Source organism: Rhinatrema bivittatum, unplaced genomic scaffold (assembly GCF_901001135.1).
Source record: "Rhinatrema bivittatum unplaced genomic scaffold, aRhiBiv1.1, whole genome shotgun sequence".
Lineage (NCBI taxonomy): Eukaryota > Metazoa > Chordata > Amphibia > Gymnophiona > Rhinatrematidae > Rhinatrema > Rhinatrema bivittatum.
Genome location: NW_021820345.1, coordinates 576,635 through 720,813, shown reverse-complemented (window position 1 = coordinate 720,813; position 144,179 = coordinate 576,635).

Below are 144,179 nucleotides of genomic sequence, written 5' to 3'. Positions count from 1 at the left end.
GGCCTAGCTCACCTAGTACTTCCGCCGAACATGGTCCTTTGTGTTTTGAGCCCTGGGTGCATGCCATGGCCTCCCCATGAAACTGAGAAAAACAAAATAACAGAAGTCAAGTAGCATGGGATCAACACCCAAGATACCTGGTGATCACGAAGCTTATTTAAAGAGGGCAATAAAGCTACAAGTAGATAACTCAGGGGAAAAATGGACTACATGATGACAATAAGCAAGCACACTACAAAAACCGAATCTCTAAGAAATTACATGCCAGATGGTAGTCAAACAATACACAATCTGCTAACATGTAACTATCGTACTTCAAAATTCACAATAGTGGTATTTGAATAGTGATGACCTCATACTGGGCATCATCATAAGTGCTGTCACATATTTAACTCAGCCGTTCTTTATAATCACTGGTCATTCATTTTTTAAATCTTTTTCATGTGTGTGCAATCCAAATTAATAAAACATAACTTTTGTGTGAAAAAATTATTTTTGTTATCATTTTTTTAATGTAATGTTCATCAAATTTGATCATATTTCAAGAAAAGGAAAACTTCACGTGGTTCTCACAGATTAATAAAGTTCATGTATATACTTTCACTATATTTTTAAGTTATTAAACATCCACTTAGCTGTATTATAGCCTCAAAAAGTAATATATTCCCTGAGTGTTCTTTCAAAAGCAAATGCAGATGCAATCTATCGCCCAGTTTCCATCGAAGCTTCATAAACTGAATGCCCGACATGGTCCGTGTTTCGGATGAATACCTTCTTCATGGGGCAAGTCGATTATCTATAAACATACCACAATGATTCATCAACAATAATCTACATATATCACAATGAAGCAAAAGCAGAGAAGAAAAACAACTTACTGATGCATGTCTGTTTGTTCTGCTCTTTTTCTTCCATTTTCCGGTTACATCCACCATAAGATGGCCCTAAACAGCCATTTTTAAAGGTCTGCTGGCCAATCATTTAACGACACATATTAAATAATTGAATACCATTCAATAGCCAGATTCAACCCTTCTGGATGTACACATTTCAATTTATAGATCCATTCTTGCTCTTTTAAATTCAATAAAAATTGTGGTCCTCTCCACCTTTTTCTAATGATTACCTTATCAATCACTCGCCACTTCAGATCCACAAATTTGTGAGAATGTTGAACGCAATGAGTCACTATAGGAGCTTGCAATTTAGCCGTGGATAAACAACTATGGTGTTCAATTAACCGTGTGCAAATTGATCGTTTAGTTCTGCCAATATAATATTTGTCACAAGGACAAATGATCATATAGACAACGTAAGCAGTGGTACAATCGGAATAAAATTTGGCTTTATAAGAATTTCCAACATGATCACGCCATATGGGTCCAGACAGTGTTTGGGCACACATTGAACATTTCTGACATGGCCATTGGCCTATTGGAAGATCCACTTCAGGAATATATTCTATTGGTAAAAATGAATGAACTAACATGTCATGGAGGTTCTTACCCCGACTATAATCAATCAAATGTAATCTTTAAACACAGGATGAACCTTGAGAATATGCCAACATTGTCGGATTAATCCAGCAACCTGAGCTAATTTTGAAGAATATCTTATTGTACATACAAGAGGAGCCGACGTTATCCCACTGGACTTTTCTAAAAGAAGCCTCTGTCGTTCAGTGTTGTTAGCCTGCTTAGATGCTTTTTTTTTATAATGTTCAAGGGGTATCCTTGATGAAGCAATTTACAAAATAAAAACTACAATTGTACAAAAAATTCTTTTTTCGTGGAGCATAGGTGACGATGATGCAAAACTTGGCCAATTGGCAAGTTTATTTTTAAATGGTAAAGTGAAAACTTGAGAAATGTAATAAAACATTCCTATCTGTTGATTTTCGATGAATTGTAGTTGAAAGCATAGCACCCTCCTTTTTAATAAGGATGCCCAAGAAATGGATATATTGATGATGATATTGCATGGTGAAATGTAAATTGCTGTCAAATGAATTGATCCAAACCAGAAATTGCAAAAGATCCTCTTCTTCCCCATGCCAAAAAAAAAAAAAAATATCGTCGATATATCTTGACCAATGGGATACGTGGCTTCAAAATTGGTCATGTATAAATTTGCTAAACTATGGGTCATATTAGCACCCATGGCAATGCCATATATCTGTTTATAATACTGATCATTGAAGATGAAATAATTATCACATAAGGCTACTGTGGCTAAAGATGTAAGGAAAGAAGTGGGAACCCAATGAGGGCGGGGCCTTGATTCCAGGGCTTGTTGTAATATTAAGAGAGCGTGTTCCTGAGGGATACTAGTATAGAGTGCCCATATATAGAGAGTAACTAATAGTGTTTCATGAACATTGTTTACTGAAGAAAGAATATTGAGCGTATGTTTCATATCTCTCACATAAGATGACATTAAAGGGACCAATGTTTGTAAAAATTGATCTACAAACACAGATAATGGTTCCAGCAGTGACCCAACAGTAGTTACTATTGGTCTGCTGAGGGGGGTTTACTAAATCTTTATGGATCTTTGGAACCATATATATGGTGGGAATTCTATAAGCGTTGTTAACAAGATATGCAATCTCCTTGGCTGTAAGGAACCCGATTGTATGTCCTTCATCCACCATGACTTGAATCGTTTGATGTAATGTTGGACTAGGATCACCTGATAAGACTTGATAACTAGAAATATCTGATAAATGAGAAAGAACAGTATGTATGTAGACGTTTTTGTCTTGTAACACCACTGCTCCACCTTTGTCTGCTTGTTTGAAAATTTATTTATTTATTTATTTTTAGTTTTTTTATACCGATTTTCCTGCATAAAATGCATATCAAACCGGTTTACAATGAAACAGAATAAGCAGGAAGTAAAATTCCTTAGTCTAATACATTTAAACGTCAATAATGAAATAATTTTAAACAAAGCAAAAAGCTAAATAACATTAATAAAAGTTAAATTATTAACATAAACATAAATATAATTATATTAGAAGGAGCACAAAGGTTAGCACGAAGGGGAGCACAAAGGGGAAAACCCCTTCGTTGCGCGACACCTGGTGTAATCGCGCCGTTAATTAAAATGAAAAATGTATTGACCATAAGTGATTTCAAAGCCAAATATTGTGTACTTGAAAGATTGTATCATGGGGATCAATAAATAATTCTATTGTCATCAACTTGTTACATGCCCCACCCGTGGTCGTCCCGCGCACGGGACCGTTCACCTTCGGGGTCAAATGGTGGGTCCCAGTCCTGTCTCCCTCGCAGCCCTTGCAAGTCCAGCTAGGCCCAGGCATCCCTCGGTTGTATGCCAGGCCTCACGCTGGGCCTCAGGCTGGGCCTCGGCGTTCCAGCAGCTAGCCATGCACCTATGCGCATGCTCGAGAACCAGTCACCCTGATGTAGGTTCAAGAGTGGGGCCTTGTTCCATGGTGCACCTAGATTGAATTCATGTTAAAAGGAAGTCCCTGGTCTCACTTCCTTGCCTTGGCAATCGGGTCGGTTTGTTCCTGTGATTGCCTTTGCTTGTGTTCCTGCTTGCTTGTTCCTAGTCTCGTTCCAGGATCCTTCTTTTCCAGTTCCGTTCCTGAGGTCTTTGGCAGGTGGCAGGCAGGCAGGCAGGCAGGTAAGGAACAAGCTGAGGTCTTCACCAGAAAGTTAGTCCAGGATAAGAGCAGGGAGACGAACAACGAACACTGGAACAGGCAGGGCAAGGAAGAAGGTACAAGCAGGAATGGAACTGGAAAAGAAGGATCCTGGAACGAGACTAGGAACAAGGTGTGATCTTCCACTCTCGGGCCACGTCTGCGTTAATGGCGCCAGCGCTATTTCGGTTCCTGTCCCCCGATGTCAGGAGCGTAGGAGATCGCTCCCTGACCCCCCCTGGACCCCCAGGGACTTTTGGCCAGCTTGGGGGGGCCTCCTGACCCCCACAAGACTTGCCAAAAGTCCAGCGGGGGTCTGGGAACGACCTCCTGCAGTCGAATCGTGTTGCCGTACGGCCGGCGCCATTTTGCGCAAAATGGCGCCGGCCGTACGGTGCCATTTAAATCGTCAAAAAACGATTCACATCCCTAGTTGGTAGATTTGAAGTTGCCGCGGCACTGTTCTGAAATATTTGATGTTAAATTATATGCATTTGATATATCCTCATCGGACCCCGAAGAGGAATCTTCAGAAGAGCAGGCAAAGGCTACCTTCTTTGGTTTAGGATTCTGTTGGCGTTGGCATTGTGGTAACCTTTTCTTGCACATTTCCTGCAGACTCACATTCATTCTGAGGGTCTTGATTAAGAAGCATTGCCAGGCATGCTATGATATATTTTATACATTCAATCTTAAGAATTCCAAAAGAATATTCAAAAAGATATTGGCTAACAGTAAAGGCTACCAACAAATGGAGGTTCATACCGCTCCCGGCATGGAAACCTGAAAGACTGTAGCCCAAGCAACATCTTTAAGCGAAGCATGTTTGAGTACCCTTGTCTGACTTAAAGAAGGCAGCTCACCCCAAAAATGTTGCTGTCCGTAATTTTGCTATGGGTTTTGCAGCTGCTCTGTAGAATGGTAGCCAAGAAGGACTGCTTGAATTAAAAACACAGTTGAATGCCACTAAAATTTCAACTCCACATACTGCTTTGTTATTTTTTTCTTGTCTTAACTCATCCAATTTTGAGATCATTTATACCATACATCATTAATGTTAAGGGATGTGGAGTATAACAACTGGGCCTGCAGATAAAATTCTCCTCAGTATCTACAATACCAGGCCTGCAGATAGAAATGACTTTAGACTACTTTTAACATCTGAGAATAAGCAGCCACGGATACATAGGGAAACAAATTTGCATACTTAGAATGTCTTTACACCAATGCCAGCTATCTGAAAATAAAACTATACAAAATAGGACATAAGAATCGCTATATTGGGTCACACCAAGGTACCATCAAGCCCAGTATCCCACCTCAAGCATTGGCTAATTCAGGCCAACAGCACTTCCACACTATAAATAGATCCATGCTGCTATCACACAGGAGGAAAGGGGGGTGGGAGGGAAGGAAGCCTGCCTCCAACAGTCATAGTGGATGCAGGTAGCTTACTCAATTGGTGCTTCTGAGCATTGGTCAGTGATGATCTACCATGGCACCTGATCTTTCTTGAGATGGCCACAGCAGACCCCCAACCAGATAGGGTTCCCCCAGTGCCAGCCCTCAAGGAAGATTAAGCCTCTTGAGACAGGAACTTTCATTCAGGCAAACCCATGCCACTCAGAGACTGACAGCTACATGAGTGCTATCATAGAAAACATGCATAAGAGCTATATATAACAAGGCATAGCAGTGTGGGCCACTGCAAGTGACTTCTCAGTTCCAGGAATACTTGAGTGGGACTCAGTGTAAGGCCCAGAATTAGAGAAAATAATCCAAAAGCTGGGAATTCCATTTATCCAGCTTGATGCAGCTTTACATTCACACGTCCTGCAATCTGAACAGGCTCGCCCTCCCATGCATGGATTTTAAAGGTCTTTCAATGTCTCTGTCATATCTCCACTATCTCATATAGTCACTGCTCTCTCTATGCAGCAAAGCATCTCTCTAGTTTAAACTGTCATTCTATCCACCCATTTGGTCTCCTTAAGGTCATAAAATACTGTCACCCTGGAACTTACTCTTCTTTCAAGCAACATTGTCTGAATCATCATTTTGCTAGTAGTAATTTTGTTATGGGTTAATTTTGATTGTAAATAATATTACACTTAACATAAGCCTTGGGGATAACCTGCATGAAACAGAAGTCACTATCCTTAACAGAAACATGGGGAAACCTGCACAGAACAGCAGCCATGACTAATAAGAAACTTGCTGGGCAGATTGGATGGACCATTTTCATCACTAATATTAGCGCAGACACAGCATGGCTATTTGTCACAATTTCCAGTCATTAAAATGGTTCACTGACTACCACACTTCTTCACTTAAGCTCTAGGTTGGATGCCTACCTCCAGGCCCACTGAGTCTTCCATCCCACACCAAGCACCATGCTATCATGAGCAAAATATAAAAGAATGTGACTACCTTTCCTATTTTAATCTTGAAAATAAGGATTACAAGTCATACATAGGGCCTGTGCAGGGATGCACCTAAGTGGTGAGGCTGCCACCTCTACAACGGAAGTAGGAACAAATTGTGCCTAGACAAATAAAACCTGCGTGCACGTGTCCTACCTATATATACAATGGCCTGCCCTTACCTAGGACTAGCCGTATTAGCCCACTCTGAAGAAGCTCCAAGGGAGGAGGTGGGTTAGGTTGCTGTGAAAGACCCGCTGCAGTGACACCATAGAAAGGGAAAAATGATGGCTCCTCCAAACTCTGCAAGGCTCACAGCACCCAGTCTGCATACTCGCCACACCCTCTCCTATCATTCTGCATCCTGTACCTCCACCTCAGTAGTGACTGACGACCTTCACCTCGATAGAAGTAAGGTCTTCATAATTAGGAGCGTGGAGACTGCTGGCATGGATAGACAATGAGTCGGAATCAGAAAAATCCTTCATTTACATGGACACCCCTGTCACAGCATTCCCACATGGACAAAGGCTATTATGGAAGCCAACCACCAGCTGGACCCTGAGCAGGCCACAACAGATGCAACACTCCCCTTCCTCCAGCAATCCCAGCCACAATCTTGACTCTCCCAACATGCGACCAGCCTGATTGGGCTACCCCGTTTCGATGGGGGAGGGGAAGCAGCTGCGCAGAAGGAAAAACATGCATACTGCTCCCAGCATGCACCCAGACCGAAGCAGGGACCCAACAACTCTGCCCCTCAGAAATTGTCACAGGCCTGACATGGCTGCTGCCACAAAGCATCAGGACAGCCAAGCCCTATCCGCCCCATGAATGCCTCTCCCCACATGGCCCCGCACAGCTTGCACTCCCATGGTGTGACTCTTAGCCATGAAAAGGCCTCTGGTCATATGCCAGAAGAATGACTAAGAACTATCCCACTGAGAGGTAAAAAGAAAAGAAAATGTCCTTGCCACACTCCCACTGCAGCGGGCATGCACCTCCAAAGCTAAAAAGGTCCTCAAATCTGGCCCAAAGGTTCCCGGTACGGCAGGAAAATGAGGTCTGCCTCCTCAGACACTGCCACTGCACAGTGTGGGGGATGGGAGTGATTGGCTCAATGTAAACCCGAGGCCCTGCACACCCGCTCAAGACATCTGCCTCCATATATCACGACGTCGTCACTGAAGCAACATCCAAGAGAAAGAGGCCCCCCAATTGAGCTCCCAGGCCCCCCATGTGCTCTGATCGCGTGCCTGCCTCCCCCAACCCGCAGAGAAATGCTGAAGGGAAGGAGCACCACATAGCCAGCAAAGCTCCCCTGTCCAACCAATTGTAATACAACAAGAGGGCTGCCAGCCTTATCTGGGATCAGGAGAGAAACGTTAGGCCCCAAGGAGGGCACAGAGGACACCTCCCTTACCATGCAAAACCGCCGAAAGGAGAAGCTGGGAGGGCCGGCCAGCTCACCTTTAAATTCTGTTTGCTGGCCTAACCCCCAGCCCCCCGCCCTTATCTTATTTGGAATTTCCTGGTTTCCAAGATTTATTATTGTTATTATTAGTTTAGTATTCATTATACAGCTCTTGCAGCAACACGTGGGCATTGGCAAACACCTACCTTAACTCATGCATTAATACTTATACACTTTACACCCATAATATAAACTGTATATAGAACTCTATTCTGTGCGATTTCACAGATTCCCTATGCAAAACCTATGCAAAGATTAAATCTCCATGGTATAGAGTCAAATATGTCTTGGACCACTATGATTATTCTTTTTATTTGCAGAATGAGAAAAAGTATGCAGGCTAAATATTTATCAACAATTATACATTTTAGGGAATTTCTCTTGAACCATTTTCTCAAGCAGGCTATTCCAGAATCTGAACATGCTTTGGGAGAAATTAAGATTTTATTCAGGTAGCAGCAACATTTACATATCACAAAGATACCATCTGGTGCTCTATTTTTACAAGACCATCACTGTCAGGATTTTGCATACCCTGAATTTTTATCCTCTGCCAATTTACAGTAAATCATTTATTTCTTTACCTTTTATTTTCCTCACCCAATAAACGTTCCTTCCTGCTTTGAAATAATCTTTATGAAGCTAAGTCACCAAATCTGAGACTAGAAAAGAGGCAGAAGTGAAAAAGTACTTGGCCAGGCTGCAGAATAAAATTAATTGCTATTAGTGTATTCAAGGATTATTTTTGTTTCAGTAGTAGGAGTTTTCTTTCCATTTGATTTTGACATTTTTCATTTTATTTTGAGTTTAAAAATAAAAGGGTATAGCATCCAGCCTGGGGCCTCCTTCCTCCAAAGGAAAGCACATCCCCAATTCCTATGCAGAAGCTGCAAGGGAGGATTAATAGTTGCTTATCTCTTTTTTTTTTTTTTTTTTGTGTAAACTATTTTTATTATTATAATAGGTTATAACAGTACAGACAGGATTAGAGATATACAGTTTCTTCCATATCCCAATCCCTCAACCTAACAAGAGTCAGCAATTGCAATACAAGTTTTCCCCCCAACCGCCCCCCCTCCCCTCCCACCTTTCTAAGGACCTTACAGACTTGACATAATAAAAACAGACATAAACAACATGCACTGTTTTCAGTTTACACTGTCTTGATGTACAAGCTAAAAAAAAAAAAAAAGTTAACTTCTGATGCAGTAAACTAAATGTATAAAAATGCACTGGGTGTTTAAAAAACATTAGTACCTGAATGTAATCCACTTTGAAGCGCTGAAAAGTGTGAAAAGCGGAATCTAAATCTAAACAAATAACCTAAAAATATACGCAAACAGGGACGGTAACTTGCAAAGGGGTGCATGGGTGCACATTGACGTGTGTGTTCGACGGCGCACACCCAGGGAAGCAGTTATTATATAACAGACGTGCATACGGTATAAAATATCTGGGTGCACATATGTGTGCGCCCTATTTTGCAACTGGGCGCCCACAACTGCGCACATCTGAGTATGAGCCGTGCAAGTGGACTTTTATAATCAGTGTGCAAACACGGCCTGATCAGTTTCACCAGTTCGCCCAATGCTTCGCCAAACTCCCCTGGGTTTAATAGCCTGCACTCCCCCCATTTACTCCAGACCTTTTAAAGCCCTCAGGATGGGTTTTATTTTCAACTTACACCTCCTCTATAGCAGAAGTGAAGTTACATGGCACTGGACTCGGGCACGTGCCCAGGCGTGTAAGATGCGCACACACGTCTCTTGACCCCACTTTGGAACACCCATGCCCCACCCAAATGATGCCCCTTTTTGAATCGGAGAGAGATATTTGTATCTTGAGAAATGTAGGTGGCTTTGAAAATACGGTGGGCACGTGTAAGCCCTGCATGCACATGCATCTCCTTATTTTATACTGCACCGGGCTATTACATTTCACTTCAAAATGAATAGGGGCAAAAATCATATTCAGAGGTAATTTTCAAGAGCATTTATATATGCAAAATATAGTTTATATGAGTAACTGGGCTTTTTAAAAATTACCATGTCATTGAATGTGTAAAAGTATGAGAAGAAGTGATTTTGTGCATACTTTAATTGCAAAGCGCGGTTCTGGGGCAGAACTTGAGCAGGGAAATCATTTATGCACATACTATCATTTTTTGAAAATACGCAAGTAACTCTACATGCACACATTTACCCCTGCTCCACAGCAAGTGCAATCGGTGTGCATGTGTTTGTGCCATGCCAGGCTCCATGTGCACCCACTAATTTTCAAAGCTGATTTATGCGTATAAGTCCAGTTTGAAAATTTGGGCTGAAGTCTGCACATAAATTCTATACCCAGATTGTAGCCCAATATGGAATGTTGTAAAATTACCCTTCCTGTGATGGTTGCAGGAGCTGTGAAGAATTAAATCATCTAGAAATAAAAGGTGTGATATTATCTGTGGATCTTTAGTGTCTCTAGGATTAAGGCAAAAGTTATCACCCATTTATTTACTCCATTGCCAGACAAAACCGGAGTGGTGACAGATAATCTCCCAGAAATATTCCTTGCTGAATCATTATGTTTGGAATGATATAATGTCCATCTTCATAATTCATATGAGGGTGGATATTGAAAAAAAAATGTCTAAGTGAGTTAGCCTGATGAGATGTGTTTCATTTTATTTTTTTTCGTTTCGTGGTTCGGTTCGGGTCCCCCATGGGTAATTTCGTTTTTTCCACAGTTCGGGGTTTATTTTGTGTAAGTGCACACTAACTCCTGTTAGTATGCGCTAACATTTTAAAGTTAGTGCACACTAATTGGAGTTAGTGCGCACTGAGGGGTAGATTTTAAAAGCCCTGCGCGCATAAATCCTACCGGATTTTGCATAGGCGCCAGTGTGCACAAAGCCCCGGGACGCACGTAAGTCCCGGGGTTTCGCTTGGGGGGCATGTCGGGGGCATGTCAGGGGGGGCATGTCGGGGGGGGCATGTCGGGGGGCGGCGTGGCATTTGGGGCATGTCCAGGGGCGTGTCCAGAGGCGTGACGGTGGTCTGGGGGGTGGGGCCGAGTGCTCCTGCACAGCGGCCTGTGCCAGGGCAGGGAGCCGGCGACGCACGCAAGTTACGCCAGCCAGAGGCAGGCATAACTCAACGAAATAAGGTAGGGGAGGGGGATTTAGTTAGGGCTGGGGGGGTGGATTAGATAGGGGAAGGGAAGGAAAGGTGGGGGGGGGGGGGCAAAAAAAAAGTTCCCTCCGAGGGAACTCCGATTTCAGAGCGACCTCAGAGGGAATGGAGGTAGGCTGTGCGGCTTGGCGCGCGCAGGCTGCTGATTTTGCACAGCCTTGCGCGCGCCGACCCCGGATTTTAAAAGATATGCGCGTATCTTTTAAAATCTTTTAAAATCCGGCGTACTTTTTAAAAATCTGCCCCTGAGAGTTTCTAGCTAGCCAGATAAGTCTTATCTGGCTAACTTTAGACCTGCTATTGAACAGGACTAATATCCGGTTAATGTAAGCAGATAACTCTAAATATTGGCACTTATCCAATTAAGGGAGTGATTCATCAAGCCGCATTAGTACTCTAAATCACGTTATATCACTTGAGGGGTAGGGGTATAGCAGCGGAGGGGGTATTTATATCACTTCAGGAGTGGGGGTGGGGGGCATGGCAGCGGGGAGGGCTCTCTGTCACGTGGGAGTGGGGGCTATGGCAGCGGGGAGCTGGGGCCACATTTTCTATTTTGGCGTAGGGTGAGGGAAGGGGGGGGACCAGGGTAGTTGCTGCATGGTTCATTTTCTTCTTAACATTTTGGAGGCGTAGGGACTGCCTCAACTGGTGGCCCCAGGTTGAGACGGCAGTCAGCAGTGACCCCCGCTCTAACTCCCCTTTTGCACACAACATTTTTTTGGGGGGAGGTCAGCGGACCTTTAAGAAAATGTTGGTTCAGTGAGGTTGGAGCAGTCATCATGTGAAAGGGCCGCTCGATGCATTCTTTTATTCCACAGTGTTTGGCCGTGAGAAAAAGAACGCATTATCATGGCGATATCCCCCTGTGATAGTGGGAACCCTACAGATAAAAAAATTATGACGGTGCAACTAGGGGAATGTTTCATGCCCCTGTCCTTTTTGATTCTTGTCTACCAGTGATAGCATCAAATAAACAGGGTAATTTATCATTTCACATTAGGGCCTTAATGCTAGTGGTAAATAGCGGAACAGTGTTAGTGTGCAAATGGGTCATGTGCCACGAGCACCTCGTGGCACATGACCTTCCTTCCTACCGAAGTACAAGCCTCCAGGAGACTTCCGCTTGAATCCTTTTTCCTGGATTATGGAGTTCCTTGCGCCTGCTCCATCCATGCTATACACTTTTCCAGTACCTGTGCTGTTAAGCGTGGTCCATGACCAGCCACTGGCGGCTGTGTAGGGAGCGCCCCGGTGCAGGCCTCTACAGTTTCTGAAACATACCTTTCTCAGTTACTCCACTATCTCGTCTAGAGTCTACGTCAGTCCCAGCGTGGGACGTGACCATCCCAGCGAGTGGGCTGTGTAGGGCGCGCTGCGCTGCAGTCTCAACCCAGCTCTTGAACCTTGCTCCTGATACCTTGTCTATAGAACCTCGCTCCTGAGTCTTCGTCCAAGTACCTACATCTTCACCTGAGTCTTCATCTGAATCTTCATGTTCCAGTCTTCGTTTGCTCCTGGCCTCCGTCCAGCCTGCCACTTCTTGCCGTTACCCAGAGGCAGGTACAAAAGGGCTTGGAATGGTTGGAGGACTGTTCATAAGACCAATATTGCGTTGTTGGTCTTCCCGAAGCGTGCAGGTCCGGTGGAGGGTCAGTTCCTTCAGTCATCCTTGTCTTTGCTTCAGCCTTGTTCCTGCTCCAGATTCCATCGCCTGACTTCACTCCAGCCTCGCTCCTGTCCAGCCCATGCTTGGGCAAGCTTCACCTGCCTCTGCACCTCTTTGGAGTTCCTCTGGGGTCGAGCCATGGTCCAAGGACACACAATCCCCTGGAAAGTGGAACTGCTCTCCTAGCGCTTCCGTAACAGATTGCGAAGGCCATGTGATCGGCGTTCATGTCCTTGTGATGGGCCCATGCCAGGTTTCAGAGTTTCTTTGCCAAGATATTTTTCTTAAAACTTTTGTTCAAGTTTTTCCTCTGAAAATCTACCGATCTGCTGGAGGCCCAGCTTGCTTTGAATTTTTTTTGTGTTTGTTTTTCCTACACCGCTTGAGGATCAGCATCTGTTTCCACCGAGTGCCTTCTTGAGACTTCGTTTGGCTGGCTACACTTATTGTATGTCCTGCAGGAGGTGCCTGCACCCAGGTTCACCAACATCCATCAAGCTGCAAGCTTCTGGTCCATGTTCTCCGCGTTTATCTTGTCCAGAACTTTTTTTTCCCCTCGAAAGACATTCTTGTTCATTCAGCAGGAGTTGCCTGCCCCATAGAGCTTATCTTGTTGGAAATCCTGTGCATCTCGTCCATCATGTTCACCAAGAGATGTCTTCAACTCACTAGCCTTATGTTACTTCTCTCTATAAGACCTGCAGGAGGCACCTGCACCCCATGTGTTGTCATTCCTCGAATGGGGCCTGGATCTTCTTTCATCTCTTCCTCAAATTGAACCAGCAAGTTTCTTCGCTCTTCCCCCTCAGCTCCTTCAGTCCTTCCAACTACCACATTCTAGCCTTGCTCATCATTCTGAGTGCAAGACCTGACTCTTGGAAATCCGCTGCAGGCTTCGACATCCAACTAAGGTGCCTGTCCCAATGTGCCTTCTAAGTACATCTTCTCCGGGCTTGCTCTCAAGTAGTCTAGAGGATGTCCATCTTCCTCCAAGTCAGTCAGCCTTCTTCTGTCTGCTTTCCTTGCCTGGGTCCTGTCCGGTCCCCTAGGCATCGGATCTCTCTTCCATCACTCTAGGACCACTCAAGCTCAAGTATCAACTAGCCAAGCGTCGTTAAAATTCTACCCTTGCCTAAGGGCCTACTCCTGAAAGGGAGCTACTGGAAGTTCTATGCCTTCAATACTTCTCACCTTCATTGACTTACACCGTCAGTTCTAGTGTGTCTGAACAACATCTATGCCTCTGCTTGATGGAGACCAATTATCAGCACAAGGACTTCATCCTACATCTTTTGTCAAGCATATCTCCATTCTGTACCACCAGCAGTTGGCCTGTACAATTACCTGCTGTCTTCATTACCGTATGCTAAGAGTCACGCTTGCATCCACATCCTATTATCTAAGAGACTTCCAAATCACCCAGTCACAATTATTCCCTACTGTGATGTAGCGCAGCCCGGCCGCAGGCAGGAGCTGACAAGCTACCATAAGAACAACGGTAATACCAGAGCCCGACAGCAGGGGGCCTATTTTCAGACCATGCAAACATTGCCCAGGGGAGGGGCACCAGCCCACTCTCCCAATGAAATAAAAGGCAAACAACTGTGCCCTGCATCTCGCAGGACACACTATGTAGCGAACTCAGCTGTGCCTCGCATCCCGCAGGGAACACAGAAAAAAAAATGGCCTGAACAAGAGTCACAGAGTCGTGACATGGCTGCTCAAAGATGTTCATTCATGCCCAGAGGCCTGGGAGAAAGGTAAGGGGAAGGGAGGAAGGGGGAAGGGAGCCACTGCCAGGCATACACCTGTTAAGCCTCAGAAGGACACTGATAGGGAAGAGGGAAGGGAAAACCATAACCCTGGCGGGGGGGCTTCGGGGTTGCTTCCATTTGCCCAAGCGAGACCCCGAGGCTCGTAGCTACCTAAGGGCGGGAACACCTCACTGCTCCCGTACACGCGCTTCTATTGAAGGGCGTGCGCTACTGCCTGAAACAAAAAGACCTAAATGTGCACAGTTAACGAAGGCTGGGGTCCAGCGTGAACCGTGCAGAGCACATCAGCTACTGCCCAACGCCAGATGAAAAGGTTCAACGTGTCTGTGGCTGCAGCATGAGTGTACTCAGCCCTCACTCTGGCTCGCACCACACCTCGGTAAAAGGCCATACAATCTTCCGGCGTGCCGCCATCTAGCGCCATCGTCCTGGTTTTATAGATGACAAATTTGGCCGTGGCCAGGAGATAATTGACGAGGTGGCTCCTAGCCTTCAGCCTCTTATTTTTTGATGTGGTGCAGCCATAAAGGAGCAAATGAGGGCTGAATTGGAGCCAGAAGCGGAGGAGGAGGGTCTTCAGCTCCGCGAGGAAGGGTGTAAGGCGGGGGCAGTGCAGGAAAATGTGCTTCAGCGTGTCCCTAGCCTCGCAGAACACGCACCCCTCCTCTCCTGTACCTCTGATGCGCGCAAGCAGGCTGCCAGTCGCGACGGCCCCGTGGGCGATGCGCCAGCTCAGGTCCCTGGTGGGCTTCGGAATCAGTTCCGAATAAAACTGTTCCCACCGACAGCAGGGGGCACAGGGGAAGAGGAAAAAAACTACAAATCCCAGGTTCCCTGAAACCCCACCAGACCTGGGAGGAGAGCCTGAAGGCGAACAGGTGGCAGACATAGAGGTTAATGAGGTAGACAGCGGTGAGTCCATGGAAGTGGAGGAAGAGGGCGTGCCACCGTGGTGGAGCTGGCCACAAAAGCCCGGCTCCTCAGAGTCAGAAGAGGAGGAGATGGAGGTAGGTTCAGGGGGAGAGGAATCCTCCAGATCATATATGGAAACTGAGTAGTCTAAGAGGGGTGGAGTATATCTTAGGGGAAGCACGGGAGAAGGGCTCTAGAGGTGCCTGTTGTGTTTGATGTTGTAATAGCGCTGATTAGAGGACATACAAGCTTACTCTGTAATAGCGCAGCTTGTAAGAGGACCGGAGGGCTAGGCTGGGGAGGGTCATTTGCTACACGCCTTGATTCATTAGGTATAGACAAGGCTGGAGGGGGAGGTGGCAGACTCCCTGTATTACAACCTGCTGTTACTTTTTAAACTACTTTGAAGGAACTAGCTCTCTCTGTGTGTTGTCTTTGGGGTTGGGGGGGCTGCTTACCCCCCAACCCTGCATGAAAGGAACCTAGAAGCCCAGCAAAACCAGGGCCAGCGGAGGCCCCGACCTCGGGAGCTACGGGAGCCTGGTGAACTCCAGGGACCAGGGTGACTGGTGGAGGGTCGGAACCAGAGACAGGGGAGCGGCACCCGAGGCCTCACGGACAGTGAGCCTTCACACTAAGCTTTGACTCTCAAGCCACCAGATGGTGTCCAACACTGAGTGCTTCACCATACTTCGAATTCCAAATTGAACAACTATGAATTCTAACTTCAACTTCACTTTTCTAGAGATAATAAGACTACTACTTGATGCATCCTGAACTGTTATCCATGCTTTCAGCTTCTTCCACTTAGAATCGCTGGAGTGCTAGTTCTCTGGGATCTTCAACTCAGCTTCATTCTATGCCTTGTTACTTCATCTTCTGTTACAGCTTCAGTTTCAGCTAAAGAATTTAAAAGGACTCCCATTCGTATCCTGTTTTCCAGAGCCAAGAAGGGAGACTTAACCTCTACCACCTTGACTAAGAAATGAGATGTCTTCTTCGGCCCTGCATCTTGCCTGATCCACACCTTCAGCATTCAGTGTTTTTGTGTACAACTTGTCTGGACCTTGACCGCTTCTGTTCTGTCTTCTTCTCAAGTATTCTTCTCGCAACAGTTCCTTGCCAAGAAGTTCCACCTTCTGCCCTTGGTTCCTAGATTGCTCCCTGACGGTATGTGGAATACCTTCTTCTCTCCAAGCTCTTGACAAGAGGCTTGGGGAGGGGGTCTTTGAGGAGGGGTTACTGTTGTGAACCTGCCTGCGAGGAGCGCAGGCATGTCCCCTACCTCCTGCGGCACATTTCTTCACGGCAAGAGTGCCGCTGCCTCCAGGCTCCCCCGCGGATATCATCTGCCCTGCTTAGCAGGACTGGGCAGCTGGGAGCCTTCCCTCTTCGCCAGGATTGCCACTGCCGCTCCTGCTCTCTCTGACATGGCTGGAGCCGTTCCTGGGGTCCTCGGATGTCAGGACTGGATCACGGACATCAGGAACTGGGGTCTTTAGATGGCTGGTAGGCCGTCCTTGCCTTGCCTGCTTCTGCCAGTGCCTGCTGCTGTCTTCCTTCTTCTTTCTTCACAACTGGAGACGCTTCCGCAGCCTGCCTTGTTCCATCCTGGGCCCTCCATGTGGCTAGGACGCCACCAGCGGATCCTGCTCTCTCCCAGCTTTCTAAGGCGCATGCGTGCACCTCACTTCTGTATTTAAAGGGCCAGCCAGGTGTGGCCCCCTGCAAGCTCCTCCCTGGGCATAGTCCTTTTCAGCCCTACAAAAGGGCCCAGTGTTCAGTCCAGCTTTCCTTTCGCAAGGAGTTAGACGCTCCTGGGATCTTCCTGTCCTTCACTCCAGGAGTCTCGCTGTTCCATAGCTTCTTCAAGGTCCTATGCTTCCTGTTCTTCGTTGGAGCTCCTTGTCTTGTCCTGATGTCCTTGATCCAGTACAGATGTCCGTCTTCTGCTCCTGATGTCCACAGTCAGTCTTAATGTCTATCTTCCAGTTCCTGATGTCTGTGATCCAGACCTGACATCCGTCCTCTGATCCTGATGTCTGTGATCCAGTCCTGATGTCCGTCTCCTGATCCTGATGTCCATGATCCAGTCCAGTTGTCCTGAACCCCTGGTTCCTCATCGCCACCTTTCCTGGCATGCCATGTCATGGTCTACGACCAGCCACATGGGCGGGCTGAGTAGGGCGCCTCGTGGCACATGGCCTTCCTCACTACTGCAGCACAAGCCTCCGGGATACATCTGCTTGAATCCTTGTCCCTGGTCTACGGAGTTCCTTGCACCTGCTCCATCCATGCTATAGATTCTGCTAGAACCTATGCCATTCAGCGTGGTCCATGACCAGCCACTGTGGCTATGTAGGGCACGCCCTGGTGCAGGCCTCTACAGTTTCTGCAACATGCCTTTCTCAGTTATTCCACTATCTCATCTAGAGTCTACGTCGGTCCCAGGGTGGTCCGTGACCAGCCCCTCAGGTGGGCTGTGTAGGGCGTGCTGCGTTGCAGTCTCAACCCAGCTCTTGAACCTCGCTCCTGATACCTTGTCTTTGGAACCTCGCTCCTGATACTTTGTCTACAGAACCTCGCTCCTGAGTCTTTGTCCAAGTACCTACATCTTCATCTGAGTCTTTGTCTGAATCTTCATGTTCTGGTCTTCATTTGCCCCTGGCCTCCGTCTGGCCTGCCGCTTCTTGCCGTTACCCAGTGGCAGGTCCGAAAGGGCTTGGAACAGTCAGAGGACTGTTCATAATACCATCATTGCCTTGTTGGTCTTCCCGAAGCATGCAGGTCCGGTGGAGGGTCAGTTCCTTCAGTCATCCTTGTCTTTGCTCCAGCCTTGTTCCTGCTCAGGATTTCATCACCTGTCTTCATTCTAGCCTCGCTCCTGTCCAGCCCATGCACGGGCATGCTTCGTCTGCTTCGGCACCTCTTTGGAATTCCTCTGTGGTCGAGCCGTGGTCAAAGGACACACAATTCCCTGGAAAGTGGAACCACTCTCCTAGCGCTTTCCTAACATAAATTAATGGAATCACTACTAAAACAGGATGATAGTGCAGTTTCTGGAATCCAAAGGATTAAAGGATCCAAGACTGCAATGTTTCAACAGAGGTAGATCTTTTCAGGCAAATCTGATCAAATTTTTTGACTGGGCAACCAGAGAGTTAGATCAGGGGAGAGCACTAGATGTAGTGTACTTGAATTTCAGCAAGGCCTTTGACACTGTTACATATAGACAAATTAAACAAAATGAGTGCCCATAGGTATGGTTCCTAAAGTGACTGACTGGGACAGAAACTGGTTAAGTGGGTGGCAACAAAGGATATTGTTAAACGAAGTTCTCTCTGAGAATAGGAGGCTTATCAATGGTGTTCCAAAGAGATCAGTCCTCAATCTCTTTCTTTTCAATGGTTTTGTCAGTGATGTTGTAGAACAGCTATCAGGAAAGAATTGCCTTTTTTACGGATGATAAATAGGGCATGAAATATAAATAAATATTTACCTGGGTTCTGGATTTTGTGTCTGGGTTCTATGGTGCTTTTCTCTTTGAACTGCTGATGTCCTTGCCTGGATTTGTTGGCTTGCGTGGCCCATAGGAGACTCGATGTTGCTTGTCCTGATTTTTTTTTTAGAGACGTTTTGTTTTGGTGGTCTGGGGCCGACAGAAAAGGGTTGGTTTCCATCTGCTTGAGTTGACGCATTTTTTTGTTTTGGAAAAGGGGGACCATCAGGAGGGGTGTGCCCTTTGGTGGCTTAGCCACAATTAAAATAAGAAGCAGCAGGGTACCGCGACTGAGAGTGACACTATGGCCGCATAAGGGGAGGGCAGGCAGTGGTGTGTTGGAGAGACCGGAATGGGTGGCTGCAGGTGCTACATGGCCTCTCTGGGACTCTCGATGCACTGCAAGTGTGCAGGGCCATGTTGTGGTACTGCAGGAGATTGGGGACTTCCACCAGCACATAAGGAAAAAAAACAGAGGAAGTGCTCTGGTGTTGGGAGCCTTAGGCAAGCTCCTGGTACACTATGAAAGTAAAGGCCCCACTTATGTCACTGATGACATCATCAGTTGCCTAGAGAAATGCCTCAAGCTGATTTTAGGTCAAAAATAAAGTTTTTAAGAAACTTTAATGTTTTAAATTCTAGGGATTTTTATAAGTAGCTGCTTTGGGCTCACATAAAAGTTTTAAGGAAAAATACACTCATTATACACCTGTTGTTGGGGGATCAGAGGAGCATTTAAAATGTTAACTTTCATGGTGGTTCTGACCAAGAGAAGAGTTCTTTAAATTATAATCTATGTAAAAATTGGATTTTGAGAAAGTTTATTTAAAAAGTTATCTTCATATCTGAAGATGAAATAAAGTTACAGAAACAAACAAAAATATGTACTGAATTGAGAAATATCTAAGAAGTTCTAAGAAACTTCTAGTTATTTTTAAAGTTGATTTGCAATATTTTTTACTTTAAACATGAGATTATAGAGAATCCTGAGGGGTTTTCAAAGGATGTCAAGTGAGTGAATGCTGTAATGATGTTGTGAATGAAGAATGATTGAATTTAAGATGTTTATTTTATGTTTTGGGAAAAGTAATATTTTATTTGAGAAATATAGGTTTTCATTTTATTTTAAAATTCAGCTCCTACCACTCCTAAAAATTAGTTTCATTGGTTGAAGCATCAGAGAATCAGTAACAAGAGAAGCCGTTGACAACAGAGCCATGCTTAAAATTCTTGAAGTTAAAAGTCAGCATAGCTTTACTATTTTAATGCGAAAGCACTTTTAAAATCTATTTATTTTGTAAGGATAGACAAAATAAAAAGTATATTAAAAATGTCTTTAGCCCTGCCCTATTACTCATTACCAGATTGGTTAAATTTAAGATATATGTTTTTATTTAACCAGAACAAAGAGGGAACAAACTATTTTAGTCAGTGACATCACTCTGAGCAGTAATTTACAAAATTTACTTAGATATTACAGTTTGGAATATTGGGGGGATTCCTGAGCTGATTAAAAGACAGATAGGACCTGTGCTATTGCTGCTTGTCCAGAGAGGACTAGTTAAACACTAAAATCCTAGAAATAGATAGGGAATACTTTTTATTGAATGAGAGTGTTTATGTCCCTATTTAATAGCTGATAAGAGGTAAGGAAGACTGAATGTGAATTTAAATTAATTTTAATTGACTGACCCGCAGAATAAATAGTCAGTATAGATAGTATTTGAAATACTGATGATTAAATGATGGTAATATTTTCTTAATAATTTACACAAAAGTTCAGCATTTCTCAAATGAAAAATTCATGCATATAAGGAGTAAAGCTGGTGTACATAAATTAATAGTTTTGTGAGTACAAAGAACACTTATTCAAAATAAGTTAGGACCATCATACCACCCCACGCAAGCAGAATCTTTTGCATCCAATATTTTCACCACTAAGAGTAACTTATAATCATCAGTCCAGCAATGGAATATTTTTAGAATGTTTTTCAAATGCTTATAAAAAGAAAAAGAAATACTTCCCTTTCAAGAGAAACACTGAGCCTGACATGATATCACGTTTCACTATGGCTGCCTCAGGGGTTCCCGATTTGTTCTTGTCTGACAAGAAAAGTATATATCTGAACTGCAATATGAAGGTTCTCTGTAAAGTAAAAAATAAAAATAAGAGTTATGGCACAACAAAAGGGAACAGTACTCCAGTAGACATTGAACAGTACTTACTGAATGCCATAGAAATTTGAGCGCATCAGTTACTTAAGGGAGAGACAACTCTTACTATGCCCATTTTATGCATTTACATAGGTCACTTATGTATGTAAGGGATGTATGAATTAGCATAGGAAGGAAATGACATAGTAAAGATAATATGGGCACACTGGTCTACATGAATGCTGACCACTTGATTTCTCGGTTCAACCCAAATGGTGAGACAGTTTGTAGACGGTAAATCCATTGTTGTTCATGTTGCTTAAGTTTTTTAACACGATCCCGTCCCCACCAGTGTGATGGTACAGATTCTAGGAATGTCCATTTAATGTCCTGAAATTGATGATGAAATTCTAAGAAATGGGACACAAGGGGAGCTTCTGTTTTCCCGGTGTTTAAGAAACTGCTATGTTCTGTGAGGCAAATTCTAATCTTACGTTTGGTCATGCCTACATATCTCAAAGCGAAGGACAGATGATCATATAAACAATGAAGATAGATCTACACGAAACGTCCAAAGGTAGTGAAATCTCTCATCCCGAAGTAGATAAAATGCTGTCTGCACTTAATTTTAAAGGGCAAAACTTGAAATTATGGCAGCTCGTGGGCTCTGCAGCCGGCATAGAGGGATTAAAAGAACTTGAGTGCACAATATGATCTTTAATATTGTGGCCGCTAGAAAATGCAAACTTGGAGGTGACTTAAATATAGGATGTATTTCCTGTAGGATATACCAGTGTTTGCGGATGGCTTGACAGATAGAGGCCAATGAATATCAGAAAACAAAGGTCTGCCACTTTGAGTCATCCTTAGTTTTTTTGTTTTTTTTTTAAAAGGTAATCACGGTTGTAATAAAGAGCTCTATAGTATGCAGATTTGACACATGATACTGGGTATCCTTGATGAATGGATATAGAAGAATAAGTTCGAGCTAACTGACCATCGGCAATTGTTGAATGGAAGAATCGGTGCATTTCAAGCAAGTTAAGTAGTTCATGATTAGGGATGTGAATCATTTTTTGACGATTTAAAACAATCATCAGATATATTTTAAATCGTCAAAAATTGTTAGAGCCGCGATACAATAGCAATTCCCCCGATTTATCGTCAAAAAATCGTAAATCGGGGGAGGGGGGTGGGCGGGAAAACCGGCACACCAAAATAACCCTAAAACCCACCCCGACCCTTTAAAACAAATTCCCCACCCTCCCGAACCCCCCCAAAATGTTTTAAATTACCTGGGGTCCAGTGGGGGTGTCCCGGCGCGATCTCCCGCTCTCGGGCCACGGCTGCGTTAATAGAAATGGCGTTGGTGGCCCTTTGCCCTTACCATATGACAGGGCAAAGGTAGCGCCGGTGCCATTTTGGTTCTTGTCACCCGACGTCATGAGTGCAGGAGATCGCTCCCGGACCCCCGCTGGACCCCCAGGGACTTTTGGCCAGCTTGGGGGGGCCTCCTGACCCCCACAAGACTTGCCAAAAGTCCAGCAGGGGTCCAGGAGCGACCTCCTGCACGCGAGCCGTATTGCCAATATTCAAAATGGCGCCAGCGCTACTTTTGCACTCACTATGTCATACGGGTCGTTTGAAGTCGTTTGAAGTCGGCCCGTGGCTCGAAAACCGGACGCTCAAATTTGCCGGCGTCCAGTTTCCGAACCCGTGGCTGTCAGCGGGTCGTATGACATAGTGAGGGCAAAGGTAGCGCCGGCGCCATTTTGAATATTGGCAATACGGCCCGCGTGCAGGAGGTCACTCCCGGACCCCCGCTGGACTTTTGGCAAGTCTTGTGGGGGTCAGGAGGCCCCCACAAGCTGGCCAAAAGTCCCTGGGGGTCCAGCGGGGCTCCAGGAGTGATCTCCTGCACTCATGACGTCGGGTGACAGGAACCAAAATGGCACCGGCGCTACCTTTGCCCTGTCATATGGTAAGGGCAAAGGGCCACCGGCGCCATTTCTATTAACGCAGCCGTGGCCCAAGAGCGGGAGATCGCGCTGGGACACCCCCACTGGACCCCAGGTAATTTAAAACATTTTGGGGGGGTTCGGGAGGGTGGGGGATTTGTTTTAAAGGGTCGGGTGGGTTTTAGGGTTGTTTTGGTGTGCCGGTTTTCCCACCCTCCCCCGATTTACGATTTTTTACGATTTTTTAACAAAAAAAACCATGACGATCAGATTTCCCTCCCCCCCAGCCAAAATCGATCGTTAAGACAATCGATCTCATGATTCACATCCCTATTCATGAATGAACATTTTAATTGCAGAATTTAAAAAAGTCTCAAAAAAAGTTTTCTGTACAACCCTAATGATTGTGACCTATGATTAAATATAAGGCAGAGTCCTAAAGCAACAGCTATCACGATGAAGCCTATTATGATGGTCATGAGTCCTAAATTAAGTAAGAATTGATATGATCATATGAGCTTCATTGAATGTTAATGATACGGATGCCTGTTGGTGTTTTTCACAGCGAGTAGCTAGTACCAATTTCCAACATAGAAGAATTTTTCACCTTCTATTTTTCACATTTAGTTGAAATTTAACTCCAATCCTGCTAATTTCTGGTTTTTAGAGTTTCCAAATTTGGGGCTAGATTCATCACACTGTCACATGTGATAGAAAGAGGGGGTATGTTTTATGGTAATATAATGCACATTTGGGCCGATACGGTAAAGTTCGCGGGAGAGCAGGCGAATGCCCGCTCTCCATTGCGCGCAATTCACTATCAAATTAGGCCCGGCGGTAAAAACAGGCAAAAGGAGGCACTAGGGGCACTAGCGCATCCCTAGCGCCTCCTTTTGGACCGGAGTAGTGGCTGTCAGCGGGTTTGTCAGCCGACGCTCAATTTTGACGGCGTTGGTTCTCGAGCCCGCTGACAGCCACGGGTTCGGAAACTGGACGTCGGCAAAATTGAGCGTCTGGCTTTTGAGCCGCGGGCCGACTTCAAATTTATTTATTTATTTTTTACTTTTGGTAACTTTCGGGACCTCCGACTTAATATCACCATGATATTAAGTCGGAGGGTACACAGAAAAGCAGTTTTTACTGCTTTTCTGTGCACTTTCCTGGTGCCCAAAGAAATTAACACCTACCTATTGGTTTTGTGAATCGCGTGGGAATACCTAATAGCGCCATCAACATGCATTTGCATGTTGCGGGCGCTATTAAGTTCGGGGGGTTGGACGCGCATTTTCAGCCCCTTACTGAATAAGGGGTAATGCTAGCGTGTCTAAAACACGCGTCCAATAGAGGGTTAACACTTCACATAGGTATTACCGCAAAGTACATTAACATTTCACACTTTGTGGTAATACCACAATTATTGCATTTCCTATCTGCAACCACTGGTGGGGGGAGGGAGAGAGAGAGAGAGAAACTTTAAAATGTTAGCGCGCACTAACTCAAAAATTGGGACCCACAAAAAAAAAAAATAGAGACATTTCCCGTGGGGCCCCGAAAACGAAGCACAAACCAATAGGGCTTATAATGCACATCTGTATGTAGTCATTTCATGCTTGTAGCATATGTTTATTTTATTTATTTATTTATTTATTTATTTTTAATTTTTATATACCGACATTCTTGTATAATATACAAATCATACCGGTTTACATTAAAACAGGAGATGCAGGAAAAAAAGTTACCTTTGTCAAATACATTTAACATTAACAACAATGAAAATTGTTAACAAGGGATAACAACTAAGAAAAACATGGAGAAAGGTAAACAAAAGTGGAAGAAACATAGAAGTTAAAAAAAAAAAATTTGAAAAAAGGTAGCACCAAGGGTTGCACGAAGGGGTGCACAAAGGGGAGTGCCCCTTTGTCGCGCCCCTTCGGCGTGCGATGCCAGGTGGAATGGCGCCGTTTACCGGCTCGACGCTGGGCTGGATGACATCACAAGGGGCGGGCCTCATGCTCACTGTTTTTCTTCATAGCGATCTCCATTCACATTTTAAAGCTGATTTTTTTCTTTTTTTTTTTTTAGCTTTTCTCTTCAGTGAAGCACCTCAAAAGTGCCCGGTGCTGGTGGGCAGCCCCCTCCGCCTCGGTGCCAGGTGGAATGGCGCCGGCTCGACACTGGGCTGGATGACAACACAAGGGGGCGGGCCTCATGCTCACTGTTTTTCTTCATAGCGATCTCCATTCACATTTTAAAGCTGATTTTTTTCTTTTTTTTTTTGAGCTTTTTTTTATATGTTATAATAATAAAATAAACTAGGGGTGTGCATTTGTTTTGAACGCATATGTAAAACGCAACTTATATTTTTAAAAGAGAAAAAAAAGGTTTGAGGAGAAACGCATCGCGAATTCCAACGTATTCAACATAGCTATGTTGAATACGTTGAACCTAAATAAACACTTAAACCCCCCCACCCTCCTGACCCCCCCCAAGACTTACCAAAACTCCCTGGTGGTCCAGCGGGGAGTCAGGAAGCCATCCCTGTATTCCTTTGCGAGGAGCACGTGACGTCGGCGTCACGTTGGAGTGACGCGGACGTCACGTGCTCATCCGCGCCTCTGCTCCCGGACCCCCGTTGGACCCAACCGGAACTTTTGGCCAGCTTGGGGGGTCAGGAGGCCCCCCCAAGCTGGCCAAAAGTTCCGGTTGGGTCCAACGGGGGTCCCTGAGCGACCTCCTGCCACATGAATTACCTGTCACGTGGTAGGAGTACAAGATGGCGCCAGTGACCATGTGACAGGGGCTGACCAATGGCACGGCAGCCCCTGTGACACAGGCTATCGGCGCCATGAGGAAATCGCAGACAAGTGCAGGGATGGCTTCCTAACTCCCCGCTGGACCACCAGGGAGTTTTGGTAAGTCTTGGGGGGGGGATTAAGGAGGGTGAGGGGTTTAAATTTTTATTTAGGGAACCGGTGAACGTATGGACAGACCCTCAACTTATGGAATTCTCCATATGTCCATATTGAACGAAATCGACCCTCAACTTCAAATTATCAACTTATCAACGAAAACATTTTGTCTGCACATCCCTAAAATAAACTGATAATTAAAGAAACAACTACAAGAACACAATCTTATTTTTGAAGGTACAGATGGAGTCAACAAATGTAATGCAGACATCTAAAAGAAGATTCAGCCATAGTTGTAAAGTGATCATGACTTCTTAGATGAACATCCAGCTTGTCTCCAGGGCTGTGTACTATGTCCTTTAGGGACAAAGTGATGTTTGAAAGAGTAAGAAATACAATTATGGATCTCTTTGATCAACTGGATCATAGAACTGTTTAAAGTGAGTTAAACTTTAGTTTAAAATTATTAGGTCAGTCTGTAAAAATACTCAAGACAGTCATACAATATGTTAACAACCATATACATTACCACTATATCCAGTTTTGTTGTATCAAGCGTTTTTCTCAGTTGGAATGGGAATGTTCCAGGTGATCACAACTTCTTAATTCTCTTCAGTTTTGTTGGGTTCATGATCTCAATCTGTTTTTTTTTAGTTGCAATGATATTTTAGAGATTACTAGTAATAATTTTCTAAAAAAAGATATACCAAGTCAGGGCCAGATTCAGCCTTCATCTTCTACTTTTTCCCAATGGCAAAAAGGAAATAAATTTAAAAAGGTTTCAGGTTGGCAGCCTCGCATACAAATTACCATAGGTGTTTATTAGAGATGTACTTCGGATAAAAATTTCATGTCGGGCTTCGTTTCGGGGCTCCTGCGAGGGAATTTCATTTTTCCCGTGGTTCAGGGTTTTTTTTTTTTGGGGGTCCCGATTTTCAAGTTAGTCCGCACTATCAGGCATTAGTGCACCCTATCGGGAGTTAGCTCGCACTAACGGGATTAGCGCACACTAACTCAAAAATGAATTTTTTCCAAAATTTCTGAAAAAAAATCAATCATTGTTTGGTTCTCCCAAACCATTCCGAATTAGACAATTTCGTTGACAGTGCCTAATTCAGGAAAAATGGTTGCACATCCATAGTGTTTATACAGTTTGCAGTACTTCCGTGTTGAAACACTAACTGAGCCATTAGATTGGGACCACTTTTCCTGTAATTAATGAAAGATAAAAATGTATCCATATTTGGATGACTAACATTATATTTCAAGACCCTGCTGAGGTCCATATTTCAACTGATGTGCAACTCAGCTTGTTAGCCAGATAAATGTATCTGGCTAAATGAGTCCATATATTTGGCGGCGTTGCCACACTACATTTATCCAGCTAACTTTAGCTCTACAGGATAACCAGACTTAGCCATATAATTTTTCCAGCTAATTCAACTCCTTCCAATATGTCCCCAGAATGCCCCTAACTTTTCTGGCTACATTCTAGCTGGCTAATTTATTACCTGGCTAGAATTTAACCGGATAAGTTCCCAAATCTTCATTTAGCTGGATAATTGTTGAGTTATATTTTTAAATATGAACCTCTGCTATGTTTCTCTCTATATCTAGTAAATCACAAAGTTCATGCATTTTTCTTCTGTATTACATAGGAAAAATGAATAAAAACTAAAATTCTCTATGGATTTAGAACTTGTACATTCACAGTTAATTATCTTCATGTTGAATAATCTTTCTAAAATGAACCTTTTTAAAATGTAAATGCTAATGTGAAAAGCTATTAATTCTTTATACAGTAACTCCTTTATATGAAACTTTTTTGTGTGCATGTTGTGATCAATGTGCTGTGTATTTTACCCTTCAGAGTTCTTTCTTTCCATTTCCATGTTCCGATCCATTTAAATTGAAGTAATCAGCATCTGGCATTAAAGAATAATTAGCATGTTCTTTCTAATCCAGCACGATGCATTTCCTGACATATAATGGAATCATGTTATTGGTTTATTTTTTAATGAGTTTAGAACAGGAAGGAAGGATTCAACAGAATTCAAGGTGAATCATGTTAGTGAATTTCCCCCTTGCTGTCTTCAAGGAAAAATGTATACAGCAGTTGACTTGTCTTTTTTTCTCTGACCTATTAGATGAATAATAGTTTTGTGTGTATGTGTGTTTTATCAGAAAGAAAGAGGCAAAGACAAAGAAAACATATTACTGCTACCACAGTAACCCTAGTAAAATCTATTCAAGTCATACAAAAAGAGAGTTAGGGAGTTGCATTTATTATGGAACACTGTTAAAGCCAACAAGAGTTTGATAAAAAAAAAAAAAAAAAAAAAGAACCACAAGTTAAGGTAAAAGCAAGCTCAAAAAGATGGTTTTGTTTAGGCTGGTTTTGAAGCATAGAAAACAAATCGGAAGCCGATCCAGTTAGCTATGTAGCAGTAAACGAGGTGAAGATCGGTGTATAAACAAAAGCCCTTTATTGAAATGTGCCTGACTCTGGCCGAGTTTCGCTCTTTGTTCGAGAGCTGCCTCAGGGGCAATTAATTGAAGCAGGACTAATCGCGCGCCTGCAGGGCTGCGGCCGCAATGTTTGTGAGTCCACTATTGTATAGGATAATTTCACCTGTTCTTTAAAACATGTGGCACGGACATGTGTGACCAATTTAGAAGAAAACTTCATTCAAATTATATCTTCAAAGCACTGAAGAGATATTAGGACTGCGGTGTATGTTGTAGTCGAACAAAGAGCGAAACTCGGCCAGAGTCGGGCAAATTTCAATAAAGGGCTTTTGTTTATACACCGATCTTCACCTGGTTTTAAGCATGACACACCAGCTTGGGAATTCCATTGCAGTCGTATGGCACAGCTAAGTGAAAAATATAAGTGCAGAGTGGGTGATGGAGAAGAGCATAGATAAGAGCAACTTGCCTGTTGAGTGCAATCCACAAGGAGAGATGTAGGGAGAGAGAAGAGAGGTGAGGTAATGAGCTGCAGAATATGTACTCTTTTGATGAGAAAAAGAAGCCTCAACTTTACGTGTGAATGGATAGGGAGCCAATTTAGTGTCTTGAGAAGTGGGGTAATATGGGTTTAGTGACATTGGCAGAAAATAAGTTACACAGCTGCTTTTGGAATAGATTATAGTGGAGAGACATGGTTCAATGGATGAGAAGTTTGCAGTATCCAACAAGAGGTGATGCAACTGTGGGTAAACATTTTGGCAATGTGTCCAGAAAGGAAGAGAAAGAAACAACGTGTTATAGCAGTGTTTTGCATATGTGTAGAGAAAGAGAGAGAAGAGTCAAAGATGACCCAAGGTTATATGCAGAGTGGTCTGACAGGATGACAGTGATATCCAAAGAAATAATGATACAGGAAGGGAAGAGAATGGGTTTGGGGGAAAAATATAAGAAGTTATGTCTTGGACATGTTAAGTTTAAGATAGCAAGAGGACATGCAGGCAGCAAAGTATGACAAGCAGACTGAGATTTGGGACTGGATTCCTGGTGAAATTTCTGGTGTACATAGGTAGAACTGAAAGTCATGAGCATAAAAAGTGTATACGAGGCTATGGGTAGAGATCAGTATACAGAGATTAGAGGTTACAAGACAGAGCTTTGAGGCAATTGATAAAGGGATAGCAGTGGAGGAATGTTCCCCAGAGCCTACACTAAAAGTTCAATAGGGGAGGTAAGAAGAGAACCAAGAAAGAGTGGACTCCCAATATTCCAAGTGAGGACATAGTATCAAGGAGAAGGTGGTGAACAACAATTTTGAAAGCAGCAGATAAGTCAAAGATGATGAAAGCTGAGTAAAAGCCCATGAATTTGGTCATAAACAGGTTGCTGGAGACTTTCTGTGGAATGTATCAAGAATAGCTTGAAAGTCATGGCAGTGGAAAAAAATTATGCATTTGAATAGTTTGAATGCAATGGAGAGGGAGTTAACTGGGCAGGAGTGAGGAGTTTTTGAGGAGTGGTGTGATCATAACATGTTTAAAGGCAGCAGGAACAGTTGTAGTAGAAATTGATAGATTGAGGATATGACAGATAGAGTGGATGATGGCAGGGGAGACAGGGCAGAGGGTCTGGGAGGAAATTGGGTCAGAGGAGGAAGTAGTGAGTTTGGAAGAAGAGAGAAGATGACCAGTTTCCTCTTCTGTGAGGAAAAAGATCTTATTCAAAGAAGGCTTTCCCTTATTCAGTGGCTAGGAACAAAATATTTGTGAGTAAGGCCCCTATAGGTGGATTGTGAGAAACCTTCTTCTCAGGTGAGATAACTGAGCAATTTTACCCAGTAATGTTTTATCAGATGTCAGCAACATTTCACCAGTTAGATTTGGGTAAAAATGTCCCTAAATTTAACTGAAAACTTTTGTTTGGCTAATTTTTTGGCAGCTATTTAAGCGACTGTAGTTGTACAGTCTAATTTAATTGCTCAGCACTGAAAATCTTTTCTGGCCCGCCAAACCAAAAAAATACCCTTGGAATACATCTAGCACTGCTTTTTTTCTGCATATATTCATGTGCACAAATGTAGCTGATCAGTTAGGAGTAGGACGTGATTTTTATCTGGTTAAGTTTATCCAATAACCTTTCAATGTTAGTTGGATACAATTTTTGAAAATGTATCCAAGAATATTTAGATAGGCTAGCAATCGCTGAATGTGGAAAAACTATGCTGCACCATTGCTCAACTTTCTAAGACTGTTGGACTGTGTTGAAATATAATAACGTTACACAAATATATATCAGTACATGCATTGTGAAGCGTGATTGACTGTTACATCTTGATCAGTAGAGGGCTCTGGATTCAGAGATATAAGGATGAAGCAGGATTTGAGCTTCTAGTGAATCTAGCAAGAAAATAAGTATGTGCATTAACCCAGGCAGCTGTGACAGACCATCGCTAGGAAAAGTGTGTGTGTGTGTGTGTGTGGGGGGGGGGGGGGGGGAGTGAAGACAGCTAAACAGTTCCATGTATTCAGAATACCCAACGTACCATATGTGGAATAAAAATGGCCAAAGCTTTATTATAACACAACAGTTTACAACACAACTATGAATCCGAGTCTTAACGTAGGTAAGCTAACCGAGTATCCCCTTCTGTGCAGCCAGCAAGTCTTCTCAGGCCCAGGGCCCGCCACAACCAAGCAAGGCCTTGCCTTTCCTGAGGAATTATAGGGCGCACTGGTCACCCGCCACGTGCAAGCAAGGTGACTGCCCCTTTGAAGGATGGTGGGCATCCAATCTACCACCGCTCCGGTGCCAGCAGGCCCTGGTGGCAGTCAGCCCCACCCCCTTCATCAAATTAGTTTACCACATGCTGTGCACTGCCTCCAACTGGTGGCCCCCCCTCCAGGATCGGGTACCCTGCCCAGCTGTGACAAGATACATGCAATACAGCTCTCACTAACAGAAAATCTAACTAATTGTTTGTTATTACAACCAAAATGATAAAGGGGATGGAACAACTCCCCTATGAGGAAAGGCTGAAGAGGTTAGGGCTGTTCAGCTTGGAGAAGAGACGGCTGAGGGGAGATACGATAGAGGTGTTTAAAATCATGAGAGGTCTAGAATGGGTAGGTGTGAATCAGTTATTTACTCTTTTGGATAATAGAAAGACTAGGGGGCACTCCATGAAGTTAGCACGGGGCACATTTAAAACTAATCGGAGAAAGTTCTTTTTCACTCAACGCACAATTAAACTCTGGAATTTGTTACTTCAGTTACTGTAACTGGTTTTAAAAAGGTGTAGCTGGTTTTAAAAAGGTTTGAATAAGTTCTTGGAGGAGAAGTCCATTACCTGCTATTAATCAAGTTGACTTAGAAAATAGCCACTGCTATTACTGCTTCAGTAACATGGGATACACTTCATTTTTGGGTACTTGCCAGGTTCTTATGGCCTGGATTGGCCTCTGTTGGAAACAGGGTACTGGGCTTGATGATCCCTTGGTCTGACCCAGTATGGCATGTTCTTATGTTCTTATGTTCCTTAATAAAGATAAAAGGGGTGGGTGGATGGATTTGTAGGCAGCAGCACTGAGGTGCAGGAGCAAAATGGGTCAGAGGATGGGATCCTCCCCCTTCTCCCTATATGACCCACGGCTCATGCTGCCTAGCTCATCGGGCCTCACACTTGCGACCGTGCATGCCCACGTTGGGAGAGGGGGGGGCAACATTGGTGTGGTGGCGAAATCATTGCGTGGTGCTTATGCCAGTCGACCTGCGATGATGCTGCTGATGCACCCGAGGCTGCATCCCTCCGCCCCCCTTTGTCCTGCGCTCCTGGAGTAGCACAAGGTTATACGCGGCGCCCTGTATTCCCAGGCTTGATCAATGACTGAAGCAACCTCAGCAATTGTTTGTCATTTTATGCTGTTTCTAAACAAAAGTGACACAAAAAACAAAAGCAAATTTTGAAGTTTTGTTAGTGTTTTCGTGCGCAGTATTTGCAAAATAGCATGCACTAAATAAAATGAAATAGAAAGAAAATGAAACAAAATAAAATACTAAATGAAACAGGAAAGAAACCAAAAGATTTCAGAATGTACATCCCTATAAGAAAGGTAAATTTCACTAAAAGGCCATCAAATAAAATCAAATAAAATTACTGACCACACAGATCATGGTTTAATAAGGATGGGTCAACATGGGTTTTGCAAAGGCTAGTCTTGCTTTACCAATTTATTAGCTTTTTTGATGGTGCAGCTAAAGGTGAGTCCATTGATAAGAGTGCATTTGGATGTTAGGAAGGTATTTCATCCCTTCATGAGAGACTCCTCAGGAAACTGGGAGGTCACAGGCAGTGTCCTAATGTGGATAGGTAACTGGATAAAAGACAGAAAACAATGAATAAGACTAAATGGTCAGTTTTCCAATACAAACATATTGGGATTTCCAATACAAACATATTGGGATTTTGTGGCAATATGTTTGTATTTTAAAATTGTGCAATATGTTATGTCAGTTAATGTGATATTGTTTGGTATGAGTGTGTGAATGTATGGTTGAGATGTACTGTATAAGCTATATAAATTATGTTTTTTTGTTTGATTGTTTTAAAAAATTTGAGTAATAAAATTGTTGTGAAAACGTGATACGGGTATATTGTTTGATGCAATGATAATACCTGTTTAAATTTACCCTCACATGTATATGTATATTTCACCATCTGCAAGACATAAACATACCAGATGGTAAGGCGATTTTTACACCTTATACACTTACCAACGCTGTCTTCCAACCGATATGCCTTACACCTACCCGGAACTGACGTGATCTCATCATTTGAAAGGAACGTAATGATGTGTATCCAAATACCTTGTAATATATACAACCCAATGCAGGGGATTTACTCAGGCCGGTGATTCAATCAAATGGGATCACCTGTGATCATTATCCATCACATGAGATATACTAAAGATATAATGAAAGAGAGATGGCCAAATAACCAGCTAATCCGTTCGCACAAGATAAACAATCCCCAGTCACATGAATGCGCTCCATTCAACTGGACCATTAAGTCCCTTAGGAGCAGAAGTAGACCAACTTTACACAACGCTGCAGATAGATCCCCATCATTTAAAGAATGTATTTAAAGAATGGTGGGGAACTATCTGCAGCGTTGCGTAAAGTTGAACAACGTTTCATTTTCAATTGGTCTGCTCCTAAGGGACTTAATAGTCCGGTTGAATGGAGCGCATTCATGTGACCGGGGATTGTTTATCTTTTGCGGATGGGTTAGCTGGTTATTTGGCCATCTCTCTTTCATTATATCTTTAGTATATCTCATGTGATGGATAATGATCACAGGTGATCCCATTTGATTGAATCACCGGCCTGAGTAAATCCCCTGCATTGGGTTATATATATTACAAGGTATTTGGATACACGTCATTATGTTCCTTTCAAATGATGAGATGGCATCAGTTCCGGGTAGGTGTAAGGCGTATCAGTTGGAAGACAGCGTTGGTAAGTGTATAAGGTGTAAAAATCGCCTTACCATCTGGTATGTTTATGTCTTGCAGATGGTGAATCAACATCTGGAATTCGGTACTTTAAATATATATGGATATGGTGAATTAACTGTACCCTTTTGAATAATTGATGGATTTATTATGTATCTCCATTTGAGCTTTGGGTGATGCAGATGGTAACTTGGAATTTTGGTTAGTACTGAGATTTTATAATCGCTTTTGATGGAGAGGGTTTAATTTACGCTTTTAGCCTTTTCATGCACTGGACGGTTTGTGGTATGTGAGATTGATTGGCGAATTCTGCCGCAGTGTGACATCTTGATCCGGTGAAGACATTTATTGGAGAAATCCATTGGACATTTAGGAACACCTGGTGTGTTGGAGTATGTATAGAACTGTTTTGTTTCACTAGTTGATATATTCTGGTAAAATGCAGTACATATCCTTTAAATAGATACTATATACTTATTACAATTTTCTTATTTAGAATTATCTTGTGAATATGAAGATTCATTGAGTTTGAATGACTGGAGAAGTCATATTGTTGAGAGGAATAGTATGATCACCTTTATTCTACTGGATTTTCTTCCCTCTATTCAAGATACCTTTGATGAATTTAGTACGTTGAATCCATCCCTGAGGAAGCCCTCAAGATAAAGGGGGTGAAACAAAGATCTTTGTAGGACTTATGGACTGATATAATTGGATCTATGGACTGATACAATTGTTTTCTTAGTCTCTAAATACTCTTTATGAATTAGTGACTGATACTGCTTAAAATACTTTTTGAAATTACGATGAGTGAAGTATAAATATGGTTTTATGTGTAATGTGTGTGTGTGTGAGGGTGTGTGTGTGTGTGTTAGAGAGATTTTAATTGTTAGACAGGCGTTTAATATGTGTTAGTATAAATAAATGTGAAAAAAAGTATTCCAAAACATTTCTTCTTCTTAGGTGTATTTAAGTATTTTGTATATGGCAGGTAGGCCTGTGGCAGCAAATCCTCTCTGGTGGTATTAGAGTATGGCAGATAACAGTGGCCTCCAAAGACAAAGTGAACATAAGAAATGCACAGTACATTTCATGCTTAGTCTTCAAGATCAGCTTCACTGCATCTGGAGAGCAGTGATAGGCAGTATCACTGTTATATGTTCTCTATATGCTGTGGTCTCCTTGACTACAGTTCACAGCCTCATACATGACTTACTGAGAAGAGCTGACTGCTAATTTGTTATATAGTTACAATTACTAATTGACATTTCTCCATTGATTTCTATCGTTCATAGACTTCAATGGCCTATAGAAATTAATGGGAAATTTAACAAATGGGACAAATAGGATTTGTTAATTTGTGATTTTGTTTCAAGGATTCATGAAAGAAACAAATAGGGTTCTATTCATTTCATAATGCCCATTCATTTTAAACAAATGCACATTCCTAAGAAGATATAATGGGGACCATTGTTCATGTGGAAACACCAATGAAATTGTTTCCCGGTGCTTATGTCCCAGCAATTTCTCTTTTTGGGGAAACTGAGAGAGGGTCACCCTGACTAATTCTGATACCTTCAATTGAGGAGACCTCAGCCAGGGAAACATGTAAAGTTGGTTCCAACCTCAGCCTCATGTCAACATGAAGTCACTGTCCACGTTACCAACAGGCCCAAGCTCTACAGAGTCTTCTGACATGAGAGGCATGTGTTGACCTCCAACACAACATATTTACCATGATTCCTGGAAAGGGGGTCACAGTTTGTTGTGCAGAGTATGTTAACAAGAGATGGTTTTCTTACCAGAGGTAGATCTACTTATAATTTCTTTACCAGAATCATGGAAAACTGGACACCTGGTCAGCCTAGGTAATTCTCCTGAAGACCATGCTCTGACACATTTATCTCAAGTGGACTACCTTTGTGTCAAAAAGGTCTGACAACTATTCAGGGTGCAGCATCCCTATGTGCCCTTAACTATAATGGATTATGTCAAAAGATGGAGAGATGAATGGCTCCATTGAAGGACCATTAGTTAGAGATCCAGCATTTAATGCCTATACTAATAACCATTCCATGCTACAAAAAGATGTGGAACTCAGATTCAAGGAAATGAAAATGGACTGCAAATTCACAGACATTATTTGATATACGTATTACCCAGTGGAGCTCAAAATTATCATGCATGAAAAAAGATAATTCCATATGGCACTACTGTCAAGCAACCAAATCCAGCCCATTACTTGGCCTATTCAGTGTGAATGTTAGGAATTGCACAAGTACAAGCATATATTATATGAAATCACAGGCATGCACGGTTGCGCAATTGTAAACATCTATGCAAATATTTGTTCTGGACCAGCTTGAACTTCTGAGCCAGGGCAGCAGCAGCACTGTCCATTAGGTGTGTTACGATAAAAAAAAGTTTAAGAACCACTGGTGTGGAAAGCAATCCTAAAATTAGCCAGATAACTTTATCCAGTTAAGTAAAACTTTATCTAGATATAGAGTGCTTAATTGACAGCACTCTGCTGAATATCCCAGACAAGCCATCTAATTAACTTTAACCGGATAACATGACTGCTTACTGGCATACTTATTATAGACCTTTGCAGCTGAACTTTAAATCGGCTACGTGCGTAAAAATCACCACATACGCCATTGACCAGGCCCTGTGTGCACCGTGCGCATTTTCAAAAAACCCAGTCACGTGAGTAAGTGGCGATACACGCACAAGTGCTGGGCCCTGAGCAAGGGGTGGGCCGGGAAGCATGTTCTGGGCGGGGTGGTGTGGGGCGGTGCGGGACAGAGGCTGGCCAGGATAGTGGCCATTAGCTGCTGTCCCAGGAAAGCGCGTGCCGGCAGCTGGCTGGCGCGCGTAAATTACTTCTGCTCCTGAGAAGCAGTAAGTAATAAAATTAAAAAAAATAGAGGCAAGGTAGGTTAGGTTTAGGGGGTGGGGAGGAGAGGGGAAGGGGAATGAAAGTTAGGCAACGGGTTAGGGAATTTCCCTCCCAGTCTGCTCCTTAATTGGAGCAGACTGGGAGGGAACTGGGGAAGGCCTGATTGTGTTACCGCACGTACTTTGCAAAAATTCACCCCCTTTTGCGCGTGCCGCCTGCACATGCACACATAGATTATAAAACCCGGTGCACATGTACACGCGACCAACTGATTTTATAACATGCGCGAGCATGTTATAAAATTGGTGTGTCCATGTGCGTGCACGCGCATCTTTTAAAATCTACCCCTAAATGTGGCTGTCTTCTGAAACTAGGCAGTTAAATGTATCCACTAAGAGAGGACTATTTTCTACCACCCCTTTCTTTCAACACAAGTTCTAGCTTCATAATTCCCTAATTAAATAGGTAGATCCTGCTGAAAATTCCCTCCTACTGTTTTTGTATGTTTTTCTGATACAAGTAATGTTGTGGCACAAAAAAGATTCAACCGAGTGATTCAACGCCAAGATAAGTAAATGACAATTCAACTGTAGTATATGAAACAGATATTTAGTGTTAGATACATTTTTGAAAATGTTTTTGCATTCATGTAAATGTAAACTGATGCTATAAAGTCAATGATGTATGAGGAGGATGATCAACGTTAGGGAAACAGACGTGATATTGCTTCTGATAAGGGCATAATAAGGCCTCATCTGTGATAAGTATTTCAGTTTTTCCTAATTGCCTGAAAGATGTGACTAAATTGAGATTTTTAAAAAAAGCAACAAAGATCATTCAGGAATTCAACATTAACATATATGAAGATGCTAGAAAGGCAAAAAGGTTTAGAGCTAGATTTAAGTTTCAGGCAAAAAATAAAGCAACAGAAGAGAAAGGAACAGAAAAAACAAACTTATTTAAAAAACCCCATCAAAAACAACCCTCAAAGTTTCATCATATAGCATGAAGTATGGTGTCATTAAGCCAGACGGTATTGGGTATTTACATCACTAACCCAGTCTTCTCTAGTACCATTTCCTTTTATTTTCTGTATATTGCATAAAAATCTTAAGAATAAATGTCCACATCAATGACTAGATTAAACAAATGACATTTCGTTATCCACTGTTTCAGGGGGATATATGGATGTACGTGCTCTCCCCTGAACTGCACTCACAATATCATAGATGTCTACCCAAGATGGAGGATCAATGAAAGAGTCTACCATGAAATTGCCAGGAAGAATATAATGGCTCCCACCATATAAAGTGATGATGTCACTGTCACAATTATCTACAATAACAAACCTGCATGTCAATAAAGATGTCATGAAACAGCATTATATCCCCATTGTTTTCCAAAAGAAACAAAATAAAATGTCCCAAATTTTATTTAAAAAAAAATCCAAAACAGATAATTCATCTTCAGCATTAAGTCCTGCTGGCATCAATGTGCAAAGCTCATAAGTCCAACACTGCTCTAAACAGAGGAGTCTGAGCAAAATATCACTACCACACCAGTCCAAAGACACAGGTGTGGTCAGATTCAGTAAAATGTGAAACTACAGGAGCATTCTCCCATTTATGTTTTAAATAGCTCTTATAGTCAGACATCTGATCATTTAGTGAGAGTCCTCTTGCCAATATAGAACTTCTTGCAGGTGCAGCAAATGGTATAGCTGACATGAGAAGTGTGACAAGTCATATGTTGTTTTAAAAAGATAGTCCTCTGAGCTAATAATATATATATACAGTACTAGTACATATCAATACAAAACACACCAAATGGGCTCCACAAGGTGTCTATCCAACAGACATATAAGCAATATGCTGTTCTATTCTATATTCTCCCCTAGATTCATAAGAGCTTAATTAATCCACAGAGCCAACCCATTGTATCAGGTAGAGGTTCTTTCCTTGAGTTATGTCCTGGTTTGTGGATCATTTCTTAGCTCTGTTTGTTCCACTGTTAAAGTCTTTTGTTAAGGATTCCTCAGATATGATTGTACAATTAGAACACTTGCGCCGAGACACAAAGGGCATTCTCATGGCCACCCTTGATGTGGAAGCTCTCTTTACCAGCATTCCTCAGTAGAAAACTATTGAAGTAACAATCTTCCTTTTGGAACCTTGACCCCATCTTGTTCCTACTGATTTTCTCACACAACTTATAGAGTTTCCATTGAAGAGTAATTTTTTTGCCTTTCATTGCTTGTTTAACCAACAGATCCATGAAACTGCTATGGGAGCAACAGTGGCCCCTGACCTTGCCAGTCTATACATGGGGAGACTTCGAAAAATCGTGGAGATTAAATCATCCTTACTCTTCACAGTTGATAACATGGAAATTCTACATTGATGACATTTTTCTCCTGTGAAAAGACATCCAAGATTGTTTGTAGAGCTTAATGAATGGCTTAATTCTTTGGATCCTCATCTCAGATTTTCAGAAGAAGAATATCATATTTTTTATTTAGAATCCTAAGTGGCTTACACATTTGTCCTCTGAAAACAATTGTAAAGGTTAGATTTTCTAATGTTATATATAAGAAAAATAAAGTGACTTAAACCGTAGGGTTTTAGAATTGATTTATGACATATTTTGCATTGATTATGGCTCTGTTTGTTGTAAAAAGAAAAGGCGAGCAAGCAGGAGGATAATAACTGAGTGCATAAAGTATGGCTTAATAAAGCCTCTGTCAATTTGAGATCCCACTAATTACATGGAAACATAAAAGCAACTGCCATTGATTTAATATAGGTTTTGAATCACAATGGAATGTGCATTTTTAAAGTGACAGATATGAAATGAAGTATAAAAAGCACAATGACTGAACAACAAACTACAATGCAGATTAAATGGTCTAAGCACGAAAAAGAACTGCAACAACTTGCAAAGAAAAGAAACAGAGCAAAGGGTGTTACAATTCACTTTTTGCCAGAATTTCACTTTCAGTCTTGCTGAATAGAAAAGTACAGCTCTTAACACATCAGTGATTACAAAATGTATGTAGCTTTATTGACACAGTTTAGAAACAGAGGAACATCTCATCAGTATATCTATATGGATCTAGTACCTTCAGTAAATAATAATTTTAAAAAAATGCCCAAGAAGTAACAGTAGTACCATGCACCATGGCTGCTAGATAAGACACCTATGACATTTTGTCTGCTTAGAACACTCTGGTGCATAAACAAAATGACCAACAGAATAAACAAAATGACCAACAGAAGAGGAAAATATTTTCCTGTTTCTCAAGGTAGATGTACTCCTTCACCAAATTATTTTCAGCTTCTAAAGGTGTCCAATGGGAAGTACTCAGTGTTTGACAAATAAAACTGACATACAAGTAGATATTAAGGAGATATTTGGCAAGAATGGAATATCTGATGTGATCAGGGGGAGGAATAACCATAGACAATCAATTATTACCTTCCGTTCTCCCCACAAATGTGCCCAGAAACACCTATCTGTTGTGACCCTGCCCATGCCTGTCGTGGGCAGTCCCCTACCTTTCTCAGCCAACCAAGCTGACCGATGCTGTTCCCAAGTGCGGCCTGAGGCCGCTGCATTGTCGGGTCGTCTGTGATCTTAGCACCGCTGTCCAGCCTGATGCCTCCTTCATCTCACCATGGCATGGAGCCGCTGCTGCTGCCTGTTTCCTTTCTTCACGGCAGGGCTACCGCCACCGCTGTCCTCCAGGTCTCCCATGTGGCAGGAATGCCGCAGATGCAACCTCTACTTCCTGCTTCTTCCTATGGCGTGGGTGAGCACCTCTCTTCAATATTTAAAGGGCCAGAGGTGGGAAAAGCCCGTAGCCCCAATGAATGATGTCATCAACTTGCGTCCTGGATTAGCCCTATAAAAGGGCCTTGCTGCTGTTCCTCAGTGCCTTCGGATCGGGTTTGCACAGTGTCTGTGATCTTCCTTCGATCCAGGTCCTCCGTGGTCTCCTGTGAATTGATGGATCTTCGTTCATTTAAAAGTTGTTTTTGACTTGTGTCTACTAGAGAAGGTTGCACTGCTTAAAGAAGGGAATCTGTGCATGGGGTCCCAACCAGAGCTATAACAGAGTGTGGGGTTTTATTTACATTCAAAAGTGTATTTTCCCTTGTGTTTGCTGAAGAGGGTTGGACTCCATAAGAAAGGATATTTGTGGATTGAGTTTCACCAGAATTCTAAAGATTATGAGGTTTTTTTCCCCTCTGGATAGGTTTTTTTGTGAGAACTACCTGGGATTACATAACCAATGGAAATGATACCAGACTATACACAAGTATGATTGGATTTGCCCAAACTGAGAGTGGATTACCCTTGCCGAGACAGTGAATTACTAGTGGAAGGAAAGTCTGTGTTGTCTGCCCTTGTCAACGGAGTGCCACCGAGAGGGAGTGGAACCAGAGACATCACAATTGCTTATGTGTCTGTGTGAAGTTGGATAGTTGATTCTGGTGACAGGTATTGGGAAATGTTGGCCAATGTTAGGACTCTCATACCTCTTTTTAAAATATTTAAATCGTACTAAAAGGCTGGATAAAGGTAACATCATTTTGAGTCAATGTGAGACTTGTTGAGGACCTGTTGAAGACCTGCCAGAAAAGTATTTAAGATCTGTCTTGGTGGGATATTCAGATACTTCAGAACAGTGACTGATGGAGTCAGTTCACACTGCCTTCTGAATTGAAATACTTACAAATTTGGAGGACTTGTTCCTATTCTGGTTCAGTGAAAATATTTTTCTACAGATTGTCTTTTCAAGAGGAAGAAATAAAGGTTAAATGATTGAGAGATTGCATTATGTGAAAGGAAACCTGTGGATGAAGTATAACTTTGAACTCTGATATCACCTGTTCCTGTTAAAAAATAAAGGCTTCTTGTTGTTAATGCTATTTTTTATTTATTTTTTTCAGCGAATGCTAGAACATTTTGTTTACTCCACTCTTTTTGTTTAGCGTTTATGTGAAGTTGGGACATCAATATTTTTTTACGCTATATCATACTATAAATAGCTTGCATGAGTGGTTCATCCTTGGTAATGTATTACTACTGTTTGACAATAATATTTAGATTTTCTGATTTTTCTACAGGTCTAGAAATTAAATTGCACCAGAAACATGTGACATGTGATAAAGAAGATAAGATGAGATGTAAGAATGTATTTTCATGTATGTTGAAAGTAGGTGGAGTGGACTTGAAAATGCATGAGATGTAGTAATGAGTGTTTTTATGTGAGAAAAGGTGTAAAGTTGTGAAAGAAAGAAAAATAAGTTTAGATTATGATAAGAGAGATGTCATAGGGTATGCCAGTACAAGAATAGGCCAAAACATGTTTTAAAAGGTAAACTCTGCCAGTAATAGTGGGAAAACAGCATTGGTCCTTTGCAATTTATTTTTACATGTGAAAATGTGTTGATATTTGGTTGATTTTATCTAATAGAGTAAAAGAATAGGGTTAATTATAGTCAGTTTTCCTATTTTTCAAAGAATGAAAAAGACATTTATGTCAAATTTGCTTGCATAGGAAGCAATTGGAGCTGCCTGGCTTCACCGATGTTTTGACCTAGAGCTACATCTGCCTCAGGCAGGAGTAAATGTATTAATGCCTGATGACTACCAAAAAGAAATAAGAGGCTTACATGTATTTGGATGGATAATGTTGTGGAGCGTGCCCTCAGGCCCTGTTAGGAGCTCGGAGGTACGGTCCCATCTAAGGTAGGATGTGAGCCCTTGGGTCACAGTGTGGCTCAGGGAGGAGTCCCAAGACAAACTGCGAGAGGTGAGCTTGTACGAGCACAGGTGGAGCAGGAGCGAAGCTGGAGTGAAGACAAGGTGAGGTTTATCTGTAACAGGAGCAAGGCAGGCTCAGCCCTCCACTGGAGCTACTCGTGCCAATGAGATTCAGCAACACAATGTTGATCTCGAGAGTAGCCCTCCGGCCACTCGAAAGCCCTTTTGGGCCCGCCTCTTGGGAATGACAAGTGTGTGAGGCCAGATGGAGGCTGAGGGCAGGAACATGAAGACACAGACAAAGGCTCGGGATACTCGGAGGATTCAGACGAAGACTTGGTTACTCAGGAGATTCAGACAAGACTTGGATACTCGGGAGACTCAGACTCAGACTTGGATATTCAGACAAAGATTCAGGATACTCAGAAGACTCAGAGGACTCAGACAAGGACTCGGGATACTCAGAAGACTCAGACAAGGATTCAGGATACTCAGGAGACTCGGACAAGGATTCAAGTTGCTCGGAAGTTTCAGGCAAGGATTCAGGAATCAGGCAAAAGTACTGGGTGAGAATTGCATTGCAACATGCCCTACACAGCCGCCCATGGCTGGTCGCAGACCACGCTGAATGCGAAGCAGACTCCAGGCGAAGATGTGGAACTTGAGACTGGAACACAAAGATTCAGTAGAGGCCTGCACTGGGACACACCCTACGCAGCCACCTGTGCCTGGTCGCGGACCACGCTAAAGAGGAGCAGGTTCTGGCAGTCTTAGGCATGGACGGATGCAGGCGCAAGGGAACTCCGTAGACTGGGACAAGATTCAAGACTCAGGATACTCAGAAGCAAGGCATTAAATTCAGAAGTCTCCCAGAGACTTGCACTGTAGATGAGAAGAAGGCCTTGTACCACGAGGCACCCTACACAACCATCCCATGGACTGGTCATGGACCACGACATGGCATGCCAAAAGAGGTGGACAGACAAGGGACCTGGGAACTGGATGAAGAGCTGAAGATGAGACGGATGAAGTCAAGACAGGAACATCAGACATCAGGAACATGGAACATGGCACCTCAGGACATGGGACATCAGGGCATCTGGACACGGAACATCTGGAAATCAGGAGCAGAAGACAGGCGACGAGGGAGCTTTGACAAGAGATGAGACCAAGGACATCAAGGAGATGAAGTTCAGGAAAACGAAGAACATAGAACATGGAAGAACACGAAGAACATGGAACATGGAAGAACATTTTTACAACTTCCTGTGCTATGTGAGGCTATTCATAACCATCCCTCCTCCCCTCCATCTGGGATCAACCCTTTCCCTGCTACAGGATCCTCCAACCTGCTTTCCTATCTGGGGTGGAGCCATCTATCTGACTGGCCCCTTTCTGCTGGAGATAGTTGCTCAATTCCTGTTGTTAAATCAGAATGGGCTTTCTTTATGGCTACTTTCTCTATGACTTAGCCAAGGATGATCCCCAAGCTCTAGGAAGTAGAGAACCTGCTGCTATTGATAGAGGTCCCAGAGTGGAAAGAACTCCTTTTACTCCTGTGCCTGTGATTTTTTTGGGATTTTTTATTTACTACCTTTTCATCACTTATTGCCACCCTACACCCAGCTGCTGCACTCACCATTTTTCTGTGGTAGGTGCTACTGGCACCTTCAGTGTAAAGTCAGGGAAACCAGGCATGGGGGTGGGGGGGGGGGGGGCGACGGGACACCAATCTGCAGCCTGCAGTAAACCCAACCAATCCTCCAGCCACTATGACATCCATGGATGCCCAACTCCCAGGCCTGTCAGAGAGAGAACAGTTTTCCAACCACAGAATCTACACCTTCCACCCCTTTTCCTTGGAGACAGACTATGGTACTCTGTTGATCTGATCCAGCTTTCCCAGATCTCAGGGTCCCTTCCCCACATATCTTTGCTATTGTCTCCTCATTTAGCCCCAGAACCTTAAGTCCCTGCCTTATCTCTTCTTTGGTGGCCCCTATCTTTACCCCCTGATGCTCACCCTGCCACTCTGCTGCAGCTTTTTCAGCATGATTGGTAACCCCAAGGGTTGAATTTGTTAATCTGCATGACAGTGGGCTGGAGCCACTGATTTAGACCAATAGGGTATCTGGGCAACCTTTTGTTGTGTTCTGCAGCCGCAGACGGCCTCAGCCACAATCCCCTACCTGACCCACGATGGTGGGGCCACAGCTGCAACGGGGAGGCCGCGGGAGTCTAGCCTCAGTTGTTCCTGCACACCGGCGTGGACCTCCGCGGTGACTACCGGCTTGGGAGGCGTCCCTGCTCCTCCCTCGTGGCGTCGGGCCACTTTCCTTCATGGCCAGGAATCCAAGATGGCCGCCGTCCTCTTAAGTGCAAGGCCGTGCCCCCCAACAGAATTTAAAGGGACCGCGTCCCTTTAATTGCCTGCACCTGTTTCCAATGAACTAGACCAGGGGACTTCCTCCGCTCACTCCTTGACTTGGCAACTTCGTTGTTCGAGTCTGCTTGCTTCGGTGAGTCTTCTAGTGCTTCAGATCCTTGATTCCTGGTTCCTGTTTCTTCTCGGTGATTCCTCGGTGTTTGACTTTGGATTGGCAAGCGGTGATTCTTTGGTGTGTGACTTCGGACTGGCAAGTGGTGATCCCTCGGTGTGTGACCTCGGACTGGTAAGCGACGACCCTCTGGTACGCGACCTTGGACTTCTTCCAGACCATCGTCTCCAAGGGCCCCACCTAAGTCCCAGTGGCCCGAGTCCCTACGGGCTCCTCCCGGGGGGACCGCGGGCTACCAGTAGGCGAAGCTCCAGTTGGCCCTTGCATCGACCTCACGCCTCCTCGACCTCTCAAAGATCCACCTAAGTCCCAGAGGCTCGAGTCCCTATGGGCTCCTCTCAGGGGGACCGCGGGCTTCCAGTGGCGAAGACCCAGTTGGCTTCTCCGATGTCACGACTCTTCGCTTTCCCATGGTCGCCTCAGTCTTCAGTGCCGAGAGTCAGCCAGTCCCATCTTCTGTTCCGCCTCGCCACCCGACGGGGGAACCTAAGCTCCCACCCACCTCCCATCGGTCCAAGGGTTCACAAGCCTGATTATAACACCTTTGGTGTGCTCTACACACTAACCAGCAACAGCACAGTGCACTGCTACATAGAGACATTGATTACATAGAACATTGAGATTTACCTTAAACTTTGAAGGCATAAATTTATTTATTTATTTAAGGCTTTTCTTTTTTTTAAAATGTGGATAGAACTAAAGGAGAAAATTTGTAAGGGTGTCACAAACACTGGTTTTATTTTATTTTTTGAGTAACTGTGCTGCCAAGATCATCGCTGTCCTATAAGAATCAGCAAATATAATTATTCGCCCGCCGCATAACATAGATATCCTGAAAGACAATTTAGAAGTGAGACTAAAGGAAATAGATTACACAAACTGCTGCTCTGCTACCTCAACATGGTTACAAACAACCAGAACCTTAGCCAACAAAATAAAACCAACTAAAGTGATTAACATCAAAGAACCCAAAGAAACAAACCCCTGGTACAATGAAAATATAAAAGAAGTCAAAAGAAATCTGAGGAAAAAAGAAAAAGAATGGAAGATAAATAAAACAGCAGAAAACCTGACAAAATACAGAAAACTTCTCGCCTACTATAAACAAGTAATCCTCAACGCAAAAAAGCAATATTACAGTACTAAAATTGAAAAATTTGCAAACAACCCCAGAACTTAATTCACCATAGTTAAAAACATCACAAATGACAAAAATGAATCTTCCCCAAACCTACTAGAAAATAGATGTAATGAAATAGCTAATTTTTTCAAGGACAAAATTATGAACCTAAAAACAAAGATTCCAAAATCATCAACACAAACAATCAAAATGCAAAAAAGAGATGTTAAACAATGGACAGCTTTCACTGAAATTTCAGAACTAGAAGAAGAGTCAACGCTAAAAAAGCTAAATCCCACATATCTCCAGTGTTCATGGTAGGAAGAACAATACACACACACACACACACACACCTAAAAGCAACAGTAATTTTTCCCATGTTTTTGCTCTGTTTTGTGGTTTTTTTTTACAATTACCTACTCTCCCTCACCTTGTTGCAGAGTGAGGAACTACTTGGGGGTCAGACTCATACATCAGTCAATCATTCCCATTCATACACTAATTACTTATTATAAATTCCATAAATGTTTCCTAAAGGTGATTGGTGTCTTCTCTGTTTTTTTTTTTTAATTGGCCCTGATAGAGCTGATGAGTGGCGCTCCTGCCATTTCCAAATACCAACTGTCTTCTCCTTAATTCTTTCAAGCAGTGATCATTTGCTTCTAGAGCAGATCCCTCTCTGCTGACATCATTAAAGAAATAGTGCACTTTAAAAGCCTTCACATTCCTAGTCTTTATATTCCTAGCTTTCTCAGTACCTTACTACAGGCGACAATCACTTCTAGCTCATTTTTATATTTTAAAATTGGCTATACTGCCCCCCAAATCACAGGGGTGCTGGTCTCTGTGCTCCTACAGTGCCTTTCTGCTAGCATTTTATTATGTTGCTTTTTCTCTTGGCAGCCAGGAGCCTTTCCTTTGTGCTGAAGCTGCTGCCTCTATTGCCATAGTACATAATATGCAAATTATGCTATAGGGCAACTACAAAGAGTGCAAAACCCCTGTGTACTTTCCTCATGGGGCTGCTTCATTGCGTGGAACTCTCTTTTAGCCCACTTTTATTAAATCACATAACTGATCTTACACATAACCACCTTCCATTATGCACATACAAAGCTATTATATAGAACTTAATTGTTCACCGAAAAAAATGATACTATTTATTTATCCACCGTCTCCTAAAAATAGACACTCTTAGGTAAATCAATTGTTGACTTTCACTGCTTTCTGCTAAAAGTATATTTCCCTTTCAGTGATAACATTACTCAAATTATAAAAATTAAACCCCACTAAGTTGTTTACACAGTACACTAGTTTGTAATCAATACGTTGATTATTCCCTGTTTTTGACCGCAGTTATACCCTGTTTATATCTGTTGTTTACAAATTGTAATAAGTTGTATCTGTAAACCGGAGTGAAGGCAGCTATATACTTTTATATACTTCGGTATATAAAAGCATTTAATTAAATAAATAAATAAACAAGCAAACAAACAAACACATAAATAAATAAATAATGGCCCTTGTGGCAAAATACATATTCCCCCAGTACTTTCATAGTGACAGGGGCTTACCCAAGGCATCCCATCACTAAACCTGATCAATTTACTTATTTAAATCATGCATTCTGTAGTAACACCATTACTGACTTCCAGGTCTTCAGTTGTTATTAAACACTGCAGTGGGGGTTTTCCCCTGATCCTCCTGTCACCTATCATGCCCCCAGCACTACTGATTTTTATTTAATTATCTTATTTTTATGTGACATCAGGATCCAGTGCACTTCCAGGTCATGGTGTCATTGCTGGGCATGGCCTCAACTCACTTTTGGTGGCGAAAGCTTCCCCAAGGCTCCCTGTTGCATTGTCAGTCCCCTTTCTACCCCCCCCCCCCCCCCACACACACACACACACGACTTTTCTAAGCAGTGGTAATGGCAGCATGGCTTCCCTTGTTCTACTGTTGCTCTTCTCTGCTCCCATGTCAGCTCTGCCCTCTTCAACTCCAATCACCTGATGCAGGACCTGGTGTGAGGTCCTGACTGCCTCCACAACCTATCTTCTTTCTGCTCCTGGGACACAGCAAAAATAAAATACAACCCCTCCCCCCCCCCTCCGAACTCTGGGTTCTTGATTCAGCTCTGTTTCACCTCTTGCTGCTTTAACAGCCCTCAATGTGAAAGGCAACTGTCCACCAGCCTGACCACAACAGTCAGTATCATTCATGTTATGGGGCACCATCAGGATACCTTCCAGGGTCAATTATGCCCTCACCGACAGGTAACCCTCCCCCCAAACCAAACCATTTCTTGAATTATTTTTTTTTATTCTGTCCTCATAACAACTAGGTTTTTAGTGGATACCCTTGATCATCTGTACAGCAGAAATAAAGAAGGATTCAGTACAGCAGATATGTATTATGGAGACCAGCATGCTTTAAAGCATAGAGGCTGACAAAAGAACCCCAGCATCTTGCAAGTCAGTCTATATTATGTGGAGAACGTATATATACACTGCATGAAAATTAGGCTTAGATTGGAGGTTGTTATGCCCCTGATCCAAAAAGTGTTCTGGTTAACTTCATAATTGTGTACAGGAGAAATAAGGCCCTTGGCATAAGTGCAAGGGAGTGAAAGTGATAAGCTGGATATGCTTGGTCTCCAGGGTCACATCCCAGACTATTGAAAGCCAAGTGATGCAATGACCTTGGAAGAAAGGAATGTAGAAGGCAGAGACTTACATAGGTGTCAAACCCTTGCAACTTGATTGCTCTCAGACTCCTCTGACAGTCCTGACTATGAGGGAATGTATGAATCCTGGCATGACCGTGGCATAACCAGGATATTTGGTTTTGACATCTGTGATAATCCCCCTGGCATTTCACACTACCTGCATATTCTGTGGAGAGGAACTTTTTCCTATTCCTATAAGCTGTTTCATACTGCATTTTTTTGTCTTAATGCCACATGAGTGCAATCTATAATGCCAAGCATAGAGGAAACCTTAACAAGGTTGTAGAAGTCCATCATAGTTTTCTCTTTCTGATGTCTAGTGCAAAGAAAAGGCAATGTAGTCCTTCATTCTTTGACAAACAGCTATAATAAACTGGTGTATATACAATGGACTGTGTTAAACCAGTAATTTCTCCAATAGTTGTTGGGGAAATAATAAAGGGGATGGAACAAATATCCTTGTCTAGATAGTGTTTTGTAGCTCAGCACTCACTTTAGAGCAGCCTCAAGACTTTCAGGGACATGGCATGCTTCCAGTATGGTGGTGGCGGTTGTGCTGGTTGCAACAAAAGAGAAGGGCCAGAAGCAGAGACAGCAGAGAAGAAGGAGATACCGGCCACAAAAGGTGTACAGGAGCAGAATTAATTTTTTAGACCTCTCTGAAGAGCAAGTCTTCAAAAGGTACCGATTCAATAATCAAACTATTTTGGATCAGTGTGACTTGGTCAAAGGGGATTGAAAAATGTTCACGTAAAGAGGTCATGCACTGTCCGTACATATAAAAGCACTCGCTGCCTTGGTGGTTCTGTACACCCTTTGTGGCCGGTATCTCCTTTTTCTCTGCTGTCTCTGCTTCTGGCCCTTCCCTTTTGTTGCAACCAGCACATCTGCCACCACCATACTGGAAGCATGCCATGTCCCTGAAAGTCTTGAAGCTGCTCTAAAGTGAGTGCTGAGCTATAAAACACTATCCTGACAAAGATATTTGGGTATTTTGATAGGCTTGCTCCTGCAGACATCGAAATAGCATACCTAAGTTTAGCTGGGCACAAGGTGTAAAGAATGATTAACTATCTCACAAAGAAATCTAACACAACACAAAAGAGAGAGCGATCTGAAAATTGGCTTAGGCTAGCATGCCAACACACTTTTTTTGACTGAGAAGAGATGTCAGCAAGCTGGGACTTTTTAAGTCCTAAATATAAGAATCACATAGGTCTAAATTTAACAACAGGGTCTTCTCAATCATTCATCTATAAGTCACTTGTAGAAATTATTTTCTAAATGTTTATACTGCAAGTAAAAAAGCGACTGAACTCAACCTATTTCATAACTTGAACAAAAGACAAAAAGGTCAATTAAAGATGAAACAGTGCCAAACGGCATCAAAACAAAATCCCACACCTGCTATGTTTCAGCAATATCCTGCTTCGAGGGAATATTAAAACAGAAGTACTTATTTTTCAGGCATTCATTGAAGTGGATTGGCTTGCTGGCATCCCTTCTCAATAATAATTAGAGATGTGAATCGGAACCGGAATCGGTTCGGATTCCGGTTCCGATTCACATCGTGGGGTTTTTTTTCGTCCGGCCCGATCACGGTTTTGTTTATCGGCTGCGCCCAAGCCGATAAACAAAAAACCCACCTCGACCCTTTAAAACTAATCCCTTAGCTTCCCCCACCTTCCCGATCCCCCCAAAAACATTTTACAGGTACCTGGCGTGGGCCATCCAGTGCTCCTACCATGTGACAAGAGCCGGCCAATGGCACGGATACCCTGTCACATGGTAAGGGCAAAGGGCCATCGGCACCATTTTGATTAGTGCAGCCAGCAGCCCAGGAGGGGGAGATCGCTCCTGGGACCCCCACTGGGCCACCAGGTACATGTAAAAAGTGTTTTGGGGGGTCGGGAGGGTGGCGGAAGCTAAGGGATTAGTTTTAAAAGGTTGGGGTGGGTTTAGGGGTTATTTTTGTGTGCCGCTTTTCCCGCCCTCCCCCAAAACAATAAGAGAACCCCCACGAACAATATCATGGGGCTTTCCTATCGTTTTGGGGGAGCCCCCGATTTCTGACGATTTTGAAAATATCGTACGATATTTTCAATCGTCCGAAGCCTGATTCACATCCCTAATAATAATAATTAAAAAACCCAAAGCTCTGGGGCATGCTAGCCTAAATAGATTTTCAGATCACTACTTGTTTTGCTGTGTGTAAGTTTAGCTGTGTACACATCATCAGTTGTGAGTCCCAGAGAAGCTGAAAATGTGATTTATCCAACTAAATTGTGGCCACACCCCTGATAGGCCCTAAAACACCTTTTCTTTAATTGAGTTAAATGATGCCATTCATCTATGATATTCAGTTAAGATGAAGCTAATTAAAATCATCTGTGGCTGGATAACTCTACTCATCCAGCTAAGTGGCTCTTTTTACCGGACAATTGGCACCTAAGGTTTTGAATATCGACCTCTTAGTTGTTGATCTGTGCTGGATGGTATGGAAAGTTGATCAAGTCTCAACCTCAGTGGTGGTACAACAGAATTTAGTGCCTTAGGTGAACCTTCAGTCATGCATTCCCTTCCCCGACTTACCTACTAGTGGCAGCTGCAGCACAGAGATCCCTCCTGCCGGCAACAGTGGCTCCAGGTTAGAGCTCCTTTCTTGGTGGTATTGACTCTGGCAAACCACCTTTCTGGGGTTGTATGGACAGGATTTTGCCACCCCCTAAAAGTTTGGCATTCTAAAAGAGACCATCTAGTTTGCCTAATGGAAGCCCTTGCCCTGTTTGGCTTGAGACAGGGAGTGGATTGCCATGTACTATGCAAAACCAGCAAAAGTCTGGATAGTAGTTTTGTTTTCATGTCGTAGAAAAGAATGCCATGGATGAGAGCAAAATAATTTTATCAACCCCGGTTTGAGTTTTTCACTGCTTGTGATATTCCTAGTCTATGTGATTCTAATGTGAAATTAGTAAAGCATTTCAAACTACACCTCAGAGTATGCATGCTTATGTTCCAAAATAATCCCAAATATGGTTCAATTGATGTCTCCTCAAGTGTAGCTACAGACTGGAACACAACAGGTCACTGCAGGTAAAGTGACTTGTGCTATGGCAGAATTGTATGGGGAAAATGTTATGGCATAGCCCAATGCTTAACAGTCATTTTCAGAAGCACAAAAGGCAATCAACACATTTTATGCAAAAATTAAATAGAGTCTTATTGTCTCAGCATTCAAATGAGATGAAGATTATCGTAAAACGCTCTGAAATCTGTCCCTTACAAAGGGTAACAAAAATAATGTAAAAAGTGAAAAACAAAACACAACTGTAGAGTAGAGGGTTTCTAAATCTTATTTTCATTCTGGAATCTAATTAAGGGCTTTGAGAAGTCTAATGCCTATATTCTCTCAGTCTAATGCTTGCACATTGGAAAGCTCTTAATGAAGATGAAACAAAGTACATGAGTGCTTTCCACTATAGGAGTCTTGTAATGCAATATGGTTAGCTTGTTAAAGCAGGCTTATTTCTAAAATATTGCATGGTAATTTTGCCTTTGAGAAGCACACTGGAAAAGAGAGAAAGAAATTTAAAAGCAGAATCAAAACGTATGCTCCTTGAAGCAGAAACTAGACGAATGTTTCAGATCTTCCTCTGCCTCATTGAGCTTTAGTCATCCTGACAACACAAGAAATGTTACAGATGAAGAATAGCCCTAATAAAATATTAAGTCATACCAGGATGCTTAATTACTCTTATCATAGAATGGCCATATTTTAGGGTGCTATATACAGACCGTGATACTTAAATGATACTTGAGATTCTTACTCCTAATTCATATATTCTCTGATCTTTTTATTATGATTCATCATGGCTGGCTATATAAAAACATAAGATTTACTATATTAGGTCAGACCTAAAGTCCATCAAGCTCGGTATCCTGTTTCTAACAGTGGCCAATCCAGGTTACAAGTACCTGGCAAGTTCCCAAATGGTCCATAGATTCAATACTATTCAACCCAGGAATAAGGATTGGATTTCCCCAAGTGCACCTTAATAATGGATTATGGACTTTTCCTCCAGGAAGTTGTCTAAACCATTTTTAAACCCAGCTTTCACCAAATCTTCCAGCAATGAATTCCAGAGTTTAATTATGTGTTGAGTAAAAATGTATCATTTAGTAACTTCAATGAATGTCCCCCTAGTCTTTGTACTTTGTACTCATTATTTTATAGACTTCTATCATATCTCCCCCTCAGCCATCTCTTCTCCAAGCTGAAGAGTCCTAATCTTTTTAGCCTTTCCTTATAAAGCACTAGTTCCATCCCCTTTATTATTTTGATTGCCCTTCTCTGTACCTTTTCTAATTCTGCTATATCTTTTTTGAGATGTGGTGACCAAAACTGCACACAATACTCAAGATGTGGTCAGGTCATACCATGGAGTGACATAGAGGCATTATGATATTCTCTGTTTTATTCTCAATTTCTTTGCTAATAAATTCCAAGCATTTTTTTGCTTTCTTGGCTGCCATCGTACTCTGAGCAGAGGATTTCGACATATGTGAAAAACAGAATTTTTGGTGATTAAACGATCACACTCTTCTAAACTTTAACCTTCCATATCTAATGAAGATTCATCATTCAATATTTCAGACTCTATCAGAAATCTGTGAATATGGATTGATTTCCATCTTTCTTTTAAACCCCAGATTAAATCTGTTGTCAAATCAGGTTTTATAAGCTTCAAGGTGATGCTGGTTTAAAACATGTATTATTCTCTCATAAGTTTCGGACAGTCATAAAAGCTATCATTTTGCCTGGCATTGATTATTGTAAGAGTCTTTAAATTATTTTACCACATACCACTTTACACCCTTTACAATTTTTATGAAATGCAGCTGCTTGTTTAATATCACCAACATATGACTTCTACAGTTGTACATTTGAAATAGCTTCTGACTGAACAGCAAATTTTGACAAAATGGGAATGACCATATTTAAACTGTTAAACTCAGATACATGTTCTTGGGCTAATGCACTGCTGAAAGGACTAAATTGCACTGGCTGGGTAAACAAATAAGCGTGGGAGTAGCTTGCTTACTGCGGCGGTTACTACCCCGAACCAATTAGGTTTGATACTTCACTTTTATGCAGCTCTAGCACTGCTCTCTACATCAATGGCAGGGGTGGAAGGAAAATTAGAACCAAAAGGTTATCAATAAGGACCCTGACCTCAGCGGTCAGAGTAACAGATAAGTATGAGGAAATAACTGTGAAATCTTGCTAGGCAGACTGGATGGGCCGTATGGTCTTCTTCTGCCGTAACTTCTATGTTTCTGTGTTTCTATGTAAGTGTACCATCTGTCTCATCAACTGCGTTCAAGCCAGTGGGGGATGTTTGACATACCTTCTATTAGATCTGCCCGTCTGTCATCTACAAGAGAGTCAGCATTTTCTGGAGCAGCACCTTCATTCTGAAACTCTCTCCCTGTTGACCTAAGGCTGAATTTCTGTTGTACATCATTTAGAATAGCACTTAAGGATTTTCTTATGCAGCAGGCTTTTAGATAAATTTTGACTGATTGAATTTATTTTCAACTCAATCTAAGAGTAGAAGAGGACCGGAAGGCTCATCTGCATACTGCTCCAAGCATCCCCCAGGAGAGGAGTCCAGAGGTCACCGCAAGTGATCCAGGGATTGAATTCCACAGCCCCAGCTTCCAGAGGCTCCCGCACCCTCTGTGGTAGACGAAGCCCGACCACATGCATAAAGCCCAGTACGCGCACACGTGCTGGGCTTCTTCGAAGGAGCGGGCAGGAAGGTGTGTTCGGGAGCAGAAGTAAGTTGCCAAACAAAGAAAATTACAAAAAAAAGGTAGTGTTTAGGGGTGGAGAGGATAGGTAGGGGGTAGGGAAGTTCCCTCCCAGTACGCTTCTTAATTGGAGCGTACTGGAAGGGAACTGGGGAAGGCCGGAATGTGTCGCCGCATGGAAATTGCTAAAGTCTCCCCCTTTGCATGTGTCGTCCACACATATGCATGCAGATTATAAAATCTGGCATGCATGTGTGCCCAGCCTACGTATTTTATAACATATGAGTGCCGGCATGCGCATGTTATAAAATTAGCGCATCCATGTGTGCATGCTGGGAAGCACGCGCACATGGACGCACGCATGCACATTATAAAATCTACCCCCAAATGTAATCTGTCATTTTAATGCCCCATCTCCCAGTCTTGCAAGGTCCTCTTTCAATTTCTCATATTCCTCTTGTGATTTAACAACTTTGAATAATTTAGTACCATCAGCAAATCTGATCACCGTGCTCATTGTTTCCATCTCTAGGTCATTTGTAAATGTTAAAAAGCAGTGGTCCCGGTGCAGATCCATGGTGCATGCCACCATTCACCTTTCTCCATTAGGAAAATGTATCTTTTAACCATTTTTCAGACTGCAATAGAATATTGCCGCCTATCCCATGACTTTTTAATTTCCTCAAGAGTCCAGAAATAAGGGTTAACAAACAAGCACAAGTGATACCTTTTCATTGTATTAACTCAGTATATCTGACTAGCTTTGAAGAGCTATGCCCCGTTCAGTAAAGTGACAGCACAGAGGGAGCAAGAAGGAGGAAGGAGAGGGCTGCCAGCTCCTTCCCGAGGCTTACCATGCAGCAGGAGCCCCAGTGAATCATCTTGCCTGTGAGAACAGCTGTGTTCGCTTTCGGCGACGTCAAAGGGGCGTGGATGCAGATTTTATCATTGGCTGTAGCGTAGCCCATTACCGGGGAGTGAGAAGGAGGAAGGAGAGGGCTGCTAGCCCCTTCCCGAGGCTTACCATGCAGCAGAAGCCCCAGTGAAAAATCTTGCTGGTCAGAACAGCTGCGTCGCGTTTGGCGATGTCAAAGGGGCGTGGATACAGACTTTATCATCGGCTGTAGCACGGCACACCGCCACTGCCGGTGCAATACCTAAGCTAAGCTGCTCGCCTCAAAGGGACGAGCAGCTTGGTCCAGCTTAGTCCGGGGAAGTCTGGGCATTTGGGTGGAATTCTACATCTGTTCTTTTCTTGTGGATGGGGAAGAAAAGAAAAGCGAAGATTTTAACATCGTCCCCAGCGCAGCAACATCGCATCGGCCCAATGGACCATCATGTTGTAAGACAGATGGTATTACCTAATGAGGATGCATTGGGAGGAATGTCACTGGACTCCCTTAGTCCTGGCAAAGGACCATCATCTCCGCCTCAACCAAACAGGACCCCATCGATTGAATTGGCACAGGAACTGGTAGGATCAGTCCCTTTGGAAGTAAACTTGTTTAAACAAGCAGAAACCAATGGGTCTGGAAAAGATATTTTACTTGTGAAAAATGTGTTAGATATTCCACCAGTAATTATGGGTAATAACATTAATCTGGCAATACCTCTGGATAATGTAAATTTATCTGATCTTTGGCAAATGATATCAAAGTTAGATAATAACATTTGTTTAATGAATACATTTTTGTTAGCTGTGACAAAAGTAAATACTGAGTTAATTAAAGAACATGGAATGAAAATTATTAATTGTGAAAAGGAGATAACTGCTTTAAATATTAAAGTTCAGTTGATACAGAATTCTGAGAATGTGTTTATGCAAGATAGCATAATTATACATAAAAAAAATCGAACGAATGGAGAATTTATTACGATCAAAAAATTTGAGAATAGTAAATTTTCCGCAGACACTCTTGTTATCTCCATTAGAGATGTTTAAAAAATTTCTGAGAGAAATTCTACTTTATAAAGAGGAAGAATTTCCAAAAGTATCTAAGATATATTACTTCTCAAAAAAACCTGGAAGAAATTTGGAAGAGCAAAATATAATGACAGAAGCTCCTCCAAGTTTAGGGATAACAACCTTCTTGATCTATAGACATAATTGATAAAAGAGCAACTCTTTTTGTTTCATTTCTTGCTGAACAGGATAAAGATAACTTATTCAGGAATTTCTTTAGAACCAAAGATGTATTCTTTTGTGGACAAAAGATCCAAGTTTTTCTTGATGTTGCCCGGGCCACTCAGGCAAGGAGAAAATATTTCATGTCCTTAAAAAATCGTGTAAAAACGCTAGGAGCGATATTTTTCCTTAAATTCCCTTGTGTGTGTTATATAACTTACCAAGGGAAAACATTTGGTTTTGTGGATCCTGTCCATTTAGAAACATTCTTGATGAATAAATCACAAGCCGAGAGTATTTAGAGATGGAAGGTCATCAAATAAAACATAAATAAGCTTCTTTTCTCTTATTATTTGATGGCTAATAGAATCCATAGTGGATAATAGATTTATATTAGTTAATATATATAATTATTTACTTTACTCCCCTAATTATGTAATATGTAAACAAATACAGTTGCAAGCGCAGCCTTCAGGGGCCGATGGTGTGGGCTTGGCACACATCGCTTGGCTCATAGGAGAGCGGAACTCTTGGGCCACAGGGCGGCTCAGGTCAAGATATGAGTCGCACCCTTGGTAAGATATGTGTGCAGGAATGGGTGACACAGGAGCAGAGCTGGATGGAGCTAGGAATGCAGGCTACAATGTAGGTCCCTGGCTAAGACTTGGAACTTGGAACATCGAAAAGTTCAAGGAAAGCAAGAGCACAAGACAACGTGGAGCTTGGGACTCACAAAGAGTATGTCATGGAGCTGAAGACTGGGAACTTGGAATGTAGAGTTGAAGACTTGGGACTTGGAACATAGAGCTGAAGACTTGTGACTTGGAACGTAGAGCAGAAGACTTGAGACTTGGAATGTAGAGCTGAAGACTTGGAACTTGGAACGTAGAGATGAAGACTTGGAACGTAGAGCTGAAGACTTGGAACTTGGAACGTGGAGATGAAGACTTAGAACTTGGAACGTGGAGATGAAGACTTGGAACTTGGAACATAGAGACGAGGAACACAGACGTAGACTTTGGACGTAGACTTGGGACGAGGAAGTCCCACAGGCACCCTACACAGCACGTGGGGCTGGTCATGGACCACACTGCAGACACATGGAACATAGGCTAGGAATGTAGATGAAGACTTGAGATGTAGACATGGGACAAGGAAGGTGAGTCCCACAGGTGCCCTACACAGCACGTGGGGCTGGTCGTGGATCACACTGCAGACTCGTGGAAGAACATGGACACAGACAGGGATGAGCAAGACCCTCAGGTGCCCTACACAGCACACTGTCCCCTAAGCGCCCTACACAGCCGTATGGCGAGTCGCAGACCACGAGGAGATCGGGGCAGGCTCAGGAAGACTCATAGCACAGGGTAGCGGGAACCCCTTGGATCCTCCGGAGTCGGAACTAGGAAACTGATAAAATCTTGGAGCTAGGAACTCAGAGTAAAAGCAGGGAATCTCCGGAGGCATGGATCCCACTGAACCTGGAGCATTAGGATAGGGACAACATCAACAGGGAGACAGTAACCTCACAGGTATCTTGGAACTTGGAACTAGGAACTTCTAGGGTTATCTTAAAACATCTTGGAACATCTAAGATCATGGGGCATCTTGGAATGGACTGCAGGACTGGAGACATCTTGGAACAGACTGCAGGACTTGAGATGGACTGCAGGATCTGGACTCACAGACATCCGGACTTGGAGCAAGCATTGGGAGCTGGACTCAAGGACGTCCGGAGTTGGAATAGACATCAGGATCCGGATTCAGGAACAGCCATCAGGATCCGGACTCAGGAATCAGACATCAGGATTCGGACTCAGGAACAGACATCAGGATCCGGACTCAGGAACAGACATCAGATGAAGAGACATCTTCAGGGAGCAGCTGGACTGATGCGAAGGCAAAGCTGGAATGAAGAAGGATCCTCTTATAGGGCTGAAGAGGCAACTCCCTGGGAGGAGCTGTCCAGAGGGCCATGCCTGGCAGGCCCCATAAGAATGGGGAAGAGCCGCGGGCCTACCCCTTAGGAGGAGCAGTCAGAGGACATCTGCAGGACCCTGGTCAGCGGCCCTGCAGACGCTGAAGCAGGAAAGAGATGGAGCAGAGGAAGCAGGCCTCCGGGCAGGCTCCGATGACATTGGCGGTATCCTGCCGCGTCAAAGAGGAGATGAAGCAGGCCTCAGGGCAGGCCCGACTAGGAGGAGCAGTCCCAGCTGCACAGGAACCCTGAAGGATGCGGCTTCCAGGCCGCGGCACCTGATGGTGGTGTCGGCGGCCTCCCAGGCCACGAAGGAAGGCCCAGCACGGCTCCTGCCGTGCTGGCAAGATGGCGGCCTGGCCGCAAGGTCCCAGCGTCTGTGACTCCTGCCTCGGGCAGGGAAGGCAGGGTGCGATCCCACCGGCCCGCTGGGAAGATAAGAGATGGCTCATTGCTCCGGCCACGGGCCGCATCGCAACAAATACTGGTTATTGTGGATTGAATATGTAATGTTTGGTTATTGTTTTACATATATCTTAATTTTTCATGATTTAATCATTGAAGAAAATAATAAAGTATAAATTGAACAAAAAAAGTAAAGTGACAGCACAGTTAAGGTGGGTTTAAATAATACAGAGTGAGCTAGACATGAGGTTGTCTGTATATTTTGTACATGCATTAGATTCAAACTAATAGGTAAACCAAAATGAAACAGGGCATTTTTATTTTGTTTTGTTTACAATGAAATGAATGGATAGTGTCCCTGAAAATAACACAAATTTTTGTCTACATTCATTTTTAGATCTCCTTCAAGCCTATGGGGAAAGGAAACCAGAGCTTTATTTCTACTCAAAGCCAACCTCAAGCCAAACAGAATAGAGCCGGGTTGAGAAGGGACAAGGAAGGAGCAGGACCAATCAATGTCAAACATTTTTCACCCTGTTTATCCCAGTTAGCATTAGCATAAGTTGACTTTGAGTGCCTCTGTTTTTTAACCTAAAACTGAAAGCAGCATGCAACTTTGATCATACAGTGCATTCAGTCTGCTGAATGTCAGACTGAGAGGTTTTGCTTCAAAAGCTCTTTCTCAGAGTTAAAAATAAAGTTGGAAAAAAATGATTTAGTAATGAAAGGAAGGAGCAACTTAAAGCAACGTGGACTGTCACACAGTTTCACTGAAACTAGGCCTTAGATTATGAGACCACTGGGGACAGGGAAATTCCCACAGTACCTGAATGTAATTAGATTTGAAGTGCTTGAAAAGTGGAATATAAATTAAATCAATAAATAAGAGGAGACACATAGAGAACAGGCAGGAGTACAAGTGTGTTTCTCTTTGTATGCAATGAGGTGCAGAGAAAAATCTGTTTACATTTTAATAGCTATATTGTCTCTGATCAGCGACCGCAAATAGGAAGTGGAGATGATGAGCGGTATACACTCTCAGTGAAAAACCACAAATAGGGATGAATTCACTACCTGCGAAACATCAAGCTAAGTCATGTATTAATGTATCAAAGATAGCTGAAATATCAAGAAGAACTAGAATGTAATCTATATTGGAGTCAAGGAGCAATGTTTCAGTACTGTGACCTTTGCAAAATTCATGTTTGTTTAACTTGTATTATATATTTCTTTCATTCTTTGAATTTCTTGTATTTGTTTTGTTCTATGATCATTAGAATGTAAAGCTAGTTGCTGAATTATTGTTTATTGTAAACCGAGGTGATGTTTTTAATGTGCCGCGGTATATAAAAAATTTATAAATAAATAAATAAATAAATGTTGATTCTGGTAAATATTATCATTGATGATCATTGATGTATTCAGTTAGTTGATGAATAGTTATAGATTCTATAATTTTAGCTAAAGTGGTTAATGTAGTGATTGGACGGAAGTTGGTAATATCAGCGGGGTCTAATTTATTTATTTTTTTATATTCCACTTTTCACACTTTTTCAGCATTTCAAAGCGGATTGCATTCAGGTACTGTAGGTATTTCCCTATTCCCAGAGGGTTTACAATCTAAGGGGGTCATTTTCTATCCCTAGCGCACGCGAAAAGTTCCTTTTCGCGTGCGATAGCTAAATAGGGGTGAAGTCGGGACCAAAAGAGGAGGAGTTGGAGCGGCATCAGGGCAGACGCTGTGGAAACTTCACTGGCGGCGATAAGGTAAGACCCTTTATCACCACCAGTAGTGTGTCCAATAGTGCCACCATGAAAGCCAGCAGCGATAACACCACTGTGGTGCAATCGCTACTGGCTTTTGCAGGCCCACCCCAGGATTCAATAACGTTTGTGACATTAGAAAATTTAGGCTTAAGTTGGTACCTGAATCAATGGAGAGTAAAGTGACTTGCCCAAGGTCACAAGGAGCAACAGTGGGACTTGAATGCTGGTCTTCTGGTTCATATCCCACTGCTCTACCCACTAGGCTACTCCTCCACTCTAATCAATGTCTTCTTTTTAGGAATAGGGAGAATGGAGGTCTGTTTCAGTGTGTCTGGAAATATACCAGAGCTGAGTGAAAGGTTGATTAATTGAGCCAAGGTGGGAGAAATGTGTTCATGAATATCTTTTAATAATTGACCTGGACAAGGATTGTAAGGACTGTTTGAACCCTTCATTTTTGAAAGTATGTGGGCTGTATAGAAGAGTCAATGTCAGTGAAAATAGATCAGGAAGGCAGGTTGACTTTGGGAATGGGTAAGTGAGAAAATTCAGAGGAAATCTTAGTTATCTTATCTTGGAAATGTGCGATGTTATCATAGAAAGCATTAGTGATGCAATTAGAAGATTCAACCTTTAAGATGGTCTAGTAGAAAGAATACAAACCATTAATTTTTTCCATGAATTGTATATCTACAGGGATATCTTAAAACAAATGTGTAACCCAATGTTATAAACTGAGGCCTCATAATTAGGAAATCTCGTCTCCTAATTTGAGTAACCCTTGCAAAATCAGGAAATATTCATATTAGCTGACCGTAAAAGGTAAGGGAGATATTTTTAAAATATCTCCTCATAAACTCATTTAGGTCTTGTTCCACAACAAAAGACACAAGTAGAGTTGATCATTCAATAATCTCAGCGGTTGAATCTTCCAAAATTGAGTCAGATTAGCTAAGGCTTCAATTTCACCCCCATTGGGAAAATTCTGTTTACTAGTACTTGATAAAAAAAATCACTTTATTTATTGAAGAAGTCTTATCTAATTCAAACTTCAGAATCTCGTGGAAAAACATTTTACGAGTGCTGTATACATCCTCACTCAGCACTCTAGGAAAATTTAGGAAATGTAAATTTAAATGCCTAACATGATTTTCTAAATTTCCAATCTATGAGAACAGTTCCCAAAGTCCTTAACCAATCTTTTATAAATGCCAGGAGTATAAGATCATCACATCCTGGGGAATAATAGATCCCTAGATAATCCATTAAGCCTGTTTCTAAGTTTATATTACCTTATTTTCTCCCTATATATCCCGGACCTTTCAAAATTTTGCCTTTGTGAAAAGTGATGTAACTTACATAGATATTTCATTGTTTATTATCTCATGCTTAATTTTCATTAGACACATCAAACTATATAAAGGTAACTGGTATTCCTTTTATCAACAGTCACAATATAGAACCACATCAGCAAATCACTGTTTCAATTATTTGTGTGTTTGTAGGACCTCTGATCTACCTGAGTGTGTTGAGCATACAGACTCATTTGTAGTGTACAGGTCCAAATGTACTTTATTAATCACGAGGTAAATTCTTTTAGAACATTTTTTTGAATTTTTGAATATTCCTTTTCTTTAAAACGTTTCTAGACCCAAACTGTTATTAATCGTTGTGTGCATCACAATCGCACAAACCTTGGAAACAGAGCCAAACTTTAAAAATAGAAGACCACTTTGCAGCTCTAAATGCTTTTCTATTATAAAAGCCTCAAAGGTATACTCATCATTTCGAATGTCCCGACACGAACGTGTTTCGGACCGTCCTGGTCCTGCTTCAGGGCAACGACTGATCCGGAAGAATTTGGGGTCTCCAACGATGGCTTTATTACGGTTCTATTTCATTTCGCTCCATTATGTCTGCAGTCGGACACCCTAGGAATCAGCTGTGGGGGCCCAAAGTGGCTGGGGAGCCTATTATGTTTAATAAAACAAAAATACACACAAATATTCAGGTACTTTTGTGCAAGGCCATTTTTAGTTCATTCCATTAAAAATACATTTTTAAAAACCCTTTTTTTCAGTTTGGATGTGCCATTCTTTTAAAATAAATACACATTCTGATCAAGTTCTAAAGACAGGTGAGTGGATGGAACACACGGTGTTAACCATCTGGACATTCCTCCTTTCTCTTACTTTACTGTTCAGAATTTTCATTTTCTATGGTTTCTTTTCTAATAATGACCTGCAATTCATCTCATTCAAATCCGGTAAAATAAAGACATTCATTTTATCTTATAATAGCAAAATTCTCCTCTGGTCATGGCATTTACAGGCAGTTAATGTCATGCCCATCAGATTATTCCTTGAGACAGGTTCTGTTTTCAAAAATGTAACACAAGGATGATCTGGAGTAAAGCACATTGTCATGGTTTCTGAAATGTTGTCTGTGATGTAATATTTAATAGCCAGAAGTTATTGTTCTCTAACAATGATAATTTCATTTATATATAATTTACGTTGTCACAACTAATGGGTAGCATATCATGTTGAATGCGCAGTTAATTCATATCGCTACTAAATGAATATGTCAGGGTTCAACAACAGCTGCAGCAATCCACAGTGACAATGGTAATGGCAATTTTATTTTTATATACTGATTTTCAAATACAGTCAAAACAGCATACAATTTAACATAATAATTTTACAGTTTAGCTCTTCAATAAATTAGTCTACAGCTTCCAGTTCCTCAAAAGGTATTCCACCACTGAACTAAAAGACCAGTTCCTCTGAGCTGAAGTAATCAGACGATCTCTAATTTAGCATATACTTCCACTTGTTATGCTACCATGTCATGGAATTTTTGAACAGGTTATGAGCTAATCAGACTTATTGACAATACAAAATTATCTTCAATAAGTTCTTTATTAATTAAGGAAAAGGAAACAGATTAATGAAGGAGAAAGATAGAAATATTAAGTTATCAGTCATTGCTTCTCTATCCAACAAGAAAGATTATTGATCTTTTTATTCCAAAGGCTGCAGTGTGTGACAAACGGAAGACTCAAATGACTAGAATGTAGCCTTGCAATGGAAATTATGCATCACAGTCAATATCAAGGCAATTTTCAAAACTAAGGGGGCAGGTTTTAAAAGTTACGCGCGTAGCCTACAGTTGTGTGCGCTACCCGGCGTGCACAAATGTACGCTCAATTTTATAATATGCACGCGCAGCCGCGCGCATGTTATAAAATCAGGGGTCAACGCGCACAAGAGAGTACACACTAGTGCAACTTGGTGCGCCGAGCCCTCAGGGAGATCAGATGGCTTTCCCTATTCCCTCCGAGGCCACTCCGAAATCGGAGCGGCCTTGATATATATATATACACATACATACATACACTGCTTTTGAACATTGGCTACACATAACGTCCTAAAGAGATTTGCACTTGCTTTATCTGTGGATACATTCTGCAAAAAAAAAAAATGTGCATAGTTTGAAAATATAAAACTACATGTGTTGCCTTCCTCAGTCTAACCCTACCTCTTAACCCACCTACTTTCTCCATGGGTAGAAATGTACACATTATTATCCCCAGCCATACATTTACATTTGTACAAGGTGAGTGTGATGGCAGCACTGCCCATGGTGATATCCCTCAGAACAGGAACAAGGCTGAGCCTAGGAACAGCTGACTTGAACAGGAACAGACTGGCCAAGCACTAGTGTCTTCTGCCTATACTAATCACCTCCTCCTCTTGTTGAACCCTCAGATTCTGGCGGCCAGCAGGACTTCAACAGGAGGAACTCTCCTAGGGCAGATACAGGACAAATGTACGGACAAATGTACAAGAACCAAAAGACAGAATAGTGTCCCAAAACAGGGCTAAACTAAGAAACAGACAGAACACCAGTAGGTCCAACCTAAACCCTAACAAACAGGATTATAACAATGTAAAAACAAAGAGACCAGTTAGAAGACTATCTAAATAGAGTGAAACACATAGGACAAGGAGACAAGGGATAGGATATAAGTAATAAGGACCACACCACGGAGTACACAGATACTTAGGCACAGTACTCACAGAGAGGCAGGCATTTATGCTGAAGTAGTGCTAGGAAACATGGCCGTCAGCAGGACCTCTAATGGCGCCGGCGCTAGTTTTGCCCTCACTATGTCAACATAGGGCCCTCACTATGTCGACATAGTGAGGGCCCTCACTATGTCGACACTATGTCGACATAGTGAGAGCAAAAGTAGCGCCGGCGCCATTTTGAATATTGGCAATATGGCCCGCGTGCAGGAGGTCGCTCCCGGACCCCCGCTGGACTTTTGGCAAGTCTTGTGGGGGTCAGGAGGCCCCCCCAAGCTGGCCAAAAGTCCCTGGGGGTCCAGCGGGGGTCTGGGAGCGATCTCCTGCACTCGTGACGTCGGGTGACAGGAACCAAAATGGCGTCGGCGCTTCCTTTGCTACCCCCGGGGTGGGTTTTAGGGTTGTTTTGGTGTGCCGGTTTTCCCGCCCTCCCCCGATTTACGATTTTTTGACGATAAATCGGGGGAATTGCTATTGTATCGCGGCTCTAACGATTTTTGACAATTTAAAATATATCTAACGATTGTTTTAAATCGTCAAAAAACGATTCACATCCCTAGTACATAACACACTGGTGGGGATTGACCTGCCCTCATTAGAGGAAAGGAAATATCAGATAAATAGTAACTTCTCCTTATGGGTCATTGTAAGGCTCAGGTTGTTTAAATATGTGCATAATAAATTGCAGCCTTATTAAAATTATCTTATGTGTGTTTGTGAATTAAATGAGAGATGGACGGAGGGGTGCAGGAAAAGTCCCATCTGCTTATATTAAAAAATAATATCCAGCAATTAAAATAATTATTTCCTGTTTTGTTATTTAGTTTTGGAATTTACGCTTGGACATTCTTCTGATTCTGCATCCTCTGCTTCATTAGTTACCTATCTGTTGGGAGTCCTTTGCCCTGTATGGTTGACCTTGGTGAAAAAGATAAGCATGATATCATCTGGAGGGTGGGCCCCTATCTATGGGATAATTTCTTTTCTTTCCAACTTTATGTCCTCTTCTCTAGAGGCTGACGTTGGTTAGCAGCACAAGAGCTGCTGAAATCATGTGGTATTATGCCCCTGAAGCATCACCTACATACCTCACTGTCTCCCATAACTTTTCTAGTTCAGATGCCCTAGTCTCAAAGAACTGTAAGTATTTTGCTTGCATTGCTTGCCCATATATGCTATTTGCCCACTAGGTAAATAATCATATAACTTACATTCAATGCAGTAAACTGAGCAATCCTCATTAAACCACATTTTCAGAAATTCCTTAAATATACTGGGGAAATTCATCAAATTTTCCCATTGAATCTGAGGAAAATCACAGTATATTTGCAGAGACTGAATATAGATTTGATGATGTGCAAACATTTTCATCTGATCTGCTTCCTGTAAATTTTGGCCAATTGATGGATTTTCTTGAAATCCATGTTGATTTGTAAACATAAGCAATACATATTTACAAAATAAAGTTCAGTGAACTTATTCTACAAAATGACAAAATTCTTCTGTTTTTATTAATTAGTTTGCATATTGTATCCATCAAATCTAGTATAAAGTATAAAGTGTTTCTCTATGTAAATAAACCTATTCTAGGAAGTACCGAAGAATTTTGTTGGTTTGCATTGATTTGATAAAGGCATAAAGCCTACAGAAACAACCTTCAGATTCCACCGATGAAGACAGCATTAAGCAAAAGAGCCTTCTCTACAGCCGGTCCCAAACTCTGGAACGCTCTCCCGTCAGACCTCAGATCAGTGCAATGCCCTACTACATTTAAAAAAAGACTAAAGACCTGGTTATTCAACCAAGCTTTCTCATAATCATCAATCTGCGGAACTTTACCTGCCAAGGATCCCTTCTTTGGTAACCAGTAGAGAACTATATTAATCATCTCTAGTTCTCTCTAGTACCCCCAAAGAACTATCAGGTCATCTATGAATCCTTGGCAGTCTAAAAATCAAATACCCAGCCTTATACCTATCACCTATTTCCTTAGCCAACATTTGGCTCCGTAGCATTTACGTTATGTTATTAACCCCATATATCTGTATCCAAGTTCCTGCTACCTGTTCATTGTAAGACATTAACTTGTCAATGTTTCTGTTTAGAATGTAAACCGAATTGATCAGTAACTCTGTTATTGGAAAGTCGGTATATAAAAGTGCTAAATAAATAAATAAATAAAGTTCATCATGCATCAGGGAAGGCTAGATTGTTTTTTTTTTGTTTGAAAGATCCTGTCTGTATAGTAAGGTTATACTGACATATCCTTTTTTTACATTCTATTTTGTTGACATTTGGAATTGCACAGTTGTCATGCTAAATATCATTTTCATTTCACTGACTGAAAAAGTTTAAATGTTCCCTGAAATGGTAGGGTATTAAAATACAGTGCTATGCACAAGGGGTAGGCAATTCCGAGAGCTGCAAACCTGACTTGGTTTTCAGAAAATCAATAATTAATATAATTATAACACAAAGAGAAACAGAGAAACATTACAGGAGGAAAACATCATATGGCCAGGCTGGCAGAATCATTAGGCAGGGTGGTGGTGGCTTAGGGCACCAGAAGTGGGCAGCGGGGGTCCGGGAGAGATCTCCTGCACTCGGGCCGTCAGCTGCCAGTAATCAAAATGGCGCCGATAGCCTTTGCCCTTACTATGTCATAGGGGCTACCGGTGCCATTGGTCAGCCCCTGTCACATGGTAGGAGCACAAGATGGTGCCGATGGCCATGTGACAGGGGCTGACCAATGGCACCGGTAGCCCCTGTGACATAGTAGGGCAAAGGCTATCGGCGCCATTTTGAAACCGGCAGCAAGGGTGTGAGTGCAGGGGATGGCTCCCGGACCCCCCGCTGGGCCACCAGGGAATTTTGGTAAGTCTTGGGGGGGTCAGGAGGGTAGGGGCTTTGTTTAAATTGTTTAAATTGGGTCCTTTAGGCAGCCAAATAATTCGGCGGATTCAGTGTATTCGTGGGGAATCGCGATACGTTTCGCTTCCCCACGAATACAACGAATAGGGCCCCATACGTTGTGGATGAGAGATATGTTAGAAACGAATGCACACCCCTACAGTTAGCCAAATAGTAAGGAGTTACAATAGTCCAAGTTGGAGAAAATGAGTAGTTGTAAGACTGTTCTGAAGTCTTTTGCATGTCTTCTTCTTTCTGTGATCTCTTGTAGTTATGAATGCTAACATTTTTTTTCTTACCATTTCAGCAGCTTCTTAAGAAAACAATAGCTGCCAGTTTTCCTTCTTACTTTTTTTTTCTTTCCGAAGAAAGGGTTTATCTGCCCTTACAATATTTTCTGCTAGTTGTCCACTGCTCTTTTACTTCCCTTAGATTGTACCATCCAGCTATTGACTCCTTGAGGTACTCCATTTTAACAAAGTTATTTTTCCTGAAGTCCAGGACCCTTGTATTAGAATGAACCCTCTCCTCTTATACCTTAATACTGAATAATGCCATCTAAAGATCATTAGATCCCAGATGATCATTTACTGGGATATCAGAAATACTCTCCCTCCTTGGTAAGCCCCCTGCCAAGTGAGTTTCATTGCCAGTTGACAGACAAGTTTTCCCTGTGGAGAATCCAGGATCCCTCTGCTTCTAGAAGACACCTCAGCTGAGATCTTCTAATCAATAACCAACACATTGAAATCACTGAGCAATAGCACCTCCCCTTTCATAGCCATTTAGTGAAAATGTTCCATTAAATTTCCATCTATTTCTTCTGCTTAAGGAGATCTCTATATCACACTAACATAAATGGATATTCTATTCCCTCTTTCAGATTTACCCTCAGTGCCTCTCACAAGTCCTGCAGTTCTGTTGATTTAATATTATTATTTATAAATAGTGCCTCTCCTTTTTTCCTACCCTGTCATTCTTGAATAGACTGTATCCTAGAATAACTATTTGCCATTTATGATTTTTCATGTACCATGTCTCCGCGGCAACCATTACATCCACGTCAACCTCTTTTATGACTGTTTCTAGATTCTGTATTTTATTTCCCATATTATGGGCATTAGTATACATAACTTTCCAGATGTTATCTTTTTTCCCCACCATTTCTATAGGTGTTCAATGTTTACTTACCTAAGGGCTTCTTTTAATGATCTTGGTTTAAAGCCCTCCTCAATAATGACCTGATTTTTAAAAGCATTTACAGCTTAAAACTGGGTTTTACACATGTAAATGCACTCTACTCATGTAAAAGGACTTTTGAAAATTGTTATAATGTATATATATTGGCCCCCCTGTGATACAGACTATGAATTACCCCGATGTGTGGGGTGAAGAGTACCACATAAGACATTATATTTACTAATTGGATTTATCTTTGGGATTATAGCCTGAGTGGGAGATGAGACAGGGTCCCAGTCACCTCAATATCACAATTCTGTGTCCTTCCCAAACAACCTGTCACTTGTGGCACCACAGACCAGATAAAATCATCACACCAGAATAAAACAGCAATTTACCCTTTTCCTAGTATTGTGTAAGTAGACAGTAAATCCAACCAGAACATTAAAAGTACAATAGTAAAATATAATATAGACATGCATATTTCTTATTTTAAATCAGTGGTAAAGCCAGAATTGATATTTTGGGTGGGCACAAGGTTAACATGGGTGGGCTGGAGGCAAGCAGGTCTGAGACCTCCTATTTGTATTCTTATAGATAAATAATGCCATATTCTGCATCCTACAATGGATTTCTAAGTAGTTTGCAACAGCCATTATTCATTATGCATGAAGCTTTAAAATATTTAACTCAATTATTTCAAGCACTTACCAGCATTAAAAATTCCTTATTAATCTGTATTAATTTATGTTATATTTATTGCAATTTATAAATGCACAAGTATTTCATGTAAAAAGCCAAGAGACAAACAATCAGATCCAATCAATCATGTAATAAAACAAAAATTAATGTATTCTTTCATGAATCCTCCTTGCAGAAAGCCATAAATCATCATAACTACAATAAAATATCATTAATCATCAGAACAGGTGCAGAACACAGCTAGGACAATTCACATTAAAACTAACATGAAAAAAAAATATTCAAATTCTGGTGTCACCTCAGCAAAAAATATCCCTCCACTGCTATTTTGTGAAGTAACAAACGCCTGCAAAGAAAGAGACATCTAGAACCTTGCCATACCGTATAGTCACAGCACTGACTCTCAGGATTCAAATAACAGCAACCTTATGAAAAAGCAGCAATGCAAATACTACACCAGGCCCTAGAACATTAATACATCACCTACTGGAATAACAGAACAAGCTGGACTACTACAGAGAAACTAAATGCGAGCAGAAAAACTGCACTTCAGTCACACACACACACACACACCACACACACACACACACACACACACACACACACACACACACAGGCAAAATAGAGACTGACCTTTACTTAATATAGAAATAAGAGACTACAAATTAGAAACAGAAATGTGCAGACAAAACCAAAATAGAAAGCCTGAGAAAGTCGACTCTGAACAATGGAATACTGAAGAAAGAGCAAAATACAAAAATATAAAGAATGCACATTCCCAAAGACGGCATATTCAAATTGCTAAAACCTTAAAATAATTGTTTTTTGTTTTTTTTATCTTTGTTGTCTGATTTTTTATTTTTCTAATCAGTTGGTCCTGGTCTCTTTTTCCCATTTTTCCCTTGTCACTCATTTCCTAATTCCTTTTCAGTGTCTCTCTTCTCCTACTGTCTTCTTCCCTTCCTCCCTCCTTCATGCACACACACACAGACTTTCTCTCACAGAGTCCTTCATATACACAAGCTCTCACTCTCATATGCTGTCCCCCCACACAAGCTCACATTCTCTACACACACCCACAAGTTCTACATGCTCTATCATACACACATACACAAGCTCTCACTTCTCACCCTCCCCCAGGCTTCCATTCTTATGTACTTATAGACTTACACCCAGGCTCTCACTCTTACACATACAAAGATGCACACCCAGGCTCCCATTCTCACCCATATACATATAACCAAGCTACCATCCTTACCCATACACACACCCAGGCTCCCATTCTCACCCACATATATATATTTAAGCTCCCATTCTCACCCACATATACATATTCAAGCTCCCATTCTCACCCATATACACACATTCAAGCTCTCATTCTCACCCACATACGTGCATTCAAGCTCCCATTCTTACCCACACACATGCAGGGCCTTTTCATTAGGCACAGCTAAATTCTTACTTCTGCCACCACGGTGAGGGATCCCATGATGGCATTGCAGCTCCGGCCCTCCTCTTCGCTGTCGCTCACATGTAATTATGAGATATGGAGTAATTAATATTATCTTTTAGTTTATAAAATGTGCTTTTGTATCTGTCTTGTGTGTAGTATATAAAGAATTCTATTGCATTGAATACAAAAGTTCAGACCAATTAAAATTAATTCCCTGAATGATCAACTATGATATTACTAATTATGCTCCCCAAAAATGACTAACAATCTAAATTATTTCCTTATTGGGGTCATTCACTAAGAATTTTTCCCATAGACATAGAATGGGAGAAAAGCCTTAGTAAATCAGGCCCTATGTTCTCTATGAACCAATTTCAAGTTATTTCTGCATATTTCAACCAACTGATTAGTAGGTTAGTCTATATAATAACAATGGAAGGTATGGAGGTGGGAGTAGATATAGAAGGGAGGGAACTAAAGTTAGAAAAAGAAAGAAATACCACTGTAGGAAATCAGCTCTTTTCCTTTTAAAATTCCTATCTTTAAATTAAGAAATAATAATAACCTAGCGAACAGAAAAGTAAAAAAAAATTTTTTAAAAAATATTCCTTTATCAACATTGTCACAGTAGTTGAATCAAAAGCCAGAAAAAACCCCTGTGAAACTGAGCTCCTCTCACACATATTCATTGTAGATATTCTGAGAACCTGACCGAGTTGTGACTCTCACGGTTTGTAATTGTCCACCATTGCTATCTACGCTCAAGCAGAAGAAACAACCTTTTAAATAGCAAGTTGTTTTCTCCTCACTTTTGACATTTACTTCTGAATGCCATGAACCTCACTTCCCTTAATTTTCTCCTCCTTTCTACAATGGCACCAAAGAGAAAACCTATATTGAAGCACCTTTCTTGAAAGGATCCCCAGAAGCTTGGAGTTTATTTTTTTTACCAGGGAAGGTTCAGGTCTTGGTTTCTTTTGAGCATTCAGTGCCTGAAGAAATGTGAACTGAATGTTGCTAGATTTTAATACATAGCAACATACTAAATAGGGATGTGAATCATGTCCTCGATCGTCTTAACGATCGATTTCGGCTGGGAGGGGGAGGGAATCGTATTGTTGCCGTTTGGGGGGGTAAAATATCGTGAAAAATCGTGAAAAATCTAAAAATCGCAAAACCGGCACATTAAAACCCCCTAAAACCCACCCCCGACCCTTTAAATTAAATCCCCCACCCTCCCGAACCCCCCCCAAATGAGTTAAATAACCTGCGGGTCCAGTGGCGGTCCGGAACGGCAGCGGTCCGGAACGGGCTCCTGCTCCTGAATCTTGTTGTCTTCAGCCGGCGCCATTTTCCAAAATGGCGCCGAAAAATGGCGGCGGCCATAGATGAACACGATTGGACGGCAGGAGGTCCTTCTGGACCCCCGCTGGACTTTTGGCAAGTCTCGTGGGGGTCAGGAGGCCCCCCACAAGCTGGCCAAAAGTTCCTGGAGGTCCAGCGGCGGTCAGGGAGCGATTTCCCGCCGCGAATCGTTTTCGTACGGAAAATGGCGCCGGCAGGAGATCGACTGCAGGAGGTCGTTCAGCGAGGGTTCCGGCGCCTCGCTGAACGACCTCCTGCAGTCGATCTCCTGCCGGCGCCATTTTCCGTACGAAAACGATTCGCGGCGGGAAATCGCTCCCTGACCCCCGCTGGACCTCCAGGAACTTTGGCCAGCTTGTGGGGGGCCTCCTGACCCCCACGAGACTTGCCAAAAGTCCAGCGGGGGTCCGGAAGGACCTCCTGCCGTCCAATCGTGTTCGTCTATGGCCGCCGCCATTTTTCGGCGCCATTTTGGAAAATGGCGCCGGCTGAAGACAACAAGATTCAGGAGCAGGAGCCCGTTCCGGACTGCTGCCGTTCCAGACTGCCGCTGGACCCGCAGGTTATTTAACTCATTTGGGGGGGGTTCGGGAGGGGGGGGGATTTAATTTAAAGGGTCGGGGGTGGGTTTTAGGGGGTTTTAGTGTGCCGGCTCACGATTCTAACGATTTATAACGATAAATCGTTAGAATCTCTATTGTATTGTGTTCCATAACGGTTTAAGACGATATTAAAATTATCGGACGATAATTTTAATCGTCCTAAAACGATTCACATCCCTAATACTAAATGATGACAGAAAAAGTCCAATTTGGCCGATCCTGTCTGCTCAGTTATGATGTTTTTCTCTTGAGGTAGATGAGCACACAAATTGCTACAATTAACATTTCCAGCTCCCCAACTCCAATGTCTTTTTCTGGAACTTTCAAATATTTTCCTCCTACAGCATCTCATATCAATCCCAAGCATGCACAGAATCTGTTAATTAATTGGCCTCCACCACATTCAGTGATTGACCATTTCAGACCTTTTTTTATTTTCCATGATGATTCTTTCAAGATCCCCAAACCCCTTTCTACTTCTTATTACCAAGTTTTCTAACTAGTTACACTGCTTCCAAAACTAGCAAAGCCATTGTCTAAACATATGACCTCCCTATCATCACTGAAGTTTTACCCATGGTAATTCCATGTTGGATATCCCAATGCCTCTTGGAAGCCTGAGGCAGTCTTACCACTGCTGTTTGGATCACACAGTATGATACAACACAAAATACTATACACTGTGGGGGCATTTTAACATTGTGGGCATTTTTTTAAAATAGGCTATAGAAAATGTATTTATTTCTTTATTTAATGATTTTTGTATACCGGCATTCATGTAAAAACATATCACGTCGGTTTATATCGTACAGCAAACATTAAATAACGCATTTGCATTTTAAAATAAACAAATTAAAATCTAAAACATATCCATTTCCTTTAAAATCTGAAATAAAACTAAAAACTATATTTCAAAATACATCCTAAAAACATGCAAACTGTAACGATAAATGTTGTGGCAATAAAGGAAATAAATACAATCAGAGTCAGCCACTGTTGTTAAAAGCTTGGTTAAAAAGCCAAGTTTTGACTCCTTTCTTAAAAACTTTGATATTAGTTTCCATCCTCGTAAGGTGTTCCATAAGTTGGGTCCGGCAATGGATAATGCTCTCTCTCGAACAGTGTTCATATGGGCCGTTTTCAATGTCGGGATTGGTAGTAGTCCAGTGTTAGTGGATCTCGTTACTCGTGCTGGTATGTGAAAATGTAGAGCTGTATTGAGCCATTCAACCTACTCATTGTAAAGAGATTTATGAATTAAGGCAAGTGCTTTGTGCTGTGATCTATATCCAATAGGGAACCAGTGAGCTCTTTCAGTACAGGAGTAACGTGATCAAATTTCTTTGTATTGGTCAATAGTCTAGCGGCAGATTTCTGCAAGAGCTGTAACGGTCATGTGGTGTTAGCAGGAAGGCCCAGAAGAGTGTTACAATAGTCTAATTTAGTAAAAGTCAGAGCTTGTAAAACCATCCTAAAATCTTGAAAGAAATGCCAATTAACTGAATACCCTTAGGAAATATTTCCATTTCACCATCCTTATAGTTTAAAATTGAAATTCCTCTGAAAGCAAGATCTCAGAATTATGACCCAAGGCACCAGAGTTTCCATGAACAAAGATTCCCTGCTCTGTGGAGACCTCCTTGTAAATGGTTAATCCATTTATATATATGGAAACAGAATAACAGTTGGCCTCATTAAACTGTTTATGAGGTTGACTGCTGCTATGGGAATGCACCATTGCGAATTAAGGTACTACCAGGATAATACTTTGCCATTAGGCAAAAATGTAGGCCAGAACATAATTAGGATGTTGTATTACTGTTTTAGCTATCCCTTGATACAGCAGCGTGAAGTGCTTTATGGAAAACATTTATTGTAGATGAGAAAGCTAACTTCAATGTATGGTAGAATAATAATTTTACATCATGAAATGCTAAATTTCATGGACAGCTTGCAAGGCTATTTTATTTATATTATCCACTAACTATTTTAACAAAGTGATAGGAATATCAGTAAAAAGGCCTTTATATACTGGATGTATTACATGCCGTAGAGCAGGATTTTAAGTACTGAGCACAATAAGCATATTCAGCTTGTTTACAGGTGTTAATCTTTCGTGAAGTTTCAGCTGATATAAAAAATGCATTAGGTATTAAAAAAGCAGATTGCTAATCACATCTGTCCGCATATTGTAGAAGTCCCATCAGAAGCACATTTATGTGTAAGAACCTGATACCTTACACTAATTCATCCATATGCTGCCGCAAGTATTAGCATATGTACATATTTGAACCTTGCTGAACAAACAGTCATTTGGGAACACTTGCTGAATATCTTATCTTAGTATTCATTAGTCAGGTTTTAGCCCTGCTACATGATTTCTATTGAGGCTCCATTAAAATAAAATGTTAAGAGAGAGATTTCCTTTCTTTTTTGTGTTTGAACATATTCCTTTATAACTCAAAAAAGAAACAGTTTGTTTTATTTTCACTTGTGCTAAATTTTACTTTAAAATTAATTGGCAAATAGATCAAAGAAGGAGGTTAAATGTATATAATGTAAATTTGTTTCTCTAATGATGCATTTGGAAGTAGAATAATATATTTCCATGGCCCACTGTTAAGGGAAGAGCTCTGATGTTTGTATCAGCTGTTCTGTTTTTCTCTATATGAAGTACTGGTTTCAAAACTCATAAATGACAACATTTATAGATCATTTATTTTACCCAGGGAGGCTGAATTTTCAGAAGGGTTTATGTTGTAAATGGGCTTTTTGCATGTAAAAGTATGCATGGAACTCACATATGCATGTATTTTAACGCACACAAAAAAGCATTCGAGAGCAGAGTTAGGGCAGGGAAATAATTTGCACACGTATTTCTAAAAATTAACATTATGCATGTACGGTAAATTTGTATCTGCTTAATAGCAGGTATAAATGTGTGTGTAAATTTACTTACAGATACTTCTGAAAATCAACATTTCACGAATAAGCCTGCCCTAATTTTCAATGCAGATTTAGGCATTTAAGTATGCTTTGAAAATTTGGGCTAAAGTAAGAGAGTACATTTTAATCATGTTATGTGGGCTGGGATCTGCAAACACCCTCAAAGGAGCAGGACAGGACCACAGGCAGAAGTTGGGTTTATCATATGCCTAGCCAGCCCACTCCCTCGCAGGTTGAACCTTTGGCTTCTGGGGGCCAGTAGGGCTTAACTGGACAGGCTGGATAAGGCAGGACTGGATAGACAGGCTGGAACTTGAAGTCAGACACAGGCTGGGTATCATGGGCAGAGATAGACTGGAAGCAGAGGTTGGGGTATAGGAACAGCTGAGGATTGGATTCTAGGACAGGCAAAGAGCTGAGGACTGGATACTGCAACAAGCAAGGAGCTGAGGACAGGAGGGTTGCAGGATATTGGATACTGAGCAGGGATTGGGCTGGATATGGTCACAGGCTTGGGCAAGGCAATGCTGGGAATGGATGCTGGGGACTGGACTGGGCAGGATATAACAAGACCAAACAAGGACTGAATTAAACAAGGCAGACTAGGGCAGGATTTAGACAAGGCAGACAAGGGTAGGAGCAGACAAAGATAATACAGAACAGATAACACTGAGGCCTGAAGGACATTAAGAATAAGGCCCAGTGGCAACTACTTAAAGTGAGGCCTAAGTAGATCACAGAGTAAGGTCCAAGGAGACAGAAGGCCCATAGGCCACAATAGGCTGCAAGGCAAGGAGGAAGTTACAGGATGGCCTAGAGGCCACAAGGCATAAACCAAAGTAAGAGTGGCAAGGCAAGGTAAAATGGGGCTGGGCCTTGAGTTTGGTGCGAGCAGCAAGGTGGAGCTTGGCAAGGCTGGGGATAAAGATTGCTGAGGACTCTTGCGGGGGAGGAAGCTGCACCACAGGCTGACAGGTGGCCAATGAGGAGATAGCTCAGGTACCTTGGAACAGATATGCAAGAAATAATTACACTCTGTCTAGCTTCAATTATATCTCTTCCATTGTTACATTCTGTGAAAGTCAATTATAGTATTTTTGTTGTTCTGAATTTTCCTTCCTGACACAGCCAATTTGGGAAAACATGGTCCATGTCAGGTGATCGTATATTTCTTGCTGTCACTGCTGTGACCCGGACCTACCTTCCCTCGACGGCCATCAAACAAGGCACATATCACCCACGACATCATGGCCACGCGATGCTGCATGATCCGCGTGGCAGCCTGCCTCCTCTCCCCCCCCCATATGTTGACGTGCCTCCCAATGGCCCCCTCATTAGCACGGGAAATTCAGTCTATATTAACCCAGTATTCCAGCAGAAGCCTTGCCTTGGCTACAGGCTTGCTTGTGCTGGGGTGCTGCTCCTCTGCTGATCCTGTTCTTGCTGTGACCCGAACTGCTTTTGGATTCTTCTCGTCTGCTGCCTGCCTCTGACATGGATTGGATTCTTCTTGTCTGCTGCCTGCCTCTGACCCAGTCTGGATTAGGTTCTACTTGCCCTCCGTAGGCCTCTGACTCAGACTGGGATTCTGTTGAGATGGTCATCTCTGATTCATACTCAGTTTGGATCTGGATCCTGCCTCCACTGGTTTATGACTTTGGTTTGGGTTCAGGTACAGCTGTTTTCAATATCATTGGGTCCATGAAACATAACAGAAGTGGCCTTGGACCCAGTAGATTTAACAGCCTTGCAGGCCATTCCAGGACTTGCCACATGAGTTCAACAACAACATGTCCTGGATCAAGTAACTGGAGTTTTGGAAAGGCTAGCAGCTCACATGGATGCCTTGGCCATAGCGCCTCCTCCGGTACCTCCGACACCTCCCTCACCCAGTGCTGTTCTGCACCTACCTCCTCCTCTCCATTGCAATGGAGATCTGAAGCATTGCCGTGGTTTAATAAACCAATGTAAAATGCACTTCTTGTTGCAGGTTCCATTATTCCCCTCTGATAAAACCAAGGTTACTTTCATCCTTTCCCTCCTAGAATGTCCGGCCTTGGCATGGGATTCTCCATTATGGGAGCATGACGACTCTACTAAATAACTTGAACCAATTTTTTAAGGACTTTCATTTGGTGTTTGATGAACCAGGCCGGTCTGTTTCTGTAGCCTCAGAGTTTCTCCAAATTTGACAAGGATCCAGGTCTGTAGGAGAGTATGCAATTCAATTCCACACTCTAGCTGCCAAATTTCATTAGGGAGAGGAGAGCCTTACTGCCATCTTCTGTCAAGGTCTCTCAGGCCTGGATTTTCTAAAATCGCAGGCCTTAGTAAATCGCGCGGTACCGGGGGACAGGGGGGCGGGCCTGCGAAAGCCAGCAACGATCGCACCACCGTGGTGCAATTGCTGCTGGCTTTCACAAACCAATAGCACCACCGTGAAAGGTGGTGCTATTGGGTGCACTACTGGCTGCGATGAGGGGCCTTACCTTTTCGGCGTCAAAGATGTCTTCGCCATGTTCGCCCCGGTGCTGCCCCGACTCCTCCTCTTTCGGTGTTGACTCCACCCCGATCTAGCTATCGCATGTGAAAAGGGACTTTTCGCGTATGAAAAGTCCCTTTTTGCGTGCGAAAGCTATAGAAAATGACCCCCTCAGTCTCCATAAAAGACAAATTGGCTGGATGAGATCCACCAAACTTACTTGAAGACCTGCAGGACTTTTCTCGTTGCCTTGAATCAGCTGGATATTATTGAAGGGCACGGCATGTGACATCATTGATGCGCGATTGCTGCTTTAAAACCCATGGCAGTGCGGCGGACTTTGGGGACTCTGGAGGTGAGGAGAGTCCAGGCCACCCAGCACCCATACCATCTGCCCCATGTGGGGAGTATTGCTACGCAGGACTTCTCTCGTTGCCTTGAATCAGCTGGAGCTGGTTGGATATTATTGAGGGGTGCAGCATGTGACATCATTGATGCGCGACTGCTGCTTTAAAACCCGCAGCAGTGTGATGTACTGTCAACACTGGTGTGCTGCCTAAGCCACATGAGCCGAAGGGGCACATGGCTTTGCCGGATTTTGCCCAATTTTGCTGCTTTTTCTTTCCTGGATAAAACTGTTGGTTTGTGCTGGATTTGTGTACTTGAAAATCCTCTTCCTTCTTTTAAATGGGAAGAAAAAGGAAAGCAAAGTTTGTTTCATCTTCTCCAATGACAGTTAAAGGCCCAATGGACAATCATGTCTTGAGACTGATTGAATCGCCAAGTGAGGACAGTGAGGGAGCTATACTATCAGTCTCCATGAGACCTGGTGTGGTTCTATCTCTACCTCCTCAACCATCGACAACTCCTCCACAGGATGCCAATAAGGTACAGGACATAAAGCATGGTGAGACTGTTGTTCTAGAAAAATCCAACAGTTATCCTTTAGCTGGTCAATTAACATCAAATCAGATATCTGTTATAGATAATGATGGCACACATGGGGAAATATACAGGCTAGATCAACAGCCTGTGAATGTACCCAGTAATGTGACCTTTATTGTCTTGTGGAGGATGATATCCAAATTGGACTCAAATGTCTCTCAAGTAAATGTATCCTTAACTTCTATTGTTAACTTGAATAGATCTTTGATTATCAGGTGAAAAAATCTCTTGTTTAGAAAATAATTTGGGAGTATTATCAGCCAAAGTTCAATTATTACAGAATACAGAAAGTATTCATATTAAGGACAGATTGGCTATACATAATGAGATGGAAAATATAGAAAACTTTATTCGATTTAAAAATCTACGATTGACTAATTTCCCCAAGACACATTTACTATCACCATTAGAAATGATTAAAAAATATTTAAGGGAAATATTATCATATAAGGATGATGATATATCTGAGATATCAAAAATTTTCTATTTTCCTAGTAAGATGGGGAGAAAGGCTAAGACTCAAATTGAGTCTTAGCCTTTTTGAGAGTATCCACATTTCTGGAGGAATCAACATATCATTCATAATAGATCCACGCTTTTTGTATCCTTTGTGCTTGAATCTGACAAAGATAACATTTTTAAAGTTTTCTTTAGAAATAAGGATATAGCATTTTGTGGTCAGAAAATACAAATTGTCCTCGATGTCTCCAGAGCTACACAAACAAGTCGGAGGCATTTCCTGTCCCTGAAAGGTAAATTGTTAGCCATAGGAGCAAATTTCTTTTTAAAATATCCTTGTTTTTGTTATGTTACCTTCTAGGGGAAAAAGTTTAGTTTTTCTGACCCTCTTTATCTAGAGACTTGTTTGTTAGATAGGAGCCCATTAGGAGATAGAAATGACGACCAAAAATAAATTGATATCTCTCCTCACTTATCTTCACTGTTACCTTGATTGTGCACCTATAATAGAATACAATATGTAAAATGTACATTTTCTTGTTTCCCCCATTTTATTATGGTTGACGTTCAAAGCCCCTAGCATATAACTTACCGAGGATATAAAACTTTCAAATTGTACGTCCATTTTTACCATTTTTAGGATACTTTATATAATCATATATACATATATTCATGTTGACAAACATATCACCAGGCTATCTATTTATTAATCTCGCATGTTTATGAGCTGCTTAGTAAGATACTCTAATTTGTCACTTACGTTTAACCTCTCAATTTAAATCGCTATATGAAGCATTAGTTTTCTGTTTTCATGTTTAAGCATTTCATGTTTAGTATTTCATGTTTAAGTATTTGTTACTTAGTTTTTAACATGTTCAATGTAAACCGCTATATGAAGCGATAATTACCGTTCCTTGTAAACCGGGGTGATATGTATATTATACAGGAACCTCCGGTATAGGGATGTGAATCGTTTTAGGACGATTAAAATTATCGTCCGATAATTTTAATATCGTCTTAAACCGTTATGGAACACAATACAATACAGATTCTAACGATTTATCGTTATAAATCGTTAGAATCGTGAGCCGGCACACTAAAACCCCCTAAAACCCACCCCCGACCCTTTAAATTAAATCCCCCACCCTCCCAAACCCCCCCCCCAAATGACTTAAATAACCTGCGGGTCCAGCGGCGGTCCGGAACGGCAGCGGTCCGGAACGGGCTCCTGCTACTGAATCTTGTTGTCTTCAGCCGGCGCCATTTTCCAAAATGGCGCCGAAAAATGGCGGCGGCCATAGACGAACACGATTGGACGGCAGGAGGTCCTTCCGGACCCCCGCTGGACTTTTGGCAAGTCTTGTGGGGGTCAGGAGGCCCCCCCAAGCTGGCCAAAAGTTCCTGGAGGTCCAGCGGGGGTCAGGGAGCGATTTCCCGCCGCGAATCGTTTTCGTACGGAAAATGGCGCCGGCAGGAGATCGACTGCAGGAGGTCGTTCAGCGAGGTGCCGGAACCCTCGCTGAACGACCTCCTGCAGTCGATCTCCTGCCGGCGCCATTTTCCGTACGAAAACGATTCGCGGCGGGAAATCGCTCCCTGACCCCCGCTGGACCTCCAGGAACTTTTGGCCAGCTTGGGGGGGCCTCCTGACCCCCACAAGACTTGCCAAAAGTCCAGCGGGGGTCCGGAAGGACCTCCTGCTGTCCAATCGTGTTCGTCTATGGCCGCCGCCATTTTTCGGCGCCATTTTGGAAAATGGCGCCGGCTGAAGACAACAAGATTCAGTAGCAGGAGCCCGTTCCGGACCGCTGCCGTTCCGGACCGCCGCTGGACCCGCAGGTTATTTAAGTCATTTGGGGGGGGGTTCGGGAGGGTGGGGGATTTAATTTAAAGGGTCGGGGGTGGGTTTTAGGGGGTTTTAATGTGCCGGTTTTGCGATTTTACGTTTTTTCGATTTTTCACGATTTTTCACGATATTTTACCCCCCCAAACGGCAACAATACGATTCCCTCCCCCTCCCAGCCGAAATCGATCGTTAAGACGATCGAGGACACGATTCACATCTCTACTCCGGTATATAAATCCTTTAAATAAATAAATAAATAAATAAATAAATAAATGATGCAGATAGTATTAATTTTCCTTGTTGTGTTCTTGGAAAATGTTATGAGAATCTACACATTATTGCCTGTATTTTTGTGTTAAATTAACTGAAAATTTAATAAAGAAAAAATTAAAAAAAAAAAATAGAACTCCCTTGAAGTCCTAATCCTCTTAGCCATTTGCCTGAACCTCCAGTTTCAGGAATACTGTCGGGAAAGGGCTGCCTCTCGCTGCCCAGTTTATGACGAATTAGACAATGGTTCACTCAAGCACAATGTGGATGATGGAAAAGACTGTGGATCAACTTTAGTTGAACATGTCGCCTGGCTTGCTGACACCTTTATAATCAAGCCTTTATTATATGATTTATGGTATACTGGTTTCCCTTTATTGTTCATGTTCAACCTCACCCCACCACAGCAGACTTCCACCAAGTCAAGTCCTCTAGGCCACCCCCCAGCCATAGAGGACCAGCTGCTTGAACAGTGACCACATTGCCCCCAACTACAAGCCCCTAACCAGCACCTTTAATTATACATTGCAATACATTTGGCTAAGGTTTACCCCAAAAACTGAGACATAACACAAAACGTTTCCCAATGGCCCATACTTAATCCCTTGAATGAGTGGTAAACCTTCAGGCTTCTAACTCATGCCAAACTGGCTGCAACTGCTGCTAACCACCCCTAATATTTTTCCCACCTTCCTCCTCTGATGGAGTAAGCCAATCAGCTTGATTTTATCTATTTGAATTCCCTGTTTCTCTGACTATGCCTACTAGTACTCCCCCCTTTCCCACTCTTCCATCCCACCTCAGCTCGAAGGGGGATGTCCGCCCTGCCACTATGTTAATGGTGGCAGGGTAAACATAGCACTCCAGCCTTAAACTTACAGGGAACACATTTTCACTGACTCATACTATTAAATGATACGTGGAATAACCATGTTTTTCTTCCACAACAGCAGATCATCTTTGATGGACCTTGACTCCAAAGGAGTCTGTAATGTAGGAGCTACTAGTGAAAATATTTGATGTCTTGAGTACATCTGGATGGATAGAACTCATGTTGTGAGGAACGCAAAAGCAGCTGCTCCGGCTGTATGCATGGCTAGTAATAACATGTATAACAAACTTTGAACTATGTAAAAGCTTTCTGGTAGATTTTAAAACCCTATGCGTGCCGAAGCAGAGAGATATGTGCGTGACGCGGCGTGGTGTGTGCCGCCCGGATTTTAAAACCCACACAGGTATGCGCATATCACCTGGTCTGCCATAACAATTTTTTCATCAAAAGGGGTAGGGTGTGTGCATGGCTGGGCGGGCCAGAACTGCACCATGAAGTCTGCGCATAAGTGTTTACGTGATAAGAGCGCACTGAGGTCCCCTACCATTTAACTTTACTTCTGCTATGGATGGCGTGCAAATCATATAACAAAAAAACTAGCAGGGTTTTAAGGCTTGGGGCTAATAGGGTAAAAGGGAGGCAAGTTAGCTAGGGGGTTTAGGAAGTCCTCTCCTTTACTAGGCTAAACTTGGATCAAACTAGGGAAATATGTAATTGCGTCAGCACGCATAACTACTAAAATCCTCCCCCACTTACACGTTTGAGACACCATATGCACGTCAGTATAAAATCGTGTGCAAGTGTACACGCATATGGCTGATGTTATAACATGCGTACGTATACATGCATTATGCATGCATGTTATAAAATTGCTGCATCCATGTGTGCGCCAGCAAATGCATACATGTGTGCTGATGCACAGGTCTTAGATTTTTCTTCTTTATGTTTTGTTTTTGTCTGTATGTTTAACTCAGTTTTTTGAAAATTTGTGGATATTTCCTCAAAGAATGACCCAAAAATGGGTGAATTTGTTGCTGATTGTAACGTGCACCATTAGATTACTTGTTGAGGAGAATGCAGCAATAGGTCAGAACATTCCAATATATTATAATAACTAGCCAAGTACACAGATTAATGGGTTGGATGAAAGTTTTATAACTTGAATTACTGCAAATTTAATTTTCCAAAAACATAGTCAACAGAAACAGAGCAGTCCAAATTTATTTACCCAGAAAATACATAATAGTGAGAACATCTATCATCTTAGGAAAAGGAAAACAAAATAAGAAATCCTTAAGATACAGGATACTTTATCATGAAAGACATTCCTTAGTGGTAATTATTAAATTTGTTTTGCAATCGTACAGTGCAGGATAATGTGAGCAATAAAAAGCACATCAATTGCTGATTACTGCTAATAGCACAGAATGCTTGTTTAATAGATTGAATTAAATTTGTAATTCAAAATAAAATGATGATCTCGGGAAGCCTTCCTGGGAGGAGAACTGGGCATTAGGGATGTGCAGAGCAAAATTTTATGTTCATATTTTTTATGTCCGAAAGGGGGTCCCACTTGCGGCCAATATGGACATAAAAAAAATCCAATGAGTTGGGTATATGTACATATGTGCAAAAAAAAAATTTTAACCCCCTCACCCTCCTTAATCCCCCCCCCCAGACTTACCACAACTCCCTGGTGATCGAGCGAGGAGTGAGGACGTCATTTCTGCAATCCTTGGCGAGAAGCATGTGACGTCGGCGGCACGTCGAGTGACGCCGGCGTCACGTGATTCCCGGCTCGTTCGCGCCGGACGGCTCGTTCGGCCCAAAAAGAACTTTTGGCCAGCTTGGGGGGGTCAGGAGGGCCCCCCCAAGCTGGCCAAAAGTTCTTTTTGGGCCGAACGAGCCGTCCGGCGCGAACGAGCCGGGAATCACGTGACGCCGCGTCACTCGACGTGCCACCGACGTCACATGCTTCTCGCCAAGGATTGCAGAAATGGCGTCCTCACTCCTCGCTCCATCACCAGGGAGTTGTGTTAAGTCGGGGGGGGGGGATTAAGGAGGGTGAGGGGGTTTATATTTTTATTTTGGCTCAACAATCGCGATTTCCCACATATCGAACATATCTATGTTCGATATGTGGGAAATCCGATCGTTTATGTCGAATCAATTTTTTAAGTAAAAAAAAAATATGAGTTGCGTTTTACTAATGCGGTCAATCCGAATGCACACCCCTACTGGGCATACTCTTCCGCTGTGCCGGAAATATCTACAGTGCTGGGAACATCTAACTCTATCGCTCCCCTTTGATGTCATCTCTACCTGCTTGCTGTACCTATTTAAAGCTTCGTGCAGCTGCGGTTTGGTGGAATCCTTCCTGGGAGGAGAACCGGGCATATTCTTCCAGTGTGCTGGGCCAAAGGACTGAGTGTTGACAGTGCCAGGAACATCTAACTCTGTTGCTCCCCTTTGACGTCATCTCTACCCACCTGCTGCATCTATTTAAAGCTTCGTGCAGCAGCACACAGCCGCCGGTTAGCTACCGAAGCTGCATGTCAAAGGGGCGCGCCCCTGGGTAAAATTTTGCAAAAGGCTTTTTTTCCTTTTCTTTTGATGGGAAGGAAAAGGAAAGCTAGAGTCATCACTTCAACACTAACAGCAGGGGCTATGAAGGGAGCAATGGATACCCTCCTTCCTCGAAGGGTGAGTCAAACAACTAGAGAATCTATCCCTGATATTTTTTTTTCATCAGGGACTTCTGCCAGTCCTGGCCACAACCAGTCCTCTCAACTCTCTTCTAGATTTACTGGTGTTACATCCCTAATTAATAATCCAGCTGTAGTGGAGACAACATCTCCATTACCTTCTATTGATAGAGTTTACAACCCCCTACAACCTGAGTCTAATAATTCAATTCCAAGTGTGGCTTATTACCATCTGTTAACAACTTGCCATTGGAGTCAGGCACTGGAATAGTTGAACCTGACAATGTTATGTTAGTGGATATATGGAGAACTGTTATGAAAATGGAAAAGCTGTTGTCCCATTCAATATCTCAATCTGCTAATTTTGCTATAGAGACTAGGAAAACACGAGGATCATGGCAATCAGCTTATGCATCTAGAGTCGTCTACCCTGACTTTAACGTCACAAATTACTTCTGTACAAACTGTTGGAACTTCCTTTATTAAGGACAGTTTAATCACATATAAGCAGCTTGAAGGGCTAGAAAATGTTATGAGGTGTAAAAACTTGCGGTTCTAAAATTTTCCAATATCTAAACTATTATCAGCACAGGAATTATTTAAAAAATATGTAAGGTGAAAAGATGGTCTGAGCGGAAGATGGCGGCATACAGGGAGCATTGAGCGCAAGCTGCCTCCAAAGTTCCAGTTTCCTGATTACATTTCTCTGTTATGCCATCTAAAAGGAAGGGGAAGGTTAGGATTTTCCCCTCTGAACCCTTACCTTCTCCGGGGCAGCTTGACATCCTGTGTTTCTTGACCCAGTCGGAGCATGAGGGAGCCGGTGAACCCGATAGGAATCTCTGCAAGGGAGAGCAGGGATCTCCGGCAGAGGAGGCGTCTCTCAGCCCTGATCTTCGCCCGCCTCAGGCACAGCATAATCCCAGCGGAGATGCAGCTCAGTCGCGGACCGATGATGCGGTAGGAGCGACTGAGGTTGAGGGGGCATCTCTCTGTTCCACGCTGGAAATGGAGAGCTCTCTTTCTGCTGGAGCAGAATTGAGCTTCGGCGTTGGAGGCTCGATGGCTGACCGTTCAGGGGAGCCTCCGAGGAGGGAAGAAGTGGAGATTCCCGTAATTGGAAGCCAGGGACAAACATCATCCAGCATGTATGGTGAGTCTTCGCAAATACCTTCAAGGCCTGAAGCGGTGACCCTAGAGACTATATGGGACTTGGTGGCAGGCTACGGGACTTCTTTGAGTCGTTTAGAGAATAAGATGGACTCCCTTACATATAATTTTCAGCAGAAAATTCTTGAGGTCCAGGAACAGACCAGTGCAATTACAAATAGAGTCATGGAGGCTGAAAATAAAATTCAGTCTATCCAAGCATAAAACCTGGTTACCATTAAAGAACAAATGGCCTGCTCTAGATGTCTGGAAATACTAGAGAATAATATTAGGCATTTGAATCTGAGGATTTTGAACTTTCCCAAAATTGCTGGAGAAATATCTTACAGTACTTTGAAGTGGTTCCTGAAAGAAGCTCTCGAATTTCCTGAAGAAAATATGCTTTTAATTAACTGTTGTCGTTTCCTTAATAGGAGGGCTTCTTTAACAGGAGAGACTGTTGCTGCTATTATTCCTGCAAATTTAACTAGCTTTTTAGAAAATTCTAATATGGATATATTGGATAGAAATACTTTAATAGTATCTTTCATTTCTGTTCAAGATTTGAATAATGTTATGCGTACCTTTTTTAGGAAATTTCCTGTAACGTATTTCGGCCAGGTAGTAAGAATCTACCCTGATCTGGCTCAGGTGACACAAATTAGGAGAAGGGAATTTCTATCTCTTAGGCAAAATGTTATTTCTCTTGGTTTTTCTTCACCTTACGTTACCCATGTAAGTGTATTTTAAAAAGGGGTGATGAGTCTTTCATATTTTTTCAACCTGATCAAATTCGTCAATTTATAGGTGCTCGTAGACCAACTACCTCTTCCCCAGTAGCCTAAGTAAGGGGTGGAGTTTTTTATGGATGAAGCACCGGTGTAACACTAAGGGGCGGATTTTCAGAGCCCTGCTCGCGTAAATCCGCCCAAAACCGGGCGGATTTACGCGAGCAGGGCCCTGCGCGCCGGGAAGCCTATTTTACATAGGCCTCCCGGCGCGCGCAGAGCCCCGGGACTCGCGTAAGTCCCGGGGTTCTCCGAGGGGGGTGTGTCGGGGGCGTGTCGGGGGCGGGCCCGGTCGTCGCGGCGTTTTGGGGGCGTGTCGGCAGCGTTTTGGGGGCGGGTACGGGGCGTGGCCATGGCCCGGGGCGGTCCGGGGGCGTGGCCGCGCCCTCCGTACCCGCCCCCAGGTCGCGGCCCGGCGCGCAGGAGGCCCGCTCGCGCGCGGGGATTTACGCCTCCCTCCGGGAGGCGTAAATCCCCCGACAAAGGTAAGGGGGGGTTTTAGACAGGGCCGGGCGGGTGGGTTAGGTAGGGGAAGGGAGGGGAAGGTGATGGGAGGGCAAAGGAAAGTTCCCTCCGAGGCCGCTCCGATTTCGGAGCGGCCTTGGAGGGAACGGGGGTAGGCTGCGCGGCTTGGCGCGCGCCGGCTATACAAAATCCATAGCTTGCGCGCGCCGATCCGGGTTTTTAGCAGATACGCGCGGCTCTGCGCGTATCTACTAAAATCCAGCGTACTTTTGTTTGCGCCTGGAGCGCAAACAAAAGTAGGCTATTCGCGCGCCTTTTAAAATCCGCCCCTATATTAATGCCCTACCTTAGGTGAATTTCCTAAAATTCTCCTCAGCTTTTTGTCCTCTTTGTTTCCTTTTCTTTTCTCTTTTTTGAAACACAGATTGGATACATTTAGATGTTATATTTCTTACTAAAATGTTTAATTGTATTTTCAATGATATGTATAAGTTATCCAACTGTGAAAAGCGAACTTTTTTTTTTTCATGTTTGTAAATTGAAAATGATAGATAAAGATGAAAAAAAAAAATATGTAAAGGAAATGTTTGTGGTTTTCTAGTGACAAAGAAATATTAGTTTCAAAAATGTACTATCTTCCTAGGTTTAAGAAAAGTGGTCAACGCCCTGACGGTGAGATGGATAGTTTGCAGGCAGAAAACCCTAATTTAACATTTTTTTTTAAAGCATCTGTCGATGATGTACAATATAGAGCTACTTTAATAGATGATTTTAGTTTAGAGCAAGATAAAAATTTAGTCCTCCAAAAATATTTCAAAAATAAAGAATTTTGCTTTTGTGGCCAGAAAGTTCAAGTGTTTACCTATGTATCTAGGAAAACTCAACTCAGGAGGAAGCAGCTTCTAAATTTGAGACAGAGAGTTATATCCCTTGGGGCCACTTTCTTCCTCAAATTCCCTTTCAAATGCTTGATAACATTTCAGAAGAATAAGTTTGTGCTTTTAGATCCTGCCCACCTGGAAGATTTTCTTTCTGACAAGGGTGCTTGATTGGGGACTCATAACACTTTGTTAAGGACAGTGTTACTGGTATAACTGCTTAAATTTCTCCTTTGATTAGTGCAATGATTAATTGTAGTTTTCTATTTTTTTTCCTTTATTGATTAGCTTCCCAGTTTTAATGGGGACTGTAACGTTGGAAATATCTTATGACTTGAGACTTGTGGATTCTTATTTCTTGAAGTTTATCCTTCAGATATTCCATTTTGTTTGCCTTTTTCTTTTTCATTGTATAGTGGATGGTAAGAATTTAATAAATTGTAAATAAAAAAAATAAAATGATGATCTCAATATAAATATAAAATACATGCAACAAAGCACAGAATTTGATTGAATAATTACTAAATTATTGAATTTTAAAATCTCTCAATGTGTTAGAGATGTGTAGACTAAAATCGTTTATTCTGCCTCAGGGGCTTTTCCAGCTGAATTTCATTTCATTTTGGCAGGGAGGTTTTCTTTTATTTTGTATTTATTTTTTTGTTTAAACTACAAATTAATCTAAACTTCAATAGAATTTAAAAAAAAAAAAGAAAAAACAATTAAACAAGGGTTTTTCTTTGCATTTCTGCCAATTAATGCACATCCCTAATATATTTCAGTTCTTGAAGATTAAGGGGTCAATTTTCAAAGAAGTGCACATGTGTTCATGTGTGCGCAGTTCCCGGCACACACACATGGACACAATGATTTTATAACATGTGCGCTGGATTTTATTATCTGCGTGCTTGTACGGGTGGGTAAAGACTCGTGCGCGCAGGGGGGATTTTAAAAAACAATGAGGCAGATTTTAAAACCTAGGCGCGCACAAATGTACACCCAAATTTATAACATGCGCACACAGCCGCACGCATGTTATAAAATCAGGATTCGGCGCACGCAAGGGGGTGCACACTGGTGCAACTTGCGCACGCCGAGCCCTCAGGGAGACCAGCTGGCTTTCCCGTTGCCTCGGAGGCCGGTCCACAATCGGAGTGGCCTTGGAGGGAACTTTCCTTCCCCCACCATCTTCCCTTCCCTTCCCCTACCTGTCCTGCCCCCTAGCCCGAAACCCCCCCCCCCCCCCCCCCCCGTACCTTTGTTGTTGAAGTTAAATCTGCCAGAGGCAGGCGTAACTTGTGCATGCTGGCCGAGTGCTGGCGAGCGATCCCCCGGCACAGCAGCCATACGGAGGCCTCTGGCCATGTTCTGCCCCGCACCTGGACCTCCCCGCCCATGCCCCACCCCCGGACCGCCCATTTGTTCAAGCCCCGGTACTTACACGCGTCCCAGGGCTTTACATGTGCCACCGGGCCTTTTGAAAATAGGCCTGGCACGCGTAACCCCCCTACACGCATAAATCCTTTAAAATCTGCCCCTATATGCAGCAATATAAGTAGGCTTTCCCCAGTTCCCTCCTAGTCCACTCCAATTAAGGAGCAGACTGGGAGTTAACTCTCCTATACCCCTTCCTACTCTGCCTCACTTTTCCCCTCTCCTTCCCGACCCTAAAATCCTTTCCCTACCTTTATATTTTTTATTTCAGAACTTCATCTGAATAGATGAAGTAAGTTCCACGTGCTGGCCAGCTGCTGGCATGCACTTCCCCAGGACAGGGTCTAATGGCTGCAGTCCAGGCTGGTCCCCACCCCGCCCCTCCCCACCCAGACCCCGCCCCCCCCCCCCCCCCCCCCCCCCCCCCGGCCTACTATTTTTTCATATCCTGGCACTTCTGAGCATATCAGGGGTTACACGCGTGGCAAGGCCATTTCTAAAACGTACTCGGCATTGGCATTTTAAAATTTGGGCTTATGGGAGCAGAATAAGAGCAGGGGAAAAAGATCAGGTGCTTAGAATTGATTTTCATCACTAGTCACTTAACTTTGATTCCTAAGTCTAGGAAAATTAATTATAGTCCTAAATTTAGGGGACAAAATTTATGAATTTTAGCTGAAAATGCAGGTGCCTTAATTCTGAGGAAAACTGCCTTAAATTTAGGTACCAGGATGCTGATTAAGGCATCATTCTCTCTACCTCAAAAAGCATGTCAACACCATCATCAAAGATTGATCTTTCAAACTCCAGATCCTCAAAAGGCTCAAACCGCTCCTCTTCTCACATGACTACAGAACTGTCCTCCAAACCTTAATATTCTCAAAGCTCGATTATTGCAACTCCCTCCTACTCGGCCTCCCTGCCGCCACGATCAGACCACTGCAGCTACTGCAGAATGCAGCAGCCAGATCACTCACAAACAAAAAAAAAATATCAGACTATATCTCTGCCATCCTCAAGGACCTCCACTGGCTGCCCATCACCTTCCGGATACAACACAAATCCCTATCAATCATCCATAAGACACTCCACAAAGACAAATAGATTGGCTAAGCACGCCCCTACACTTCCATATATCACAATGAAACCTCCGTTCCTCCAACACCGGTCTTCTCCCCATCCCCATCCCCACCCCAAAAGAAGCACATCTAACCACAAGAAGAGAACGTGCACTGTCCGTAGCTGGGCTGTCATTTTGGAAAAAACTTCCAGCACAACTAATTGACTTTGGGAGCCGTGACGCCTCTCTGGCTCCCTTAGGCATCCTGCCCCTTTTCCATTCCTGAAATAATTGCACGTTACACATTAATCTTGGTATTAATTGGCCGCAGCTTTTATTAACATAACCGTTAATATGAACTCAGTATTATAACAGTTCACCCACCCGGGCCAATCCAACGGTCTCACCGCTGCTGGAACCACGCCCCCCCCCCCCTTTGCAACCCGCCATGATTCTAGCAAGGTAAAATCACTTCAGACCCCATGCTGCGCTTACAAGCAAGGGGGCCCTGCCTCTGGGCGTGGTCCCCACCCCTTTTACAACCTGCCTTTTGTCAGCCCCCGCGGCTGACCTAGGTCTTATAATTCACTATTGGCCCAGGTACCCGCCCCCAAGCTGCGACATTACCTACACACACTTAGGCGCCCTGTCCCCACACCGATCCTTGACACCTTTAATCCCTTCCTCGGGGTGGGTGGGTGGGATGCTTGTCCCCGGAGAGAGGTGAAAGAGGCCGGCTGCGGCGCGGCTCGCACCTTAGGAATATCAAAATTGATGACATCGAGCCGGAGTGCCGGCGCGCCTCAATGACACCGGCCCATGCCGCCATCAGAGTGCAGGAGCACCCTGAGGCCATCGGCCAGTGCCGCTGCGCTGGGGAATCCCATCCATTTTCGGCCCACAGCCCCAGGTAAGCTGTGGGCCCTTTGCATTCGCTGCGGGCCCACCTAGAACTGAACCCTCCACTCAGCTCTTCAAAAAACACCTAAAACCTTGGCTCTTCCGACAAGCCTTCCCCCAATGACTCAACCCCCCCTATTCCCAGCCCCCTCCCACCCCTTCCCTGCGCCCTTTCCCTGCCCGACTGTCTTAAAATCTCCCCGCCCTTCAGCATTCATACCCCTTCAAGCATCTCTTATTAGACCCTCTTTCCACTTAGTTGCTCATTTACAAGTTACCCATGTTATAGACTAGTTATGTTTATTACATTTCATTGTAAGAAATAAGAAACCCTCCCCCTGCTTATTTCAGTTCTGTTCTTTTGTAAACCGATGTGATATCAGTTATCTAATGTTGGTATATAAAAATGTATAAATAAATAAATACTATAACTCCTTTGCCTGATCTCTCGGGCTGCTCTCTTGTCTCTGTCCCTCTTTTTACCTTCTACGGAATCAATTTTGATCTTCCTAAAACTGGATGTTCCTGCCCCATACCACAGAATCCTCTATGATTCCTTTCCTGCATTTCATCTTCTTATTCCTACCTTTCCAGACATTTTGTCTTCTTACTCTTTTTTATCTCTTTTTCATTTTTCACTTCCTCTGATCCCTGCCTTCTTATTCCCTTCTCAAAGAGGATTGGACTGTTGTGCTTGGATCTGTCCTCTTCTTTCTTCTCCCAGTGCTAAAGACATATTTGTCCTGGTAATTTTTAACTTGATCCTTTAGTAGAAATGTGGAATTGAAGTTCTTTCTAGTTACAAACTAAAATCAGTTCTTTATATTCTGTGGCATAAGGAACATAGAAGTGGGGAACAGAAAGAAGCTGTATCTATATCTATAATAAAAAATGTGCATGTAAAATAACTTTTTTTCATTTTGTTCTGTCATTTTGCAGGGGTGGAAATAATTCTTGTTTTATATAGAAACATAGAAATGATGGCAGAAAAAGACCAATTGGCCCATCCAGTCTGCCCAGCAAGCTCCCACACTTATTTTCCCATACGTATCTGTTTCACCAATCACCAATTTCAGGGCCCTTGTTGGTAACTGTTTGATTCAAGTTTTCTGCCATCCCCTGTTATTGATGCAGATAGTTATGCTGGAGTTGCATCAAAGATGAACATAAGGGTAAGAACATAAGAACATGCCATACTGGGTCAGACCAAGGACCCATCAAGCCCAGCATCCTGTTTCCAACAGTGGCCAATCTGGGCCATAAGAACCTGGCAATGGTTAAGGGTAGTAACCGCCACATCAAGCAAGTTACCCCGATGCTTGATTACCCAGACTGCACAGATCATTGCCTTGTTGGATGTTGTCTGAATGTAAATCCTGTTTTCCACATTTCCCCCTTTTCCCCCTGCCATTGAAGCAGAAAGCAACGCTATATATGCATTAAAAATGATGTATCAGGATTAAATGGTTTAGGGTAATAACTTCCATATTAAGCAAGCTACCCCCACGCTTATTTGTTTACCCCAATTCTGAAGTTCAATCCTTGTTGGTTGTTGTCTGAATGCAAATCCTCTTTTCCACAGTTCCCCTTTCCATGGAAGCAGAGAGTAATGTTGGAGTTGCATTAACCTTGCTAAGGCTTATTGAGTAAGGGTAGTAATCACCATGTAGTAGCCTCCACTCCAGTAATCCACCACATGGCTCTTCACTTCATTCCCATCCTCTAGCCTTTATAAATCCAGAGTGTTCATCCCATGCCACTTTGAAATTCTTCACAGTTTTAGTCTTCACCACTTCCTCCAGAAGGGCGTTCCAGGCATCCATCACCCTCTCCATGAAGAAATACTTCCTGACATTGGTTCTGAGTCTTCCTCCCTGGAGCTTCAAATCATGGCCCCTAGTTCTACTGATTTTCCAATGGAAAAGGTTTGTTTTTGACCATGGATCATTAAAAACTTTCAAGTATCTGAAAGTCTGTATCATATCACCCCTGCTCCTCCTCTCCTCCAGGGTATACATATTTAGGTTCTTCAATCTCTCCTGATAAGTCATTTATTTATTTATTTATTTAGTTAGTTAGTTAGTTAGTTAGTTAGTTAGTTACTTACTTATTTTATTTAATACAGTTTAGATACCGATTTCATGCGAGCATATCAAATTAGTTTACAGTAGTTAACAAATATTCATTTAATAATATTTGCATTTCCAAAAGAAGGAAGTAGATACATAGTTTCATAATATAAATAAAATAGTAAACATAAAATAAAAATAGTAAGCTAAATAATCATAAAATGTAAACAGAGAGGCAGTATAGTAAGAGCAGAGATAATAAAATAAAAATAAAATATATACATTTCCTTGGTATAAAATCAGTAGTTTGAAATCATTAAGTTAACAGCTCTTGGAAGGCTTGTTTGAAAAGCCATGTTTTAATGCCCTTTTTAAATAATTTAATGTCTGCTTCCAATCATAATTCCTGTGGTATAGAGTTCCATAGTTTGGGTCCAGCAATAGAGATAGTTCTTTCTCTTACATTATTTAGATGCACAATTTTAGGGGAAGGAATTGGCAACATCCCTGTTCCGGTTGATCTAGTAATTCTTGAAAGGATATGGAAATGAAGTGATGAAGTTAACCATTCAATTTTTTTATTGTAGTGTGTTTTGTGAATTAGGGACATTTTATGAAGACCATCCACCTTTTTGGTCACCCTTCTCTGGACGGCCTCCATCCTGTCCCTGTCCTTCGGAGATATGGTCTCCAGAACTGAACACAGTACTCCAGGTGAGGCATCACCAAGGCCCTGTACAAGGGGATAATCACTTCCCTTTTCTTACTCGATATTCCTCTCTCTATGCAGCCCAGCATTCTTCTGGCTTTAGCTATTGCCTTGTCACATTGTTTGCCGACTTCAGATCGTTAGACACTATCACCCCAAGGTCTCTCTCCTGCTCCATGCACATCAGCCCTTCACCCCCCATCAAATTCAGTTCTTTTGAATTTCCACACCCCATATGCATGACTCTGCACTTCTTGGCATTTAATCTGAGCTGCCATATCTTCGACCACTCTTCCAGCTTCCTTAAATCCCATCTCATTCACTCCACTCCTTCTGGAGTGTTCACTCTGTTGCAGATCATAGTATCATCCACAAAAAGACAAACCTTACCTTCTATCCCATCCGCAAATTCACTCACAAAGATATTGAACAGGACCGGTCCCAACAACGATCCTTGTGGCACTCTGCTTAACACCACTCTCTCTTCAGAGTAAGTTCCATTTACCATCACACATTGTCTTCTGTCCAGCAACCAGTTTGCAATCCAGGCCACCACCTCGGCACTCACTCCCAAGCTTCTCATTTTATTCACAAGCCTCCTGTGCGGGACCGTATCAAAAGCTTTGCTGAAATCCAAGTAGATGACATCGAGCACTCTTCCTCAATCTAATTCCTTAATCATCCAATCAAAAAAGTCAATCAGATTTGTCTGACAGGACCTTCTCCTGGTGAATCCATGCTGCCTCTGGTCCAGCAATTCTTCTGACTGTAGATAGTTCACTACTCTTTCTTTCAGCAGCAACTCCATTACTTTTCCTACCACAGAGGTGATGCTAACTGGCCTGTAGTTTCCAGCCTCTTCTCTGCTCCAACTCTTGTGAAGTGGGACCACCACCACTCTTCTCCAATCACTCAGCACCTATCCCGTTTCTAGGGATTTATTGAACAGGTCATGCAGTGGACCCTCCAGCACATCTCTGAGCTACCTCAGATTCCTGGGATGAACCTCATCAAGCCCCTTGGCTTTGTCCACTTTCAGTTTTCCTAGCTCTTCCCATACATTCTATTTTGTAAACGGAGTTACATCTACTCCACTCCCTTCCAGTTTCTTATTACCTAGCGACGGACCTTCTCCAGGGTCCTTTTTAGTGAACACCAAACTGAAGTATTCGTTTAATATTTCTGCCATTTCTTCGTCTCTCTCCACTTATTGATCCTTTTCACCTTTCAATTTCACTATACTACTTTGAACTTTTCTCCTTTCTCTGATGTATCTGAAAAATGTTTTGTCACCTCGCTTTACCTCTTTGGCAATCCTTTCTTCTGCTTGACCTTTTGACATCTTGATTACTTTCTTTGTCTCCCTCAGTTCCACCAGATATTCTTCCTTGTGCTCCTCCTTTTGGGATCCTTTATATTTCTTGAACGCTGTTCTTTTAGCTTTTATTTTGTCAGCTACCTCCTTTGAGTAACAGATAGGTTTCATTTTTCTCTTGCTTTTCTTTACTTTTCTAACATATAGATTAGATACCTTGGTTATTGCTCCTTTTAGTTTGGCCCATTGTTATTCCACATCTCTCATGTTCTCCCAGCCTTCTATTTCTTCCTCCAGGTACTTCCCCATTTCATCAAAGTCTGAGTTTTTGAACTGCAAAACACGGGTCTTCGTGCTGCTTCTCCGTATCCTGTTTGTGATATCAAACCATTCCGTTAGATGATCACTGGTACTGAGGTGGGCACTCACCTGGACATTAGAGTTCTCAGTGTTATCTATAAGTTCTCATGAAGTTAGACCTGTTATTTGTACCCTCTTGTTCGATATAATGTTCAATGTAATTTCCAACTTTGGTTCTATGTAAACCGACGTGATATGTACCAGTATAAATAAATAAATAGATATTATCTCCATTAGTGAGCACTAAATCTAGTATAGCTCCCTCCCTCATGGGTTCCATTACCAATTGTTTGAACAGAGACCCTTGCAGGGCATCCACTATCTCTCTACTACTGTTAGATTCTACAGAAGGGATTCTCCAGTAGAGATGAGCTTCACTGTTCTGGCTCGGGTCGGGTTGGGTTGGGTTTCAGTTCGGGCACTTTGTGGTAAAAATCATTTTCCCATGGATCGTTTTTCGCCAAAAATGAAGTTGGAACCCGACCCGAACCCGGAAAAACAAATTAAAAAAAAAAACCCGAATCGGAAAAAACAACCACCCCGACCCTTCAATTTTACTTTCTTACAACCCCCCCACCATCCCGATCCCTCTCCAAGACTTAATAAAAGCTTTGGTGGTCCAGTGGGGTCCCACGAGCGATCTCTCCCTTCGTGCCGTCGGGCTGTCGGGCCTGCTATGAATCAAAATGGTGTTGATGGCCCTGTGCCCTTACGATGACACAGGGGCTATGGGTGCCATTGTTCAACCCCTGTCACATGGTAGGAGCAATGGACGGCTGGCACTATTTTGTGCTCCTACCATGTGAGAGGGCCGACCAATGGCACCAGTAGCCCCTGTGACATAGTAAGGGCAAAGGCTATTGGCGCCATTTTGAATACTGGCAGCCGACGGCCCGAGTGCATGAGATTGCTCCAGGACTGCCACTGGACCACCACCTGAAAAACAAATTTTCCCCAAAGTTCGGGGAAAATCCGTTTCATGGTTCACGTCCCCTGAACCACTATGAATTAGGCAATTTCATTGAAATTGCCTAATTTGTGATAAACAAATGCACATATCTATTCTCCAGTTTACATCCAGTAGATTAAAATCTTCAACAATCACCACTTCTCCCTTCATTCCCATCTTTTGGATGTCTTCATCCAGGTCTCTGTCAAGCTCTTCCATTTGATTTGGAGGCCTGTAAACCACTCCAATAAAAATTGATGCCCCATCATCTTTTTTTAGGTTGGCCCATAGTGCTACTTCTTTTCTCCATCTTCCTTGCAGCTCAGACGCTTGGATATTGTTTCTGACATAAAGAGCCACTTCTCCTTTCCTATCCTCTCTGTCCTTCCTTAACAAGTTATAGCCCGGTACTGCCATATCCCAATCATGAGATTCTGAGAACCACGTCTCCGTGACAGCAAAAACGTCCATTTCCACCTCCACCATTAGGGCTTGCATATCTGGGATTTTATTGCCCAAACTACGAGCATTTGTGCTAATAGCTTTCCAGCTCTTCTTGTTTAGGTTACTGCTTTTCTTGGACTCCTTTTGTGACTTATTTAGTTGAGATTTGTTATCCACTTCACCCTTTTCCATTGCATTAGTATTTGGGGGGTGACATTCTAATTTCTTTTTGCCACCCTCGGCATCTAGTTTAAATGCCTTATGACATAGGATTTGAATGTATCTCTTAGGATCCTTTTTCCTGCCACAGACAGATGTAATCCAACTTTGACAAAGAGCTTTTTGCTGTTCCATACACAGCCCCAGCCCCCAATAATTCCAAAACTTTGTTCCTTACACCAGGATTTGAGCCATGTATTGAAGTTTTTAATATGGCTTAGCCTCTCCTTCCCCTTTCCATGAACAGGTAACACTTTTGAAAAGGCAATGGTTGTCGCCATGTGGCTAATCTGCTTCACTAGAAACTGGAAATCTCTCTTTACCTCTTGGATGCTGTTTCTAGCAAGGTCATTAGTTCCCAGATGGATGCTAAAATCAACTTTAGAGTCTTTGCTTTCTTCTTTGATCACTTTGACTATTTGAATAGCATTTCTGCTGGCTGATGATCCTGGGAGGCTTATAACTGTAGTGTTTTCCTTTAAAAGGATTCCCAAATTAGTGCCTTGAATGACAGTCACCCAACAAAATGAACCTTTTCATATAGTTATTGATTGTATTGATTGTATTTTGGAATTTCTGTATGCAATGCATTGGGTTTCTTCTTTCTTTTCAGATACCATTTCAATCTCTTCCACAAGAGCTTCATCATTATGTAGTAGAGAGGTGTTTTGAACTTGTGTTACTTGAGAGAGTGTGTGTTTCCACATCACCGGTCTTACTGTACCAGAGCCCACAGTAATCCCATTGATTTTTGGGTTCCTTAATGCTCTGTGTGGGGAGGGGGGTAGACATGTGAGCTGTACTATTGTGTAGAATGGGTGTCTGTGGGTCACAGAACTTATCCTACCTGAGCCCACTGTAAACTTCTTTTTCCTTGAGTTTTGATTTTTCTGTGGTAATGGGGATTTAATTACTGAATACTGTGAAGTGGGTGACACTTTCTTTATGGCCGCCAATTCAGCTTTAGCTTCAGCCAGCTCCTTTTTCAGGGAAGAGAGTTCTGAACAAATGGGGCAAACCCTACATTTCCAGATGATTTCCCTCAAAATAAAGGCTTCACAATGTTGCATTGTAAAGCATATAGAAAGACATGATTTAATGGAACATAGTCAACATGGATTTACCCTAGGGAAGTCTTGCCTAACAAATCTGCTTCATTTTTTTGAAGGGGTTAATAAACATGTGGATAAAGGGGAACCGGTAGATGTAGTGTATTTGGATTTTCAGAAGGCGCTTGACAAAGTCCCTCATGAGAGGCTTCTACGAAAACTAAAAAGTCATGGGATAAGAGGCGATGTCCTTTCGCGGATTACAAGCTGGTTAAAAGACAGGAAACAGAGAGTAGGATTAAATGGTCAATTTTCTCAGTGGAAAAGGGTAAACAGTGGAGTGCCTCAGGGATCTGTACTTGGACCGGTGCTTTTCAATATTTATATAAATGATCTGTAAAGGAATACGACGAGTGAGGTTATCAAATTTGCAGATGATACAAAATTATTCAGAGTAGTTAAATCACAAGCAGACTGTGATATATTGCAGGAGGACCTTGCAAGACTTGAAGATTGGGCATCCAAATGGCAGATGAAATTTAATGTGGACAAGTGCAAGGTGTTGCATATAGGGAAAATAACCGTTGCTGTAGTTACACGATGTTAGGTTCCATATTAGGAGCTACCACCCAGGAAAAAGATCTAGGCATCATAGTGGATAATACTTTAAAATCGTCAGCTCAGTGTGCTGCAGCAGTCAAAAAAGCAAATAGAATGTTAGGAATTATTAGGAAGGGAATGGTTAATAGAACGGAAAATGTCATAATGCCTCTATATCGCTCCATGGTGAGACCACACCTTGAATACTGTGTACAATTCTGGTCGCCGCATCTTAAAAAAGATATAGTTGCGATGGAGAAGGTACAGAGAAGGGCAACCAAAATGATAAAGGGGATGGAACAGCTTCCCTATGAGGAAAGGCTGAAGAGATTAGGGCTGTTCAGCTTGGAGAAGAGACGGCTGAGGGGGGATATGATAGAGGTCTTTAAGATCATGAGAGGTCTTGAATGAGTAGATGTGACTCGGTTATTTTCACTTTTGAATAATAGAAGGACTAGGGGGCATTCCATGAAGTTAGCAAGTAGCACATTTAAGACTAATCGGAGAAAATTCTTTTTCACTCAACGCACAATAAAGCTCTGGAATTTGTTGCCAAAGGATGTGGTTAGTGCAGTTAGTGTAGCTGGGTTCAAAAAAGGTTTGGATAAGTTCTTGGAGGAGAAGTCCATTAATGGCTATTAATCAAGTTTACTTAGGGAATAGCCACTGCTATTAATTGCATCAGTAGCATGGGATCTTCTTAGTGTTTGGGTAATTGCCAGGTTCTTGTGGCCTGGTTTTGGCCTCTGTTGGAAACAGGATGCTGGGCTTGATGGACCCTTGGTCTGACCCAGCATGGCAAGTTCTTATGTTCTTATGCATTGGATAGTCCTCATTTTGGTAAATTTGACAAATAACACCTGAGGAATTACCAAATTTCCAACCTATTATTGTTGCCATTTATGTTTTCAGGTAGTCTATATCAGAAAACCAACCCCAGGAGTGGGTGGGTAGAGAAGCAGGGTGGGTAGGAGTTAAACAGTTAACACATGGTGAAGGTTGTTCTCAGAACCCTGTATCTGCAATTGAGTTTCAAAAGATCCTCCCTCTGATTGGCTTGCTAAGTTAAACTTTTTTACTTAGCTGATAGGGGTGTGAATCGTGTGATCGATCATCTTAACGATCGATTTTGGCTGGGGGGGGAGGGAAATCTTATCGTCGTGTTTTGTTTTTTTTTTAAATCGTTAAAAATCGTAAATCGGGTGAGGGCAGGAAAACCGGCACACCAAAAACCCCTAAAACCCACCCCGAACCTTTAAAACAAATCCCCCACCCACCCAAACCCCCCCAAAATGTTTTAAATTACCTGGGGTCCAGAGGGGGGGGGGGGGTCCCGACGTGATCTCCCTCTCTCTGGCCACGACTGCGTTGAGAGAAATGGCGCCGGTGGCCCTTTGCCCTTATCATGTGACAGGGCAAAGGTAGCGTCAGCGCCATTTTGGTTCCTGGTTCCCAACGTCACGTGTCCAGGAGATCTCCCCCGGACCCCCGCTGGACCCCTCGGGACGTTTGGCCAGCTTGGGGGGGGCTCCTGACCCCCACAAGTCTTGCCAAAAGTCCAGCGGGGGTCCGGGAGTGACCTCCTGCACGCGGGCCGTATTGCCAATCTTCAAAATGGCGCCGGTGCTACCTTTGCCCTCACTATGTCATATGGGCGATGGTATGCCCTATTTAATGATACAATACAAATGCCCCTGACGATAAATCGGGGGCATTTGTATTGTATCATGCACTCTAACGATTTTGGACGATTTTAAAATTATCTGATGATAATTTTAATCGTTCAAAAACGATTCACATCCCTATTAGCTGGTTACAAGAAGCTTTAGTGTTTCCTGTATCCTGGCTTATCACAGCATACTAAGGACCTGATAGACCCCTGCTAAGCTCAGAGTCTTCCACCCCCAAGCTAATACCAGCAAGTCACTTTCTGGAAACTTTTTATTTTGCCTTAAATGAAGCCCACAACAAATGTATGCACCAATATCAATACCTAGACAAAGAGAGAGTTTAGTGGCAGCTATTTCCAAATAAAGAGAGATTTTAGTGACAGCAGTATCTAATTAAATCTAGAGGGTTGGTTTTTTTTTTGGAGACTTACGTAAACACCAGCAAATTAACACAGCAATGTTAATATCTAGAAAAAGAGATAGATTATATTAGCACTTCCCAGAGAGCAATATAATATAACACAGAAGCCCTCTAGAATTAGTACAAATTATTAAACAGTTTTTTCTTAACTGGACACTGAAACTTCAGCACTTCCTGTCTCTTGGCTCTTCACCGTAGGGGTAGATTTTAAAACATGGACGATGGCATGCCATAAAATGCCGGGTTTGCACATGCAAGGGGGGGGAATAATTTTTCAAAGGCGACGCATAAGGGCCATTCCCAGTTCCCTCCCAGTCTACTCCAATTAAAGAAATCCCCCCTTCGCTGCACCCGGAGGAGGCCACCTGCCCTTACATGTGCACATGGATTTTAAAATCCAGCATGCATTTACACGCGGGAAATGCATGCACCTGTTATAAAATGGGCACGTGACTTTGAGAATCTAGCCTTAAGTGCATAGCCATGGGGCCACCATGTTCCCTTCAGTAGCATGCCTATGTTGCAGACTTTGAGAACATGTATGCATCCAAGTCCCCTTTTTGGACTCACATCTGTTTTTGGGTCAGATTCATAAATTATATTTTTCTCATCTGGTCCAAGTCAGTATCTATATTACGGTCTTTTGAGACATTGTTCATCAAGCAAGAATAAAATTTACAGTTTTAATTTCAAAGTCACAATTTCAATATCTCATTTTTGGATGTCATGGTTTTCATGAATGAGGATCAACTGATGACTACTACTTTAACTAAACATACATATCACAATACTCTTACATTTCACCAGCTATCGTCCAGCATACTTAAAAGAAAACATTTCAATAGGTCAATTTTTAAGTCTTCATCGCCTTTATATATCACCATGGATATATACAGACTTTAGGATGAGTGGATGGCTATGAAATTCATCAGAAAGGTTATCCCAGGAAAACTATAAAAAAAACACCTATAAGAGAGATCTGCTTGCTTTTAGAGTCATATCCGAAGCCTTCTTTAAAATGACTAGTATGCATTCTCCTTGAGAGAGAAAGAGAGAGAGAGAGAGAATGAGAACATAATGTTGTGACTTCATTGCATAGGGTAACAGCAGACCCTACCACCAGCCTTGACTGAGGTACAGTCAGTTCTTAAATGGGATATAGTAGATGGAGACAGATAATACATTATTATAAGTGGCATGGGTGATGAATGGAGCAAACCCTGTATTATGGTACTTTAATGTGTGTTGGAGGATGGATAGATCAGTGTTTCTCAAGCTGGTTCTAGAGTATCCTCTACCCAGTCCGGTTTTCAGGATATCCACATTGAATATACACGAGATAGGTTTGCATGCCCTACCTCCCTTGTATGTTAGTGCACTGTTTTTATATGTTAGTTTTGACCCTATTCTTAGTCTGATATGACTGCATTCACTATGTTTCATTTTGTAAGATTGCTTTATCTGTTATTAATGTAAACTGACTTTTATTTATTTATTTGTATTTATTACCCACCTTTTTGAACCATTGGTCAAGCAAAGTTAGTTACAGTGGTTTAAGACCATTTGGGTGCTTTGGTTGAATAATAAGGTCAGGCACAGTGTAAGAAGAATAAGGAAAATGTGGTAAAATATCATTATAGAAACATTGAGTACATCAGTAAAATTGAAGGAACACAAACAAGCAGGCAGTTTTCCTGCGGCATGTAGATAAATATGGCAATGGTTGAGGTATAGTAACTTAGGAATACAGTGGAGTATAAAAATAAATTAGGAAGGGCAAAATGTACAGTCTCTTAAGTAAATATTGGGTGCAGGTACATTATATTTGGGAGTGCATATATGTAGGCTTAGATGCCAAATCATTTCATAAGTACTTATACACCTATGCTCCTTGTTTGAGGGGAATACTTGAACTGCTGTCAAGAGGGCCTTGGAGATTTGTATTTTCAATGGAGTGATATGATACAGACTTTCAGATACTTGAAAGGTTTTAGTGATCCATGCTCAACGACAAATCTTTTCCGTTGGAAACAAATCAGCAGAACCAGGGGTCACAATTTGAAGCTCCAGGGAAGAAGACTCAGAACCAATGTCAGGTAGTATTTCTTCAAAGAGAGGGTGGTGGATGCCTGGAATGCCCTTCTAGAGGAAGTGGTGAAGACCAAAACTGTGAAGGATTTCAAAGGGGCGTGGGATAAACACTGTGGATCCATAAAGTCTAGAGGATGTGAATGAAGAGAAGAGGCATGGGGGTGGCTTGCAGGAATGACAGCTACTACTGGAGATTAATACCCTTATTCAATAAACATACACACAGTTAATGCGACTCCAGCATTGCTCTATGCTTTCAATGGCAAGAAGAAATGTGGAAAAAAAGATTTGCATTCACAAAAAAGTGGGGGGACTAGCTTGCTTGTTGCAGCGGTTACTACCCCAAACCAAATAAGCCTGATACTTCACTTTCAACGCATATCCAGCATAGCTCTCTGCTTCAGTGGTGGGGGGATGAAGAAAAGAGGATCTATATTCAGACAACAACCAACAAGGACTGAATTACATAGTCTGGGTAAACAAATAAGCATGGGTGTAGCTTGCTTGTTATGGCGGTAAATACCCTGAATCAATTAAGCCTGATACTTCACTTGGAATACATATCCAGCACAGCTCACTGCTTCAATGGCAGGGGGAATGAAGAAAAGAGGATGTATATTCAGACAACAATAATCAAGGACTGAATTGTACAGGCTGTGTAAACAAATAAGCATGGGAGTAGCTTGCTTATTGCGGCGGTTACTACCCCTAACCAATTAAGCTAGATACTTTACTTAGATGCAGCTCCAGCACTGCTCTCTACATCAATGGTGGGGGTGGAATGTAACTAGAAACAAAATGTTTCTAATAAGGGCCAAGAGTAATAGATATGTATAAGGCCAAGAGTAACAGATAAGTATGAGAAAAAAAATAAGTGTGAAAGCTTGCTGGGCAGATTGGATGGGCCTTTTGGTCTTCTTCTGCTGTCATTTCTATGCTTCTATGTTTCTAACTCTTTAAAGGCTTGGCAGAAGACCCAGGCTACAAGCTTCCTGAAATGAAAAATGTCCTGCACTTGATAAAATTATTTCAGGAGACAGTTCCAGAGAGTGGAGGCTGCTCCAGAGAAAAGCCACTGCTGAGTGTCGCATCTGTTGATGTCTTTCATTGAAGGTGTGATTATGGAGGCCCCTTGAGAAGATCATAGTGGCCTGGCTGGTGTGTAGTGAGATATCAGCCTTTTAGGTACTCTACGTCTTTCCTTCTCAGAGGCCTTGAAGATTAGGGTCAGGATTTTGAATAGGGGCCTGGAAGCCAATGCAGTTTTGTATTGAACAAGTCTGATGTGGACTCATCTATTACAGCCTTCTAGCAGACAAGCTGAAACATTTTGGATGAGCTGGAATTTGTGCAAGTCTTTTGAGATTAGACTATTTTAGAAAAGTGGCATCTCAAGCAAATAAATTAAGCTAAACTAAATCCTGAAAACAAGACTGGATAGGTGGGTAGTTTAGGACCAGATTGAAAAATACTAGGGTAGCTAACCCAAGGATAAACAGGTTTAGGTGACAATATAAGGTCGATACTGGATACAATCTCAAAGAACATGGATTTTTAAGCAGATATTAAAAAAAACAAAAAAAAAACATGCTTTCCTTGAGGATTGATACTATTATTACCATTTGTTTCTTACTCCACAGGTATCTACTGGTTGACATTTTAAGCAGCTTATTCTCTCTTATGTGCCATAAAGAGAATAAGTATTAACAATAAAGGACAGTGGAAGAATGTTTATAATGTTAGTTCCTACTGTTCTGCACTTTTAGTGTTGATGTACTACATATCTTTATATCTAAAATAAAATGCAATGACTGTAAAAGCTCAATTCAACAAGTGACAGAAAATGTTCTTGCATAGCCTTTGATAATTGATTAGCATTTAAATGAATGATGAAGGTACATATCTTCATACTTTTCCATAAAATGCTATAGTCATTACTCCTGGCAGTAGAGAACTATATGGTCCACTGAACGTAACATTAGTAACTGTGAATCTACTAGAAAACCTAAGAACTGACCTTATTACATTCATGACTGATTGATTTTCCTGTCGCATATTAATTTGATTCAGTATTTATTTGAAATGGAAGGTTAAAAGGCTAGCGAAAAACGTTGCAGAAATGTTTACCTTATTATTTAATATGCACTTTTGTATATCTTAAAAAAATCACAAAATGATGTTGATCTTATAATTTATTCATATGTTCTTAGTATAGAAATAATGAAACAGGTTTAATAGGTTTCTAGAGATAATACAGATATTGGGGCAGATTTTAAAAGGTACGCACGCGGCGTACATTTGTGCAAGCTACCTGGTGCGCACAAATGTACACCCAATTTTATAACATGTGCACGCATCCACGCGCATGTTATAAAATCAGGGGTCAGCGAGCACAAGAGGGTGCACACTAGTGCACCTTGTGCGCATCGAGCCCTCGGGGAGACCAGCTGACATTCCCCATTCCCTCCAAGGCCACTCCGAAATGCGGGCGACCTCGGAGGGAACTTTCCTCCCCCCCCCCCCACCTTTCCCTCCCTTCCCCTACCTGTCTCGCCCCCCCAGCCCAACCCCCCCCCCCCTGTACCTTTATCTTAAATGTTACGCCTCCCTCCCCACCCATGGACCGCCCCGCCCTGCCCCTGGACCACTCGGCCATGCCCCCAGACCATCCACCTCGCCCTTGTCCCTCCCTCTGCCTGCCCATTCAGAAAAGCCTTGGGACTTATGCGCGTCACCAGACCTTTTGAAAATAGGCCCAGCGCGTGTAGGGCATTTAAAATCTGTCTCATGATGAAAAGCATATTTGATTCCTAAACCAGGCGATGCAATATGTGAATATGCACCTCATGCACATTCATTGTGGATATCCTGAAAACCAGACTGGCTTTGTCTCAAGAACTGATTTAGAAATCATTGTTCTAAAAGCTGCCTTTAGTTAGTCAGTGACAGATACTGCAGAATAGTGAAATTGATATTTTCTTTTTCCTCAAATGAGGTTATTGGTACTCTTCATTTGAAGCCTTCCTGACACAGAACATTTTCTATCTATGAATGCTTATTTCCTTCTGCTTTGCAATTACTTCTAAAGAAGGGATCTATGTGTAAGCACCTGTTTGTGGGTGAGTTCTCTTATATATGGTTATTGGGTTAGTTATGGTCTAGCAGATGGTGTAGTCATGGACAATCTGAGGTGAGAACTTTACTGTATAAGGCTGATAATGTCCCCAGTTGATGGAAGAGCTTCTTTTAGGGCACAGATGTGAACTCACAAGCCAGAGGAATCCACTAGAGTGTGTCTTGGACCAAGTGGTTAAGTCCTAAGAAACACCTTAATGAACAGTGTTGATAATTCCAAGGTTTCTGGTTATTCACAGAAGCAGAAGTATTTACAAAGTCCAATCTATCTTTACTCTTATATCCTGTTTTCCTAATCTAAAAGAATTGCCCAAAGTGACTAACAACAAATGTATAATACAGTTCAAATCATAATGCAATTTATAATACAATAAAGAAACAATAAATATAATTCATAAAACAATTCATAATACAGTAAACAATTCATAATAAAATTCAAAAACATTTGTTTGAATATCCAACTCGAGCATCCAGAGTATTTTGTTTGCACTCACATCCCTCCCATTGAAAGTGAAGAGAGACCTCTAGAAGATAGAAATTGAGTCATCCCCATACCTTGAGCCTTAGAGGAGTATTCCTCCCTTCATCCTGTCAGAAAGTACCCAACACCCCAGGGCTTTGCAACAGAGGGAAAGAGAGAAAGGAGTAGGCCTCCAGAGCCATGTGACTCATGTATTTCAGGCCCAACACCAGAAGAGGGGCTATATAAAGATGGCACCCAACTGATACCCAAGGGTGTTCAAGGTTGAATTTTGAAGTTTGCAAGAATTTAGAAGTAACTTTGTACAACGTTTGAGAGAGTTTCGATCTTGCGGTGAAAAACCATGTAAAACATCAAAATGGCTGCTGTTCCCAACTTTGTCACCAGAGGAGAGAGAAAGCACACTAAATCTAGTGGAGGAGAGGGATGTATGTCAGTTGATGATATCATTGACCACATCAGAGAGGAGCCACAAATGGAGGGCCATATCGACACAGGCACACATGTGTGGTGCAATCTGCATATGGATCATTTTGCCTGCTGCAAGTGCAGTTCCACTGCATGATCAAGGAAAACTCAGTATAGCACCTCAAAACTGCTGGGAAGAGAAGGGGTAACTATCAGTAGTGGCTGTTCCTGAAAATATGGCAAGCACTCCAGCCAGCCACACAGTTATTTTTGCTTAGTCAGGATCTAAGAGCCTGTACAACCATCCAGAACACCTTCAATTCTTTTGCCCTTGTGGAAGGGTACCCCTAGCATCTGCGGGAATGCCAGGTGACTGGAACTGCTGCATGCATGGAGTGTTACACCCTATAGGACCACAACTAGTGAGTTTGCGTGTTTCTGCTGTGCTGCCAATCTGTTCATGGAAGCAGATACAGGATTTGAGTTGTCATTGTTCACTGTGCTGGGACTCCAGCTTGTCAGTAAATTGAAGCAGATAGTGCTGAGTTTAAGAAATGGGCCAGCTTCTCTGGTGGTATATGGATCTGACAGGCATGAAGGAAGTGGGGTACAAGCCCTGGAGAACACAGCAGAAGTGAATGCTAAAGACATGACCCTATGGATTTTCCTGTTCCTATTGTGATAGCTGTAGAAAAGAGTGAAGAGAATGAAATGAATCCACCTAAGCTCTTGGGTAGGACTGGGGCAAGACTGACACAGGCATATTTGGTAGGGATGTGAATCGTTTTAGGACGATTAAAATTATCGTCCGATAATTTTAATATCGTCTTAAACCGTTATGGAACACAATACAATAGAGATTCTAACGATTTATCGTTATAAATCGTTAGAATCGTGAGCCGGCACACTAAAACCCCCTAAAACCCACCCCCGACCCTTTAAATTAAATCTCCCACCCTCCCGAACCCCCCCCCCCCCAATGACTTAAATAACCTGGGGGTCCAGCGGCGGTCCGGAACGGCAGCGGTCCGGAACGGGCTCCTGCTACTGAATCTTGTTGTCTTCAGCCGGCGCCATTTTCCAAAATGGCGCCGAAAAATGGCGGCGGCCATAGACGAACACGATTGGACGGCAGGAGGTCCTTCCGGACCCCCGCTGGACTTTTGGCAAGTCTTGTGGGGGTCAGGAGGCCCCCCCCAAGCTGGCCAAAAGTTCCTGGAGGTCCAGCGGGGGTCAGGGAGCGATTTCCCGCCGCGAATCGTTTTCCGTACGGAAAATGGCGCCGGCAGGAGATCGACTGCAGGAGGTCGTTCAGCGAGGGTTCCGGCGCCTCGCTGAACGACCTCCTGCAGTCGATCTCCTGCCGGCGCCATTTTCCGTACGGAAAACGATTCGCGGCGGGAAATCGCTCCCTGACCCCCGCTGGACCTCCAGGAACTTTTGGCCAGCTTGGGGGGGGGCCTCCTGACCCCCACAAGACTTGCCAAAAGTCCAGCGGGGGTCCGGAAGGACCTCCTGCCGTCCAATCGTGTTCGTCTATGGCCGCCGCCATTTTTCGGCGCCATTTTGGAAAATGGCGCCGGCTGAAGACAACAAGATTCAGTAGCAGGAGCCGTTTTCCGAATTCCCATTAAAGTCAGTGGGGGAAGTATTTGCAGCCTATTTATGGCTGCAGAATTGGAGTTTTCTTATCAATTCTTGGGGGCAGAAGCTACTCACAGGTGGGCCCAAGCCAGAGGGATACCAGGATCCCTCCCTGATTTTCAAAACATACTCACACAATGTGAATATTGTCAGTTGACACATCCAAGGTCACCACAAGCTATTGAGCAGGGGCATATCCATCGTGGTTTAAGTCCTACCACTATTTGGCAAATAGATTTTATAGGCCCTTTACGAAAATGTGGAGGAGATGTATATTTATGTACGGCAGTAGATACATTTAGTGGAATCATGATGGCTGTGCCTGCACCAGAGGCTAATCAGAAAGCTACGTTAAAACTTTTAAATGAAATGAGTCGGTATTATGGAATACCAAAACAAGTTCAGAGCGATAGAGGGACTCATTTTACTGGTAACTTAGTGCAGTAATATGCTAGAGACAACTATATTGAATGGATCGTTCACATTCCATATTATCCGTAAGCTGCCGGCCTTATTGAGCGTATGAATGGGTTATTAAAAAATATGTTACGCTCTCTTACAAAATCTGCCACCATGAATGGGTGGAAATCTGTATTGTCCACAGCTCTACAGCTGCTAAATAGTAGACCTTTAAAAAAGGACGGAAAGACTCATTTCCAGAAGTTATATAATCAGGAACCCGCTTCTACTCAGATCCGAAATATCATTTGCTGGGCTACGGCTTCGGGAAACGTCAAATTGCCCTGCCAAAATAGTTATGAAGCTGCGGGATATGATGTAACCAATCCCACCGCTATAGTGATACCGCCCCATGAATCTTTATTATATGATTTACAGATTGGGTGCAGCATCCCTAAGCAACATTTCGGATGGCTGTGTATTCGATCTAGTTGGGCAAAACAAGGCATAACTGTATTGGGGGGAATCATTGATTCTGACTTCCGTGGTCCCATATATGTACTGCATCACAACTTGACGAATAAAGAAATTTATGTTCCTGCCCAAACCAAAATGGTACAATTGATTATTATTCCCTATGTAACAGACCAAATGGTATGGGGAATTCCCAATTCCACTCCCCGAGGACAAGGTGCCTTTGGAAGCACCTCCAATCCAAGTAAACTACATCCAGGAGCTAAAATATGGATCTTCTCACCTCATAGAGAACCTAGGAAAGGTGAAATTTTAGCTGTTGGCAAAGATGCAGTACTGACTGTACTACCAGAAGGAGATGAACATTGGATACAGGTACCCAGTATCCGATGTAAACTAAGGGAATAACTAATGATGTGTTCTCTCGCTACAGGTTGGCTTGCACCTCCCGTTTATGGCGATCAACCTCTTTGCCATCATTGGTATGGTGCACACCCTATATCAGCCTGTAGAAGTAACCTCCGGACGGGGACTATCAAGTGGAAGAACAGTACCTCCTCTCGGACTCTGGATAATTTCACATGTAAAGCATACGATGTTTGTGTGGTTTGGAACATCACCACAACTGCAAAAGTAGTAAAAGCAAAGACAACACAGGACAAAATCACTAGATTACTCATCAAGTATCACATCGGGGATCAGTTTTCTATAGCCAGTTACACCGCCATACAGTGTCGTAACTATTCGGCTCCTTGTCTACAATATACCCAAGCTATGTGGAAGGAGAAGATATGCAAATCCACCCCAATCCAATCACTCAATATGACACTTACTAGTATTAATGACTGGGCGCTAGTATGTGAAAATGCTACTGTAATTACAAATCGGACCCGCTTTGGGTACTTTTGGACGATGCTACCTATAAAAGAAGTTACTAGTCATTCCCAGCTGGTGGTCCAATTCCCCGAGACATGCATTCCTTTTATACCATATGTTACAAAACATGTGTTGAAATTTAACATAACATTTCCCCACCGACCCAAACTTACACGATATAAACGAGCATGGTATGATACACTATTGGGAGGATTGGGTACAGGAATGGGAGCAATAAATACTATGGACATAGAGGTATTAGCGAACAGAATTGCCACGGCCGGAGGGGATACAGGCCTCATCACTAACATTATTGCAAATTGGATTTCCGACCCCGCACACATGCAGCAGTATGTGCAGAAGTATTTGCATTTAAATAATGATTTGGTTATAGAAGGGTGGAATGCCACTTGGGAAATGGGACATAATCTGACTGCATTTGTTAATTGGGCACAGTCCCGTATGTAAGCTTTGTATCTACAACAACAGTTAGAGATGATACAAACCAAACTATACATGAGTATTTCTCCTATTTATTTATTTTATTTATTTATAGCTTTTATATACCGGCATTCGTAAAACACATCATGTCGGTTTACAGGTAACTGAGAAAGGAAATTACAATGAACAATGATAGAAGGATAGCTGGATAAGAGATGTAGGTACCTTTTATAAGGTAGAACTTGGTTAGATAATCAAAACATGAACTAATAAATAAATAAAATTGGTTAGATAATCAAAATAAACTAAAAAACAATATTGAATTGACCTATGAAATTATGTACAATAGAAAGGCAATGGTAGGGGGATTTGGGGGGTGGGGGTGGGGAGGGAAAAAGGAGCGGAGGGGGGAGGGAAAGGTAAAGATAGGTATGGTGCGAGGAAAACTGTAGTGTATTGGTGGAGGAGTATTAGGGAGAGAAAACATTGTTTAGGGGATGGGTAGGGTGGGGAGGGCAGTAGGGTGCTGTACAAGGTGGGTGGGGCAGGCAGGGTGTGCTGTGCATGGTGTAGGGGTTCATTATATATTGCTGAAAAAGGGGAGTTGTACAAGGGGCAGGGGGGGAAGTAGGGGAGGTACCGGGAGGTCACTGACTAGGATTGTGAGGAGTTAGGGTAGGCCTGTTTAAATAACCAGGTCTTGATTCCTTTTTTGAAATGGCTCAGGGATGGTTCTAGGCGGAGTTCGGCGGGAAGGGAGTTCCAGAGGGTGGGGCCAGCGATGGAGAAGGCTCTTTCTCTGGTGGTTGTGAGGTGAGCAATTTTGAGTGAGGGGGTGTGGAGGGTGCCAGCAAGGGAGTTTCTGGTGGGGCGGTTGGCATGGCGGAAGTGTGGCATATCTTCGATCCATGGGGAGTTGTTTTTGTATAGCGTGTTATGAATGATGGTGAGTGTTTTGTATTGTGAGCGGAAAGTGATTGGGAGCCAGTGGAGATCTTGTAATATGGGGGTAATATGATCAGTTTTTCTTGTGTTTGTTAGGATTCTAGCCATGGCGTTTTGTAGAATTTGGAGGGGTTTGATAGTAGAGGCCGGGAGGCCTCTCAGAAGTGAATTGCAGTAGTCGAGTTTTGATAGTATGGTGGTCTGCATAACCATGCGGAAGTCATGGGCGTGGAGTAGAGGCTTCATTTTTTTGAGGGTTTGAAGTTTATAGAAGCCCCCTTTTAAGAGCCATTTGATGTGGGATTTGAAACTTAGTTGTGTGTCTAGGGAGACTCCTAGGTCTCTGACAGGGGGAGGGGGCGTGTGTGTTTGTGAGGCATTTTGAGACAATTGGAGGGTAGAAACGCTTGGTTGATTTGTTAGAATAAGGATTTCAGTTTTTGAAGCGTTGAGTGCAAGGTGAAGATTGGAAAGTAGGGAGTTGATAGATGCAAGGCACGTTTCCCAGAAATGCAGGGTTTCTTTGAGGGATTTCTGAATGGGGATAAGTATTTGTACATCATCTGCGTATAGGAAGAATTTAAGTCCCAGTTTAGAGAGTAAGTGGCAGAGTGGGAGTAGATATATGTTAAAGAGTGTGGAGGAAAGCGAGGAGCCTTGTGGTACGCCTTGTGATAGGGGAATGTGTGCGGATTCGAAATTATCGATTTTAACTAAATACTTTCTGTGTTCAAGGTAAGAGGAGAACCAGGAAAGGGCTGTGTTTGAGATGCCTATCTCTGCTAAACGTGATATTAGAATTTGATGGTTTACCGTATCGAAAGCTGCTGAAATATCTAAGAGAGCAAGAATGTAAGATTGGCCGTGGTCCATGCCTTTGAGGATGGTGTCTGTTATTGCAAGTAGTAGTTTTTCAGTGCTTCGATATAGGCCTTGGAATCGGGAGGGGCACCAGGGCCATGACCCAAACAATTGCATGCAGAGCGATAGTTGCACTAGAATCATGCACTGAGGCTCTGATGCCAGTCTCTGCTTGGCACAGTCACAGCAGGAGCACAAGGGAGAAAGGGTGAATGTTGGACATGTGGAGCTGTGACTGCCTCCTGCAGCTGTTATTGCATCTGCCACCTGCTAAAAGAGAGAGCTGCGACTGCCACCACACCAGAGAGCTTTCCTCCTACCCCCACTGCTTCTTGGCCTAATCACGTCTAAGGCCCAAAGGCACAGGGGATGAGAGAGCTGCACTGCCAGCAGTAAGGAGGAGGGAGGACCTGGACTGGAGGCTTTTCTCCTAGCTAGAGATTGGGAGAAAAGGGGCTAATATGAGAAGGAGGGAAAGGGTTTAAACCATCTATCTGGGGATATGGAAATGCCTTACAGTACCTGAATATAATCCACGTTAAAGTGTCTGAAAGGCAGAATATAAATCAAAATAAAGAAATACATAAATAAAACGCTTAAAAATTCAAACACAAACAAGAAAAAGCTCTCAAGAGCCCCTTAAGCAACAAAGAAACCTCTGGAGAAATACAACCCCCAATAAAACTACTATTAATTATTTGATGGCATCATTCAACCAGTCCTCTTATATGGCAGCGAGGTCAGAGGTCTATCATTAAACCCCCAAATTATACAGAATGGGCCAGAACTCCAAAAGAAATTCTGCACCTCCAATTCTGCAAATCCACAAAAATCACTCCTGATAATGGGGGCAGAGCAGAGTCAGGACACTTCTGATTCCTGACCATGCAAAAGAGAATGTGCAGATTCTGGTGTGACTTCAATAACAGCGACAAACTCCATCCACTACCAGGCTCTCTGGGAAACACAAAACCCAGAACCCCCCCAATGTTGTAAACCTGCCCTACCAATCCAGCACAAACACCCAGAATTCAAACAACTACAACCCTGCATACAAAAAGATGGCCATGCAAATCCTGCAATGTGCCCCCCTATTTTGTCATGAACTGGCAGGCTGGAGTCGGGGAGCAGCCCCACAGAGGAAGGTCAGGGGGCTGCAGGACAGGACTGGAGCTGGTCTTCTGCCTAACCAACCCTCTCCCCTGCAGGTTGAGCCCTTGCGTTCTGGGGGCCAGTAGGACTCATCTTCTGAGGAACATCAGGGCACGGATTGGGAGCAGAGCACAGGCTGGGAGCTGAGGTCAGGCGCAGGCTGGACGAGGCAAGGCTGGCTGGAAGGCTGAGAGCAGGCACAGGCAAGGGCTGAATACAGAGCACAGGCTGGGGGCTGAATACAGAGCACAGGCTGGGGACTGGATACAGAGCTCGGTATGAACTGGGAGCTGAAAAGAAAATTATTCCTTACCTGCTAATTTTCATTCCTGTAGTACCATGGATCAGTCCAGACGGTGGGTTATGTCCCCTGACCAGCAGATGGAGTCAGAACAGAGCTCGAGGGCTCCGCCTCCTATACCAGCTCACCCTCTGCTGGAGCTCAGTATCGTGAATAACAAAGCCCAAAAGAGCAATAACAAAACAATTTGGATCAAAACCCTGACGAAAGTCAACATCAAGAACAATAAAACAGGCATGACCTAACAAAAAGAGGTCGCCAACGTCAACTTGTGAGGAGCTGTACAACTCTGATAGAGAACCAGAGAGAAGAAAGAAGAGACAGTAGATAACAATGAATCCGAGCAGGTCGCAAGATCCCAGCGTGGTGGGCGTCTGGACTGATCCATGGTACTACAGGAACGAAAATTAGCAGGTAAGGAATAATTTTCTTTTCCCTGTACGTCCCAGGATCAGTCCAGACGGTGGGATGTACCAAAGCTTCTCTACTATGGGTGGGCCCCTGAGAGCCCTGCTCGGAGAACCTGATCGCCAAATTGCCCAGGAGCCGAGGGCGCCAGGTGTAGGCGATAATGCTTAGCGAAGGTATGCAGCGACTTCCACGTCGCCGCCCGGCAAATTTCCTGTGGGGAGACGGCACGAGACTCCGCCCAAGACGCTGCGTGAGAGCGTGTAGAATGAGCTCGAACGCCCCTGGGCGGATCCCGACCGGCCCCGATATAAGACGACGAGATGGCATCCTTGATCCAGCGGGCGATGGTCGTCTTTGAAGCCGAGGAGCCCTTCTTAGATCCCGACCAGAGCACAAACAAATGATCGGAAACCCGAAAGGCATTGGTAACCTCTAGGTAGTGGAGTAAGACTCGCTTGACGTCCAAGTGACGAAGAGACCTCGACTCCCCTGGAGAGAACGCCGGGAGTTCCACCGTCTGATTCACGTGAAACGAAGAGACCACCTTCGGGAGGAAGGAAGGTACTGTACGCAGCTAGATCCCCGCCTCCGAAATGCGAAGGTAGGGTTCCCTGCAGGAAAGAGCCTGCAGCTCCGAGATTCGATGGGCAGAGCATATTGCCACGAGAAAAACTGTCTTCATAGTAAGATCTTTAAGCGAAGACTCCTGTAGAGGTTCGAAAGGAGCGCCCGCTAGGGCCCGGAGAACCAGGTTAAGACTCCACGACGGACAAGGGTCCCTGACCGGCGGCCGTAGATGTTTGGCCCCCTTCAGGAATCGGGCAATATCCGCCTGGAGAGGCAGGGCGACCGGTGTCTGTACCAGAACATTCTGGGCCGCTACCTGCACACGTAGGGAATTGTATGCAAGACCCTTATCCAACCCGTCCTGCAAAAATTGAAGGATCAGAGGTACCGACGCCTCCGTGGGTCGGGCCCCATGATCGGTACACCAGGCCTCGAAGACCTTCCACACTCGCACATAAGCAACAGAGGTAGAAGGTTTGCGGGCCCGGAGCATCGTAGAGATTACCGCCTCCGGGTAGCCTCGTCGGCGGAGGCGGCGCCGTTCAAAAGCCAAGCCGCAAGACAAAAGAGTGCCGCCTGCTCGAAAAATACCGGTCCCTGCTGCAGGAGCCGAGGAAGATGACTCAGGCGTAACGGTCCGTCCACTGCCATGTGAAGCAGGTCTGCAAACCAAGGACGACGCGGCCACTCCGGAGCTACCAGAATCACGGGACCGCTGTGAGTTTCTATCCTGCGGAGTATCTTGCCCACTAAGGGCCAGGGAGGAAAAACATAGAGCAGTTGATCTGCCGGCCACGGCAGCGCTAGAGCATCCACCCCCTCCGCGCCGCGCTCCCTTCTGCGACTGAAGAAGCGAGGGGCCTTGGCGTTGAGGGCGGTCGCCATCAAGTCCAGTCGCGGCGTTCCCCAACGGCGAACCAGGAGCGTCATCGCCTCGTCGGAAAGGGACCATTCGCCAGGGTCCAACCGCTGACGACTCAGGTAATCCGCTTGCACGTTGTCCACGCCGGCGATGTGGGAGGCCGCGAGCCGAACCAGATGAAGTTCCGCCCAGTCCATCAGGAGCGTGGTTTCGGCGGAGACCTGTTCGCTCCTCGTCCCGCCTTGATGATTGATGTACGCCACCGTGGTGGCGTTGTCCGAAAGAACCCGTACCTCTCGGTTCCGAATCAGGGGGAGGAAACGTCGAAGTGCGAGGCGTACTGCTCTGGTCTCCAGACGATTGATCGGCCACCTCGCCTCCTCCGGGGACCACGTCCCCTGTGTGGCGCTTCGTTCGCAGACCGCGCCCCACCCCACGAGGCTGGCGTCGGTGGTCACGATTACCCAAGAGGGAACGTCGAGGGAGACGCCTCGGGCCAGGTGAGCCGGGACCAGCCACCACTCCAGACTGTCTCGAGCTGACTGGGGGAGGGGTAGAACCACCTGATACTCCTGTGACACCGGTTTCCATCGCGACAGCAGGGACGCCTGCAGTGGACGTAGATGAGCAAAAGCCCAGGGCACCATGTCGATGGTGGACGCCATCACTCCCAGAAGCTGTAGATAATTCCAAGCGGTGGGTTCCGACAAAGTCGCGAACTGACGGACGTGCTCCCTCAAGGAGAGTGCCTTGTCCGCCCGCAGGAAGACCATGCCTTGCTGAGTGTCGAAGGTCGCCCCCAGAAAATCCAAGCGTTGGGATGGGACGAGGGAACTCTTGGGGAGATTCACAACCCAGCCCAGAGAGCGAAGCATCTCCAAGACTCTGGCCATCGAGGCCTGTACATGCGAGAAGGACTTTGCCCGCACCAGCCAGTCGTCCAGGTAGGGGTGCACTAAGATCCCCTCCCGCTGGAGGGCCGCCGCCACCACCACCATGATCTTGGTGAAGGTCCGCGGAGCCGTTGCGAGCCCGAAGGGTAGGGCCTGAAACTGAAAGTGCTGACCGAGGATCTTGAAACGTAGGTAGCGTCTGTGGTCCGGACGTATCGGAATGTGCAGATACGCCTCCGTCAGATCCAGGGAAGCCAGAAACTCCCCCTGGTGTACCGCAGCAATCACTGAACGCAGCGTCTCCATGCGGAATCGGTTGACCCACAGAGAGCTGTTCACTTCCTTCAGATCCAGTATGGGCCGGAACGAGCCGTCCTTTTTGGGAACCACGAAGTAGATGGAATAATGGCCCGAGCCCACCTCGGCGAAAGGAACGGGAACGATAGCCTCTATGGCTTGCAGACGGTCTAGTGTCTGTTGAACCGCCATCCGTTTGAAGTCGGAGCCGCACGGAGAGAAGAGAAATCTGTCCCGAGGAAGACGGACAAATTCCAAGGTGTAACCGTATTGGATGGTGTCCAGGACCCACTGATCTGAAGTAATCTTCACCCACTCCTCGACGAAATCTGTGAGTTGGCCCCCGATGGGCGGACAGGAGGAGCGGGTCGGTCTGGCATCATTGGGTAGATTTGCCGGGGGGGTTCCCCTGGCCCGAGCCCTCTCTCGCGGGCCTCCGCCCACGAAAGGACCGCGACCACGGTTGGGATCTACTGGGAGCAGTGCGAGGATTGGACTGCCGGTAGGATCTATAGTGTCGCTGTGCTCGAGCCCTGGTTCTGGTGGAGGCAAACGGCCTATAAGGCCTCTGCCGATCTTCAGGTAGACGATGCACTGCATTTTCCCCCAGTGACTTCATGATCTGATCCAGGTCGTTCCCAAAAAGAAACTTCCCACGAAAAGGAAGGGATCCCAGGCTCGATTTGGAGGAGGCGTCCGCAGACCAATTCCGGAGCCACAGGAGGCGACGAGCCGCCACCACCGACACCATGGAGCGGGCCAGAACGCGAAAAAGGTCATACAGAGCATCCGCCCCGTAAGCGATGGCAGATTCCAGGCTGTCGGCCTGAGCTGCTTCTTCCGGAGGCAACTGTTGCGACGTCAGGAGTTGCTGGACCCAGAGCAGACTAGCCCTCTGGGTCAAAGAACTGCACATGACAGCTCGCATCCCTAGGGCCGAAACCTCAAACACCCTCTTGAGGAATGTCTCCAATTTGCGGTCCTGTGTGTCCCGTAGGGCCGTCCCGCCCGTCACCGGGATCGTAGTTCGCTTAGTCACCGCTGAGACCGCCGAGTCTACCTTAGGGAAACGGATGAGATCTAAGAAATCCTCAGGCAAGGGATATAATTTTTCCATGGCCCGGGTGACCCTCAATGCCGCCTCAGGGACGTCCCATTCCCCCGTGAGGAGCTGGAGAAAAGACTCATGGACCGGGAAAGCTTTAGCCCTAGGCCTAAGGGCGGCCAGGACCGGGTCCCCTTTCTTGGAGCACGTTGCGACCGCCGGAGCCACAGGCGCCGGGGGGTCCTGTGGAGGATCCAGATCTAGCTCTTGAAGGGTCTGGTGGAGCAGGTCTTCTAGTTCCTCCTTATGGAAGATCCGCAAGGCTTGCGGGTCGTCGCCCTCCGTTTGCCCCTCCAATTGCGCTGGATCCGGAGGGTCCGAAGGGTCAGGGCCCAAAGGGGGAGCCGCTCCCGCCACTCGAGGCTGGGATGGCAAAGCCGAGGAGCTTGTGGCTGGCCCAGCCGAGGACAGGGGCCCGGAGGCCGGAAACGAGAGCTTGGGAACTTTGGGAGCAGGAGGCCCCGAGGGGGCTCCCCCCGGCTCTGTCAGGCCCTGCAGGTAAGCCGTGTGCATCTTTAAAATGAAGTCCGGGGAAAAAAACGGCAGGCTGGCTGAAGTCGCAGCCGCAGGGGCCCCTTGCGGTGGTCGGGCCGATAGAGCTTCCTCGGGGCTTCGGTGCAGGCGGGGGGCGCCCCGAACTGCGTCTGTTTCCTCCGGAGCGTGTTCTGAAGGAAAATCCCGCTCCAAAATGGCCGCCGTTCCCGCCATTGGCGAGGACGTGGCCGGCCCGCTCATCCCTGGCTGTGGTGAGGAGGGCGCTGGGCGCGAACCCGAGCCACACGAACCACCTTCCCCTTCAGGGAGGCAGCGCGGGCAAACTCCCTCCTTTGAAAAACGAGACCCTGCCTCACCGCAGGTCTCGCAGCGGGAAAAGCGCGGCATGAAGAAGCCGCTATGAGAAATCGCCTCGGGGGGGGGGGGGGGGGGGCAAAAAGGAAGCGCACCGCGGGGGGGCCGAAAGGCCGACACAACCCGCCTGACAGATCCGTAGGCGCCGGCGGGAAAAACCGCTAGCGGCGCGCCCAGGAACGAGATAGCGTTCGCCGGGCCACAGGACCGTCAAGGACCGCGTGAGAGAGCCGGGTGTACTGGCAAACGCCGACAAGTGAAGAGAAAAGCTGCAAGAAAAACCACAGAAAATAACACTTACCCCAAACGTAGGAAAGTGACACTGTAGGAGGAGGCAGAACAGAGAAGCACGCCTCCTCAAATCACTGACAGAATAAAAACTTTTTTTTTTCTCAATTAACTTGATCCAAATTGTTAGCTAGCAAACAAAAGACAGGTAGAACTCAAAGAAAAGTAGAAAGAGACTCAAAAACCTGTCAGACTGGGGAAGCACTGTTTCCCCAACTCACATCTGCTGGAGTCAGAAAGATACTGAGCTCCAGCAGAGGGTGAGCTGGTATCGGAGGCGGAGCCCTCGAGCTCTGTTCTGACTCCATCTGCTGGTCGGGGGACATAACCCACCGTCTGGACTGATCCTGGTACGTACAGGGAATACAGAGCACAGGCTGGGGACTGGATACAGAGCTCGGTATGAACTGGGAGCTGGATACAGAGCACAGGCTGGGGGCTGGATACAGAGCTCGGTATGAACTGGGAGCTGGATAGAGAGCACAGGCTGGGGACTGGTTACAGAGCTCGGTATGAACTGGGAGCTGGATACAGAGCACAGGCTGAGGGCTGGATACAGAGCTCGGTATGAAGTGGGAGCTGGATAGAGAGCATAGGCTGGGGACTGGATACAGAGCTCGGTATGAAGTGGGAGCTGGATAGAGAGCACAGGCTGGGGACTGGATACAGAGCTCGGTATGAACTGGGAGCTGGATACAGAGCACAGGCTGGGGACTGGATACAGAGCTCGGTATGAAGTGGGAGCTGGCTAGAGAGCACAGGCTGGGGACTGGATACAGAGCTCGGTATGAACTGGGAGCTGGATACAGAGCACAGGCTGAGGGCTGGATACAGAGCTCGGTATGAAGTGGGAGCTGGATAGAGAGCATAGGCTGGGGACTGGATACAGAGCTCGGTATGAAGTGGGAGCTGGATAGAGAGCACAGGCTGGGGACTGGATACAGAGCTCGGTATGAACTGGGAGCTGGATACAGAGCACAGGCTGGGGACTGGATACAGAGCTCGGTATGAAGTGGGAGCTGGCTAGAGAGCACAGGCTGGGGACTGGATACAGAGCTCGGTATGAACTGGGAGCTGGATAGAGAGCACAGGCTGGGGACTGGATACAGAGCTCGGTATGAACTGGGAGCTGGATACAGAGCACAGGCTGGGGGCTGGATACAGAGCTCGGTATGAACTGGGAGCTGGATAGAGAGCACAGGCTGGGGACTGGTTACAGAGCTCGGTATGAACTGGGAGCTGGATACAGAGCACAGGCTGAGGGCTGGATACAGGGCTCGGTATGAAGTGGGAGCTGGATAGAGAGCACAGGCTGGGGACTGGATACAGAGCTCGGTATGAACTGGGAGCTGGATAGAGAGCACAGGCTGGGGACTGGATACAGAGCTCAGTATGAACTGGGAGCTGGATACAGAGCACAGGCTGGGGACTGGATACAGAGCTCGGTATGAACTGGGAGCTGGATACAGAGCACAGGCTGGGGACTAGATACAGAGCTCGGTATGAAGTGGGAGCTGGATACAGAGCACAGGCTGGGGGCTGGATACAGAGCTCGGTATGAACTGGGAGCTGGATACAGAGCACAGGCCAGGGCTAGATGCAGAGAATAGGCTGGCGCTTGGACATGAAGCAAGGACAACGGCAAGGCCTGGGAAATAGACAAGGGATTGAACTGGACTGGGCAGGGCAAGGACCAGACAAAGACAGGTAACCGAGAACAAGGAAGCCCAAAAGGGCACAAGGCTGGCAAGGTAGTCCTAGTAGGCCCGGGGGGCACAAGGTAAAACAGGAAAGCCCAGGAGGGCACAGTGCATGGCAGGGAGGCCCGAAAGGGCCCCAGAGCAAGGTGAGAAGCCACAAGGCAAGGGAGAAAGCCCAGAGGCCACGAGGCGAGGTAAGGGTAGCCAGGTCAGAGAGCCGAGATGAGTCAGGGAAGAGGCACTGAGGTACTGGACAGGCCGGGTTAAGTAGGACTGAGGCTTGGGTGTAGTATAATCAGTGAGGAGGTAACTGGCAAGGTAGTGAGCAAGGCTCACTGAGGGCACCTGGTGGAGGGAAGGCTGCACAGCAGGCCAGACCGTGACATATTGGGAGGAGCAAATTGGAAAACAGAAGAAGCTGGACTGCTGCAGATCCCTACGCAGAAAGTACACGCTTGCAGAAGCCCTCACCTCAGTCACACATGCAAAAAAAAAAAACAAAACAGGCAGATACTCCTTAAATACAAGATAAGCGATCACAGACTAGAAATAGAAAGATGCAGATGAAAATTAAACTGGAAACCTCAAGAAGCCAGGCTCCGTATGCAGTGCAACCCTGGAGAAATAGAAATGCATTTCCTCATGTGCTATGCAAAATAACAGCAATATCAGAGATGCACGTTCCCAAAGTCAAGAGAGAAAATCAAAGCCTTCCCACAAAAGAATGATCAGGAAAAATTTCCCAGTCAGTCCGGTTTTCAGCAGATCCACAACGAATGTGCATGTGATAACTTTGCATTGCAATGGAGGCAGCACATGGAAATCTACCTTAGGCACGTTCGTTGTGGATCTTCTGAAAAAACTGACTGGCTAGGGATCCCCCGGGACAGGTATGGGGATCCTGGGGAAAGAGGAGAAACAGCAGCAAACTACGTGGAATCCTGCCACCAGGCAAGAAATAAAACCTGGCCTGAGATAAAATGGCCGAGCACCAAAACTGAGCTTTAGATGCATAATATTGCTTTGAAAATTCTGGGTAAAGTCAGTGGTTAAAAGTTCCTATAGACATTATCCGATGCAGGCTGTTTCATCATTACCCTCAGGTTGTGTAACCAGCTCACGCTCTGGTTTGTTTTTTTTTTGGGGGGGTTTGTACTTTTTATTTATTGTATTTTAACAGTTACAGAATTATACTGAATTAAAGAAAATATCACATCAAGTACAGAAATACAGAATGAGAAAGCATCATCGTGGAAATTACAACCCCAAATCCAAAGCCTCCATGTCACCATCTTGTGCATGGTCGGCTGTCCTGCACTGCTGTTACCAATCACTCCTAGGGTAGGGTTCAGCCGCCGTCTCTTTAACCATTCATGTGCCAGCTCTTGGGCAGCTTCAGGCTGGTGCAGGAGATCTTTGGGTTCCCCCCTGTATTTCTGGGTACTTTTTCTCGTTGTAAATCTAACATTTAGAGCATTTCGTCTATTGCTCCTTTTCCCATGGGCCGGCAGGTTATAACCAATTCCTTCAACTTTGGGGCAGGCTGATCTGAGTTTGGTAATGGAAGCTGTGTTTGGCCATTTTAATGCACACGCTGACACTTTCTGACTGTCGGGGTCCGTTGATGTGATTAAGTAGGTTGGAGTACAGCATTCTCCATATTTGTAAGTATTTCTGGGAGACTCAGACCTCTTCCTTCAGCTCTTGGGATTTCATGGAATTTACAGATGAAACGCTAAGCACAGAAACGTTATATTCTTACATCTCATTTCTTACGATCTTTCAGGGTGAACTGGTATCATAAAAAGTGCTAACTCCCCAAAGGAAGTGGCTAGCATCGCACCACTTTTAATTATGTTTTTACAAAAATTGTGTATGTTTTATTGTATCCCACCCCAGACTTTTTTTTTTTTTTTTGAGGGGCAGTTAATTAATACTTCTAAATAAATAAATTCAGGTGTACCAGTTATACAAAAAAAAAAAAATTGTAAATTTTTAATTGCAAATCAGACTCAAACAATCCTGTGCCACATTCAATGTATGGCAAAACAAAGTTCACTTAGTCCCATCAACCCAGAGATGAAAATTAGCTGCCAAAATCTAACATCCTTGGAAAGCAACTAATCTTGTAACTGTCTTAAAAAGTCAGAAAGGAGGCCCAGACAACTGATCCGTAAAGATAGACTTTTATTGCTAGCAAGATGCAGCTAAGACAATGGCTTAGTACAACTGCATGCCACTCCCCATGGGGAATAAACTTTTATACATTCTTTCAAGTAGGTGTAGCTTATAATCAAGTTATTGTTTTCGTCATTTAATTGACGTGATATGTTAGACATTTTATAGCATCTATCGTATTAATACAATACAAATTATTATTATAAAATGGTGGTGCGTTCCACTGAATGTCAGTACGTAACTACGTCACTACGTAATGCAAGCCATTGCATTCCAAATGTTAGTACGTTCAATATGGCTGTGCGTTTCAGTGCTGGCGCTGTTAATTAGAGGATTTCAGTTGTCTCATTCAACGATCGTCCATAAAATTGAACTCCTTCATTCCCCCCTTTGATACTTCAACTTCTGTAGAAGGCGGAAGTATCACTCTCATCTGTGAGGTAGCTGAAAAGACAAACAATAATTAGTATTACATTCACTTGGTGTGGGCCCTAACATGTTTGCTAGGTTGTTGGTCTCTTCACTGGGTTTGAGACGAGGGGTCCCTAGTGGAGCACCCCCCCCCTTTGTAACCGGACTTACCCTAACAGACATAATGGCCCAAGTACGTGAGTCACATTAATTGCATTAAAGGTTAGTGTCAGAGTATTCATCTTCTGAGTCTGATGAATCATAGGAAGGAAATGTTGAGATTGAAGTATACTGGTTCAGCATCATGATTTGGGCTGCTGCTCTTCGATCAGCGATCTTTTCTATCATGGTACGTAAGTTCCTGAGGAAAAGAGGGAGACATAAAGGAAATATAGCACAAGAGATTAAGAAAAATATTAAAGGAAAGAAAAGCTTCTTGAACCCTGGAATGGATGAGATCCTGCTGGGCATTGATGCTGTCCAATCAAAGGCCCCGGACCAGGTCTACACAGGAACATGAGCTAGTCGCACCATTCGGTCAGTGATTTCTTCGATGACTTTGCTTTTATCATCGATCTGTAAACAACAATTAAAAAGGTTAAACTTCCCACACACCCCACCTTCCTGAGCTAGAAGGTAGTCCAATGCCAATCGATTCTGGTATACAGCAGTAATTAATTTCGTGTTCTGCTTGGCTAGAATGTTGAGGGCCAGTGCAGAGTCATTAGTAAGAAGTTCAAGCACTGCTTGGAGTCTGATGATTCAATTTATCATGTAGACTGGTGTTCTGTATCCGTATGAACCATCTTCCGCCCAGGTAGCTGGTCCGTAATATTGTATAATACGTTCTGGTGGCCATTCTTGATCAGACCAATCTCCAATTGAAACTTGAGAATTTCGTCGTCGTTTGTGTGGTTTCATGGGACTGTATACAGGAACACCTAGAGTTTCACCTGCTGTGACTGGCAACAGGAAAAAACTAGGGCGTATTGTTGCTAGGAAGCAGGTGCCATACCATTTGGGAGGTAATTGTTCATAAGCCCGTCGTCCGCATACAAAGTAATATCCATCAGGGGCTATAAATTGAGTTGAGGACTGTCCAGCTGTCTTCCAGGTGGCATTCAACCTGGGTTCAGTCCAAAATGTAGCAGGTATAGTCTGATTCTCTGTTTGCCACCATGTATGATTACTCGGTGTAACGGTGAGGACTCCTGTGCACGGTGAATTTCCAACTGGCACAGTATATAGTTTAGAGAATTGTCGGGATAAACATTGTCTTCCAATAACATCGGTCTGAAGAGCCCATTCATAAGGAGTGTTTTTTCGGTTATATGTTGTAGTAGCATTCATGGCATTTAGGTCAGACTGGAAGATCTCTTTAGCTTCCCAAGGCCATTGTTCTCCAATGTTTGTGCCACCACAGACAAAGCAATTTTGCACTTCCAAGGACAAGGCTATGTTCTCGGCCAGATTTACAAACATGTTCTTTGCTTGATGAGAAATAGCATGTTTCTTGAGTTCCTCGTCGAGTTGAGAGATTTCGTCAAAGAATGATTGATATCCCACTACTGTGGTTAGATGGACAATAGGGCGTGGCTTATCCCGTCGTTGGGTGATAGTAATATATGTCATGGGGTCTCCTCCTGTTTCGTCGATTCCAAATCCCCAGGTATCCTGCCAAGGGGATCCTTCAGGCCTGATTGGCCATTCCAAAGAGACAAAATTTCCAGCTTATTTCTTCAGTCTGCCTACTCCCGGGCAACCTGTGTAGCCTCCACCAGTATAGTCACACACTAGGTTCCATCCAGAGAGTTCAATATCCCCAGCACATGGTAGCCAACTGGAGGGATTATAAGCTCGATTGTATGGACAAAGATATTTGTGGTTGAAGACATATGCTGCTTTCCATGCTTGAGATCCACAATGGACGGCGTTTGGATGTTTACCGATTGCTAAACATGCGTCAAAGGTAAGTGTGACACTGGAATGGCCTCCCATTAAGACTTTTGTGGAGTTAATGTATTAGAGTATTCCTTTCCCATCTGGTATGATGTCAGTATTATAACTTTTTTGCAGACCAGTAGTAAGTGTTACATTGTAGTACTTAGGAGTAGTTGGTGAATGACAGATGACTTTGTTGTTCAGTATACATCGATGAAAAGACTGATGTCCTTGAGTGGTATTTAAAGAACAAGCGGGTTGCTCTGTACAGGATGGTGGTGGCTGAGATTGATGTATAATTGTGAAGACAAGTTGATATCCATCTTCAGTTGTAGTGCAGACTTGTTTGATACATTCGGTACAATTCTGGCTTAATGGAGAGTGGAGAGATTCTGTTACTAGGCACAGGAGTATCATTAGGACCGGTAAGATTCTCTGATAAGATAGATGATCAATAACTGAGCAGAAATGAGGATGTAGATAGCGCTGATGAACCATTTCCAGCCACTGTTAGAGGGACATATAATACTCAAAGTGGTAACCAAAAGAGCACAGATGGCCCACTTCCGGAGTGCTGAGATCATGTATTATTATGCCTGTAAAGAAGGAAAGAAATAAACACATTATTAATTTTTAGCATTGCATTGCTATCATTTACTCTGCGTTAGGCTGTGATGTATTTCTGGTGAATCTCAATTTGCTTTCTCCAGTTCTGGAGACTTGCCAAGTATTGGTGGCTGGTTTGATGCGGGTCCAATGAATCCAGTTTGGGCACCCAGAGACGTTTACAGCAGTGGGTGTAGTCAGTAGTATGGTATATGGTCCTTTCCATCGAGGTTTGAGAAAATCAGATTCATCCCATTCTTTGACCCACACAGAGTCTTCAACATGGAATTGATGAGTTGGTGTAATCAGAACTAGTGGCTCTGTCTCACATGTGTACTTGCGGATTGCTTCTACTGTATCATACAATCCTTTCAGTTGTTTACTGAGTGCCATTTCTCCCTGGACTTGTAACGACTCAGGGAATGATGGAAGTGGTGGTGGTCTTGCGTACATCATCTCGTAGGGTGTTAGTTCAGATTTTCGTGGAATGCATCGAATATGTAACAGTGCTAATGGTAAGATGTCTGGCCATTTGGTTTTAGTTTCTTGACATAGTTTGGCTAATTGAGTTTTCAAAGTTCTGTTAGCTCGTTCAACTGTTCCACTACTTTGTGGTCTCCACGTGCAATGCAGGTGCCACTTAAGGCCCAGAATTTTGCTTAGATGCTGAGTGACTTCACTAGCGAAAGCTGGTCCATTGTCTGAATTAATCTGTCTTGGCAATCCATATCGTGGCAAGATATAGTTGAGAAGTAAGGTGACCACTTCTCTGGCTGTTTCTGTCCGTGTGGGTATAGCTTCGATCCATCCAGTGTAGGTGCAGACTGCTACCAACATAGCTTTGTAGCCTTTTGAAGGAGTCATGTGAGTGAAATCAATCTGACAAACTTGAAATGGTATGGTTCCTCGAAGAATATGCCCAGGGGCAGGGCCAGGTCCGTTTCGAGGATTGTTCCTTGCACATGTAATACACTGATTAATTGCATGTTTAGTCAATTGTGTGATTCGGTTAATGTAATATGTTTTTCCCAGTACTCTTGCCAATGAATCACGTCCAAGGTGTGTATTATTATGTGCTTCTTTAACTATTGTCCAAGCAATAGTTTCAGGTATCCAGATTCGCCCATCTTGTATAATCCACCATCCGTTTTGTTGATGAAAATTTTCACACTGTGCCCATTCATTTTCTTCTGTTGTATAGATGGGTATTTCACTTGGAAACTGTAAGAGAGGGCATGTTGTTGTTTTGGCTTGAAATGGTTCTTGGGCTGCCGCTTTTGCAGCGTGGTCTGCTCTTTGATTTCCTCGAGCAATGGGATCTGATTTCCTGGTATGTGCTTTACAATGCATTACAGCCACTTTGCAAGGTAACCAGACTGCATTTAATAGTTCATGTACTTCTGATGCGTTAGTCAATTGTTTTCCTTCTGCAGTTAGAAATCCTCGCTCCTTGTATAAGGCTCCATGTACTTGAAAGGTAAGGAAAGCATATTTAGAGTCTGTATAGATGTTAACAACTTGTCCTTCTGCTAGTTGCAGGGCTCGAGTGAGGGCAATTAGTTCAGCTTTTTGCGCAGATGTTCCTGGAGGCAAAGGTTCGAATTCAATGATTTCATCTTCTGAGACTACAGCATATCCGGCAACTCGTACTCCATTTATAACCTGGCTACTTCCATCAGTAAATAAGGTCCACGCACCTTGCCAAGGTTGATCTCTCAGATCAGGTCGACTAGAATGTACTGTAGCCATGACTTCTTCGCAGTTGTGGGTGATGGGGTCAGGTGCTGGCATTAGAGTAGCTGGGTTTACGTTTTTACTGTCTTGTATTTGGATTTCAGGAGTTTCACATAACAAAGCTTGATATTTGACAAGACGTGAATTTGTCATCCATTTTGGTCCATGAGTTTCAAGTAGTCCTTGAATGGTATGTGGGGTTGTTACTTGCAGAGTTTGTCCAAACGTTTGCTTAATAGCTTCGGGTATCAGTAAACATGCAGCACCAATGCTTCGAAGGCAACCAGGCCATCCTTTAGCAACATTGTCCATTCCTTTTGACAAATATGCAACAGGTCGTTCCCATGAACCTAAAGTCTGGGTCAATACCCCTATGGCCATTCCTTTTTTCTCATCTATGAACAAATGGAAGGGTTTCATTACATCAGGTAATCCTAGAGCAGGGGGTGAGATCAAGGCTTCTTTCAGTTGATGCAGATTTGCTAGTTCATGTCCCTCCCACTGGAAGGGATGAGATTCCGATTCTTTTCCTCGTAGTTTATCATATAATGGTTGGGCTAAAATTGCATAGTTAGCAATCCAAAGTCTACAGTATCCTGCGGCTCCTAGGAATGCACGAAGTTCTTTCTTGCAGGTAGGTACAGGTTGATCTCTTATAGAGCTTGTACGAGAGATTCCAAGGCGACGAGTGCCCTCACGTATTCGAAAGCCCAAATACTCTACCTCCAATTCACAAATTTGCGCTTTCTTCTTGCTTGCACGTTACCCTTTCGAGTACAAAGTCTCTAATAAGTGGTGGGTTGCTACTGCACATTCACAATAAGTGTCTCTGAACAGCAAAAGATCATCCACATACTGCACAACTGGCCCATGCATCTCTTGGGATAACTTTAAGTCCTTGGCCAGCTGTTCTCCGAACAAAGTAGGTGAATGCTTGAATCCTTGAGGTAAACGAGTCCATGTATACTGCTGTTTTATTCCAGTATGGGCATTTTCCCACGTGAAGGCAAAACTTTTCTGGCACTCCTCCGCTACCAGAACGGAGAAGAAGGCGTCTTTGAGATCAATGACACTGTACCATTTGGATTTCGGAGAAACTTGAGCCAGGATTGAATACGGATTAGGTACAAGGGCTACCAAGTCTGCTACTTGATTGTTCACTTTTCTTAAATCTTGTACTGGTCGGTAATCATTAGTACCAGGTTTCTTGACTGGTAATAAAGGAGTGTTCCAGGTGGATCGAATTCGCCGCAGGATGCCCAAGTCGAATAATCTTTGTAGATGTATTTGTATTCCTTGCCTGGCCATGTAAGGGATGGGGTATTGAGTTTGATTGATGACCTGAGCATTTTCTTTCATTTCAATCCATATAGGAACCGCTTCGGTAGCTAGTCCTCCTGGGTTATTTTCAGACCATACCTGAGGTACACTGTCCATTAGTTGCCTTCGTTTTTCATTGAGAGGGGTTTGTGCTTCATATCGATGTTCAATGGGTTTTTCAATAACAGGAAGGTGTAGTCTCCATTCTTCTTGAAGAGGGCAGATTAAAGAAACTGGATTATCAGCAAAGGAAGCTTTAATTTCACCACTTGATTCGAATTGCAAGTTTGCTCTCAGTTTGCAAAGAAGATCTCTACCAATTAATGGCACTGGACATCCTGGAACATAAAGGAATTGATGAGATACTAATTGTCCTCCTACTCGAACCTGTCTATTCTGAAGGATAGGGGCTGCTAATGGCTTTCCAGAGGCCCCTACAATGGAAATACTCTTTGATGTAGGCGTAGTTATTGCAGTAGTCATGACAGATCGCTGCGCTCCAGAGTCCAATAGTCCTTTAAATGTTTTCGTTCCAACCTTTATTTCTACTAAAGGGTCAAGGGGAAGATTTTCCTTGTCTAGTCATGAGTTTCGTCCTATATCATCGCTGTCATCCTCAGACACTTCACCCATTGCCATTTGCCACTCAGTTTCTTGTGATTTTGATGGGTTAACCCCTTCCCCTTTCTGTTGAGGGATCTCTGGACAATCAGACTTCCAATGTCCTTCTTGTTTACAATATGCACATTGATTTGTTCCTAGAGGCACTCTTCCTCTTCTGAACGGTCCCCCTCTGGACGACCTTCCTCTATACGGTGCCCTAAATGGCGATCTGCCTCTCCCTCTATATCCAGGATATCCTTGATAATACCTGGCTTGGTTCCCAAAATTAGTCTCTTCCATGGCTGCGGCTAACACTTTCTCTCATCCTTCGACCACTTTCTTTTTTATCCTTCTTCTCCTCTTCCATTTCTCTATTTCCATAAACTTTCAATTGGCTGATGGTCATTCCTTCAAATCCCTCTGTCTTCTGGAGTTTCCGGCGTATGTCAGGACATGACTGTCCTACAAAGCTCATGACTATGATAGGATGATTTTTCGAATCTTCGGGATCAAACGGACTGTACTTGTGATATGCATCCATCAAACGCTCAAGGAAATCTCCGGGAGTTTCATCTTTTTTCTGCACCACATCCTGTATCTTGCTCATGTTAATGACTTTTCTTTTTCCCTTTCTTAAAGCTTCTAGGAAGGCTCTTTGATAAGCCGCGATGCACTCTCGTCCCACTGGTGTCTGATAGTCCCAGTGGGGGTCTGTGAGCGGAGCGAAATCCCTTACTGCTCCCTCTGGGTTGCCGTCTGACCCGGCTCCCTCTCTGGCTGCTTCTTCCATGTTCAGTTGTATTTGTCGTTGTTGTTCAGTAGTAAAGAGGAAAGAGGCTAAATGACGAATGTCAGCCCAATTAGGATTATGAGCTGTAAAAATTCCAGATAAAAAATCGATCATTTGTTCTGGCTTTTCGGCATATGAGGGGCCAAGCCGTTTCCAATTGAAAAGATCATTTGATGTACAAGGTACATATGTGAATAACCTTATGGTTTGCATAGTTTGGAAGTCATTCTCTTCCGTAGGTGACACCGGCACTATAGTTGCAGTTTCTCTAATTGGTAGATGTAAACTTGCGGCTGGCGTCTTGCTGCGAGTGCCGTCTGAAACGAAAGGTTCCGCATCTCTTTCAATTTTCGCCGCTTTTATTTCCTCTTTTATTTCATACGATGTGCTGGGTAAGGAATCGGTTTGTTCATAAGCTGGGGTTGGTGGCAGTGGCGGGTAGATTGGAACGTATGGCGGTGGCGGTGGCGCGGGATTTTCCGGTTCATCTGCTAATATGGGCTCTGCTGCGGGCGGCAGCGGTTTAACTTTTTTTTCTTGATTTGCATTATTCCCTTGTACTACAAATATGGCCGCCGCCGATGACGTGTCTTCTTCCGTATTCAAGATGGCCAGCTTCTCCTTTCTCTTCCGGTTTGGGGACTTCCGGCTGTTCGTTTTCTGTATATGCGCCACCATTACGAGAGCGGCTCCCTCCACTAACTTTCTTGCCCATGACGATGGATTCAAGATGACTGCAATCCAGGCATCGATATACGGTCTATCCTCGGGACATCCGGGATTACCTTCCCTTATTACTATATTTCGGACTTTCGTGGCCGTTTGGAAATCAAAAGTTCCTGTCGGGGGCCAATTAACACATAGACTCGGCCATCTATACACACATCGCTGAACCATTCCTGGTTTCGTGCATGCATGCTTATCGAACACTTCGCTAAAGTGCTCCGTCATGGCTTTCAGTGGAGTAGAACCTCCCCCTCCCATCTTAGAATACAAGCACAGACAAAGGAGGGAAGGGATAGCGGATAGGTAAGGGGTCCGTATCCGCCAGACACAAAAGGATCACACTCGCCTCGACTAGAACGCGGTCGCCCGGCCTAGAACTGCAAGGCCATTTATTCTCTTTCACACAACACCTAACACCTAGCACATATGCCCTTGCGCGATATCCTCGACCCCGGCTCGCCACAGGCCCCGGCTCGCCACAGGCCGCACACCGGGACGGCCGAGGCATGATGGCCGCCGGGGGAGGCAAAGAAACACCGCGGGGGGGGGGGGGGGGGGCCTGAGAAAGTAGGAAACGGAGCGAAGGGTGCCGCGGGGGGGCCAGAACCGGCCTACATGACCTGCTGTGACGTCATGAACGGCAGCAGGGGAATGTCCCCTCCCTACTGCAGCGGCCCCGGGGAAAAATAAGGCGTCTTGGGGCCGCGGGACGACAGGAGCCGCCGTGAAGAGGCCGGCCCCGCCGGCTTCCACGTGGCAGGGTGCTGAAAGAAAAGTGCCGCGACTTCCAAAAACCCTGAAACAGGAGGCAAAGCACATACAATAAAAAAACACTCACCCCCGAAGTTCCAGGAAAGAGTAGAAAGAGAGAGAGAAGAACCGGCACAGAAGGAGGCAGAACAGACTGACAAGCCACGCCTCCCCAAAAATTAAACCTTTTTTTTTTTTGTTGTAAAACTTGATCCAAAACTGTAAAATCAAAGGCTAAAGAAAAAGGAGAAGAAACCTAATTCCTGTAAGCCCTGGGGAAGAAGCTGGTTCCCCTACTCTCATCTGCTGGAGTCAGAAAGATACTGAGCTCCTGCAGAGGGTGCACTGATCTATATGACATCACCCTTCGAAGTCTGTTCTGACTCCATCTGCTGGACGGGGAACATAACCCACTGTCTGGACTGATCCTGGTACGTACAGGGAATGGCAAATTACATGTGAAATCATGAGCAATAAAATATCCAATTAAAACATAAATAGTAAACAGATACAAATGCAAAAAAATAGTATGAAAACAATAAAATACAAAAACAAAATAGAAAACAACTGTATTAAAATCTACATCCCTCTTCATACAAAAAAAATGATAAAATATAAAAACATAATAAAATAATTGTAAAATAGCATCAGCATCACAAATATAAAGTCAGACCCACTCACTGCCTTCCGCACATAACCCACAACACTTCCAGCATTTTCTCCCAACCACAGCCACAGAGACCCTTCTTCATTTCCCCCACCTTGTTCAGAAACGTCACAAGAGGCAGAATATAAAGGAAGAAAGCGCTCCAGTCCCCCTCGCCAGTCTTGCCTCTTGTGTCCCAGCCTTTAAGTAAATTCTCTCAGCAAACCTCTACACACACTAAACATACACCAATAGGAGCGATGGGCTGGAAGCCAGGCGCGTTTTATCTATGAAAGCAGAGTAGAGGGCGTCAGAGGTTTTAGAGTCCCTCAGGGTGGCATTAAACAGAGCTCAGGTTTGCCCCTGCGGGTTCCCCATTTGAAATTCAACTCGCCCTTGATCAGAGTGAGGAGCGTGGGGCATCTCAGGCTCTCTCTTTCTCCTCTGATATTTTTGGCCTTAGCCGGCAGCAGTGATTGTGGGGGCACTGGGACAGGGAACAGCCCCACCGCAGCAGCACAATTCAGGCTCAGCTGGTGACAGCGGTGATTGCGGTTGTAGGAACAGGACAGCAGTCTAAGAACATAAGGCCTGTCATACTGGCTCAGACTAAGGGTCCATCAAGTCCAGTATCCTGTTTCCAACAGTGGCCAATCCAAGTCACAAGTACCTGGCAGGATCCCAAGGGGCAGAGAGATTCCATGATGCTTATTTCAGGGATAAGCAGTGGATTTCTGCAACTCTTACCTTCTTAATGGTTTATGGCCTTTTCTTCCTGGATTTTGTCAAATCTTTTTTTAACCCAGATACACTAACATCTTTTACCATATCCTCAAGCAACAAATTCCATAGTTTAATTGGGGTTCTTATTGATAACCATCTTACTTTCAAACCCTTTATTAAATCCATCATCAAGGAATGCTATTTTAAGCTCCAAACCATAAAAAAACTTAGACCTATGCTACACTTTTCTGATTTCCGCACTGTACTCCAGTCTATCATTTTATCTAAGGTAGACTATTGTAATGCACTCTTGCTAGGCATTCCCGTTACTCATACTAAACCCTTACAACTATTACAAAATGCTGCCGCTAGGATTCTAACTAATTCAAAAAAAAGAGATCACATCACCCCCACACTTATCGAACTTCACTGGCTCCCTATACATTTCCGAATTCGCTATAAAGCCCTTTCTATCATCCACAAAAGTCTGCTGAACTCTAACCTTAACTGGATTAACCCCCCACTCCTCCCCCGTACTTCGAATAGACCAACACGTACAGCCCTCCAAGGAACCCTACGCGCCCAACCTATCAAATCTTTTAAATTATCCTCCACCATAAGCAGAGCTTTCTCTCTCGCCGGCCCATCTATTTGGAACTCCCTGCCCTCTGATATACGCCTGGAAACATACACTCCTACCTTCAAAAAAAAACTGAAAACATGGCTCTTCCAGCAAGCTTACCAGATTTCACCAGCCATTACTTAAACCCCCCCTGTTCTACTAAAACTCTTTTTAACTAATAATCCTACTATATGACTAAGGAATTCGACCCTGTGGAATCTGTATTATGCCCTTCGATTTGGCACTTTTGAATCGGCTATTTATGTCATTATCTATTGTAAATAGTTTTGTTCTTATATGTATATAGTGATTATGCTGTATCTATTTATTGACTACATGGACTCTGCCCAGTATAGTCAGCTCTATACCCTTCCAAGTTTTAGCCTCCTTTTTATCAGTTACATGTAAGGGCCCCGCCCAAAAGTTACGCTGTTTTACAATGTTATATGTAAGGGTTTCCGCCCATCTGTTACTGTTTAATTGTAAACCGATGCGATGTGTGAACGGTCATCGGTATAAAAGAGACTTTAAATAAATAAATAAATAAATAAATAAATAAATTATGCGTTGAGTAAAAAAACCTTCCCCCCCCCCCCCATTTATCTTAAATGTTTCACCTAGTAACTTTTTTGCATGTCCCCTAGTCTTTGTACTTTTTGAAAGAGTAAACTGATTCATGTTTATTCGTTCCACTCCACTTATTATTTAGACCTCTATCATATCCCCCCTCAGCCGTCTCTTCTCCAAGCTGAAGAGTCCTAGCCTCTTTAGCCTTTCTTCATTAGCATTAATAGCCTCCTCTTACAATGTTGTTATATTTATATAATTATCTGATCTACATTTCCCTTCTTACTCCAAGTTATTGATTTCCTTGTTACATGTAACTGCTTTTCTGCACTATTGTTCAAATTGTAAAGTTTATTATAATCGCACCCCTGTTTCGTGTGAACCAGCATGATGGGACTATCGTCTTGAATGTTGGTATATAAAAAAACTTAAATAAAATAAATAAATAAATAGGGGAATCGTTCCATCCCCTTTATCATTTGGTCTTCCTTCTCTCTGGTCTGGGCTGACAGCACTAGTGGTGATAATCTGGGAGGGGATGGCTGGCAAGGGTGTCTCATATTTTAGGAGCCAACCTAGCAGTAGGTGAGGAAGGATGGAAGGCCAGAAGGAGGAGACTGAGCTGATGTATTTGCAGAAATACCAAGAGCGGCTTGTCCCAAAGAGTGAGGCTTACTCCAGTGGTGTGCCCATTGCGTACATCTGGAAAGCTCTGAATATTGTATGAATTTGCAAATTAACGGGTAGAACATAAGAAATTGCCATGCTGGGTCAGATCAAGGGTCCATCAAGCCCAGCATCCTGTTTCCAACAGAGGCTAAAACCAGGCCACAAGAACCTGGCAATTACCCAAACATGGGTAGATTTTAATTGCCCAGCGCGCGTAAATTCCAGGGGTGACGGGCATGGCTGGGCCTTGCGAGCGCTGTGCACATTTTCAAAGGGGCCAGGCTACGCGCATAACCCCCCGTTATGCACCGAAGTGCCGGGCCCAGAGAAAGGGGCGGTCCGGGGGCCGGGGCTGGAGGCAGCCAGTACAGGGGCCATTTGCCGCTGGGCCGGGGAAGCGCGCGCTGGCAGTCAGCCGGCACGCGCAAGTTGCTTCTGCTCCAACGGAGCAGAAGCAACAGAACAAAACAAAAAAAAAAAGGTACGGGACAGGGTTTAGGGGGTGGGGAGGAGAGAAGAGGGGAAGAGGGAGGGAGCATGGATAAGGGGGCAGGGTCGTTCCCTCCCAGTCCACTCCTTAATTGGTGCGGACTGGGAGGGAACTGGGAGAGGCCTCATCTCTTCGCTGCGCATAGTTTTATAAAAATTAGGGGCCCCCACATGCGGGCGGCCCACGGATTTTATGACATGTGAGCGCGCGCGCATCTTTTAAAATCTACCCCTAAAGGAGCAACACAATTATACTTAGCTGTCTTTTCTTTTATCTAAATTGTAATTCTTTAATCCCTTTTGAAATTTCTATTAGAAAGGTGAACACTAGGGATTCCCAAACCTTGGATGTGTGGATTCGTTTTCAAGCTCTTACAGTTTTCAGGATTCCCAGCTCCTCCTCACCTGTCTCCCCCCCCAACAGCTAAGTCCCCTCACTCCCTCCCATTAGTCTGTCTCCCAATCCACACACTCTTCTTTTCTCACTCTCACCTTATTGCAGCTGTAGCTCCTGCTGAAATTTGGATCCTGGGCCATGCTGAACTCCTGCCCTGCGCTGGCTGCCACTGCTCTGCTCCCTGGGTCTGCCTAATTTCTTTGGCTAGTCTCGCTGCCTTGTTCCTGCTGTATTCTGCCAAGAAATCCCAGCAAATGATTTTGCAACCCCATTTGGGGTTTTGGAAACGGTGGTAGGAAATTTAGAATTATTTCCCTCCCTGTGCATAAATGCATGCAAAGCTCCATAAAAGTTGTCTCTGACAAGAAGCATCTTTGTCTGCTCCCCTCTGCCAGCCCTACCTGTGCAGCAGGCTCTGCCTCGGCCATGCTCTCTCCTGGGGGGGAGGAAGTTGCAGGCTCTCTCCCTTCCCTCTCTTTCTTCAGGCTCTGCTTCTCTCTCTCGGTGGCTGAGGCTTGCGGAGAAGCTGCAGGAAATGTTCCGGGTTAAGGGGAAAGGTGGATGCAGGCAGAGGAAGAGACAGGAAGCCCTGCGGTCTCAGGATCTCATGCAGGCGCCATCTTGTGACTGGCAGAAAGCTGCTGAGGCTCCGGTTATAATCACAGCTGCCAACCAGCTCCATCCATGCCAGGAGGGGCAGCGATCCAGGTCTGCATTTGTAAATCTCCCGTCTCTAAGCTTTCTGCTTCAAACTCGTCCACAGTCTCTATATACGGTACCTCTCCCTTGCTTTAGTCTCTGAGGCCAGGTTCTCATTTGCAGGGACAAACGATAGCTCTTGTACTCTGCTTCCCTGCAATCAAGCCCTCCCTCCATCCTTTACTTCACAGCACTGCCAATTTACACGGTCTTTGCATCTTAGTAAACACAGGTCTATCCAGTACCGAGCGGTAGGAAGAGCTGCGTTAGTGCCTGCGGCACCCGCGGTTGCCGCACGCACAGTGCAGCTCACCTACCGCTCGATCCTGAACACTAATTTTATTTAAATGTAAACCGCATCCGTGAAGCCTTAGGCCCGCGCAACCCATTTTACTGGATAAAGCGCCTATACAGTATCCTGGGTGCACGGGCCTAAGGCTTCACGCCACGCTGGTATCTGTCATTTCAAATGTCATTTGAAATGACAGATACCAGGAAGTCGGGACTGCCAGTCCCCCCTCCCCTCCTCCCGAAGCAGGGCGCGAAAAGCAGCCTTGCTCCGGGAGGAGGGGAGAAGAGATGACAGCGGTGAAGCAAAAAAAAAAGCAAAAAACCCAAAAGCAAAAAGTAAGTTGCTTCGCCGCTTCACTCTTCCCTCCTCCCGGAGCAGGGCGCGAAAAGCAGCCTTGCTCCGGGAGGAGGGAAGCGGCGAAGCGACTTACTTCTTGCTTTTGGTTTTTTCGCTTCGCCGCTGTCAGTGTCTCCCCTCCTCCCGGAGCAGGGTGCGAAAAGCAGCCTTGCTTCGGGAGGAGGGGAGACACTGACAGCGGCGAAGCAAAAAAAAAAACCAAAAGCAATTTTGGTTTTTTTTTTCCAAAAGCGACAATTTTGGTTTTTTTCCAAAAGCGACTTACTTTTGGGATCTGGGATCTGTCAAGATCCCAAAAGTAAGTCGCTTTTGGACACCTGCACAACTTACTTTTTTGCAGCCATCAGCAGGAACACGATCGTAGCTCCTCCCGACGAAGATGGCCGCCTGCACGGGGGAAAGCGTACAATTGGCCGCTCAAGACGTGGCGTCACATCCCGTGCAGGCGTCCAAAAGCGACTTACTTTTGGGATCTTGACAGATCCCAAAAGTAAGTCACTTTTGGAAAAAAACCAAAATTGTCGCTTTTGGAAAAAAAAAACCAAAATTGCTTTTGGTTTTTTTTCGCTTCGCCGCTAGTGTCTATTCTCCCCTCCTCACGGAGCAAGGCTGAAAAAGCAGCTCCGGGAGGAGGGAAGAACTGAAGCGGCGAAGCAACTTACTTGCACGGGGGAAAGCGGTCTCTGTGGCAGCCCCAGTCCTCTCCCCTCCTCCCGAAGCGAAAAAAAAAAAAAAAAAGCGAAAAAAACGGGGCTGCAACATTTTTTTCGCTTTTTTTTTTTTTTTTTGCTTCGGGAGGAGGGGAGAGGACTGGGGCTGCCACGGAGACCGGCACCCATGATCGCGGCCGGGGCAGGTGAGCGGGGGCTGGGGGAAAGCTTGCCACCTACCCTTACCCCTGCCTCTACCGCAGGGGTCAAGGTAGGCGGTAAGTTTGCAGGTTAAACGCGCGACAAAACGGCAGGGAAAACTAGCGATAGTCGGGGCGCGGGTTACGGGATGCTAGGGAATAGCTAATTCACTCGTTTGCATGCAATATACATGCTGCGTGCGGAAGGGGTTGCCCGGGGAATTTAGGACGTGGTAGGAGTAGGTTAAAGGGGATTCGGGATTGCAGGAAGGGCTAACGCGGCCGGAAAGTGAGTAGAGAGCCGGTTAGGGATGGGGAAACCGCGGACGCACTTTACAGGATAGACCTGATAGGGAGAAGAATGGTGGTTTCCAACTTCTCTACTGACAGTTTGATCAGACGCCGGAATAATATTTTCACCTCTGGCATTTGATTGATTAGCAGCAATAAATAATAAGGCAGCAGACAGAAAAAACTTGTGACTTCACCTCTTCTAGCAAAGTCTCTTAATAATTTTGGAAGCACTCCTTATGTGCTCTGAAATGTCTTCTTCTCCCACTCAGTTTCCTCCCAGTATGCAGATTGAAGTTAGTTCAATCCTCCTTTACGTCTTAAACCTTCCCACTGAAAGTGGTTAGAATGTAAACTGTCCCAATATTTAGTCAGGACTCGGTTCCAGATTTAATATCTTCCAAGAAATCCTTAAGGGCATCCTCAGACAGCACAAAAAAAGAGTGATTCACTCTCTTTCTTGGTGCTGTTAATTCCTTAGGCAGTGGCCTGGTGGTCACTTCTCACCCTCAATAGCAACACAGTTCTTGTTACCTTTATGTTGTATCGTCTTTGTTTCTCCTGCTAGTGAACTTTATCGGGATCCCTTGCTTTGGATGGAATTTGTAACCTTCCGTATCTTTCTGGGATGAAAGACTTCCCTCTTCCAAAGGTCGGGAAAACTGACTCCTAGGTACCATTGCTTATCAGCTCCAAGGGCAAAAAATAATATTAGCATGAACCCAAATATTTCAGGGGTTACTTGGCTTTTTGGGATAAAGTTCTTCTGAAATCCAGACTTGCAGATCGGGGTCAGGGAATTTATTTAACGCACTCGGCAATTTATTATGATGTGTGCTGCACTCATCAGTAGGAGTGCACCGCTCAAGGTTTCGGTTGTGCGGGTGTTCAGAACGAGTGGGAGAGCGAGCGGGGGTGACTGGGATTCACTCCTTTTCTAACGCAATGTAAAATGTAATCTTATTTCATTGTTGGGCTTTGGTGTTCATTGCATTTCCTTTCTGTATTCTTCGACCCAATAAAGACAAATTTATAAAAAGAATGAACCCGAAAAGGGGGGAAAAAAAAAAAATCAAGCAAGAAGCAGGAAGGGTGGAATAAAATTTCCTTGCCTCCAAACAGAGGAGATAGAGCAAAAAAAGACAGTAAATGCCAAAATATAATTCCTCTGCATGGGGGTCACCAGACAGCTTAAATCCTCTGGAGAAGAGACAGAAGACTGCCAGAGTCTTCTCTTACACAGCAGACGCCCCAATCCACTGCGAAGGGGCACCAAGGCTCTCACAGGGAACGATAGAAAATGCACGTAAGAGAGTCCAAAGCATCTTTAAAATGCAGGCAGACGAGTCAACTGGAGGCTGACCCTTAAAGGGAACTTCCTCACTCCTTTCCCTTCAATTAGGTGGGAAAATGAGAAGACACAGAGCAGGCCGCTCCTGGAAAGTGGAAGGACTGTGCCGCTGGATGACAAACAGACAGGACGCGCCACCTGCATGTTCCCACATGGGGGAGCAGAGCCCTGCCCAGAACTTCCCCCAGTAAGGGAAAACCCGAAGGCCCCTTATATCTGCGCAATGGTTAGATTTAAAGAAGGGAGAGTTATAAAACCAGGATGAGATCACACTTCGGATCTTAAAAGTGCTTTAAAGTAAGAGCTGGAAAATCAGTGCTGGATCTCTTTCCAGGAGCCCATTTTGAGCCTGGCTCCGATCCCAGTGATTGGGCTGAGGACTCACCTGTGGCTCTTTTAGTCAGATTGAGACCCAATATAGGATACTCCTGGTGATCATGGACAGAATGAGCCAGTCTTGATTTTATCTCCCTTGTGTGCAGTGAAGGTAAAAACCACACCGATGCAGGCTGTCCCCCGAGGACCTGGAGCCCCCCAGGTCACCTTACTGCCAGCTCACCACAGAATCTGACTGGACACCCCCCCCCTACCTCCACTGGGAGGGTGCATTGCTACCTCACCCCAGGTCAACTCCATGATATTGCATGGAGTTGTACTTCTGATTTCCCCAGTGTTTATATAGGGCATCCAAATGAGGTGGGTCAGTGGGACCCTGGCCTGAACAACTGTGTCCAGAGCGGTATCTGTGCTAAGATCAAACTCCTGGTCTTGGTCCTCAAATCTCCTTGCTGGCCAGAGCAGCCACAGCAGGAGCACGAGGGAGAGAGGTGCATGCAATACGTGCAGGGCTGCTGCTGCCACCTCGTCCTGCTGCTATTGTATCTGCCTCCTACCGGAGAGAGCTCTGGCTACCGACAGGCAGAGGGTAGAATTATTGTGTTAGGAACGCAGCTCACGAGCTGCTGTCCTCACCCCACCATCGCAAAACGGTGGGTTGGTGGTGGTTGACGGTTAATGACTAACAATCGTTAAGTGCAAGAAATACTGATACTGTCTGGGGCCCATTGCGGGTGAGAGACAGTGGATTACTACATTAGTGGCACTAACATCTCTGATACCTTCAATTTCTTGAGGTGCTGAATGTGAATATATTAGGTGAAGAGAGTTTGACATTTAAGGTTAGGAGAGTTTGGTATTTTTTTCAATCAAAATATTTTCCCCTCTCACTCTTTTTTTTTCGTTTTTGGACTTGTGGAGAGGCGTTGTGCTTTATTGCGATTGTACTTCCCGAAGGTGACAGATCTGGTTGAACGATGAACTCTGAAAGCGCCTCAGTGTTGATTGTTTGATGCGGGACTAGAAGTTCTGATCGACTTTTGCGTGCGTCGAAACTTGCAAAGGTTTTACGTGTTTGGCATCGATTGTTGGCATCGATTGTTTGGATTTTGCCGACAGGGCGTGCTGAGTTGATTTCTTGGACTTCTGCGTCATTTTTTTTCTGATGCTGTAGACGTATGTGCCTCCGAGTGCATCGATGTTTTGGATGCACCGACGTGCACCGACGTCTGCGGCTCGACTATGTGCGCCGATGTCTTCCACGCACCGACATGCGCCGATTTCTGCGAGAACCACAGAGATTTAGAAGATTTGCTAACCATGAGGAAAACCGGTTTGAGACCATTGAGGATACCCATCTGGCACCTTCACCCCTGGGGAAAGAGAGAGAATTGCGTCTCTGTGCCAAGGACAGTTTTAACATTTTTGCCCACATAAGGATCCCCCGTTCCCCCTTGACGCTTCACTTTTCCATGCCCTGAAGGGTGGATGTTTCTGTGCCCTGGTACAAAAGGAAATTCTGTGGTGCTGAAGGTTACGTTGTTGTGCCATATTTCATCATTATTTAAACAGGAAAGAATTTAATTTCTTGATACTAAACAAGTGTCTCCCGAGTGGATTTTTGGCACACACAGCACACAGCACACATACCCCTCTCCATGGGGATACAGAGACAGAGAAGTGAAACCCTTCTCCCAGGGACAATCAAAAGAAAGTCACCCTTAGCACCCGGGGCCCTGAAAGGTAACCCCCTTTACCCCATAGAAAAAGAATCCACTCCCTGGGGAAAGAGGTTTCAGGAGCAGCTAGCCAGGGTTCCAGCCCCAAAGAGACTACAAATAAGTTTAAGGCCCCCATCGGAGTGTAGTCTACCTCCCGGGATGGGGCTATACTATATATATATATACTAGCCGTTAAGCCCGTAACAACGGGCTACATTAAAAAAAAATTTTCGGTCCATTTCCTTCCCCCTCTATTCTCCCTCCCACCTACCCCCTCTAGTCTCCCTCCCTCTTTCCTCCCCCCTCCCCTCAGTCACTCCCTCCTCCCTCCCCCCTCCTCCCCTCAGTCACTCCCTCCACTCTCCCCCCTCAGTCAGTCACTCCCTCCTCCCTCCCCCTCCCCTCAGTCACTCCCCCTCTCTCAGCTCATTCACAACCCCTTCGGATGGCACAAACGGAAGATCTCTGGGGGAGGTCCCTCCCTCCCTCGCGCGCGCCGCCGCTACTGCTCCTTGCCACCGCCGCCACTCCTCGCCGCCGCCGTCATGTTTTCAAAGAGCTGACGCTCTGCTCTGACCGAAGTGTTCACCCGCACATGCGCAGTAGAGCTGCTCTCTACTGCGCATTTGCGGCACATCGGACAAGCCTCATTTATCTAATAGATGTCCAACCCTGCGGTCAGCCACCAGATGGCACTATGTCCCTGCACATTAGAAATTATAACAGTCCCAATTCTGCCGACCCCTTCTCTGACGTTGGTTGTGATTGGTTGTCTCAGGTTTCTTAATGAGGCCAGGATAGGAGCAGGTGTGGCATTCTTGTTAGAGACTTGGAGGAATAAGGAGCACCTCGGATTTTTCCTTTAGAGCGGGGCCTATCCCCTCAGTGTTT